At 45.9% G+C, this 132,138-nt stretch overlaps 3 protein-coding genes across 5 annotated transcripts; 2 read left to right on the plus strand and 1 right to left on the minus strand.

The window, feature by feature from the left end:
- The first annotated feature begins 1,427 nt into the window (after window positions 1-1,427).
- On the plus strand, window positions 1,428-54,779 carry SYNPO (synaptopodin). 2 transcript variants are annotated; one of them, XM_037801394.1, is made up of 4 exons: window positions 1,428-1,473; window positions 17,666-18,324; window positions 44,506-46,859; window positions 52,046-54,779. In XM_037801394.1, exons 2-4 carry the CDS (start codon window positions 17,916-17,918, stop codon window positions 52,712-52,714), a joined length of 3,432 nt encoding a protein of 1,143 aa, XP_037657322.1. In that variant the 5' UTR covers window positions 1,428-1,473; window positions 17,666-17,915; the 3' UTR covers window positions 52,715-54,779. The 2 variants fall into 2 exon arrangements, with proteins under 2 accessions (XP_037657322.1, XP_037657323.1); XM_037801395.1 differs by lacking the exons at window positions 1,428-1,473; window positions 17,666-18,324 and adding an exon at window positions 39,104-39,308.
- Window positions 54,780-58,352: 3,573 nt separating this feature from the next.
- On the plus strand, window positions 58,353-73,443 carry MYOZ3 (myozenin 3). The gene is made up of 6 exons (XM_037801922.1): window positions 58,353-58,413; window positions 66,457-66,611; window positions 68,272-68,331; window positions 68,429-68,564; window positions 68,976-69,138; window positions 72,806-73,443. Exons 1-6 carry the CDS (start codon window positions 58,353-58,355, stop codon window positions 72,972-72,974), a joined length of 744 nt encoding a protein of 247 aa, XP_037657850.1. The 3' UTR covers window positions 72,975-73,443.
- Window positions 73,444-103,754: 30,311 nt separating this feature from the next.
- RBM22 (RNA binding motif protein 22) lies at window positions 103,755-114,421 on the minus strand. Of its 2 annotated transcripts, XR_005211449.1 has the most exons (12): window positions 114,276-114,421; window positions 113,791-113,844; window positions 112,752-112,781; window positions 112,003-112,135; window positions 110,855-110,955; window positions 110,579-110,751; window positions 109,575-109,775; window positions 108,396-108,560; window positions 107,528-107,616; window positions 107,193-107,324; window positions 105,949-106,133; window positions 103,755-104,032 (listed from the first exon to the last, which is right to left on the minus strand). XR_005211449.1 is itself a non-coding variant. In XM_037801957.1 (11 exons), the coding sequence occupies exons 1-11, from the start codon at window positions 114,327-114,329 to the stop codon at window positions 106,003-106,005; spliced, it is 1,263 nt and encodes a 420-aa protein (XP_037657885.1). In that variant the 5' UTR covers window positions 114,330-114,421; the 3' UTR covers window positions 104,981-106,002. The 2 variants fall into 2 exon arrangements, 1 of the variants encoding a protein (XP_037657885.1); XM_037801957.1 differs by lacking the exon at window positions 103,755-104,032 and having other exon boundaries at window positions 104,981-106,133.
- Window positions 114,422-132,138: the final 17,717 nt, after the last annotated feature.

Here is a 132,138-nt window from a genome sequence, read left to right on the forward strand (position 1 = left end):
AGAGGGGGCAAGGCGAGCCTGAAGTCTTGGAAACATATTTATTTTTAAGTGTCCGGTGTCACTGGGGGCTTTTTCTTTGGGTTTTGAAATGCTCCAGAAGTCAGCACTCTGCATGTGTGTTTGCCGAGAAGAATATGGGCTGTATTTATTCATCCTTTAGCCCGAGTCCTTAAAAATATAGACGGCTAATGTCTTCAGTATGTATGAAATATCCCATATGCTCAGAAACAAAAGGGGCTCTGTTATTAAAGTTTCATTTCCACACGCCCCCTCCCCTCCCTCCCTCCCGCCCCCCTGACACCCTGCCCTCCTCCCGTCCTGCTCAGCCTTCTCCCAGACACAGCGAGAGCAAGGAGGCAGGCGGGCAGGCGGCGGGCAGCCGGGCAGCCGGGGACGGAGGCCCGGGCATAGCGGGTCTCTGCGGTGTGAGTGTGGCATCTGGCTTCAGGTGAGGGGGAGACGGCGGAAAAGGAGAGCAGGCTCTTCTAGGGGAGAGGGCGTCCAGAGTCCCTGGGATGGGCAGTGGAGGAACAGGGGCCGAAGTGGCCCTTCTTGGGGCTGGGGCCCTGGCAGGGCCTGGCTGTCTGGGACGGAAATGCCCGCTTTGCTGCTAACTGAAACCACATGTGTCTCCCAGGCAGTGGGACAGAGACGCCGCCAAACCTGGGGCTTGGGGCTGGGGGAGGAAAGCTGCAGGCTGGCTCTGCTGTGTGCCCCGGGTGGGGGTGGGTGGAGGGCTGCAGAGCATGGGTTGGGGCAATGTGCATCGGCATAAGCAGGAGCGTGTCAAAGATTGAGTGAATAGCTGAGTTCCATGTGTATATGTGTGTGTGCAAGTTGCACGGATGAATCCGTGTGTGTGTGTCCGAGCATGCCCGCTGGTTGAAGTTTGTGCGTCCCAGAGTGTGCACCCTGGCCTGTCCACGGGGGGTCTGTGAGTATGTGAGTGTCCGTGTCTTCAGTGTCCCTCCACATACACACATGCCCAGGTGTTCCTCATGGGCCTGCGGAGGTGTGTGTTTGTATTTTGTGGGTCTGCCTGTACACATGAGTGTAGTGGACACAGAATTGCCTTTGTATGTGTGTGTGGGTGGGAGGGGCACGTGAGTGGAGTGTCCCTGCTCATGGGGCTGAATTGGTCACCACCGTTGGTCCCCTGTGGCCTGAGCCTGAGGCCTGGGAGCCTGGGAGCCTCCTGTGTGAGTCTCTGGGGTGAGGAGATCTCCAGCTGTGCCTGAGTGGGTGGGGACCCTATTATGCTGGGGCTCCTCTGTGCCCACCACCCTCCTTTATTCTTTTTCTCCAACCCAGCTCAGTCTTCCCAGACCTGCACACCCCCTACTCACTTGCCCAGAGGGAAAGGCTGAGGATGTGGGGCAAGGCGCGATAACAGGTTCTTCTCCCATGTCTCCTTCCATCTTTTTCAGAGGACTCTCTTCTGGGAGCTTGACCTCTTCACCACAGCCCTGGAAGGTGAGGAAATCAAGCCCGAGTGAGGGCCACCCTTGCCCATGGCCATCAGGGAGACAGGGGTCGGGGTGAGCAACATGGGAGGAGTCCAAGGAATGTGGGCTTTGCCTTGGAGAAAAGACCAGAGGGCACCCTCCCAGGTTCTGTGCAAATTGGGCACCCCCAGGGCCCAGGTGACCTGAGTCCAGGGTCTTCTCCCCCTATAGACTGAGCCTTGCCTAGGGTTGGGGTCTGGGCTCCAGGAATGGCTCTGCCACTGCCTGGCTGCAGCTGGTAGATCTCAGGTCCTCCATTGCTACAAGGCCAGCGTCGGTGCTTTCCAAAGTGCGGTGTGAAAACCTCTGCAGCGTATGAGGTATTGCTTGTTAATAGGTATTGCTTGTTATTTTCACCTACATTAGGGAAAAGTATATAAATAGCACATCAAACCATCTAGTGGATTTAAATAAAAATATAAGCTTCCCACATGAATGAAGATTGGGGATCAGTAGAAGATCTCTGGTCCTGTCCAGATGGCAACACGCTCTCCTTATGTTTCTACCATTTTAAATGCTCACGAGTGTTGATTTTAGCTGTCCAGGATCCAAAAACATGCTCTGTTGTGTAGACCATGTTTGGCCCCCACAGATTAGCAGCTCTATAATTCTGTGATTGCTGAGTGAAAAGCCCAGTTGCCACCTTATTGTGTGTGTATGTGTGTGTGTGTGCTTGGTGGAAAGGGGCAGGGGATAGAACCAGCAGAGCCAGGAAAAAGATCGGCCCATCCCAGGTGGGGGCTGGGTGTCCAAGGTCAAAGGCAATGGGTTTGGGAATTTTCAAGTGCTGGCGTTTTCAAGTACCTTGTCTGGCCTCAGCCTTGCTTTGAATCGCTGGAGTGGGCGGGTAGGCAAGGGCCAAACCTGGCCTTGGTCTTCCTGTCCTTCAGCCCCAGCCCCCTGGCACTTGGCCATGTTTTATCTGCCAGCCCAGGGAGGAGCGTCCCGGGAGGGGTGTGTGGGAGGGATCTCCTGGCAGATCCCACTCCCCACCCCCTGGTCACTGCTCAGGCTGGTTGGTCAGGGCTGGTGTTGTTGAGGGTGGTACCCTCACCCCACCCTCTTGCATGGTTTGCCATTGCTGTTGTTTTTAGTGTCTGTGTCGATAATTGTGCATGTGTGGATGTTTGTTGGTGATTTGTCTCATCACAAACTCTCTAGGCAAGTTGGACCCTGCTCTGTTCCAGACAGCGGAACTTCCAGGACTGTTCTTTTGTGCTCAACCTGCACTGGGCACATGATACATTGGCTCAAGGATGGCAACATCCTTGGGTGGGGATGAAATCATGGCCCCTTTTGTGGGAGGCAGCAGGTGCAGAGGAAGAGGACCAAGGATGGGTCCATCCCAGCCCTGCCACTAACTTGCTGTGTGACCCTGGGCAAGCTCCTTGCCTTCTCTGAGCTTCAGTGTCTCCACAGATCCCAGGAGGCATTGTCCCCAGTGAGGCTGACACGATTCTCTGTCTCTGCCCTAGGATGGAGCAGCATCTTCTGACTTCTGGGGTTTCTGGTGTCTCTAGAAGGGTGCCTTCTCTGAGGGGGCAGAACTCTCTGAGCTCTGGGGTCTGGCTTCCTGGAGCAGGGATGGGCCACACAGAGTCATCCACATGCAAAGTTTTTGGGGACCTGGGCCAGCTGTTTCAAACCCTGGGGAAACAGCTGGCTAGGGTCAAGGGCACAGTTCTTGCCTGGGCCTAACTAACCCTCAGTGGCCTTGTGGGCCCCACAGTCTAACCCACTGAACCACAGATTAGCATCTACTCTCAAGGCCAAGGGCAAACAGAGACCTGCTTCATGAAGCCCTGGGCTTTATGGGCATCATTATAGAGAGAACTGCCTGGCCAGGGAGTGTGAGGTGTCTCCGCTCAGCGGGGAGGACCTAGGCTTCTAGGGCAACCTCTTCCCAAAGAAATATTTTCATTTAGAAAATGAAACTCTGTATAACTGTGGTCAGCTGAAATATGCCACCCCTTGACGGGGCTAAGCAATGGGCTTCAGATAGAGGCTTCAGAGGATTCTAGTTCAGCTCCACTTACCCACTGACAATGCTGCCCTGGGCACTCCACTTCCCTAGATGTCACCTTGATTTCTTTTTTCTGCATTTGCTGGAGGCAGAGCATGGAAGTGGTGGTAAAGCAGTTTATCTATAGAGTCACACCAATGTTTACATGTGACAAAATGCACTTCAGGCAAAGGAAAGCTGAAGTCTGCTGTTGGGTCAGAAAAAAGGAAAAGGAGAAAAGAAGTCGGGGGAGACCTGCGCTCTGCTTCTGCTGCAGCTGTGGGACCCTCCCAGGTCGCTGTGCCTCTCTCGGCTCCACTCTCCTGATCTGTACAATGGGTTGTCATGAAGATTTGAGAGAGAGAGCCGTACAGGAGGCCTGGCACACACTGCATCTGGCACTTGATAAATAATAGCTCAGAGGCATCAGGGCCATCAGTACTCTCTGCTGACTTAAGGAGGGGTGTCATCGTCACTTTACATGGGGAGAACCAAGACACTGAGTGATAAGTCCTGAGATGAGGGAAGAGAACCAATCCCAGGCCTGGGTCCCCCCCCACCCCAAGAAACTGAGCCTCAGTTTATGCATCTGTGAAATGGAGTCAGGAACAGCACTATCTTAGAGAGCTGCTGAGGGGATTAAAGAGCCCACCTAAAGATCCCGGCACATAATAGGTGCTCAGTAAAGACTGCTGTAGTTTGGTGGAACCCACAGCCTGAGGCCTGGTCCTGGTGAAAGCAGGGGCCTTTGTCTCCCTTGTGGCTCCCCTCAAGCAGCCCCTCTGCTCTCTGTAGGTAGCAAGGCCAGGTGGCCAGGTTCTTGGGAAGCCCCAAGAGGATTTAAAATTTTACCCCTGGATACTGGCAAATCTTACCCTGGGCCCCTGCTCCAGGAATGCTCTGCCTCAAGTCACAGAGCTGGCAGGTGGTTGTAACAGTGCCCTTCGTCATTACTGACAAGTAGTGGGGCTGGTTTGCCCCTGAAGGACCTTTAGAGAAATGAGGAAACTTGGGAAACAGGCTCAGAGAAGGGCAGACGCCTGAGTGGGGCTGTCAACAGGGCAAAGAGGCAGGGGCCAGAGGGGTGGTGGGGAGAAGGTGGGAAGCTGTGGGAAGAGGGGAGGGGAAGAGCTCCTGTACCTGTCCTGATAGAGCCTCCCCCTAGCTCTGCTAGAAGCAGGAAGGGGTTAAAGGGGAACCGGAAAGGAAAGGAAGAAAGCAAACAGTCCAGAGAAAAGCCTGGAGAACAGAGCTTGCAAATCTCGCTGGGGTTGTTTGTTCTGGCTGAGCCACCTCCTGGGCTACTCCCAGCCACTTTGCAGACTCCAACCATCCTCACCACATGCATGTTACAGGGACAGAGGGACAGAGTTACAGACACACGGACACAAAGAGACACACACGGATACAGAGACACACATACGGATACACACATGCACATGCAGAGGGACATACACAGACACTCAGAGAGTTATTGACACACGGACACACAGACACACACGGATAGAGACACATATGGACACATGCACATCACACACATGCAGAGGGACATACACAGACACAGAGAGTTATAGACACACGGACACACAGACACACACGATACAGAGACACACATACAGACATATGCATGTCACACACAGGCAGAGGGACATACACAGACACTCAGAGAGTTATAGACACACGGACACACAGACACACACAGAGTTACAGACACATGGACACATAGACACACATGGATATAGAGACACACATACGGACATATGCACGTCACACACATGCAGAGGGACATACACAGACACAGAGAGTTACAGACACACGGACACACAGAGACACACACGGATACAGAGACACACATACAGACATGTATACACACACATGCATACACTCACAGACCTGCAGCCAGACATACTCAGACACAGCGGGCAGCTGGAGGGCAGGTGCTGGGCAGGATGGTTTGTGGCTCCTTCTAGCTCAGCTTCCTCCTACCACCCCCCATGACTTACGGAGTCCACCCCACTCACTGCAGTAATAATACCACCCAACAGGTACTGTGGGCTCGCCACATGCCAGGCTCTGTTCAACTTAACTAGTTGAGTCCTCACAACACATCTCTGAGCAATGCTTAATGGGTACAGTTTTTGTTTGGGGTGATGGAAAAGTTTTGATCATGGATGGTGATGAACGTTGTAGCACAATATTGTGAGTGTAATTGACACCACTGAACTGTATACTTGAAAGTGGTTAAAATGGGAATTTTGTTTTATAGACGTTACCACAATAAAAGTTAAGAACAACACCACCACCACCACCACCACTCTGTGAGGTGCAGATGGACACACTGAGGCTCAGAGAGAAGTTACTCGCCCAAGGCCACACTGTTTGTTCAGTGGCCACTCCCAGGCAGGGCCCATTTGCTGACTACTCCCCGCACTGCCCTGAGGGGCCCTGGGCTGGTGCCTGGTGCCAGGCACTGGGGGCAGCACTTGCCCCCTGACTCACTACGCTGTGTGAAGCAGCATGATTTCACCCTTCCTCAGGTCTAGGGAGGGGAGCTGAGCTGCCCACGGTGCCACGGAGAGGAGGGAGCAGGACCAGGATGTGTAGTCTGGGCTGAGTCTAGAAGACAGGCAGGGGATTGAGGTTGGCCAAACGATTAATCTGAAGTCAGGCTCAGCTCCCTCCAGTGTCCTCTTTCAGCATCTTCTCCTGACAAAGGCATGCCCTGACCTGGGCCCCTTTCCTGGACCTGCCTCCAACCCCTGAGACTGTACCCCAATCTCCTAGATTGTACCTGTCCAGTATTGCACACCTTCACACTTGTTCATCCAGCCAGCCATTGCCTCAACAGGAGGGTCCTGAGCTTCCTTAATAATAGCTTTGGTTAATAGTGGACAAAACATGCTTTCTTTTCATTGTTTTAGTTCATCCTTCTGTGTGTGTGTGTGTTCTATTTTCTTCATTTGATAGGCTTGAGTCCCAGCTATACCACTTACCAAGAGTCCTTGCCAGCAAGGGGCCAAATTAACTAAAATACTTATCAAGTCCTCCATTGTGTTCAAAATGCCAACGGCACAGGTAGAGGATATGAGAGATGTGGCACAGTTTTGTAGCTATGTATTTGTGGACCAAAAGTATGATATGATCCAGCAGGATGTAGCTGTTGAAAGAAATTTAAAAAGTTAACTTGATCTTAGGTTGCATTAATAAAGGTAGAATGTCCAGAATGAGGGAGGTGATGGTCTTCTTGCCACATTCTGGGCTGCGCTGGCTTTCCTGGAATGTTGTGGTCAGTTTATTTCTGAAAAAACTGAGAGACTGGGCTGAGGATAGAGGAGGCTGAACAGAATGGGGAGGGATCTGAATATTCTTTCATGTGTGGAAGAATTCAAGGCACTGATGAGATTTAGCTTGAGGGAAGGAATAGAAAATAGGGGTAGATTTGTTCTGTGCATCCTCACAGATTGAGATTAAGATCAGAGTGTGTGTGGGGGGTGGGGGAAGTGATTTAGGGGGAGTTACCAGCAGCGATGTTTCACCTCCACTGAAAAGGGATGCTAAAGATGGAATGAGCTGCCTCTAGAGGACCCAGTGGGTCCCCTGACTCTGGAGATGTACTATCCGAGGTTGGGGTCCCCCAGTGAAAGGAGATTCAAAAATCACATGGGGCTTTCATTCCCTTCCAGTCCCAACATCTGGCCACTTTGAGGCAGTGTCTCCTGATTCCTGGCTCTTCCCATAGGTGGTGCTGAAGTGAGGGGTCTCCTGGGGAGCCCTGGACATGTCCCCTCAGCTCTGGTCTCTGCATGCTGTGTGGCCTCAGCTCCCACCTCCACCCCACTGCCCCTCAGGCTCAGGGCACAGTGTCTTGGACGGGGTAGGTCCACAGACTTACCAGAGTCAGTGGAACCCTTGGTGAGCATGTTGTCCAACCCCTACCTTATGGAGGGGTAAACTGAGGCAAGTGAGGAGAAAGTCTTTCCTGAAGTCAGTGGGCTCATAGGAGATGGTGGTCCATAACTCTAACTTGACCCCAGGCCTCCAACCCAGGGCTTCTGCCTTCCCAGCCCGCCCAGTGATTGATCGATCGACAATCTGATCCCCCTAATCTGAGAACTCTTCTAGGCAGAATCAGTCCAACTCTTGCACACACTTTATAATAGTTCTCTTTTGAGATCTTCTCACCATGCATTTATTGAGCACCTAGTAGGTACCAGGCATGACACTAGGTCCTGGGGATACAATGACTCCCACCAGAGGTGACAGCCTCTTCCCTCCCTGTCACCTTTCAGAGCACTTTTCATTTTCTGAAATTGCCTGGCTTATTTATTCCTCTACTAGCTTACTGCCTGTCTTCCCTATCCCACCCTGCCCCAACTCCCAACACTTGTACGTCCATATATGTGCTTGTCACCATCATATTCCCAGCTCCCGGAACAGTCCTGGCTGACTGCGAGTGCTTGTAAACTACTTGCTGAATGAATTAATGGTGAGCAAAACTGATGCAGTGCAAGCCCTTGTGGAACTAGAATAATAAGCAGCCCTTATTGAGCTGAGCACTTCTCCCACATCATCTTGTTTAATCCTCACAACGCCTAGGAGGTGGTGCTATCATTGACCCCATTTTACAGATGGAGAATTTGAGGCTTAGAGAGGTTGAGTAGCTCCTCACGGCCCTTGTCCCCTCCCACCTTGTATTGAAGATATTCAAGCCCCTGTCTCATGTCCCTCTGCCCACACTAGAAACTTGAAGGCAGGAGCCTTCTCTCATTTACCTCCATTTCCCCACAGTGCCCTGCACGGTGCTCGCTCCCAGGGGCACCTCTAAATTACATGCAGTTGGCTTGAACTAAAACTTGGGAAGGAAAAGGAGGATGTGGTGGAGAAGAGAGGATTAGGGTATGCCAAGTAAGGGGCAAGTGGCAGCATTAAGTCATGTTATTTGGGAAACCATCTTCAAAGACCATCTCATCCAATGTCTCCCCCACCCCACATTCAACTTCTTAGATCCCTTAGAGTAGCCTGCCAAGGGGTTTTCCCCACTCTGCTTATTCACTGCCGGTGACAGGGAGCTCAGCAACTATTGAGGCGTGAGATAATGTAAGGAAATCACTTAGCCCATTGTCATATGGTCCTGTGATAGCTGATATTTATTGAGTGCTTTTTTGGTGCCAGGCACATTTAATTCCACATCACAGCCACTGTGAGGTAGGTATTATTAACCTTGTTTTACAGATGAAGAAACTGAGGCACAGAGAGTTATGCAACTTGCCCAAGGTTTCACACCTGGTTAAGTGGCAGAATGTAATTCAAAGCCTGGGAGTCAGGAGCTGGAGAACGTGCCCTCCTCACTTCTGTGCCCGAGCTGTCCATCGAAATAAAGTGTGAACACATAGGTAGTTTTAAATTTTATGGTAGCCACCTTAAAAAAAAATAAAGAGAAACAGTTTTAAAAAGAAACAGGTGAAATTAATTTTAATAGCACACTTAACCAAAAATAGTATCATTTTAACATGTAATAAATGTAAAAAAGTTATTAATGAGACATTTTACTTTCTTTTCTTGCTATTAAGTCTTTGCTATCTGGTGTGTATTCCTTATTTACAACATATCTCAGTTCAAACTTGCCATATTTCAAGTGCTCAGTAGCACACGTGGCTACTGGGTTAGGCAGCGCAGCTCTATGTTTACTGCCTTTCAAGGGGCCTCTGTGGTGCACCCTAGGGCTTAGGAAGACTCCAATAAGTGTCAGTCACTATTATGATTATTTTATCACTGGGCGTTGTTATTGCTGGTCCAGGGAGAGGCTGGGCGGAGGCCCCAAGGTCTCGGCACAAGCTGCAGCCTGATATCTCTACTCTTTACCAGAGTCTACCAAGCCAGCAGGCTGAGCCGAGCTTTGAGAACCATTATTCTGTGGGTCAAGAAAAGTCAGCCTGACTTTCTTGGAGGGGAGGGAGAGGCCAGCGCTGGGGCCCCTCCAGCCCCCTGGCTGGCTAGCTGGGTGCCACACAAAGTGAGGCATCCTTGGGGTTGGTAAGCCTGAGGCTCGTGTGCTCTGGGGCGTATGGGGTGGCCAGGCCCACGTCTGGAAGGGGGCTCGGGCTGGTTAGAACTTTAGAACTTTCAACAGAAACAACCAAAAAAAAAAAAAAAAAAACACTCCTTCTTCATACAAATTTATTTTCCTTGGAAAATGCAGCAGGAATGAGGGATCTGCTCTGCCCTCATCCTCCTGTGGTCCCTGGACAATGTTTACTGTTGGCTTGCAAAGAGGCAGGTAATATACTGTGCTGATTGTTCCCAAATCTGTCTGCACACTGGAATCACTTAGGAAGCTTCGAAAAATACTCATGCCTGGGTCTGACCTCCAGGGATTGTGATTTAGTTGGTCTGGGGTATAACCTGGGCGTTGGAATTTTTAAAAGATCCTCAGGTGATTCTAGTGTGCAGACAGGTTTGGAAACTGTTTGCTGAGCCCTTAGGGGCATAAGCTGTATGATGCAGGCATGGTTATGATTCCCACTTTACAGATGGTAAAATAGAGGCTCACAGAGGCAAAGTAACTGGCTCAAGTTCAAACAGACAGGAAGTAGGTGTGTTGAGGATTCACAAGCCAAGGTCTGAACCAGTGGTATGCTGGTAAATAGTTAACAACCTGTACTCTATGGGGAAGAGGGGAGCCTTGATGTGTAGCGTTTGCCAATATCTATTGTGTAAAAACTACCCCCGTGGCAGATTTCACGCTCTACCAACGTGAGGCCCCTGAATGCAGAGTCGGGAAGTGACGTGCACAGTGGTTTTTGAGTCGGTAGGGGCCAGCTCCTGCTACCGCCAACCACTCTGCCAGGTGAAGGAGTGGGAGAAGATACAGTTAGCAATTTTCTAAATTTTAGTCATAGAGCCTCTCTCAAACGAATTTTTTAGAACTCCAGTATATACAACAGATAAACATGTTATCAGTAAAAGTTTATTCTATAAACAAATTCATAGTATCACACTCTTTTGACCCCTTAGGGGCAGGGCGAGGGGGCATTTGAGAGCCTGGACAGTGGGTGGCAGTGAAGAGCAGCTTCCGCTCGGCCTTGGGGGTCCTGTGAGATGGGCCCAGCTCTGACCCTCGCTGACCGTGCGACCTCGGGCCAGCCCCATCCCCTCTGACCGGGACGCAGGACCCCTGAGGCATGGCTTTCCAGGCTGGCCCTGGCCCTGTCTGCCCCCCAGCCCCCTCCCGCCAGCCTTGGCCCCATATTTATAACCATGACTTCAGTCTCCCCAGTCCCGCTGAAGCCTGGCCCACGTATTTATAAACCCAGGAGGGCAGAAATAGACGTGACGTGCAGGGGACTTGGCCGATTTCTCCAGCAGGCTGGATTCTGTGAGTCCATTTGGAACCTGATCGAGTCCACCAAAGTTCTGGGTTCCACTGGCAATCTAGAGCTGGAAGGGCCCCCAGAGACCCCAAGCCCAGCTCTGCAGTGATGCTTTGGGGGCCACCAAGGCCCAGGAGCAGAGGGATGTGGCCAAGGTCACATAGCACAGGGCAGAGCCAGGGCCAGAAGGAAAGTTCTTTCTGATGTGTGAGACGGCTTCTCCCCAGGACCCTCAGAGAACCCCCCAGCAATCACCCCGGGTCCCAGATGCAGGTCAGGTCCAGCCTTGGTTGTGTTCCTGCTCTGGGACCATGGGCAGAAATTCCCCTTCACTGAGCCTCTGTTCCCTCATCTGTTAAATGGGGATAATAGGAGGTGCCCACCTGATAGAAAAAAGATAGGAATCGACACTGTGGGCACAGCATAATGCTTGGCACACTGCAAGTTCGATAAGTGGTAGCTCTTCTTATCCTTACGTCCTCAGTCACTCCTCTGCAAAAATAATTGTAATGACCATAGCTGCAAATTCTCAAGCACTTACACATGTTACCTTATGTAATCCTCACAACAACCACTTGATGCTATTATTATTATCCTCAAACTCATTGTATACCAGGTGCTTCACCCTGAGGAGGCCCTTTGTCAATTTAATGACTTTGGAAATGGATCCTCTCAAAGAAATAATGCTAACATGTGAAATCATATTTTTATATGCAGAGTTACAAAAATTATTCCTAAAATGGAGGACATATTCTCAGTGGAACATGAAGGTTCTAAAATGGTGAACAATCAAATAATCAGAATATCAGGATAAACAATATATCTCCCAGAGATCTGCTGGGCTTATGTTCCTGAGTTTGCCCCCTAATGTTGATTTTATGCATTTTATAACTGCATGTGAGATTTCAGCATAATTGTGAACTTGAAACACATATGCCAGGCAAAAAATAGAATGACGTCTTTCAAGGTTTTCCACATTACTACCACCATTTGCTCTATCATAATGATACAAAGCACTCCCTAGATCCCTTGCCTGCTTAATTATTTTTCCACTGCACTATCGCCATCTGACATTCTGTCTTATTTATTTACTTTCTGTCTACCCCAGCTAACGTGTGAGCTCCACATGGGGAGGATTTCTTTCTCTTTTGTTCACTGTGTAGCGCTAGTACCTAGAATAGCAAATGGCATACAGCAGGCATTCAGTGAATACACGTTAAATGAACAGATGAATAAATGAATGATTGTGTCTTTGTTTTACTGAGAAGGTAGCTGAAATTTGGTGAGATGAAGTGACTGGTCCAAAATTACCCAGCGATCATGAGGCTGAATTGAGGTCTGGCTGACACTCATATCTCCAGGGACCAGCCCTGCTTGCCCAGCTTGGAGAGTTTTTCCTGGTCCCTCAAAGCTGCCTCTTGCCAAGGGATGTTTTCCTGATGCTCCCAGAGTACCCCCAGGGCGCATCTAGCACTGGCTCCTTCTGCCCAGGAGGTGGAAGGGAACAAAGAGGAGGGGTGCGATGGGGAGGCGGACCCCAAGCCATTGGGACCACTTCTGGGCTACCCTTTCCCCATTTTCACCCTTAGGCTATACCTACTCTTAATCCTTAAGTCACACCTCATTCATTATTTCACTCAAGGAGTATTTATCCAGTGCCTACCATGTGCCAGGCCATGTACCAGGCTTTGGAGACAATTTCCTCCCTCCCTCTGTCCCCCTTCTCTTCCAATCTTCTTCCTCCTTCATTCATTCAGCAACTATTTATAGAATTGGGCTAGTAGAGCCTTATAGATAAAAGTGGTATTTGGAGCTAGACTATCAGGGTTTGAACCCTGACTCAGCCACTTACAGATGAGCTTGGCAAGTCATATAAGTTTCTTTATCTATAAAATGGAGATAATAATAGCACCTTCCTTTATAGGGTTGTGGTGAGGATCAAATGACTTAATGCATGCCAAATGTTTGGAATAACGCCTGATAGAGTAAGCACTCTGTAAATACTAGCTAGCATCATTGTTATTGTTATTATGTGTCTGGCATTGTGCCAGGTGCCAAGGAACTAGCCCCCAAATGCTCCGTTCTGAGGGATCCCAGCATGCCAGCCCTTGTTTCAGTCTCCCACCTTCTGCTCTAGCTTTGTTGCTTCAAGCCCTTTTCCCCATAGCTGGGCTTTGCAGTGTCCCCTCAATCCTACAGGGCTGCCCCTTATACCTTCTCTTCATCCAGCAGGAGAGAGTTCAGATCAGTGAAGCCAGTCACAGTCTGGTCACCCTCTCTCCCAGCCTCACTTCCCTCTGCACTTCCACGCATGCTCTTCCGCACAAGCCTAGATGGTTCCTCAGATTCATCCCTAAATGGTCCTGCTTGCTCTCTTCACTTGGCCTGAAGTGCCTTCATCCATCAGAATCCCCAGCTCTTGTCAAAGTCCTTCAAATCTAGCTGAAGCATCATTATCCCCCTCAGCCAAGAATATGAGATCTACCTTTGAATCTCCATTGCCCTTTGTTCACAACTTTTCTTTCTCGGAGCAATGGGGAGCAATGGACTGCTCTTGAGCAGAAGAGTGACACATTCAGAGTTGCACTTTAGAAGAATGGATCAGAACAGGATAGAGACAGGGAGATACTACAGGTAGGGAGGTTTCTGGAGCAGAAGGGTTTTCTGAGGCATGAGGGTCTATTCTTATTAGGGCCTCTCTCCTCTCGGCATACTTCAGTTTATAGAATCACATCCCATGATTCCTCAGCATGACTCAGTGAGTCATTGAGAGAATAAAAACAAGGACCCCATGCCTTGACCCCAGTGCAGTGTACTTGTTTAAGCCCTGACACCCAGTACCCCTCGCTTCCTTTTCCTACCTCTGAGGCCACACAGCAGGCTCTTTTGGCCTGTGGGGGCACAGCTGCTGATGAGCAGTCATGCAGCTTGGGGGAGGCTGGGCTGAGCTTTACACTTGCCCCGGCCTGTGTGCACCAAGTGCTCAGGGTCCTGAATGCCAGGCTCGCCAAGCAGCCCCAGGGTCCCACTGGGGACCAGCACAGTGCTTCCCAGTACCTGCCTAATGAATCAAGGAGCCAAAATTTTCTCAGTGAATCCCTACAACAACACTGTGAAGTAGGTACTGTTTTATTGCCTGTTTTGCACAGAGAAACCGAAGCTCAGAAAGAGAAAGAGATTTGCCCAGGAACAGATAGTCACCAAGCAGTGGAGTCAGAATTTGAACTCAGATCTGATTCCAAAGTTAATGCCTTTCCCATGCCCCATATGGACAGAAGAGACATGAGAGTCCCAAGGCCACTTCCTCTGAGCCCACCCACTGCAGAAACCAATAACAGGAGGAGCCTTCGGGATGTCTCACAGGTCCATAGAGCATGTGCTGCTTAGCTTGGGCATTGGTCCTGGGGGCCATGGCTGGATGGGCTGGGAGCAGGTGAGGCTGACCCCTCAGTGGGGTGGGCTTCTTGGAGGAGCTCCAGGTGGAGCATCTGGGTACCTGGGTTCCAGGGCCAGGTCTACCTCTGACTTGCTCTGCAGCCCTGGGGAAATCCTCCCCCTCTCTGGGCTCAGTTTCCCTCTATGGGATGAGGACATGGGTTCCGTGAACTCTATCGGCCTGGGCTTGCCGAAGCTCAGGTGTTCTTGTGCCTTGTGGCAGGACGAGGAATTTGGATTTGGGGGAGATGGAATTAGAACTTTTCAGGATGTTCCTCCCATTTCTGCTGAGGGTGGAGTGGGCTGTCCCCTGCCCGCAGCAGAGATCTGCACTCACAGATGGAGCCACTGTGACTTGGGCTCAGCAACCTCAATACATCTGGGGGTCCCTGGAGCAGAGTTTGAAGCCACCAGGAACAGTGGGTAAGAGCACAGACCTCAACAGGCTCAGCTCGAATATTGCCTTTACCACTCATCACCTGTGTGACTTTGGATACCGTACTTTACCTCTCTGTGCTTCAGTTTCTTCATCTGTAAACTGCTCTCTCAGGCCTACCTCCTGGGACTGTAAGGTAAAGGACTTGGACCAGCACGTACCAGCAGACGCGCAGTAAGCGGCAGCTGTCATCATTGCTATGAGTCCCGACCCCTTGGGCAGGAGTGGGTGTTCAGGGCTCAGGGCTCAGGGCTTGGGCCTGCACTGGGCCTGCCCAAGCCCCCAGCTGCACTGGGAGTCAGACAGCACCTCCTTGGGAGGGAGCCTTGGATTGGAGTGTTCCTGCCAACCCCTCCCTCCTGGTTTGGCAGCACAAAGACCACGGAGGCCAAAAATATTTGTGTGGGTGGCGGAAAGTTAACTTTTCCGCCTCTCTCTTCTTTCCTGGAAACCGTGGCCACCATCAAATACAGCAAAACAGAAGCAAGGAAAGAGCGAGGCGAGGCCCCCATAGGGATGCGAGGAGTCACAGGGAGCCCTGCCCCCTCCCCACACCCACTCCTGCCTCCTGCCATCTGGCTCTATGGTGGTTGCAGAGAGTGTTGGGGGTGGCTCTGAGTGCTTGGAACCATGGGGTCCCGCAGTGCCAGGGAACGATGGATCCTCCAGCACATGCGGCTCCACCCTGCCATGGCGCTCTGGGGGAAACTGAGTCCAGAGTCCAGAAGGCACCTGTCCAAGGTCACTCAGCCAGAGAGGGCCAGGCAGGTCTCCTCAGAAATCCACTAACCCTTTTAAGATTCTAAGGAAAATCTTGGAGGGGGATAAGGGCCTAGAGCCATCTCCTCTATTTCTCTGTGTCCCAGTCATGACGAAGATGTTAGAGCTGGGTTCAAATTCCAGCCTGACATTTACTGTGTGACATAGGCAAGAAGTCCTTTCACCCAGGTGGGCCTCAATTTCCTCACCTGTGAAATGGGATGGTAATAATAATAGGAGCCCTCTCACAGGACTGTAGTGAGGATTTATTGCAGTAACCTAAGTGAAGGAACACAGCACATAAAGGTGCTCAATACTGTGAGTTTCCATTCTTCTCCCGGGCAGAACATTGGCTTCTTTTTCTTGATTGCCCTGCCGCAGGGGCTGTTACAACAGGTGCCTGGTTATCTTTCTGATCCTAGGCTTGTTTGCCTTTCCCCTGATTGGCTCAGCTCTGCCCTGGGGCCCGGTAATGCGCTTATCTCCTCCACCGCCTGCCTATGAGAACGTCCTGGTGCAGCTCTGACCAGAAGCCAAAGCCTTGACCCGGCCTGCTGGGGTGGGGGTCTTGGCCCCTGCCTGGGGACAGGGTCAGGGTCTCCAGGTCAGGAACCACACTGGCTGAGGTCAGTCCCGCACCTCAGGCCACCCATGCTCACACAATTCAATGGATTCTCACTGACCATGGGGCAGCCAGTGGGAGCAGATGGATTCTCACCCCATTTTGTAAAGAGAGGTGGAGTGACTTGCACGGGTTCACACAGCTAAGTGGTGGCAGAATCACGCCTTTAACCAAGATCTGTTTATTCAACAGTTTCTTCCTAAGCATAATAGGCCATTGGCCCTGTCTTGGGTACCACGTGCCTTTCCTGGGGTGGGGGGTGGGGTCTCCTCTGCCTCCACTCTGTGCCTCCACAGATGATTTGCAAACTTTTGTCCCCAGCCTGGAACTCTCCCTTGTTCTCCAGGCCCCCATGTGGAACTGCCCACTTCTCATCTCCCCCAGAAATCCAAAAGCAAACTCATCTCCCTGTTCCCCTGAACACCTGCTCCTTCCCATTTATTCCTAGTCTCTATGAAAAAAATCACTCTGTCACTGGAGCTACGAACCTGGGCTGCGTTCTAGACTCCTCCCCTCTTCCTCACACCCACTCTCCATCTGCCTCCCAGCCCTGCCAGTTCTACCGCCCAAGTACCCCTCCTATCCAGCCCTTCCTCACCATCCCTTATAGGAGGCTGTCGTCATCTCTCTGTTGGATTATCATCATTCACATTTATAAATAATCACACTATTGTTATTATTGTTCTTGTAATCTATTCACAGCTCCCCCCACCAGATTTTAAGGCTTTATGAGCTAGGGCATCATGTCCTCTTTATTCCCCACTGTATCTGAAATATAATCTGAATATATATCTAAATATATATCCAAAATATAATAGGAGCTCAAAAAAATTTTGTGGAATGAATGAATGGCCGACACATATTGAGCATGTCTCAGAAACTGTGCTAAGTCATCTGCATGCATTTTCTCATTCGATCCTCAAGGCAACACAATCCCCATTTTACAGAGGGGGAAGCTGAAGGTCAGAAAGGTCATGTGACCTGAGGACCGCCAGCCAGGTGGCGGAGCTGGGATTCTCACTCCGAGCCCAGGCACTTGTGCACCTGGCTGCACCATCTCCCTTCGGTGCCACAGCCTCTTCAAGGGGGTCCCAGTCCTCAGTCTTCTCCCCTTTGCCCCGCTGTTCCTGTGACTCTGAGAGTGGAACGTGCCTTGGGAGAAAATTTTTTCTAGGAAGTGCAAAATAAGTATTTTAAAATAACTAGATATTTATTTAATGTGTATTAGGGGAAAAAATGACTTACCACAACATATTTGTGGTTTTCCTGCAATTATCGCTTACGATAAGTCTAAAGTAACTCAAGTAAGCTGTTTAAAGTTGATTTAAGGAAAAATACTGAGTAAATAATGCTTCAGGTGGCATAAGGAAATGGCAAAAATCTGGGATGTTGAGACTGAAGCTTGGGAAGTTTGGGACCTGTACGCCTAAACCGCAGTCAGTTGTCAGGGACACCCCAAGATAGAGGGGTCTCAGAAATCCAGCTGGGAACACCCAAAAAGTCATCTCACGTGCTGTTTCTTTCCTCCCTATGCAGATAGATCGCTTTGAAGGGGGCCTCACGGAGCAGAGACGGGTTAAGAAGGAGGGCTTGGGCGCCCATCGCCCCATCCAGCCCAGGAGGGGCTTCTCTTGCTTCCCAGCCTGACTTCACTCCGGCCCTGTGAGTCGCAGAGGAAGGCAAAGCTTCAGAGAGCCAGAGGAGACCCTGAGAGGAGAGAGACAGTGAAAACAGTTGCTCAGGCCCAGGCACCAGCTTGTCTGCATTGCCGAGGAGAGGCAGCACGATGCTGGGCCCCCACCTCCTGCCCCCTCCCCCTAGGCCCTGCGAAGGGAGGCCCACCTCCTGCACCTTGGGGATCCCCGATGGGAACTACAGGTGTGTGGCCCTCGAGGCCCAGGAGAGTGGCAGCGAGGAGGGCCTGCAGGGAGAGGCAGGGTTCACTGACCTGGAGGAGGACGAAGGAGTGGCCAGCAGGAGAGGGGACAACTCGGCCTGCAGAGCCACCCCGGGGGCACCACAGCAACCCAAAGTCCTGGACATGCAACCACCCAGCTGCTCCAGGGAGGCCGGAGGGGAGCCCCAGCATGACGACAGGGCCAGCCAGGACTGGGGTGCCCTGAAAGCCCAGCAGGTGATGACAGCCAGCCCCAGCCCCAGCCCTGGCCCCGGGCCCAGCATGGCCCAGAGACCAGGTAAGCTTGTGTCCCTTCTCCCCTGGGCTTCCTGACCATAGTTTCCCCTAGTACATAACAGTCCCTCTCGGTCCCATGGACATGCCCAGATGAAGAGCTGTGGAAAGCTAGGAGAGGCGTGGGTTATGTGCAGTTCCGGCTGTACCACAGCTAACCCCACTTTTTTCTCTGCCAAAGAGGGCACGTGAGAAGGCAGTGAGAGAAGGCCACGTAGCCTGCTTGGTTTAAAAAAAAAAAAAAAAAAGTACATCTCTCACCCTTATCTGCCCTTTTATCATTAGTGGTAACAAATGACTGTGGAGTCCTGAGCTCCTGATGAGGCAGAACCTCACTGAACAGGCTGAGCGTCGGCTCCTGGCCGTGGATTGGAGCTGAATGCAACAGTCAGGGTCAACGCCCTCGCCAAGCGTGGGAGGTGGAGACAGAGCCTTCCTACCCGATCCAACCTCCTAATTTTACAGGTGGGGAAACTGAGGCCCAGGAGGGTCAGTGCTGAGTTTCTGAGTGCGGCCCACATTCCTCACCTGGGCCTCAGTTTCCCACCTGTCAGGGAAGACAAAGGCAGGACCTACGTCACCCGGGCTGCCATGGGGAGGCACGTAGGGCAAAGCTCCATAAGCCCCACACGGCAGGAAGGAACGATGATGATTTTCCTGCAGGCGGAGTGGGCGGGCAGGGAAACCCACGCTGAACCACCTCTGGCGGGTGGGCCCATGGAAACACTAAAGTGGGTCCAGATGGTGGGGACGTGAGCCAGGCCACTGCCAGGAGACCCCAGGGAGGATGGGGTGTGGGGGGCACAGTCCTGGGAGGGCTTGTGTGTCAGGAAACCGAAGGAACACTTCATTTCTCTGCAGGCTTGGGCAACGCCCTAGCTGGCATCTGACCAGCCGTCCCGCCCACTCTCCTCTCTGAAATAATTCTCTCAGGTCCTGATCACCACCCATGGCTACCATTCACCCCCAGCCTGCCTCATGCAGGGAGCTGGGTGGGAGCAAGGAGGGGGCCTTCAATTCATCTAGGGGAAGAAGAAGGAGCCTTGGAGGACCCCTGGGAGGGGAACTCAGAGGTGGGCCCTTACACCAGAGTCAGTGAAAATCCCCACCCCCTAGAACCTAGAGCCCAAAGCCTGTCACGGACCATGGCTAGGGGTGAGGAGATGTGGGTGCGGGTTCTGGACCCAATATCAACCGGCCAAGTCCTAGGTAAATCCCTTCTCCTTGGTGAGCTTCAGTTTCTTCATCTGTGAAAGTAAAATAAAACTATGGGCCCTTATCTGCCTCACAGAGCTGTCATGAGGTTGAAATGATCTTGGCCGTGGCAGTGTTTTAGAAATTTTAAAGTAATCTAGATAAGCATGTGAGGGACACTGATGAAAATTAAAATTATGATCATCAGCTCAACAATACAATGGCTACTATTGTCAAGCCTATATGTGCTGTGCTTTCTATGGGTCACTTATTTAATCTCATACCAATCCCCATGAGGAGCAAACTACTATTACTGCCATTATACAGATGAGAAGACTGAGACTCAGAGAATATAAATGAAATGGCTAGCATGGTTCGAAGCCATGATTCAATCATGGTTGTGCTCTTAGCCACCACCCTATTCTGGACTTGTGAGGGGAAAGTATTGTCTGTGGACACCCTGGGGTGGAAGACACCATGAGTGGAGGGGGGAGAAGGAACTTCCTGTTAATGAACACTGTTGGCATCTTACACTGAGCTAGGTTATTTAATAGTGTGTCATTCTCATTATCTTACTATAGCCTCTCAGGGCAGGAATTATTTGCCCCATTTTCCAGGTGAGGGAACTGAGGCTCAGAGACTTAAGCCGTTTGCCCAAGGTCACACAGCCAGTGTTGGAGCTGAGATCATGGTTGTGTTCTGCTTATCTCAGCTGGGTTCATTTCTCTCTTGAATGTCCATCCAGATGGTCATCCAGTTCTGGCCTGAACATTCTAGGCACAGAGTGGGGGAAGAGTGACCTTCAAAGGCTGGAATGGGCAGGGAAGACTTCTTGGAGGTGAAAGCAGGAAGCAAGCTGGGTCTTACAGAAAAGTAGAAATCTGGGTGGTCTTGCCAGGCTCACACTGGCCTTTCTGCTCCCTTGGGAAGGGGAGTGGCCAGAGTCCCTACTCTCTGCCCAGAGATCTGGAGGGAAGAGGCCTGTGGAGCTGCCAGGTTATTAGGGGATTAGAGCTTCCTTTTAAAACTTCCCTTCATTATGACCAGAGGATTATAGGCATCTACAGACAATTACACCCATCCTTCTGCAATTATACCCGTCTCTCTGGAGTGCCCTCTGGTAGTTTTAAGTATGGGTCACAACATCTTCTGCCTTGGGTACTGTAGAGACCTTGACTTTGGGGGGAGAGGGGGTGACTGGTGCCAACTCTCCAAGGTCTGAGTTCCAGCTGACCAGGGTAGAAGGGAGTCCTTGGCAGGCTGGAGTGGCAGGGGTCTGGAGAGTGAGGTGGGCAGCAGCCTGCAGCTCAGTTTCTACCATTAGCTGCTGCCATCTTGGGAGAATATCTGTGGGAAGGAAAGCAGAACATCGGGCTCATGATCGAGCCTCAGCCAGCACGAGTTGGTCCACAGCTCACAAAGCACCCCATGCAGCAGCTGTCTTCTCCAGAGTCACAGCCAGTCATAGCTGGCAGGGCTCACTGTACAGATGGAGACTATAAAGCCCAGAGACGGCAAATGACTTGTCTAAGGCCACCCAGTGAGTTGATTGGCAAAGCTGGGGCTGGAACCAGGGCTTCTGCCTCCCAGTTCAGCTGCCAGGCACTGTGCTCAATGCTTTGTATAGATTACTTCATCCCCTCCTCTAAACAAGTGCTATAGAGTTCATACTTTTCTTATCTCTGTTTTACAGATGAGGGACCCAAGGCATAAAGAGTGTAAGCAGTGGCTTGTCAAAGCCTCAGAGCCTAGGGGGTGGAGAAGCCAGGATTTGAACCCTGGGCGGTGGGAGCCCATACTTAACCACCCTCTGTGCTGCCTTGTCTCCATGGAGACGAGGCAGCAGGCTGTGTTCTTCCACCCACCTGGGGCTGGCAAAAGGTTGTCCAGGCTTTGGGGGATGGTGAGGGATTCTGTCCAGCACATTTCCTCCCCCTTGGATGTGCTCCGGGACACCTGGGATCCACTGTGGATCCAGTCCTTCCTTGGCCCAGCAGCTTTGGAAGAGCTCGTTTCCCTCCTCTCCAGCCCATTTGTTATTGGGGGGTGGGAGTGTCTAGAGGATTTGGAGGCCTTTCCAGCTCTAGTAGACACTGTTCTGAGCCTCTGGGGTGGGCGCGGCATTCAGATCTGGGTTGTCAGGTGAGTCCTGCCTCTGGCCATGTTGATCCTGTTGAGGCAGTGGAACCTGTGCCCATGATAAGAGCTGACAGTGGTCACTGGGCCAAGATTAAGGCCCCTGCTCATCAGGCCGTGGGAGTGAGGGCACACAGAACAGAGGCTGGGCAGGAAGCCACCCACTCCCTCCCTCATGCCTCCCACACCACGGTGACCCTAGTAGGAGGGTGACAGCATAGGAACATTGTCACAGGTTCATGTATACCTCACATGTGCACTCACACACATCCATAAACACACAGGTTACACACACATGCCAACACTGTGTTGTCACCCTCAGGCACGCACATATCCATGCATGGGCATACGCTGGCACACACACATCCTCCTGCAGGCCTCCTCTCACTGTGCACACCTAACTTTCACATGCAGATTCATGTCACACATTTGCATACATACTGAGAACATTCAAGGGGACATATGTACACTTTCTCATACAAACACACACCCCTCCCATAGATGCAGGTTAAAAGCATGTTCTTTTCTCCTTTTTCTTTTTTGCTCACACACCTACACTTTGAAATCTCTTTTGCATGCACACATTCTCTCCTACAGGCATATCCACTCTTGTGCACCCACTGCCATACACCTACGTACAGATGGAACCACTTGCTCTCCTCCTTCCTTTTCCCCATCTCCTTCTCTTTCATACCCACCCACACAGTAATCCCAGCGTCTCTCTCTCTTTCTTTCCCTCTCACCCACACAGTTTGTTTCCTGGTTTCCCACAGGCTGGCTGCAGCCACTTTCCCAGCAGATGTGCTTGTAGGGTAGGCAATACCCTGCCTGATCCAATCCCCAGGACTCCCACCCTGCCCCCTGCCCCCACACCATGGCAGTTATAGCACAGCAAGACAAGAGCAGCCACAGATTCAGAGGCATGCTCTTGCAGCCCATGATGTCAGGTGTTCTGGTGTGGAGGGTTTGGAGTGGCCAGGGAGCATTTGCCCCCTCTGTCGCCTGACCTCTCCAGGCCCTGATCCAGCCCACTGGGGACAGGGGACATCCCCAACCCAGGCCACCTGCAGCTCTGCATTTCACAGAACCATGGATGTGGTGGGCCTATGTCAGTGCAGTTGTAACTTCCTTTAGCAGAAATCTAAACCTTGATATATGAGATAGATGAAAGTGGAACTCAGCCTGGCTACAGGGGTGGGGTACTCAGAAAGAACCCAGGGAAACTTTGGTGAAAACCTGGGCCAGCATTTTTTCAAGTGTGATTCTGCTTCAAAATTGTTGGCAGTATGTGTATGTAGAGGGTGTTTGTTATCAATCCTGTTATCAGACTTGGGGTGGTCAGAATCTGGGAATCTGGGCTTTTAACTACATCCTGGTATTGTGATCCTGATGCCCTCTGACATGCCATAGGTCTCTGCTGAGCTCGATCTGAAAGGCATTTAGTTCAATGTACAAATGGGGAACCGAGGCCCAGGAGAGGCCACATGGCACCCCTGCCCTTCAGTTGCTGAGCCACTCATCAGGGGATGGCCCAGGCAGAGGTGGGTGGAGTGGGGAGAGGGCAGGTGGCAAACTTTCTCACTCCTCATTTGCCCCAGTCCTCCCAAGGGAGACAGGTATTCTAGTTACTGGGGCTCAGAAGAAAGGGGGAAATGGGCCTGGGGCGGAGTCCCCTGGTTGTCAGCCACCTGCCTCTGGATCTGAAAGGAAACTGGAAGGGAGGGTGAGTTATGGGGACAGAATCACAAAAACGGATTTAAAGGTGGGAGAGGGGGTAGTAGGAGGGATAGAGAAAAGAGAAGATAGATGGGGAGACACGAAGAAACTCGGTGAGACAGAAAACAGAAAGGTTGAGGGACAGACGGACCGACCAAGAGGTACAGAAAGTGATGAAGAAACCAAGACAGACACCCAGGCAGCAGAGAGTGAGAGAAACCGAGAGGAAAGAGGGAGAAGGGGACCGCCTTGACGCAGGAGACCGAGCCCGTGGGGGAGGGAGTCGCACCCCCGAGGGCGGGGCGGGGCGGCGCTAGGGCCCGGGGGAGCGGGCGGCGGGAGCGCGGCTGGTCCGCCTGCCCCCCGCTCCCGGCTCCCGGTCCCCTGGCAGCCGGCTAGGCGGCCGCGGCGGCGGCGAGCAGGGGACCTCCGGCGCGGAGGGGGCGCCCGGCACCGGGCGGGGGTCGTAGGGGTCGCTGGGCGGGGCGCTGTGACAGAGGTGGCCCGGTGCGCGGAGGCGGCGGCGCCGGGGAGCTGGGGCACCGCGCGCGGCGGCTGGAGGTGAGTGAGGGGTACTGGCCCTTCAGGGGTGCGGGCGCCCGGCGAGCCTCGCCCCCTCCCACCTGCGCTGGCCCCGGAGCCGCCCAGCCCGGGAAGTGGCATATCTGGGCTCCAGGCCTCCACACGCGAGGTGACCTTGGCCAAGTCGCTTCTCCACCCTGGGCCTCAGTTTCCCCAGCTGTGCGGTGGGGCGTGCGGCGCGGGCTGGATGGATCTCAAAGCTCTCGAGCAGCCCTGGAGCCAGAGGACCCCCCGACGCCGGGAAGCCTCCCGAGGCTGCGTGGGAGCGCCAGCCCTTGTTCCCCTCCCTGCAAGCGGATCGGGAGCCGGGGGCAGTCCCGGGCCCGCGGGTGGCACCAGCCGGCTCTGAGAAAGGTCGGACCGGGCTGGACCCAGGCAGACCGCGGGTTGGGCTCTGCCCGGGGTTGACCAACATGGGCGCCTGTGGAGCAGCGGGAACGGCGTGTGCTGGGCCCGCGCACCCCTTCCTCTCCCCGCGGGCGGGGTGACCGGGTGCCGCGGGCTGGTTATGCGGGTGGGGCACACCGGGCGGCCGAAGCGCCACACCGCGGGACCACCGGGTCCAAGCCCCACCTGGGAAAATCGAGGCCCTTCCGGTGCGCCTGTAGGGAGGGGGAGAGCTGTCCTAAGCGCTCCACATCAAATTCTCAAAACACTCTTACTGTTGCCCCATTTGCCAAGGAGGGAAACGAGGTCCAAAAGGGGAAGTGACCAGCCCAGGTAGCCAACAGAGACTGGGGCTCCTTTCTAATGACTACACTGTGGAATCTGGGGGCTCCATCTACAGCCCTGGTGGGGCTTCTGGGAGGACTACTTTCCTTCCCCCAAGCTCACCCCACTTTATAGGCTTAATTTAGATGGGGGCAAGAAACCTCCCACACCCCCATTCCCCACCCTCTACCCCACCCTTTGGGCAGTGGCAGGTGACATTGGAATAAACCACCTTGCTATGTGACCCTAGCAAGCCCCTTGCCCTCTCTGGCTCCCAGTGAGAGGAGTCGCAGTGTGGCCCAGTTGGGGCAACTCCATTGGGGGCTGTAGGGGCAGTTGGAGGTGCCCCACCTATCATGTTGGGAAGTGGAGAGTGAGATATGATGATCTGGGTGCCTAGGGGGTGCTAGGGCAAGGGGCTGGAAGCCTTGTTGATGCCAGTATGCCCTGTCACTAACCTCATCCCATTTTGGGGGGCAGAAGCACAAGCTGCAACTGATGTTCTCCTTCACATCCCCAAGACTTACTATAGTACCTTAGGCAGTAGTGTGGGGTGCCTCAAGGAGTTGAAAATGCCCTGTTTGCTTGGGGTGGGGTGGGGGGTTCCTGCCTCTGTCTCCTTATGAGATCTTGGTTTGGTCCCTCTCCCTCTCTGGTCCTCAGTTTCCCCATTGTACAAGGAGGGTGTTGGGCTAGGATCACTATAGTTGGACATTCACAAAACGTCTCCCAGGCAATTGTTGGCAGCTGTGCCACCCCGATGCCCAGCCCCAACTTTTCAGGCCATGGGCTGGCTAGTTCCCTCCATCCCCCACCATTCCCTAAATCAAACTGTGGTTGGAATCAACATTTAACATTTACACAATCAAAACAAGGCTGTTAACTCCTCTTCCCTGTCTGCCTTGCACTTCTCCACTCCCCTTCCCTTAGGTGTTCAAAAACAAAACAAAAACAACGAACCTTTGGCATTCAGGTGCCAGATTCCTGGCTGATCCCTAGATTGGTCAGCTAGCATTTTATCCAATCCCTGATTTTAGAGTTGGGGAAACTGAGACCAGAGAAGGGAAGAGATTTGCCGAGGATGGTTCTGTGAGTGGAATATAGCAGATTCCCTTTCCCTGGGAAAGAGCAGCTCCCAGACAAGTGGGGGAGGGCACAAGTGGCAATGGAGCATCTGGAAAGATGGGACAAGCACTGGAGAGGACTTCACTCCGTTTCCTTTCCACCCCCAGTCTTGCCCATCTCCATAGTTGACATTGGTCTCCCTAAGGCCACTTCACAGCTCTGGAGAGGTGCGGCTGGGCAGGGGTCAGCCCACTCCCTCCCACCCTCCACCTGCCTAGGCTGCCCTCCCACAAGGCAGAGCACACCTCTGGCCAGCCTTGGGGCCTGGCCTGGGAGGCACCTTTTCCTTCAGGGCAGCTCCCAGGCTTCCAGACATGAGCTCATCGGAGCCAGTGATGCCAGGAAGGGAGGGACCGAGGGGGAAGCGGTAGGGCTGCCGAGACTGGGGCGCCGCAGGCCCCTGGGAAAGTGGAGGGGGCGCAGTTGGCGAGGATCTGCAGGTTCAGGCCCCCATCATAGAGGCAAGACAGGCCAACAGGTGAACTGCCAGGGGTGGGGCAGGGGGCACCTCCGCCACCACTCACTTGCTGTGTGGTCTTGGTGAATCCCTTATCCTCTATGCACCTCACCATCCCTGGTTGACAATGGGGAGGGATGCTCAGGGACTGGAATTATAGTGCTGAATAAAACAGGTCCCTGCCCTCAAGGAGCTTATGTCCTAACTGGGGAGATAGGCAAGGAAAAAGGAAGCAAATAAGTCAGCAGGATACTTTCAGACAGATAAAAGTGGTATGAAAGTGCTGCTAAGTTGGAGAGTAATTAGAGGGGCTGCTTTGGGTTGGTAGTTTGGGAGGCCTCTCTCAGAAGGTGATACTGGAGTGGGGACCAGAACGTTATTTGAAGAAGTGGTCAAGGCTGTCTTCCTGGAGGAGGCATGACAGGAACTGGGGCCTAGAATAATGGGAAGGATTTGATTGGAAGGAAGAGTGTTCCAGAGGATGGTGAATGATCTAAACTGGGGGTTGGGGTTGGGGCATTGGCTGTCCGTTGTGAAAATGCCTTCCTCCCCGGGGGGTTTCAGGCTGCTGACTAAAGAGAGCCTATGATCTGGGAAGATGGGTGGCTGGGCCTTTCTGCCTGGAGGCTGTGCTGAGTTACTCTGGTGTGTTTGTGAGCTCAGAGTCCTTTGTGCCTGGTCCCTGAACACTGAGTCTCAATTGCTACCCACTGTGGCCAGAGGAGGAGTCAACATGGGGGCAGCCTCCAGGCCCTGTAATTCCAGAGGCTTACAAAAGCTCTCTCTCCGGGAGTGAAATCTTTACCAACTGGCTGCTGCTTGAAATTCCACCATCCTAGCTTCATCTTTTCCACTTGGTGAGGCAGTATAGAGTAGCACTGTGCTGGCCCTGTCCCGCCCTGCCCAGCCTCTCGGAGCTGCTGCAGGTGGAACAAAATTGAGTTGCTTCTGTGTTACCTGCTTCCTGAGTGGTTAATACACAGGTTTTGTTGTGGGACCTCTGGGTTCAACTCCTGGCTACCTGTAAGGTCTTAAGCATTTTATATAACCTATCTGGGACTTTTTTCTTCAACTCTAAGAAAGAAACAATGATAATAGTTAACAATGATAATAATGGATCCCTCTCTTGTATGGTTGATAGGAAAACTAAATGATATGATGTTAATGCTAAAAAACTTAGCTCTTATTTATTAATAGAATTATTGTTTTGACCCTTGTTAAAACACAAGCCCTTGAATCTCACTCAAGACTTGTCATAGCTCAGTATAAGCTTCTTTTTTCATGCTTTGGCAGAAAGTTTGGCAGTGAAAGTATAGGCACCAGCACAGTGGAGAAGGGCCTGAACTGAAGGAATGCTTGACCCTCCAGTCCTAGCCAACTTGCTGGTGACCTTGGGCAAGTCATTTGCTTCCTCTGAGCCTCAGGCTTCAGTTCTGAGCTGCTGTGAAATGGGCTAGGGGATCCAGGGTGGGAAAGAACTCAGTAAACAGAAATACCTGAGGCCAGCAGGAGGAACTGGCTTTGTGATGGGGCAGGAAGGGGCAGGCTGGGTGAGCCCCACAGCTGGGAGAGTGGGCCGACCCTGGAGACAGGGACTGCCTGTTTGATGGGAGAAAGAGGGTGATTCCCTGCGCTGCTGGGAGGCAGCATGCTGGGCATCCAGAGAACCACACACCTGATCCCACCTTGTTCCCACCAGTGACTCTGACCCTGTGTGTCAGGGCCTCCCAGGGTGCCCAGACAAATCAGATTGTGCCCACTTGTTTACTGGGCAGGGGGTGGGATAGTGAGCCAGACTCAGCCAGTGGTTTCCAGTGTACTCTGTGGTTCCTGGGATGCGAGTGGGTAGGCACGAACCTGAGACCTTTGTGTCTAATTCTCTAGAATAATCTCTTGGAGATGAAGATAAGCATGCTCAATAGATAAAAGCCAAAGTCCTTGAGAAATAGGTCACGTTTATTGTGCCTTACCATGTACCAAGTATGCTGTAAGTTCCTTACATGTCAACAACTCCATGAGGTAAGTACTGTTATTATCAACATTGTACAAATGAGGAAACTGAGGCACAGTGAACTTATGTGAGTTTCCCAAAGTCACTGAGCTGGTAAGTGGTCAGATTCAAACCCAGGCCCCAAAGCCAGCGTGCTTACTGACTGTACAACGTGGCTGCTCCTGCTTTAGATGGGATGCCTAGAGGCTCAGAGGTGCCAAGCCACCTGCCCAAGAACACACAGCGTTCCTCCTTGATCCTCATCCTCCCTGTCTCTCAGCTCCTGGAAGGAGCAGCCTCCCTGGGTCTGGGATCCAGGACTCTGAGGTTGGCCCTTGAGCCAGCTCAGCAGCTTTTCTCCTCCCATCTTCCCTTAGAAGTAGGTGAGGGAGGATCATATGTTCCCTTGGTGGGGCTGCAGGCCTATTAAGTATTGTCAGTGTCAGGGAGCTTGAGTGGATCCTGAGTGCCTGAGTTATAATGAACTCACATGTAGTCTGGCACGTCCCCACCATTGTTCAGCCGAGGGAAACCAAGGCCAAGGTCACTCATGCAGGAGGGAAGCCCAGTTCTCCTCTGCTCGGGCCTCTTGCCATGTCACTGGTTTGTTCCCCCTCCCTCCCAGGCCTCCTGTCCTGCTTTCTGGGCTGATTGGTACCTGTGGGCTCCATGGGGAGAGGGGACGTTGGGGATGTTCCCACCAATTCCCAAGGTGGCCTTTGCCTCAGCCAGGACATGATTCCCCATATCTGGCCCTCTGGGAGGGCACATGGAGTTGGGGGATGGGAGGGTGCTGATTAAAAAATAGACCGTCATGCGCATGGGGAACAAACACTCCACCACCTGGCCAGTGCCAGTTGGCTCCCCCATGCCCAGCTGCCAGGCCCTTCTCAGGGCTCCCTCTGGGCCCCGCCCACCCCACCCTGGCTCCCTGCTGGAGGCTGAGTGCTCCCCAGCCACTTTGCTCTCTCCCTCCTCTACCCCTGCCCAGGCTCCAGGCAGACGGTGCCCTCACTGAGCTTGGGTGGGCCTGCTGGTGGCTTTGAGCTGTGCCAGGGTTTCTGGCTTCTCCACACACTGACTGTGTAGCCTTGAATAAGGCCCTTTTCCTCTCTGGGCCTCAAAAATGGACAGAGCAGTGCCATCAGTTGAAGCTCTTTATAGCTTTCAAAGTCTTTCCCAGATTCCGTCTCTCATTTAGACCTCACAAACAGTGCTAGAGGCTCTGCTCAGAGAGCATCAGGAAGGGATGTTTGGCCCTCCAGTCCTAGCTAACTTGCTGGTGATCTTGGGCAAGTCATTTGCTTCCTGATCTTCAGGCTTCAGTTCTGAGCTGCTGTGAAATGGGCTAGAGAATACAGGGTGGAAAAGAGCTCAGTAGACACTAAATACCCCGGGGCCAGCAGGGGGGGGCCCGCTCCCTGGTGGGGCAGGAAGGGGCAGGCTGTGCTAGCCCAGCGGGAGAGTGAGCCGACCCTGGGGGCGGGGACTGCCTGGCTGAGTTGGTACCGCTGAGTTAGCAGCTGTTTTGTACAGGGTAGAGGCATAAATCAGGATCACCTCGCACATCCCAGTCCTGTACCACTTCTTGAGGGTGAGTGAGGTCACAGGGAACCACGTACGTCAAAGGCTTTAATAGTGATGGGAGCAGTGTTTTTATTCATTTATTCTTCCCTTCTGTCAACAAATGTTTCCTGGAGCATGGGCAGAGAGGAGGAAATGTCAGCCAAGGTTCCTGCCCTGCGGGGGCTGCTTAGCACCAGGCAGGGCAGGCTGATATTAAAACAAATAATGATGAAATTGCAAATGCAGCAGGAGTTTGGAGGTAGCTGATACTGTGGCCAGGGAATGTGACCTCTGAGGGCAGGGAAGTCCTCCCTGAGACCTGGAAACAGACTTGAACGGGTGGGTGAGGGGACAAGGGAAGAAAGGCTTCCAGGCAGAAGGGGCAGCACATGCGAAGGCCCTGCAGTGAGAACCTGCCGGCACCTGGGGCTGAGCACTCACAGGAGGGCGAAGCACTGTGCGGGGAGGCCTTGGGTGGTGGGGCCTGCAAAGGGGTCGAGGCAGAGCCTAGGAAGGTGGGGTGGTTTCTAACGTTTGTCTGGAAGCTGGTCTTGCCTCCTAATAGTGCTGCCAACAGGCCGCCATGCACCCCCAGCCAGTTCGTGTGATGTCTGAATGCAGAGTGGATGGGGCCCTCTCTTCCTTTTCCTGGATCTTCTTGGCATTTTAATAGCCACCTGGAGCATCTTGACTTTCAGGAGGATTATGGTGGTTTATCAGGCCTCAGAGGCCAGCCATGTTCTTGGGCAGGGGGCTGCAGTCACCTCTGTTCAGGTGAATTACTTTTCCCTTTTTCAAGTTTTTATCGTGGTAATATATATACAACATAACATTTCTATTTCAGCTCCCTTCAAGCATATAATTCAGTGGTGGTAAGTACATTCACAATGTTCTGCTCCCATCACTACCATTCTTATTCACTTTTGTTCCTGGGGGAGCCTGTGGACCTCTGGAGGTCCACTTTTGGGCTGAAGTGCAGGCCTGTCCCTGTCCCCTGCCCTCCTCCAGTTACCTCCTCTCCACCCCAAAGCCCCCAGGGCCACAGCCCTAAGATGGAGTTGGGAAGCCTGTGTTCTGAGCCCAGCTCTGTTCTGTGCTCTTGGACACATCCCTTTGCCTCTCTGGGCCTCAGTTTCCCCATCTGTATTATAGGGAACTGCTCAAGTTCTTCTATACTCATGGACCAGCAATATCAGCATCAACTGGAAGCTTGTCAGAAATGCAGAATCTCAGGCTCCATCCCAGATCGCCTGGATCAGAACCTGCATTTTAACAACATCCTGAGTAATTTCTATACACATTACAGTTTGAGAATCACTGCAATAGGTCAGTCATTTTCAAACTTTTAAAAGAAAAAATTAAATGAAAAAACATAGGACCTTCCTCCCTCTCCAAAGCTTTATATAAAAAAACACATGAGAGGGGAACCACCCACTCTATATTTATTCATCACATGAGTAGGGAGAGGAAGGAGTGGGGAGGGGTGGGTTGGAAGCACAGGCTTTTATTAGGATGGGCATCAGAGGGGAAGAGGAAAAGATAAAAGAGTTCTGGTGGAAGAGAGTGGGGGTCCTGGTGCCCCACCTCCTCAGGCCTCTCCTTTAGCCCTTGAGAGCCCCTGACCAGCCTCTAAAAGCCTTTTCAGCTCTGACCTCTAGGATCCTGGGGTCCTGTGTCTTATGGGTTTGGAAAGGTGGGCTTGGAGGGAGGGCATTTGACCATTCCACAACCCAGGGACATCTTTCCCTGCTTGTCCCTATCTTGGTGTCCTGCCCGATTCCCTTTGGAATCCCTGAAAGGGTAGAGGCTACTATTTTTAGTGTGACAGGGTGGTGAGAAGAGAACATTAGTGCATTATTTATGCCTCTGAGTCAACAGGATTACATTCAAGGCTCCCGGAACACGGCCCTCATCACCGCCACAGGCAGGCATGCCCGCTACGTGCGGATGGGAGGGCAACTTCCAGGAACCATAACTTATTCCTTCTGGCCCTACGGTCCCTGTGTGGGTGCCTCTAGCCCCCAAGCTGCAAAATGGGTCATTAAATACAGCAGAAAGCTAAGATGAGAAGAGAATTGCTTTGGTGATAACATTTCCTTTCTTCCTTCATTCAATAACTATTTATTGCGCATGCATTAATTGCAGTAGGTGGGTGTGCACTGATGAAGGAAACAGAATTCCTGCCTTCCAGGAACTCATACTTTACCTGAGCGTTAACATTGCCCCATCATCACGGATGTGATTGCCATTGAGAGCGAGCATCCCGGACCTGGTGCTGGGCACGCTGCACATATGAGATCCCTTCTCAGTCACATTGCAGGGTGGGAATTAGGAGACCCTTTTATGGAGGAGGAAATCCAAAGTCACCATAGCTAGTGATCGGCTCAGCTGGGATTTGAACTCAGAATGGCTAAACAAATGGTAGGTCAAATGGTACCATGCAGCGTTAGGGCTTTGGGGACCACCTGTACCACCAGTGAGAGGGAAAGTAGTGGGATCTTATGCCTGGAAGGAAATTAACTGGCCGAGGTTGTCCCATTCTCAAACTCTGAGTTACTGGGGAAGTTGTGTCTGCACAGAGTTGTCATAAATCTGGAATGGAAGGAGGACACGTACACTGTGGGCTGGAAGTCAGAATCATGTGGAATTGGGTGGCAAGGCTCTGAGGTGGCTGGGACTCATGAACCTGCATGCTGGTCCCAGCTTCGCCACTTCTGAGCTATGAGATTTTTGTGAGTCCCTTGGCTTTTCTCTGTCTCAGGACTGTAGTCTGTAGAACAGTAGAACAATCCCTGCTCTGCCTCCATCTCTGATGAGGATCCAATGGATGTAAAAGTGCCAGGAAAACTAAAAAGTGTTGTGCATATTCAAGGACTGGCAATATATTATAGACACACACAAATATGTATACACATATATATCATTAGATATATTTTTTGTTAACATTATGGACATTATGTGCCAGGCAACACTGGAACATTTTCCTATGTGTTCACTGATAAATACATTTATGAAATCATAGGCTGTAAAGCCCAGTGGGTCCCAAGCCTGGCTGTGCATCAGAACCCGTCCGGAAGCCTGTGTATATTCTTTGGTCCCACAGGTCTGGGTCAGGGCCCAGGAATCTGCATTTTGAACCCAATCCCTCCGGGATTCTGAGGCACCTGGAGATTTCTGATCTGGGCCAGACAGAGGAAAGGATGTGCCTGAGGCCTTGTGGCAAGCCGGAGGCCAGATTGAGATTGAAACCCAGGCTTCTGGCCCCCAGTCTGATCCTTTCTCCTTATTCTTCAGCCCACCCCCTGAGCACCCTGGAGAAACGAAGCTTGGAATGATGATGACGATGAGCTGGTAGTGGCCACTAATGTTTTAAGGTGCTGTGCCAGGCATTTTTCTTGGCTTGTCCCGCTTTATTGCAGTAGGGGTAGAAAAGGGGACATGCTCCACAGCAACATGATCCCCTGGGACATTTGAGCATCAGGTGGCAGATTCTAACGTACCCCTGGAAAGAGACACCATGACTGAGGAGCAGAGATACTGGAGAAGTGAATTTGAAACCACACCGTGCTTTCTTGTTCTGTGCTCCAGTAGCATGTGCCCTTGAGGCAGGGGTTGTTTGGTAACTTGGTTACCTGAAGACAGGGTGGGCTGGGGGGAGGGACAGACGTGCCCCCTCCCCAGGGGTGTACCTGATGAACATATGTCCGTGCCGGTCCACCGCGTGAGTGCCATGTGTGCCCTAGGTCCCTGCATCCCCATTTGCACACCTGTAGGTGCTCAGCATATCTATATTCACGTGAATGTTCTGCCCTTCTGAGGATGCCCTGCAGCCTTATGGACGTCGACGATGCCTGCAAACCTATGCATACCCTGCTGCGAATAGTGCAGGTTTAAAGCAATGCAGCACCTCTGTGTGTGGGCGTGTGCGCAACAAGATGTGCTGCTGCCGGCTGGGGGCTCTCCAACGTTAAGAAGCTATGGAGAATGCGTACGTGTTGCAGTGGTGGATGGGTTTGGGTATGTGTGCAAAGGGTTGACATGCAGTGGAATCCCTAAGATCCCACAGGGCAAAGGTAGAAGGACCTGTACACAGCCTGCTTCCCTCATTCGTGTCCCTTCACATTAGGCAAGCCATCCTCAACCCGCCTGGCCTGAGCACTTGCTCAGCACTTGCTGTCCCCTCTGCCTGCTCACTCTTCCCACACACATGTTGTTGCCTCACTCCCTTACCTTCTGCAGTTCTTCATTCAGCTTTCACCTTCTCTGTGAGATCCACTTTGATCACCAAATGTACATTTGCAAGCCACTCCCCACCCTATGCAGTCTGTATATCCTTGTCCCTGCTTTATCTTTCTCTATAGCATTTATCCTCTGACTTACTGGTGTATTTACTTCGATATGAATTACCTTGCTCTCCTACTAGAAAGCAAGCAGGGACTTCTGTTTCTTTTCCCATCTGCGAACAGTGCCCTTGTTGGTGTGCAATCAATATCTGTCGAATAAATGAATCCATGCACCACTTATACTTCTTAAATTATTTTCTTTGAATGGTCTAACTTTTGTTACTGAAATATCTACCTTCAACTCTCTCTAAGGGGTAATAGATCTGAGCTCACAGGTTTGGTATGGTTATCGTACTCCTTTTCCAATACACATTTGAAATCCACAAAACTGTTAACATGTTAAATATCAGGATCCCACCTAAAATTTTTTTGCTTCCACTAGAGGTGTGGGCATATCACCCCCTAGGAATCACTGATCCAGTCCACTCCTCCCTCTGAAGAGATGGACAAACAGTCCCATCGAGGGTCAGGGACTAGCCAAGTCGTTACAGGGCAGACACAGAAACCTCATCACCTCATCTCCAGTCTTCCTTTCTTCTGTAGTTTGAGGGAAAAGGGGAAGAGGGTGCTGGATGATTCAGCCTTTCCTTTGGCAGGAGACTCCTCCTGCTGGAGTGGAGCCAGACAGGCCTGGGGATGGGTGAATGGTGGTGGCAGGGTGCATGGCAGGGTCAGCAGCAGCAACTGTGGTTTTCCCTCCAACATGCCCAGGGCCTTGGTTTCCCCCTGGCTGCACAGCTGTGGGTCAAGCGGCAGGGGTGGGGACGGGCAAAAGGGGTGGGGGGTGGGGGAGCCAGCATAGGCTGCGCCTTCCCTCCCTGGAGTCTTGGGCCTGGGGGCTGCTTTGACGGGACCTGGGCTCAGAAACCCGAAAGCCAGGGGAGGAAGAAAGGCCTTTGGTATGCCCATTCATTCTCACATTTTTCATCATGACTCACAGCAGGCTGGCAAGATGGGGATCATTGACCCAGTTCTGCAGTTGAGAAAACAGGGGGCAGAGAGGTTTTGTGATTTGCCCCAAATCACACGTCATAGAAGAGGCAGAGCTGTGATTCAACCCGTTGTTTCTGCTGCAGCACATTGGCTAGAAGTTGACTTTGGGGTCTTCTTGTGCAGAGGTGATGCTGGGGGTGGGATGGGGGTTTGGGCATGCCTGACTGTGAGCTGAAGAGGGAGACACCAGGAGTGAGACCAGACCCAGGGAGGGTTGGTAAAGGGTGGGAGAGAAGGAGAGAGACAGAGGCCTGGCCTGGGAGAGTTGTATGGAGGCGGGTTTGTGCAAAAAGACGAAGCTAAGTCTTCCCTTGGATGTGCACAGTGCTTTATATCTTATAAATTATTTCTGTATCTAATTTGCTTAGCAGCTGCTCTGCAAGGTTGATATGATCATCCGCATTTTGCTGATGAGGAAGTTGAGGCCCAGAGATGTGAAGTGATTTACCAAAGATAGCCCAGCAGGTCAGAATCTCAGATGCCTCCTTGAGCTGGAGATTGGAGGGGAATGGTTTGTTCCCCTAGGTAGAGTTGGTAAAGGAGGGCCATCTGAGGAAGGAACAGACAGGCTAAATGTTTGTGGGAGCGAGAGGTAAGTGCTGGAAACTTGTCTACTCATTGGTCAAATGACCATGGTGAATCACAAAACCTTTCCGGGCCTCAGTTTTCTCGTCTGTAAAATGAGCGCTCACTGCTTATGAGTAAAATAAAACAACGTAAAAAGATAACTGATGCCTGGCACGTGTTCAGTGATGGGCAGCTTGAGTAATAAAAGTGAGGTGCCTGTGTGACATGTTGGCCCGCGATGACTGCTTCCCACAGTGGAGGGATTTGCAGAGCCTTTTGGGCAGATGTGAGTGAGGCTGAGACCCAGAGAGGTTTAGCACAACCTGGGGTCTCATTGGGGGCCAGCGGGTCTGTCTGCCCCAGTGCCCTGGCGCTGGTGATGGTGACTCATTTAGGAGGGGCTCCGCAGGGCTGCTCCTGGGCTAGCGTTTTACCCTCGCCCTAGGACCCCAGTGTGCTTAGGCCGGCATTATCATTCCTCCTACTTTTTTTTTTTTTTTTTTGCCCCTGTTATTTATTTTTCTGTGAGGAAGGAATGTGGGGAATTTACCACAAGGCGCTGGCCTTCACTTTCGGCTTCTTAGTGGCCTCTTCTACAAGAGGGAAGCAGCGAGACAGATGGCTGGAGGAGATGGAGGAGGCGGAGGAGGGTCTGCTGGATCTGCGGCTGGAGCAGGGGGACGGTTATGTAACCCACCAGAGGCCCAGGGCAGACATCATGGTGTTTCTCATCTTGGGGCATGAGCCTTGTAATATACATTGCTCCTCTGGAACTGCGCTAGATCACCCCCGTTCCCCCTCAGCCTCTGGACAAGCCCAGATGGGTGTGTTTCTCTGTGAAAGGTTTCTTCCTTCCAGCTGGTCTTGATTTGGGGCATGGGTGATGGGGGTAGGGGATTGGGGCTGGGGTAGGGGGTTGGGGCCTGGGGAGGGGATTACCTTGAGCCTTCCAGCCTCTGCTAAGCTGCCCCATTGCTTGGAATACCTCCCCATCTCCATCTTTCAAGACCTATGGTATATGTCACTCCCTCCAGGAAGCCTTCCAGGTTGCTTTATTCTAATTCATCTCTCTCTTAGGCTCTGTTTCCTCTGGGCACTTCATGGAACATTGTACCTCTTAGACGTAACAGTGATTTGAGCTATCATCTCCCTCTTTGCCCACAGACTTGTTGCTGCCCACTTCCTCCTCCCCAATTCCTCCAGGAACCACCCTCCAGATCTCAGATCCCTGGAGGAGAAATGGTGAAGCAAAATGTGAGGGTGGGAGGCTTTGGATCATGGATGGGCATATCCATAATCATTTATTCAGCAATACTTATTGAACCCCTCCTGGGTGACAGCTTCTGTTGGGTCTGGGGCATTTAAAGAGGAGACCAGCTCTGGCCCCAGGCTGGCACAGGGCCGAGAGGAAGGGCTACATCTTTAGGAGGGCTCAGAGTATGCCAGACCCCGGGCTGGGTGCTAGAGATCCAGAGATGACCTGGGGTCAGCCCCACCACAGCAGAGGCATGGTTTATGGGAAATCAGCCTCTTCCTTGCACTGGCTTTCCACACCTTTGTCTCCTGGACATGTGGGGTGGTCTTCTGGAAGGGTAGGGTGTGGCCATCCTTTCTGCACTCCCAGAGGAGGGTGATGGAGTAGGAGGGAGCTTGGAGGGCACAGGCCTGGCTTGACAGGCCTGGGGTGGGAGATGGGAGCCAGGGTTCTGAGTGTGGCTCTGTGTGAGCCAGCCCTTTTCTGTTTGCTGTGTACCTGGGGCTGAGCCCTGTCCCTATCTGGGCCACTGTTTCCAAGTCCCTGAAACATACCGATTTCAGATTAGTGATTAGACCCAGTAAATAGGCAAGAGTGGGGCTGGCTGCTGGCGCCTGGCAGGGGAGGACCCGCCAGCAGTGCCCTTGTCAGTGAACAGTGAGCAGTGCTTGTGGCCCGCAGGAATAGCTGTCATCCGAGGCCTCAGGTGACTTGGGAGCCCTCATCTTACCATCCTTCCAATCTGTCCCACCTGATCCCCACCCGTTGCCAGCAGGTAGACACCAGGAGTTTGGCCAGGCCCAGCCACCTTCCCCTCAAGCCTTGGTTTCTGAGCTTTCTCAACCTGCTCTTTCCTCTGAGCCCCCTTCCTGTTCTGAAGCCTCTGGACCAGGTTGAGCAGGGAAGGAGCAGTGATCTAGGAGACTGGCTGGATTGACAAGGACTTCCTGGAGGAAGTGGCAGTTGGGCTGGGCCTGGGGGAAGTGAGGTAGGAGGAGTGAGTGTGCTCTGTGGGTGGAGTTCTTCAGAAAGAAGGGCCCTAGGCTTGGCAAAAATCAGACCACTCCGGTTCCAGCTCTGCTCTGCCACTTGCTGTGAGACCTGGGTGAGTTATCTAATTCTCTGAGTCTCCTTTTCCTCATCTATAAAACAGGGAAAAGGGAACCTCCTTTATGATTGCTGTGAGTATTCAATAAGAAAATACATGTTAAGTCCTTAGCTTGGCAGCCTCTGTTGTTCAGAAAATGTTGGTGATTACTTCATCTTCTTCATCATTAAACCGCAAGAACCTGTGGAAGATGGGGTGGGGAGGGACAGAAGTGAAACAGTTAAGTGATTGCCCTTGAGTTTCTTGCATTCTATAGGGGAAAATAAGACCCAAACGCTAATTACCTCAAAGCAGAGTACTAGGAGGAGGCAGCACGGCCCATGTGGATGGGCCCTGGACTGGGAATTGGGCCACCCTAGGTTTGAATCCCAACTCTGCCTCTGACTAGCTGTGCAGCCTTGAGCCAGTCACTCCACCTCTCTGGGTCTGACACAGCTGACTTCACGGGTCTCCGTGAAGAGGAATGAAGCAAGGGCTTGGCATGTGGTGAACACTCCCTGAAGAGTTGCTCTTATTAAAATGAACCCCTGAAGGGTTACTTTTACTAAAATGAATATATAAAATGATGACGTTATTAAGCAGTACCATTGGTGGATTCAGGGAAGGCTTTGAGGAGGGGGTGGTGGCATTTGGGTTAGGTGGGAAGGCTGGGGGTGGGTGGTTAGGGCATGTAGAAAGGCTGTGACGACAGAGAAGGGTTCCAGGCAGAGGCATCCGTGCAAACTGTGCTCTGGAGGCAGGAACTCACAGGGCAGGTGTGGGACCCAGGAGCCATTGAACCGCCCCTGGCCACTGCTGAGAGTACAGAGAGAAGGTCAGTTACCTCTCAGGCAGGCCCTGATAGCAGGGGCCTTGAATGCCAGGATGAGGGTGTTTGGCTGGATCCTCCATGTCCTGGGAGGTAACAAAAGGTTTTGAGCAGGAGAGAGACACGAGTGGAGCCAGGCGGGAGGAAGACAGATCTGGCAGCGTGGGGTGGATAGATTGGCGGGGCAGAGACTGGGGGCGGAGAGGCCATTTAAAAGACTGTTGCAAAGTTGGTTTTCCTGATAAAGCACCAGGCTGAGTCATCTGTGGAGGAGAGAAATCATATCCAGCTCCTCCGCGTTGCTGTCAATGTGGGATTTTCCTCTCTTCATCTGCAAGGCAGTTGGCTGCCTTTCCCGAGGGCTTTGAGAACCGAGGCCTGCTCAGCCGGCAGGAGCATCCAGCGGGAAGCTGGGCTGCAGGGAGGCCCCAGCCGGAGTGAGTAAGATGAGCCCTCGATGGTGCCTTTGTGGTTTGGGGTGTGTGAGTTAGGGCATGTGGCATCCCCTCTGTGGTCTCAGTTTCCCCTCTGGGCATCAGTGAAGAGGCAGATGGTGACTTCTCCCAGCCTGCTGGAACCTCCCATCCCTAGCTTCTCCCATTGCATGTCTTCCGTGTCCTGCCCGCAGTCATTTCCACTGTTGTGCGGATTATTTTTCTCCTGAGAGGAGGGCTGGCAAGCTTCTGGGACTAAGGTCGTGCTGCTCACCCAGACTCTGTTGTGGAGGGAGAGGTCCCCAGGGAATGAAGGCTGTGTCATTTCCTCCTTCCAGTGGGGAGGATGCAAGGCAGGGGCTGGCAAGGTGGCCAGGCCATTACTCAGGCCGTGCTCACCTTCCTGCCCCCAGCTGAGCCAGAGGCTGTGCAGCGGCTGGCCGGCCAGCTGCCAGCCCTTGGTTCCTTCCTGACCCCATCAGGGGGGCAGTTTATCCAGCCTGTTTACTGTCCTGTTGCCAAGACTCCCAGGCGGCCACAAAGGGCTGCCTGGAGCCAGGCTCTATTCCTACCTCTGGCTCCATGTCCCACCCCACCCGACCCAGGCTCGGACACTCCCATTGACGGGAGCCGTGTGAAGAAACATTTCCTTGAATTCTCCTTGTCCTGACCTTCTGCTCTGGCCTCACGTCTCCTGCCCTGCCTCCCTCCTGTGGATTCTTGGTCTAGATGGGCTGATGGTGAGCAGCATAGACAGCTGCCTGCAGAGGGTGTTGGGAGTGAGGGAAAGAGCTCATCCCCGCCCAAAGCAAAGCTAAAACTCTGGTCTCCTGATATCCAGCCCTGTGCTCTTTCCACTCCATTGGTCTCTCATGACCTATCAGACATTTCTCCTTTAGTAAGGAAGAGTTTATCAGCTCTTCTGAAAGGTAGAAGGGACAGAGCCTGAATTGTTGTAGGCAACTGATTTGTAGGGGCAGAGGCACTGCTAAGGGGCAGTGATCTTGGGATAAGGAAACAGAGAGCTCTGCAGACCATCATCCAGGAGCACAAGGGCCTCCATCAGCACCCCTCCTTCCAGAATACAGGTCTGGAAGGCAGAGTGGTAAGAGATGGGACTTCACAGCCAAACTGTCTTGTGTTTTGAATCCCAGCTCCCTCACTTACAAGTTGTGTGACCCTGGGCAGCCTCTGTTTCATCTGCAAAGAGGGGAGAATAATAGGACTTACCTCTCTGGGTTGTTGTGAGTGTCTGGGCTATGGGGAGGGCTCAATAATTGTAGCAGCCATAGCCATCCTCATTCTAATGGCTGTGCTCAGCACTTCTCACCCCCCTTGCTCGCTTTGAGATTTTACCCTGTTGGACCCCAGGTCTCCTGACTTCAGGCAACTCTTCCTTAAGTCTGCCATCGACCCCTTCCTCTCTTGAAAGTCTGTCGTCAGGGCTTCTGATCTGACATCCAGGGTGGGTCTTTAAAGGACTAACACTCCAGCCTGGCAGAGGGTCAAACTAGAAGGGCATCATGACTAGCCCCTTATGTGCAGCCTACAGCCAGGCGAGTGGAGGCTCAGAAAAGTACCTGTGCCCTCTGGCTCTCGACTACCTCTTGCCTCTCTGATGCTAGGGAGCACAATCTTGGACCCGCAAGTTGGGGCATTTCCAGGGGTGGCAGTTCCCTTGTCTGGGGAATTTGCGATTGAGCTGCCTCCCCAGGGCCTTGCCATGGGGAACTCGGGGATGCCCAGTTGGCCAAGCCCCCTCTTCCCCCAGCTTTGTTTGTTCAGGGTGGCAAAAACCGCCTGGATTGCTGGCTGGGCCCGGTCCAAGCCTCTGCTGAATTCCTTTCCATCGAGTCACTGCAGGCTGGGGAGGGGGGCGTGGGAGCTCCCCCGGGAGGGCAGGGTTCACTCACCCTCTGGCCTTTTCTGCCACATTCCTCATGTCCCAAAACAGTGGCTCAGAGGGGCAGGGGGTGCCGTCATTGGCAGCCCAGGCCGTGAGTGGAGCCTGGCTGGGAGCCAGAGGGTCTGGGTCCCCAGCCCCCACCTCCTGCATGACCTGGGCAGCGGCCTTTCCCTCTCTAAATCTCAAGGCTGGCTTGTCTTTAAGGGCCCTTCATGCTCTGACTCATGAGTTATTCTAAACCCGTGGCTTTGTAGACCTGGCCAGGGATGGGAATGAAGCAGAAAAGTGAGGAGGAAAGCAGGAACATGCAAGGATATTGAGAGGTCTGGAGTATTCAAACTTGGTGGCAGTACCACAAGCCTAGCACTGCGGGAACAAGCCAGCCAGAAAGCGTGGTGCTGTCTGGAGTCTTGCAAGGCTCTGGTTCCATGACCTTGGCTATCTCACTTCTCCTTTCTGAGCCTTGGTCTTCTCATAAGTAAAATGAAGCTAATAATAGTTTGTGCTCCATAGGGTTGTTGTGAGAATTAAATAATATATGTAAAGTGCATGTAAAGGTGCGCAGTGAGTGCCCAATAAATGTTAATTACTGTCACTGCAATAGTGTTGTTAAAAAAATTTTTGTAGGGACTGGGGATGCTTTTCATGACTATGCCCCAGGGGGATGTGACGTATCTGCAACTCTCTGAAGGGCTGTCAGGTTGGAAAGAGAAAGCTTTTCATCTGTGTAGCCCTGGGGGGCAGAAGTCTAGAGGTGGAAGTTGCCAGCTTAGCACAAGGAGCAACTTCATAGCTGAGAGGTTAATTGGTGAAAGGCAACCCCTCAGTTGACTGTGTGAAGAGGCATGGTTTGAGGGACCCAAGAATTGTATGGGAAATTGGATCCAGTGACAGCCAAGCCTGAGATTTTGAGGTTCTATGAGTTGGGGCAACAGCTCTGCCTCCCCACATTCTGGAATCTTCATCTCTGATCTGTGGGTGAATTTGGTAGAAGGAGATCTTACCCACTCCAGCTCATCCCAGGGTAGCATGAGCTCTCTGCCTCCCTCCAACTGAGCTTGGTAACAATCAGCCTTTGGTATTCATTACCTCATTGCAGTCTCCCAACTTGAACAAGAAGTGCTTTTATCACCCCCTTCTCAGTGAAGAAAACTGAGGCTCTGAGAGGTGCAGTAACATGCCAAATGTCAGACAGTTTGCAAATGGCAGAGCTGGGATTTGGCTTCTAAGCAGAGCAGAAGAGATGGATGTTTTGTGAAATGAGCAACCCCTCAGGGTCTTCCACTGTGGTTGGCTGCACTTGGCTCTCCCAGGGGAGCCACCTGGCCAAACCCTCCATCTCTTACACATGGGGAGATGCAGGCAGGCGAGGTGTCCTGCCTGGATGAGGCAGGTGTCATGGGTGGGTGGGGCAGGCTGTGTGCTCTCACTGTTTCAGAGGGGTGGGCCCAGGCTAAGTAGAGCTAGGCCCTGATGAGAGGAAGGAAGACGGATGAAGGACATTTGGGGCCAGAGAGCTGCTGGGCTTGGTCCATTGTGGAGGTCAGTGGGCTCTACCCTGGGTCTGTACCTCAGTTTCTCCCTCTATAAAATGGGGGCAGGGGTGAGGGGTAAAATAGTTCCTCTATAAGGGCCCTTCCAGCTCGGATAGTCCATGAATTCTCAGCTTCCCTGGCAGGATGCCTAGAAAGATAGTCTCTGGAGACCCACTCAGCATGTCATGCCCTGTGCTAATGAGGGCAAGGCAGGAGGGGGGCAGGGTCAGATTCCTCACGGACTAATTAGCTTCCCACAGTGTGGGAGGAGGGGAGATGGAGGAATTTTCCCAGTCACAGACTGAGCTCCTAACCCTGACCCAGGCTGATCTAACCATCTGTTCATCATCACTGGTTCACACGTCCATTTATTCATTTGTTGTTCAACAAGCATACCTTGAGCACTGACCGTGTGCCAGCTGAGCACTGGGGATATGAAGGTAAATAGTTGCTGACATTGAACTTACCCCAGACTGATCCCTGACCTCAGGCCCCAGACTCCAGCCCCAAACTGAGCCCTGGCCCTCACTGAGTCTGTCCGCTATATGTTGCAAAGGGACTTCTAGGGACGAGCAGGCAGCTTGGGCTGCGGAGCCAGAAAGAACTGGTTCTGATTCTAGCATTGCCATTCTCAGTTGTGTTTCCTCAGGTCGGTTACTTACAAGTCTCTGAGCCTCAGTTTCCTGAAGATAAAATGAAACAATGCACTGTTCTAGTGTAGTTGCTGCTGAACTTGAGGACCATTTACTACTTTTCTAATGTGAAAATATGAGAATTTTTAAGTGAAAATTTAAATTTTAAATAGAAGCAGTAAGAAAACTCTGAAGGATATAGAAGAAACTGCTAATCCTGGTTGCCTGATTTTGGTGACGGGTGCTTGGGGATGGAGGGAGGCCTTTCACTGTATACCTTTTTATATGTTTTTATTTGGGGAACTTGTGAATGTATTATCTATTCTGAAAAAGGGAAATGTTAGTGGATCTCTTTTTAAAATTAAAGCCAGCTACTATGAGTTTTGAAAGTTTAAAAGGACCCTATGAAAGGCACATAGACAATATTCTGGGGTTCATTCTTGCATTCAATGACAAAAAAGGTCATTGCCCCTTTAGAGCTTATGTTCTAGTTAGGGAAACAATGAACAAGGAAACATGTAAAGAAGATACCTTTAAATTGTGGTGAATGCTATGAGGAAAATAAAACAAGGATATGGGATGGGGGAGGGAAAAGCCAATTTTAGAGGAAGAGCCCTCCAGATGAGACCTGGAGAAGCAACATGGGATGGCATCTGGGAAAAGATCATTGCAAACAGTGGGAATGGCAAGTGCAAAGGCCTTGAGGTGGGAACAGAATTGGCATTGTCAAGGAATGGAAGGAAAGGCAGCATGGCAGGGCCTAATGAGACAGAAGAGTGATAAGAATCAGTCAGGGATGCAGTACGGACCTTGAATGCTGGGGTGAGGTGTTTGCTAAAGTGAGCAATTTGGTAAAGGGAATCCAAAGGAAGGAGGTTAATCCTGAAAGAATAATCAGGGAAGGCTTCACACTAGTGGTAGCATTTGAGTTGGGCGGTGAAGAGTGGATCAGAGTTCTTTATGAAGAGAAGTGATTCTAAGAAATGGTGAGTACAGATCAAATTCCAGAGAAAGAGGGCCCGTGGAGGAGGGCCAAGAGTGACCACCTGTCTGCCTGCTGCTCTGTGCGTGTAGCCCTGTGGCTCTGCATTCCCACTTGCTAACTGGGCCCCTGTCTTTCCCTGCAGCTTTGGGCCGGAGCACTAGCCTCACCGAGAAAGATCTGAAAGAAGCCAAGGCACGGAGCCAGCAGATCGCAGCCCAGCTGACCACCCCTCCCAGCTCCAACTCCCGTGGCGTCCAGCTCTTCAATAGGCGCCGGCAGAGGGTGAACGAGTTCACCTTGGAGAGCCACGGCCAGAGGGGACAGAAGCCCAGCCCCGAGTCCCTCAGAGTGCTCCCTGCAAGCTCCACAGGCCATGCCCTGGGACTCGGCTTGAGTCCCACCTCACTCCCGGAGCCAAGCCTTGCAAGGAACTCCAACTCCCAGAACCCTGGCATAGAGATCCCTGGCCCCAGCATGGAGGGGTGCTCAGAGGAGGGCAGCCTGCTCCGGCACCTCGAGAAGGTGGCCAGTGAGGAGGAAGAGGTACCACTGGTGGTTTATCTAAAGGAGAATGCAGCCCTGCTGACGGCCAATGGGCTGCACCTGTCCCAGAACCGAGACGCCCAGCAGGTCCCGCCTACCCCACCTCCAGCTGAGGTCCATGACCCCCCTGCAGACGTCAACCAAAACCTCCCCCCCCCCAGTGCCACACTCACCACACCAGTTCCTGACAGCAACCAAAACCTGCCAGCCACAGATGTCAATGAGAACCCACCGGCAACTGTCCTGCCAAGCCTGCCTCTTTCTGACACCCAGCAGAATTCTTCTGAGGCACAACTCCCACCGAATGACTCAGAGCCAGAACCCAAGCCCAGCACACAACCCCAGGCACCAGCCATGGAGGTGAGATCCAGCACACTCCTAATCGACAACATGTCAGCTCCACCTACCACCACCACCACCTTCTCCAGGGAAGCCACTCCCGTGTCCATCCCTGGGCCCTCAGCCCCAGATCTCATGTCCAGCTCTCTGCTCATCGATGTCCAGCCCAGAGCCCCAGTGGTATCAGCAGAACAAGAGATGTCTGGGCGGGCAGCCGCCACCATGCCCACCAAGCTGTACAGTGAGGTCCACATCACACTAGCCAAGTCCCCATCAGTGGTCAACAGGACGGCCAAGCCTTTTGGGATTCAGGTATCAGGGGGCACCAGTCAGATGGAACGGAGACCCATGGTAGAGAGACGACATTTTGGAGAGAAGATCTCGACCTCCCAGCCCCCCACCATGGCAGACAGGAGCCCCCGGCCCCTGAGACACATAATGTCCCACAGCCCCATGATGGAGAGGCGGCCCATGGCACAGCGAAGCCCTGCCTTGGAGAGACGCCCCTTGGGGAACTTCACCCCACCGCCCACCTATGCTGAGACGCTGTCCACGGCCCCCCTGGCTTCCCGAGTTAGGTCTCCCCCCTCTTATTCTGCCCTGTACCCCAGCTCTGACCCCAAGCCTTCCCATCTGAAGGGCCAGGCAGTTCCTGCCAGCAAGACAGGCATTTTGGAGGAGTCAATGGCCCGCCGGGGCAGCCGGAAATCCATGTTCACCTTTGTGGAGAAGCCCAAGGTGACCCCGAATCCGGACCTGCTGGATCTGGTACAGACGGCAGATGAGAAGCGGAGGCAGAGGGACCAGGGGGAGGCAGGCGTGGAGGAGGAGCCCTTCGCACTGGGGGCCGAGGCCTCCAACTTCCAGCAGGAGCCAGCACCCCGCGACAGGGCCAGCCCCGCAGCGGCCGAGGAGGCCCAACCAGAGTGGGCCTCATGCCTCAAGTCTCCCCGCATCCAGGCCAAGCCCAAGTCCAAGCCCAACCAGAACCTCTCGGAGGCCTCCGGGAAGGGGGCTGAGCTCTACGCCCGCCGCCAGTCACGGATGGAGAAGTACGTCATCGAGTCCTCAGGCCACGCCGAGCTGGCCCGCTGCCCTTCACCCACTATGTCCCTGCCTTCATCCTGGAAATACGCCACGAACGCCCCCGGGGGCTTCCGAGTGGCATCCCGAAGCCCGGCTCGGACCCCGCCTGCCTCCCTCTACCATGGCTATCTGCCCGAGAACGGGGTCCTGCGCCCAGAGCCCACCAAGCAGCCGCCGTACCAGCTGCGGCCCTCGCTCTTTGTTCTCTCGCCCATCAAGGAACCTGCCAGGGCCTCGCCAAGAGCCGCCTCCCCGAGAGCCGCCTCCCCTGCCAAGCCGAGCTCCCTGGACCTGACACCCAGCCTGCCCAAGGGAGCCCTCCCGCCGTCTCCCGCCCTGCCTCGGCCCTCCCGCTCCTCACCTGGCCACTACACCTCACCTGGCCAGGACGGCCTCCAGCCCACTACCGTGAGCCCTACCTATAGCAGTGATATCTCCCCCGTGTCTCCCTCCAGGGCATGGTCCCCCCGCGCCAAGCAGGCCCCGAGACCCTCCTTCTCCACCCGGAACGCAGGAATCGAGGCCCAGGTGTGGAAGCCTTCCTTCTGCTTCAAATAACCAGACCCATAGGGGTCCCACTGCCTGTCACGGTCCCCTATGTGAGGGCAGGATGGAAAGTGGATGTGGCAGGAAATGGCACAGGGCTAAGAGTCAGCAGTAGGGGGAGTCTGAGAGTTCAAGGTCTGATGCTGCCACCAGCTAGCTTTGTGACCTTGGGCAAGTAGCCTCCCTTCTCTGAGCTGAGGCTGCCCCTTCTCTGCCACAAGGTGGGGGCTGGACTTCCTGTCTGGGGATGTGACATTTGATTCTGGGTGGTGAGGCCATGGGGAAAGAACTCCCTTGGCAGGCCTTAATGCGGCTGAAGGGGCTTCCTTTGGCCTTGGTGGGCTGTGGGAATGCCAGGGTCCGATGCCAGCGTCTTGCTGGGGGAATGGCCTGGAAGGAAACCCTAACATGGGCTCCTGGAGCAAACAGAGCCTGCCAGTGCCCATGGAATCAGCCAGCTAAGGGTCTGCCTCCATAGCTGTCCAGTGGGGCTTCCTCACTGTGGCCCAGGCACCTGGCATCTCTCTGGCTCCTGCTGGATTCTCACCTCCACAGGTCTGTCTCTTTCACCTCTGCCTTCTGGACGCTGTTTCCACTCTGCTACTTCAGAGAGCTTTGCCTCAGCCTTCTCCTTTCTCCTCACCTTGGGTCATTCTGCTGGACAAGGACTTGGCCTGCCACTGCTGTCTGATGCTTACCTTCCTGCCCGTCTGCTTGGCCACCTCCATGCCCTCTCCAAGCCTCTGGCTCCACTTTAGGAAACTCCTGGGCACAAAACTCCCAGTTCCACTTAGCTTGCCCCCACTGTTCTAAGTCAGAGAAGTTTCCAGGGGATCCCCGAGAGAAGGAGGGCCCTGTAGGTGGCTGTGCAGATGTAGGTGTGAAGTTAGAGTTCTCCAACAATGTATCCATTGGCTATTTTGGCTCAACCTCAGCCAAGATTTGCCTCACTAAAAGCAGCCATTTTAGTGAGTAGAATGGGTCCTAGAGAGAGAGAGGCAGGAGAAGAGGGTTCTAGCCCCATCTGGGCCACCCATTTGCTGTGGACTTTGACCAAGTCACTTTCCCTCTCTGGGCCTCAGCTTTCTCATCTATATAGTGAGGGTGTATGGATCGAGATGATAGGCTAGTGCTTTGAGAGAAAGGCCTTGTAAGGAATAAGAGATAAGAGGGAAAGGAATGAGCTATTGCCCTAGGCCAGGTGGAGTTAGATATCTGCGAGGGCATCCTGGTTAGGGTGTAGTTGCCTTGAGCTGCTGCTGTAGGAAACTGGGTCAGAAGCATAGGCTGGGATGGCTCAGGCTCAGCATTGCCTGGAGAGAGGGGACTGTGTGGTAAGGACTGGGGCAGGAGCAGAGCAGCTCAGTAGGAAGAGATAGAGACCTTAACTTTTTTAGGAAAAGGTGGGGATTTAGAGGATCTGGATTCTAGCGGACTAATTCCGTGTGTATCTTTGAGTCTCGGTTTCCCTATTCATACAGTGAGGGCATTGAGTCAAGTAGTATGAGATCCCTGCCACCTCTGTCACCTTTGAGGTGATACAGCCCCCCCCAAAACCAGGCTTTGTGGGGAGTCAGAGAAGTGAGATATACAGAGGCAAGAGGCAGGATTCAGATGGAAGCTTCCTAAGACTGAGGCTGAGGACCACCCACTTTCTCTTCCCTGGCCCTATTTCTGGGCTCCCCACTGGGGTGAGAGGTGGTGGAGGTGGTGCCCATGCTGGGCTGAGCCTGCAGTTTTCTTGAGCTCTGGGCTCGTCTCCATGGGAACAGGAGGTGCCTTCCCAGTGAGCTCATTGGGCCTGGAACATGGGAGTCTGTGTGGGGGGGAGTCGTGAGTGAGCTCAGCTCTTTTCTGGCAGACCCCTCCTAGGACAGAGTAAAGCCCTGGCCCCATGCTCCCTTTGACCCCCAAGGCCTAGCCACGGAGGAGCCTATCCTCCATCCTGCAGCTCCTGCGGCCAGGCCGAGCTCCTCCTCAGACTTTGTTTTTCCTCCTGTTCTAAATACACTCTGCCTCAAATCCGTCTTGCTTCTTTCTTCCCCACTCACAGTCTGGGCCCCTCCCTCCAACCTTATCCTGGTCTGGGAAGGGGAGCAGGACCTGCTCAGTTACCGAGTGTGGACGTGTGGTTGTGGTGCCTCTGTGTGTCTCGCGTGCTGCCCACATCTGCTGGGGGTCTGTATGTGCCAGAGAATAGACATGCGCTGGCCTGGAAGTGAGGGCTGTCCTCTCTCTTCCCCAGGTCAGCCCTTAGGAAACCAGGATCCTGTGGAAATCACATTCTTCTGCTCTCTCCTTCCCTCAGAATTTGGTCAGAAATGTTTTAGAGCCCGGTGGAACCCCATTGCCCTTTCCAGTCCAGATTTGTTCAGGTTCTTTAAAAATGGAATTTAAATGCCTTTAGCCAGAACATTCACTCTGCAGTCCCTCAGGTCCCCTGCCCCTCTCCCTGTTATCTCTCTCTGGCCATTTCCCAGATTAGCTACTGCCTGGCTCCTCAAAGCATTTGAGTTTACATTCCTGGTAGAGAGGAAAGAACTGCCACGGAGAGAGTCAGGAGAATTGGGTTGGAGTCCCAGATCTGCATTTCACTCCCTGTTTGACTTTAGACACCCCCTTTCTATTCCTGGAACTCAGTTTTCCCTTCTGTGCAATGAAAGGATTGCAGAAGGTGGTCTGGGAACTCTGGTCTCTGATGGTCCATGTCTGACTCTGCTCTGCTCATGCCTTTATCCCACACATGTGCCCTGCTTCAGGGCTAGGGCTGAGTTAAGTGGGTGCTACTTTCTGAATTCTCAGCTGCTGCATTTCCAGGGAGTTCTGGTGCATTGAGACCTTTGTCAGAAAGTGAACACGTCTGATTCCCTGCAGTCTTTTTCTGTTATGCATCCCGCCCCCCTGCCCCCCCCCCCCCAAACACACACACACACAGTCAGTACTTAGACATTGCAGTCAGTATGAGGTCAGGCTCTGGCTTTGCTGGCCCACCTCCAAATGACGGGGAGGTACTCGCCACTGCCCCAAACATGCCAACCGATGCTTGAGCCTTTCTGTTTCATAATCTCAGCTGAATTCTGTTGCTTCTTCCACTTGTTGGTCCTGGTATTCCCCTAGGTGTCACCGACAATAGAGACAACCCTTTAGAAATGTGCAGTTATCATGGCTCCCCCTCCCCCAGCCTACTCTTCTGGCTGAAGAGCCCTGCTTCCTCTGCCTCAGTGGTTGTTGGCCAGCTCAGATTATGAGCTCTTGGCTTCACCTCCCTGTGGCACTGTGGTCCAGCATTGGGACATGCCAGGGCCCACCATGATTTGGCATTTGGCCCTGAGACTAGCCTCCAGTCCTTTCCTCCTGACCAGGGGGCAGGGACCTCCCTCCCAGTTCCTCTCCCTAAGCCCTGGGGTCTGCCTCCTACATCCTGGCGGACTGTAAGCAAGCTCCCTGAGATGTCTCACGTACATGCACACACACACTCAGCAGCCCCCAATGCCTCTGGCACACAAGTACATGACTCTGACCCTGGGGGGTGAAAGGGGTGAGTCCCACTCTGAGCCTTAACTTTCCCACCTCATGCCTGGGGGCTTGGATGTCCCCAATAGGTATCCGCGGATCACTCTACCACTACCATCCCATGAAAATTCTCCTGTTCAAGCTGCTGTACAACATTCACTTGTAGGCTAAAAGGCTCCAATTCTGAATCTGGGCTCATGTAGCAGCTGCTGCATTCTGTTTTGGAGAACACATTCAATTTATGTCCTGTTCCTTCCTTTTGATTGGAGGAAATTAGATTCTGATTGGATGAGAGGCTGACACTTGGCTATGGCTGATTGCTGATTGGATGTGAGAATGGATCTCATGGATGATTCTAGATTTGATTGTATAGGAGACTCAGAAAGAACTGGCTAGCTCTGGACTCTTGTGGATGACTGCTGGTGAATTTGGATTGGATCGGGAAGTTGAGTGGACTGATTATTGCTGGAATCTGATTGGAATAACGGTTAGATGGTTTAGCAAGTGCTTGCTGGACATGGCTTCCTGAGCCCTCCACTTTCAGTTCGAAATTGGCTGTGGTGTAGCCTTTGAGCAGCAGGTAGGCACACATACACATTTCCCGGTGGGGCAGAACACACTGAGTTATTATCTACAACTCTGAGCTCATTTTCCTCATTAGTAAAATAGGTTTTACCTGCAAGTTACTCCAACCATCTGTTGTGAGGATCTAATGAAAGATAGAGGATAAAATTGAACCTTGTAGACTGGGAAGTCCTTAAACAGGCATGTCAATGCATAGCAGAACAGTGCTTTGTCACCTGAAAGCATGTTCATCATCTCCAAACCACAGAAGCACACCTCCACCCCATGCTGGCCAGGGGTCTGTGAGTTTGCTGCCTAGTGAGGAATAACCTAACTTCCTTTTGTGTTTCAACTTGTCTATAGGAACTTCCCCCCCCCCCACTCAGGCATCAGGGGAAAAATGAGGAGGTGACAGTGGCAATAGGGCCAGGGGGGTAGGGCCAAGAGGGGCATTTATGAGGGCCAAACTGAAAAATGAGTTTTAAATTTTTAAATTTTTGAATAGGTAATACACCCATGTGGTTCAAAAATCTAACCTTACATGAAAAGGAATACATTGGAAAACCTTATCCCCAACCCCTGTGGCTGTGCACCCTGTCCCTGTTCACCCCACTTCCTAAAGGGTAGCCACTTTCCTTTGTTTTGTGTGTTTCCTTCCAGTATTTCTTTGAGCACTTGGTCTCTTTCAGGCAGTTCTAACACATATAATGGAGTTTTACATGGGTTATCTCATTTAATCCTCACAACAACCCTATAGAGTACACACTATTCCCCTCATTTTACAGAGGAGGAAACTGAAGCCCAGAAGGCTGAAGCAACTTGCTGAGTTCACTCAGTAAATGAAGGGGTCTGTTTCCAAAGCCGGGGTTGCTAACCACATCTGCCTCCCTGTTAAGCGCCGAGGGCAGACAGCATGGGGTCTTTTAAAGCACTCTGGGCTTAGAGTAGGGGCACTGCGTTTTATTGCCGGTACCACCTGACTTTGGCCAGTGGCTTCTCGGCTCTTTAAGGCTCTCGACTCCTTCCAAAACTCGGGTATGGAAGATCGCAGCACTAATGCCTGCCCCCCACCCCCTGTGCTCTCTCCCCAGGACCGCCGGGAGAGCCTGCCCACCTCCCCGCCCTGGACGCCAGGCGCGTCCCGGCCCCCCAGCAGCCTGGACGGCTGGGTGAGCCCGGGGCCGTGGGAGCCGGGCCGCGGGAGCAGCATGACCAGCCCCCCGCTGCTGCCGCCACCTCCGCCGCCCATGTCCCCCTCGTGGAGCGAGCGCTCCGTGTCCCCGCTGCGTCTCGAGCCTGAGGCGCGAGCCCCCAGCCGCCAGCTGCAGGCGCTCCTGGCGCGAAACATCATTAACGCGGCCCGGCGGAAGAGCGCCTCTCCGCGGCCGGCGGGTGCCGAGAGCCTGCGGCCCTTCCCTCTGCCACGGGCGCCGCCACCGCCGCCGCCGCGCATGCGCTCGCCGCAGCCGGTCCGCCAAGGCCTGGCCGCGGCGTCGGGGTCCACGTTCGCCCCGATCCCGCGCAGCCCGCTATCGGCCGGGCCCTCGCCTTGCGCCAGTCCCAGGAGTCCGCTGCCCGCGCCGCCCAGACCCTTCCCCTACCGCTGCTCGCCCACGGACTCTGACGTGTCCCTCGACTCCGAGGACTCCGGGGCCAAGTCGCCCGGCATCCTCGGCTACAACATCTGTCCCCGCGGGTGGAACGGCAGCCTGAGGCTCAAGCGTGGCAGTCTTCCCACCGAGGCCTCTTGCACCACTTAAATGCTGCCTCTTACTCCGCACCCGAGCGGACCGGGCCGGAAGAGCCGTCGGGCCTGGGAACCCCAGCGCCTCGTCCCCAAGGGTTCTGGCCTCTGGACAGCTCCAGAGTTAAGGGGAGCAGAAAAGGAGAGCTCTGGGCTTGGGAGTGGAGTAGGGACCTAAGCTGGGTTATAGCCCTTGACTTATCATTCAGTCGTGTGACCTTGGGCAAGACCCTTCCTCTTCCTGACCCTCAATTTTCCCATCTGTTTAATGGGACTTTGGCTAAGGCAATCTCCAAGCGTTTAAATCCTCCCCCCATCCCCATCAGTATACACCAACACACACATAATAGTGCCTTGGGAGAGGCAGGGCAGGATGTATATGGACCCCTAGACTTGCTGGGTTCCTGGGTTCCAGACACCACCTCCCTGCCTCCCTCCTGCTTTGCTCTCTGGAGTCTGGCAAATGAGGGGTGTGTTCAGAAGATCCTAGGACATGTCCCCTGTCCACGCCCTGGCCTGACCATTCGGCTCCTTGGCACCAAGTCCCAGGCAAGAGCAGCTGTTTTCCATCCCTTCCCAAACAGGCTCTATTTTTACCATGGTGACCTTTAGAGAAGCCTCCCAGGCCAGCTCAAGGTGCCCCGCTGGCTCCTCTGGAGAGAGGAAGTGAGAAGATTCCCCCAGGCTCTGCGTATGCTACTTTCTCCTTCACACCAGCTCAGGCTGTCCAGAGAAGAGAACTATAAGATGATGGTTTTCCCCCAGGCCCCTGGCTCAGTCCTCTGGGTCTCCTATAGGTGCCTCCAATCCAGCTCTCCCTTCTTAGCCCTTTCGTGGCAGATTCTGGGCTCAAAGCTGAGCTGGGGAGAGAAGAAGAGATAAGGGGCTACCTGTGGCTTTGCCTGATGGCCCTTGAGTTTGGGGTTGCCCATTTGGAAAGAGGTTGCTTAAGAGTTCCTTGTTATGGCAGGTAAGCAATAGAGGGGATTCTAGCAGGAGACCGGATTGGCCCGGATGACCTCTGAGGGCTCTTCCATGAAAAGCACTCTATGGTATTAGGAAGGAGGTAGAGGATTGGCTGGGCTTGAACTGAGGGGCAGATGAGCTTAGGTGGGTAAGTGAGGGCTCAGGGCCAGGTGCTGCCTGTGTTTCTGTCCCCCTGGGAAGTACCCCCCTCTTCAGGTTCAGGCCCCAGCCCCAGTGTCTATATCATGCACAGATGAGTGGGTACTATCCTGCCCCATCTCTTTCTCATTGAGCTCTGGCTGGCCTAGCTGGTACCTGGTGCCCAGTGACCCTGGGAGCCTAGCAACAAGCCCCAGCCTGTCCATCCTCTAAGCATTGTTGGCTCTAATTCCACTCTCCAGGAGGAGCAAGGGAAGAATGTGGCTTTGAGTTCCATAGGTTCCAGAGTTGGCTGGTGCTGCCCTCTAAAGGTTCAGTCTGGCTGCAGGATGCCCTGGCTAGCGGGGCTGGAACTGGTTGAGGATCAAAGTTATGTAGATGGAAGGATGCCAGGATGTTGTTAAAGCTGAGGGACAGAGTTTTATTTGGGATTAGGGGTAGACTTGCCTACCCCTTAGGGTGATATTAGACCTGAGACCACCTAGTGAGACTGGAAAAAGCTGAGCTCAGAATGAAAGTGGTGGTGGTGGTGGGGTGCTTTGGAATAAAGGAGTGAACCCCCCAAAGCTTCCCCAGAGCCTAAGGATTTGGAACATAGACTCTGTGGGTGGAAAAAGGAGAGGGTGCTCCTGCTGGGTCAGGGATGAGTGACTGCATTTACCATAGCCCTACCTGCTGCAGGGTCCTTTATAGCATGGAAGGCTGGGGCTGAGGGGCAATCCCAGAGACCAGACACTACCTGGCCTCTGGTTGGTGCACAGAGGCTCCACTTCTACCTGCATTTCCCCCAAAGAGCCAGCAGGAGGCAGCCTGGGGAAACTGCATTTCTGTCTGTCTTCTCTCTGGTCACTGCCTTCTCCCCCATCCATTCCTCTTACCCAGTAGAGCTCACCTATGGCCTGCCTCTCGTCTCCTGTAGAATACAGCTCTGGCCCTCAATAAACGCTTCCTGCATCCTTCTGCCTCCGGTGTCATTTTCAGCGGTGTCTGAAGCCTTTCCCTTCTGCCCAAATATGGAATAGTCCATGGGGCTCTGGGTGGGTGGGAATGTTTGAGACACATGAGATAGGAGCTTGGAAAGGAGCAGCCATGAGGAGACAGGAACAATGGAAAAAACTTGGGACCGAAAGGAAGTCCCTGGTTTTAAGTCCTGGTCTTGTCATCAACTAGCTGGTTGTCCCCAGGTAAGCCCGCTCCTCCTTCAGGCCAAAGCTTCCTTATCTGTATAATGAGGGAACTGGGCTAGATGAGGCCTCAGGGCACTGTCACTGGAGGGGCAGGGGCCCAGCAGGCAGCACAGGGCTCCAGGGCAGCAGCAGGACATGAGAGATCACATCCACGCTCGGGCAATCCTTGTGAAGTCAGGACCCAACCATCAGGACTCCTTCTCTCCTGACGGTGGTGTCATTTGCCCAGAGAAGAGAATTGGGGTCCCACTCCAAGGAAGACCAGGCCTGCCCTGGGAGCATCCTTGGGTAGGGGAACCTGAGGGGCAGCCCACAGCAGAGGTCAGGCTTTGTCCTGAGCAGGTGTCAGAGATTCTCCCTTGGGCAGTCAGTACCCACATACAGAAATAGATCCAGGAGCTCCCAGCCCGGGCCAGGGTTCTCTTGCTGTTTCCACCCTTCCCCAGGAGCTGTAGTCTGTGTGCCTCTGACCCAGTCTTTATCTTTAGCTGGAACTCTCCTGAGCACAGTATTCAACTGCCTACGGGTCATCTTATTCCAGTTCCCAGACACCTCAAATCAAGACATCCCAAATTGAACATAGTATTTCCACTCCCTCCCTCACAAGCTGTTCCTTCCCCTGCCCCTTCCTATCTCAGTCACCCAAGCCAAAAACCTGGGAGGTGTCATTGATTCTCACCTCCCACATCCCATCCGATTTCTCACTGAAACCTGGTGATTCTCCAAATACCCCTCCAATCCTTCTCCTTCTCTCATCTCCTCTGTCACTGTCCTAGGCCAGCCACCTGGCCAGCCATCTCTCACCTGGCTATGGTGAATTTCTCCTTTCTAGTCTCACTGTCTCCAGTCTTGCCCTCTCCAATCCATTTCCCACATGGCAGCCAGATGTATCTTTGAAAATGCCAATCTGACTATTCCATCCCACTCTCTTAAACTCTTCGATAGCTCCTCTTTGCCCTTTATAAAGCACCATTTCCTTTTGAAAAGCGTGCTTGGATCTGGCCCCTGCCCACCTGTCTGGCCTCATCTCTCACCACCCACCCTAGCTCCAACTCTACAGTCTACTTACTGATGCCCTAACATCTCTAGACATGAGGTATCCTCTGTCCTCTGCTTCCAATGCCTTTGCCCCTTATCTGCTCAGTGAACTCCCACTCATCTTTCAAGGCCCAACTCAAATGTCTCCTCCTCTGGGAAGCCCTCCCCAAGCCCCAGGCTGAGCTGCCAACACCCTCCCCTGGGCTCTTCAGAGCATTTCCCATGATGCATCACAGAAGCTTGTTTATGGGTGTGACTTGGGCCTTGCTGAGCTCCTTGAGCACAGAGGCCTGCCTTATTTATTTTTGGTCTATAAAGACAGGCCCAAAGAATGTGAGAAGGTGGAGGGAGGGAAGGAGAGAAGAAAGAAGGGAGGAAGACTGGAAAGAAGAAAGAAAGGGAGGAAAGAATAAGTCAAGCAAAGATCTTGGGGACCATTCATTCATGCATTCATTCAACAAATATTGATTCAATTCCTATCAGGCACCATTCTAGGCACTAAGGATACAACAGTTAACAAACCAAAGTGAATGGAAACTGACTCTGCATTTCCAGGTGACTGGTGTGTGTGTACATATGCGTACAGGTCCTTCTATCTGCAAGGGCCTGCTGCCGGGGCACCTGTCTTCCCAAGGGCCTAGTGCTCTTAGCATCTGGCCCCGGCTCCTGTTGCAGCCTGAAATAAGGCTGTGACCCACGGTAGGATGATCCTTGTCAGCTGAGGCCAGGGCTGGCTGCAGAGCACACGCCATTCACTGACCACCGACTGCCGACACAAACGCTGACCACTCAACTCTCAACTTCCAGATAGAAGTGTTGATCTTGAGTGTCTGACACTCCCTCCCGACCACTGTGGTCCCATCCTTGCAGGTATCAGGATCCATGGGGAGCTTGGGGAGCTGTGGGGAGAAGGCAGAGGAAACCCTTCTCCTCCAACAGAGGAAGGGTCCTGCAGAGGATGTGGGGAGAAGGGGATCTTATGGAAGCCTGGATCCCAGGTTGGAAGGAGAGAGATTCTAAGCTATAGGTTACTCTAGGTTAAGTGGGGAGGGGGTGCCTCGGGTTAAAGATTGGGGGTATGTAATGGCTACGCTCAAGACTTCAGGATATTTAGGCAGTAAATGGAAGTACCTTCCCTGTCTGTAAAATGAGAGGCCTTTCCCAGTGACTGAATTTCTGTAAGGGGTGCATTTATCAAAAAATTAGATCCATGGACTGTGGAATCCCTAAATAGTCACAGTCAGAGGATGCTCAGTCACCTCATGAGCCTCATCCAAAATGCATGCAGATGCGCTCATGTTTGCATACAGCGTTAGGATGCCCTGAAGCCCATCCATGGATGTGCACGATCCAGCCCAGCCCCGAAGGGGGAACTGAGGCACAGAGTGGGAGAGCAGCTTGCTCACAGTCTCAGAGCAAGTCAGGGACAGTGATTAGACGCTCAGTCATCCAGCTCAGTGCCTGCTGCCCCAGGGCCATGGTATGGGGATGGGGGGTACCGATGGAGGTAGATTGTTTTTCTAGAAGAAGGAACATAGAAAAATCTGGATGGAAAGGGGAGGGGCACAGGGTTGAGCAGCCAGTCAGGGAGTTCAAGGGTTCTGCCTTTTCTCCTTGTAGTAAGTTAGGGAATCTGCATTTGGGACCTGCAGGTGTTCTCATTTTATTTGTAAATCTCCAAGATTCCTGGAAAGTGCCATGAGATGCAAACGGGGCTATGGAGGAGGAGGAAGGGACAAGGGAGAGGAGGGCACCACAGAGCCTGGCCCAGGGTTGGGGAGGAGAGTGGGGTGGGGCGATGGTGGTCTCAGTTTTGTGGACCACCTGCACCTTTGACCTTTGAGGCCACGTAGGGGACAGGAGGGCCTTGCAGACCCCAGTGGAGCCCCAGCCCAGCCCACACTCCCTCTCCCTCTGACTTAAACTCCTACCTCTGTCAGCCCATCTCTGCAGTTCTCCTGGGTCGGTAGCTGACAGTAGTGCCTGAGCGGCCCCTGCCTCCCTACTCCCCTGATCAGGAAGCCAGGCCCAGGAAAGACCCTAGAGAACACCCCCAAAGAAAGGGAATGTCCTTAGCAATATGGGAAGAGATCAGGATGACTCCGAGCGCCTCACTCACCGGCCCTGCACCCCACTCTCCTCTGTACAGAGACCCCAAAGGCCCTTCCAGCTCAGAATGGCCTTGCTTGTGACTCTGAAGTGGTACCAGGGTGGGGTGGGGCTGGGGCTGGAGGAGGTTTGGGAAGGGGGAAGACGGGGGATGGAGGCAGCTTGGCTCATTCGCAGGAGTCTCTCCTCCACAGGATGATTCCCAAGGAGCAGAAGGGGCCAATGATGGCTGACACGGGGGATCTTGCAGGACCAGGTAAGGTGGGCCCAGCCCTGCGCTTTCTTTAGACTCCGTCATCTTCTGCCCCGGACTGTGGCCACTCAGCCCTGCTGGCCCCAGGCCTAGGCAAACAAGTGTCCGTTCCAGGCCAGCAGTGAGGGAGCGCCTGCGGCCTGGAATCTGCCGCCTTGTCTGGGAAGCCTCCTGAGGCCCTGGGAGGGGCCTTGTCCCTCATGTCCTCAGACCTAGGAGCTGAGGTTGGGGACCCCAGGCTGAGGCCTGCCCCTGTCTGAGTCCTCACCCCAGCCCCAAACTGAGCTCTGAGGGCTCTAGTCCCCGACCAAGCCCTGACTGTGGCCACAAGCTCCCCACACACCTGCCCTTGCTTACCGTAACCAGGGTCTCGCCGAGGCCTGGGGGACAGCTCAGGACAGCCCAGGCCCATGGTGAGGGACCAAAGGTGGGGAGAGCGGGGCAGGGTGGCCCGAACAGGCTACTGAATTTGATTCAAACCATTTTACTTAAAAGAATGAAGAAATCATCTAAAATTCACACGTATCTTTATAAGGTCTCTTCCAGGACTCCTGGCATAATTTTCGGGTCTATTTATTTGGACTACTTTTGAGCATTTCAAGTATTTTTAAAATTAATTACTTCAACTAAGTTGGGGCTCTCAGACCTCCCTGTGAACTATAGTGGCTTGGAAGTATTAGTTAAAAATGCAGATTCCCAGGATCCACCCCCAGCGATTCTGATGCAAAGTGGGCAGTGCATCAAGCTCCGATCAACCCTTGTGGGAGGGTACTTCTGCTGCTCCGCCTTCTTCAGGGCCCTAAGAAGCAGTTAATCCTGTCATATGGCTTTATATGCGCATCATCATTTTGACCTGTTTTTTGTGTTCTCGCCTCCTTTTGTTGGTGCCAAGTTTCTTTTTGGTTTCCTTTAATTTTGAGCACTGAAATATACAAACTCTGAGGTATTAATGCTCTAACTGGAAGACTCAGGCTCAGCATTCTCTTTTCTATTATCTAAATAATTAATGAATTACAGAACCCCAAATATTGACACACATCATTTATGTCTGACTTGGAATATATAAATTTTCGATTACTGCTAGAGTATTAATTAAAGACAATTTTGAAACTAAAGAAAAGTAGAAAGGCAAAAAAATCACATGGTCTCAGCATCTAAAGACAGCCATTGTAAAATCAAAATAATAAAAACACCATTATTGCCTGCTTACTATGTATGCGAGACTGTGCTGAGTGTTGGTGCCTTATGTCATTGTCTCACAGCAGCTCACAAGTAAGTTAGATATTATTACCCATCCCCATTTTGCAGATGAAAAGACTGAGGCTCAGAGGAATTAGACAGTCACACTTTTGGTAGGTGGTAAAGCTGAGATTTGACTTCAGGTATGTCTGTCTCCAGACCACTTCTTTGCTATATGGTTATAAAAATAATACATCCGTTTTATAAAAATTCAGACAGATAGGAACGACTTTGAAAGTGGAAGTTCCTTATAGTGGAACCATCTGGAGATAACCACTGTTAACATATTTGTGTAAATCCTTCTTCTGTTCATATATAAACATATTTTTATAAATACATAAGCACATGGACTACATGCTATATGCTGTGTTCTTAAGCTTGCTTTTTTTCACTCAGCATCATAGCACAGACTACTTTCCTCCCTAGTATGATTTATATTGCTGCCTCCCTTGCCCTGCATACCATCATTTGGACATATCATAATATATTTAATTAACCCCTAATGGTGGAAGTGAAGGATTATCGTGCACGTGACTTGTTGAGAGAGTCCTCTCAAGGGACGTGAAGGAAGCAGGATGGGGCAGAGGAAATGGCTAAGCAAGGAAGCCGGCTCAGCTGTAGTCCAGGTTCGATGTGACCCAGTGGGGGCAGGGGGGGACTGCAGTGTGAATCACATCACAGGATTCATCCCTTCCACGGCCAGGGGCCACGGGGCTGCTTCCATTCTGCTGGGCAATTCTCTGCAGACAGTGGCAGCTGTGAGCAGTCAGTTGCTGGGAAAGAGCATCTGGACAGCATCCACTACAATACTGTGCCCTAGTTCTCACTATTAAACCCCCACTGCAATAAACATCCTTGTGCATATATCTTTGGGCTTATTTACTCAACTTTGTCCCTAAAAATGAGTGCCCAGAAACGGAATAGCTTGGTCAAGTAGGTTTTATTGATGGCTTTTTTTTTTTTAACATTGTGCTCAGTTCATTTGGATAGTATTTGACAGTAGATGCAAGGGGAACTTTTATTCTGTATTTTGGTACAAATAGTCTTTCATATATTAAAGGATGCAATACAATTTATTGCTAAAGAAATAGCAGTGCAAACAATCTGCAATCCTATGTCCCATGATTGCTCATTGCTTCCTCATGGTGTGATTAAACTTGTTCCTCTGTCCATTTTTTTTTTAATTTTTATTTTTAAAATATACACATATATTATCAATTTTGCACATATACAATAAGTAAGAAATATTGTGGCTTGAGTAACTATAACAGTTAATATAAAAATGTACTGGTATAATTTAGCATATTCAAATATTTAGAAAGTGGTTGATATAAGGCTCACACATCCTACATTTTATATAAAACTTTCCCCTTATTATAGCACTTTAGTATATGGAATGAACACATTTAAAATGACCTAGGAAATAGATTTCAAATAATCAACCTCGTTTTCCCTAGAAAGCAATAAAATAAATGAAAAGCTGTGGTCAGTGAGCTTATTGCCATAATTAAAAAAAGATAAAAAAACTGCCTTCCATTTTATTCCATTCATAGTATCTTAAATTCCAGAAAATCTAATTTTAAAAGTATTATTTCCCAGTACTGGGATGAATTGCCAATTGTGGAACAACTGTTAATGTATTTCTGCATAAAAACTGATGACTCATATGATCTTTTTTTTAAAACTCAATTTTACTGAGATATATTCACATACTGTCCATTTTCTTTTGAACCCACTCAGCAGGACTCTTACTGCTAATACTTAGTGTGTATGCTGCGGATTTTTCAATGCACATACAAACACATATTTCTTTTTTAGATACACAAATGGGATCTTGGGATACATATTCTGGAGTCTACTTTTTTTTCTTCATTTTGCCTAGAGTGGATTTCTTCCTGATGCTGGCATATAGAAGGTGCTCTACACATATTTGGTGAAAGACTAAAAACAATTCAACTTCCTTTTTTTTTTTTTTCCTTAAGGCTGTTTAGTGTTCCATTATACAGAATGAATCACAGCCCTTCAGTGGGCCCTCAGCTGTGCCTGGCAACTGCAGCCATTTCCCCTAGTCCATTTGCTCTCCCATACTGCTCTCCTAGACGGTGTGTCAACCCTTCTCTCCCCTCTAGCCTCCAAAACCTCGCTCCTCCTCACCCATCTTCATTCTTGGCTAAAGTCCTTGCTTCTTATTTCATAGAGCAAAATGAAGTAACTGAAAGGGAACTTCCACACGCAACCCTCCGCCACATCTGTTCACTTGCTTGCTGTTTCCCATTTTCTGTTTTCCGTTTTCCTTCCTAATATGTTGGATGAACTCTCCTTGCACCTGTCTGAAGTCAGCCCTTTTGGTTATGCACTGGACACGCTCTCCTACCCAAGAGGAATTTAGCAATCCTCCCCTTTCTCTCCTGCGTTGTCCAAAGTTCCCTCTGCTTACAAACATGCTATTATTTTTCCCTCTTAAAACAAAACAAAACAAAATACTCTTGATTGCACAGCTGCCTCCAGCCATACTTCATTCCTATCCTTTTTCCCTCATCTTAACATTTTATTATGACAATTTCCAAGCAAACAGAGAAGTAGACAGTACATGTCCCCATGGCCCCCTTTTTATTCGTGGATCATTTCAAAGCAAATCCCAAAGAACATGTCATTTCATCCCTCAACTACTTCAGAATGCGTCAAAATTAAAGACATTTCCTTACATGACCATACAGCTATTAGCACACTGAACAAAATTAGCAATAACTATTTAGCACCATCAGAAAAATAGTCCCATATTCAACTTTCTCCAATTTCCATACAGTGTCTTTTTACAATTTTGTGTTTTTTTTAAAATCAGGATCCAAATAAGGACCTTTCTTTAAAAAATTCAGTTTTATTGAGATGTATTCAGATACCGTACAATCAATCATCCATGTTGTACAAACTGTTCACAGTATCATCATATAGTTGTACATTCATCACCCTGATCTAATTTTTGAACATTTTCCTTATACCAGAAAGAATAAAAATAAGAATTAAAAAATAAAAGTAAAAAAGAACACCCAAATCATCCCCACCATCCCACCCTATTTTTCATTTAGTTTTTGTCCCCATTTTTCTACTCATCCATCCATACACTGGATAAAGGGAGTGTGATCCATAAGGCTTTCACAATCACACTGTCACCCCTTGTAAGCTACATTGTTAAACAATCGTCTCCAAGAGTCAGGGCTACTGGGTTGCAGTTTGATAGTTTCAGGTATTTACTTCTAGCTATTCCAATACATTAAAACCTAAAAAGGGTTATCTATATAGTGTGTAAGAGTGCCCACCAGAATGCCCTCTCAAATCCATTTTGAAATCTCTCAGCCACTGAAACTTTGTTTCATTTCTCACTCCCCCTTTTGGTCAAGAAGATGTTCTCATTCCTACGATGTCAGGTCCAGATTCATCCTTGGGAGTCATATCCTGCGCTGCCAGAGAGACTCACATCCCCAGGAGTCAGGTCCCACGTGAGGGGAGGGCAGTGACTTCATCTGCCAAGTTGGCTTAGCTAGAGACAGAGGCCACATCTGAGCAACAGAGATACTCAGAGGGAGACTCTTAGGCAAAATTAAAAGCAGGTTTAGCCTCTCCTTTGCAGTAACAAGCTTCATAAGGGCTAGCCCCAAGATAGAGGGTTCAACACATCAAACTGTTAGCCCTCAATGTTTATGAGAACATCAGCAACAATCCAGGTGAGGAAGTCCAACACTTCTGCATTTTCCCCCAGCTCCTCAGGGAGGCCCTGGATATATATTTTTATTCTCTGCCCAAATTACTTTGGGATGTGTCACTATTTCACACTAGCCTATACAAACCTACCAGATCTCCCTTCCTATTCAAAGTTCCATGTAATTATGGTGTTTGAACAAACTGACTGTACAAGTTAAATTGTTTAGAAAATATAGATCCCGCACCAAATAAACATCTCTTCCTTTGGTCTCACATGGAATTTGAAGTTTTAAAACACAGTCAGTATCGTCTTTTACCCTTTGGCCTGATTTGCCTTAGTCCTAACCAGATCTGCTTCATTCATCTCTCTAATTGAGGTCTGGACGCTTTTCAACTTTTTTAACAGTTGCCGTAGGTGCTAATACTGACATTCATATCTGTGGAGCTCTAGCTCTGAGTTTCAGGTATCACACAGATACCCAATGTTTCAGAGACAATCAGGTTTACACAAAGGGATTGGCATCTTGGAATCTGGAGATAGCCATTACAATTCATGAATAGATGTGACTGCTCTAAGAGCTTACAATCTAGGGACCATAACAATAAGCATTTCCCTGAGAAGCTGTGCTCTAAGGTTCAATTCTGAGTTTACACATTGTAGGTAGTCCATATTGGTGAGGCATTATAGTGTTTGCCTTTGTTTCTGGCATAGTTCACTCAAAATGCCGTCTACAGGATCCATTCACGTTGCATGTTTCACAGCTTCACTCCTCGCAGTTACTCAATATTCCATTGTATGCACACACAACAGTTCACCGTTCTGTTCCTCAGTCGATGAACCCTTAAGGACCATGTTTTAATTTAGTTGTTAAGTCTCCTTTAATCTAAAACAGTCTCCCCTCCTCCTTTCCACATCATTAACTCGTTTGAAGAAACCAGGCCAGTTGTCCTGCAGAATGTCGCACATTCTGGATTTGGCTCATTGCTTCCTCGTGGTGTGGTTAAACTTGTTCCTCTGTCCATTTTCTTTTGAACCCACTCTAACCACACTTTCACACTCAAATACTCCACAAAAACTGCCCTTGTGAAGATTGCCAATGGCCCCGTGTTACTAAATATAATATTCAGTGTTCAGCCATCCTCTTACACGTATCAGCAACATATGGTGCTGTCAATCACTCCATCTTCCCCGAAATGCTTTCATCAGTTGGTTTCCAGGACTCCACGCTCCTTCATTTCCTCCTCCCTCCCCGGTGCTCCTGCTCAGGCTCCTTGGCTGGCTCCTCCTCAGCTGCTTAGTCTAAATGTCAGAGGACTCAGTCTTTGGACCTTCTCTGTCTTCTCACTTACATGGTGATCTCATCCAGGTTCCCAGATTAAAATATTATTTACGGACCCACAATGCCCCAATTTTGATCTCCGTATCAGCTCTCCCCCTTGAACACCTGACTCATATCCAGCTCCCTCCTCAGCATCTCCACTTGGAGATAAACAAGTCTCCTCAAACTTAATATGCCCAATTTTGAAGACAATTGGAAGAATTTGAATATGGACTAGGTATTAGATAAAACAATCTTGTTTACTTGTAAAGATGGAGATCATTCATTAATTGATTAAAAATCACCTTACAAAGCATGTATCCTATTTTCAGTTTGAATAAACACTCATATAATTCTTCTGGGGTAATGAAAAAGTTTTGAAACTAGAGAGAAATGGTGGTTACACAACACTGTGAATATATTAAATGCCACTAAATTAGACACTTTAAAATGGTTAACTGTATGTTATGTGAATTTCACCACAATAAAAAGAACTCATGTATGAGTATATAGTACTTGAAAAAGGTACAAAAGGATATACATGAAGGTATTGTTTCATTTTGCTAAAGCTGCTGAAATGTAATATACCAGGAAATAGGTTGGCTTTTATAATGGGAATTTATTTGTTCACAAATTTACAGTTCTAAGGCCATGAAAATGTCCCAGTTAAGGCATCAACAGACTGATACCTTCTCTGAGGAGTGGCTGATGGCATCTGGGGTCCCTCTGTCACATGGGAAGGCAAATGGCCTGAGTCTGCTGGGCCTCTCCTGGGTTTAACTTCTGGTTTCCGTGGCTTTCTCCAAAATGTCTCTAGGTTTCTGTCTTAGCTTCTCTCTTAGTTTCTCCCAGGGGCAAACTCTGGATTACATATTTTAGCTTCTCTCTTAGCTTCTCCCTGCTTCTCTCTTAGCTTCTCTTGGGGCAAACTCTGGATTACATATTTTAGCTTCTCTCAGCTCTGACCTCTCCCCAAAAATGTCTTTCCCTTAAAGGACTCCAGCAAGTGAATTAAGACCCACCTTCAATGGGTGGGGTCACATCTCCATGGAAACAATCTAATCAAAAGGTCCCACCCAACAATGAGTCTGCCCCCACAAGATTGAATTAAAAGAATGTGGTCCTCTCTAGGGTATATAATAGTTTCAAACTAGCACAGGTATGAATGGTGGTATTCTCTGGGTATTTTTCTTTTTTTCTTACCTGCATTTTTCTAACTGTCTTCAATGCATATATATGCTGTTTTTATAATTTAAAAGGCTATTTTAAAAATTAAAAGAATGCATGTCTAAAACTGAACTCCTGATCTTTCCCCAAACCTCCTCCTCCAGCCTTTCCCATTTCAGCAAGTGGTCGCTCCATCCTTCCAGGTACTCAGGCCAGAAACCTTGCAGGTATCCTTGACTCCTCTCACTCTCACCTCCCAAACCCATGGTTCATCTTTAAAAGAGATCTAGAATCTGATCATTGCTCACTGCCTCCACTACTATGGGCAAAGAGCTACATAGGAAATTCATAGAATAAATCCAAATGGCCACTGAACTTCTGAAATGGTGTTCAATCTCCCTGAGCATCAAAAATATGCAAATTAAACTCTGAGGTGTCATTTCTGTCCAGTGGGTGGGCAAAGGTTCCAAAGAATGATGACACCCAGTGTTGGCAAGTGTGGAGAGAAACAGGCATTCTCATACCCAATGCACAATGCCACGAGGCAGTGCCTTTACAGGGCTGTGGCCCAGAGCGCCTCCATGATTGGCTCATAAACACTTGCTCTGGCCTCTCCCGGCAGTCCCTTCACTGGACCTGGGCAAGAAGCTGAGCGTGCCCCAGGACCTGATGATGGAAGAGCTGTCACTGCGCAACAACCGAGGCTCCCTCCTCTTCCAGAAGAGGCAGCGCCGTGTGCAGAGGTTCACCTTCGAGTCTGCAGCCAGCCACCGGGTGGTGAGTGGGCCCCCCCATTGTGCTCACAGGGAAACTGAAGCTGAAAGGGCCAGTGGTCAGCCTACAGTCACATGGTGAGCCAGGTTGAGGACCTCAATCTCCAGCCAGGGAGAGCCGTGACAGTGTCATCAGACTGAGCCCCTGCCTTGCTGTGTGATCCCAGAAAAATTTTATCTCTCTAGGCATCTTTGCCCAGATACAAAACATAAAGTGGACTGAGTGAGATGCACTGTTGGGGGAAGGGGTTTGGGCTCACACAAAAATTGCAGCAAACAGTATTTAGATCAGACTTGAGCTTGATCTCAGATGGAAAATATGAAGAAGGAAAAGGCCATGGGACAGTCTGCTGGTGGAAAAAGAAAGAATGGTTTATCCTTGGGCCTCCAAGGGGCAACAGGCAGTCTTGTTCCCAATCAAATGTGGGGTTCTCTGCCCGATGTGCCTAACAGCCAATCTATGACATCAGGGTTTCAAAGAGAGAAAGAGTTTATTGTCACGGGAAGAAAGGAGAACAGATGACCTATCAGTCTAAAATCTGTCTCCCCAAAGTGCAGTAACTCTGAGAGTTTTACAGTATCTAAAGACAGGCAGGTTTATGATAATGAGTATAATGGCTCAAGATGACAAAGTTAGACATGATCTAATTATTGAGGCACATACAAACTGATTACATGCTTCATCACAGAAAGTATATAAGAAAATGGTGGCCTTAATATGATGAAGGCATGGTTTTTAATATTATAATGAGGTATAGGTCACTTATAGGTTAAGTTTTAAGCTACCACACATGTCAGGCAGGCCAAATTTGGTTAGATCTAGCTTCATCTAGTAAGATAGTTTAGGAATTGGAGTGAGTTAGTTCTGGGTTGACTCAGGTTCCTTCATTAATAAACATTGAGGAGTTATCTTTGTGATCATGAGACTCCCAAGTTGTAAATAGGACAGGGGTCTATAAGCAGGGCCAGTCACAAGGATTTTACAATCACAAGATAAAAATTGCATAGTTATAAAAGCATGATCAAAGATCAAGGCATCTGGATTATAGTGTGGCGAGTTTCAGTAATTTCAGGTATTTCCTTTTGGCTATTCTACAATATTCTAGAAGGAAAAAGGCATGATTCAGTCATCACAATTATTTGTTAACTCTTAATTTCTCCGTTACAGTCTGAGGTCCTTTCCACAAAGTAAGGAACATTCCATTCACCAGTTCAATTTTTGGGCTAAACAGGAAGCAACTGAGAGGGGGTGATGTGGCAGAATAATAAAGACAAAACACCTACTACTGTTACATACATGCTAAACATAGTGATAGCTAAGTGCTTTACATGTATTTTACCATTTAATGCTCTTAGAACCCTTACAAGGTAGATATCATCATCATCCCCAATTTATGGTAAGGAAACAGGCTCAATGAGAAGGAAACTCACCCAGGGTCAATATTACAACAGGGACTAACGGCTATGGAGTATTTTTCTGTCTCAGGTGCTGGTTTTAGCTCTCTACTCCATTCGCTCATCCTCCCCAAATCCTCGGGAGGTGGGTGCTAGGATTACGCAACCCACCCCCTTTTTTTTTTGGAGGGGCTGACGGGATGGGGAAGGGACCCTGTCTCCTTGTCCCGCTGAGACCCACTATGGTTTATACCCCTTCCCTCCCCCAGATCGTGGCCGGAAGCGCCAAGGGGAGGGTGACTGGAACGGCGGAGCCGAGGGCGATGAACGTGGAGGTGGGCTCTCGGGAGGAGGTGCTTGGGGAAGGGGCGAGGGCAGCTCGGATGGGGCCCTCCGCCGCCGCTAAAAGCCCGTCCCTGTACTCAGGTTGTCAACGGCCCCGAGGCGCAGAACTACTGCTCGGAGGTCCACATCTCCCCGGCCCCGCCCGGAGGCCCGGAGTTCATTCGCCCCGCAGCCGCCCCGGAGGTGCGCGCCCGCAGCCCTAGCGCCCTGGCGCCAGGTGAGTGGCCTCCCTTGTACCCGACCCGGGGGCGGGGAGAGTGGGCATCCTCGACCGCTGGGCAGGAAGAGAGCTCCTAGAGCGTTTGGTCTATCCCCCTTCCCCAGCACGTACGCGTACACTTCCCAGACCGGAACATGAAGCACAGAGAGGCACAGCAATGCACACAAGGTCACACAGCGTGTCAGAATTGAGCCAAGACTAGAAACCGCTCCCCAAACTCCCAGCTCCTCTGCTCCGGTGGTCCTCCAGTTTTCTGGAATGAGGAAGGGTTCCCTTTGCTGGCCAACTTTGGCGTCACTTCCCCCCACTCACCTCTTTCCTAGGTGGGGATGGGAGTGGGGGCTGAGGGAGAAAGGAGCGGAGGCGCCCCCTTCTGCCAGCCTCCAATACGCTCTGCTCCACCCCCAGGCTACGCGGAGCCCCTGAAAAGCGTCCCGCCGGAGAAGTTCAACCACACAGCCATCCCCAAGGGCTACCGCTGCCCTTGGCAGGAGTTCGTCAGCTACCGAGACTACCAGAACCACGGCCAAAGTCAGACCACCAGCCTCGCCCAGTACCGCAGTTTCAACAAGTAAGGCAGGACGGGCAACTAGGGGAGACTGGAGCTGAGGGTGCGCTGGGAGACGGTTACAACCACAGCAGTAGCCTGCATCTACGGAGCGCTTTCCACAGACCAGGCTCTATCCCATATACTCTATATGATCTCTTGCTAGAACAGTGCCTCAGCACAGAGTAGGTGATCAATAGATGTATGCAGAGTGAATGCATGAATGCGCCACACTTTATGTTGGATCCTCGCTACAAAAAGGTGTAGCAAGTACTACAATTGTTCCCTTTTTGCAGATGAAGAGACTGAGGCCCAGGAATATCAAACAACTTGTCCAAAGTCACAAAGTAAGGAAGAACAGCAGGACTGGGATTCAAGTCTGGGTTTGTGTGCCTCCAGAGCCCAGTTTTTGTTCTGCATCATTGCCATGTTCCGCCTCTTTACTGGACATCACGTACATGTCCTCCCCTGGGTGGGACTCCCCAGATCTCAACGGTCCTAGACCTGTGCAGCCTTTTCCACACTTTCATCAATGGTGTGGAAGAGGCCTGGAAAGTTGCTTTGGGGCTGCCCCAAGGTGGGGAGTGGCAGTGAGACACTGGATGCCAGAGCTGAGAGTCACAGAGGTCATGGGCCCTTAACACAGGCTCATACGTGGACCCCACACCCGGCTGGGGGACTTTGGGCAAGTGATGGCCTGAAAGCCTCCATTTCCCCACCTGGAAAGTGAGGCTGTTATAATGCCCATGTCATACGATTGTTGGGAGCATGACATGAGATGCCACAGTCAGTTTCTGGCAAGTAGTAAGCTCTCAATAAATGGTAGCTGTTATTAGTAATAATTTTTCACAGACTGAGATCATGGTTGGAAAAACTAATGGGGAAAATTTGAAAGGGATAAATTTAACATTCTACCGTGGTAGCCTGCAAGCAAATGACAGGACTCAGGAGAGGGGCTTGGCACCGGAGGAGAGTCTTGGGGTGGGGGATAAATTTCAACCGCATTTCGCTTCCTCACACTGATGCTATTTCTGAAAATGTTCCTCTGGCTTGGACTGCGTTAAATGAGGAGGAGGGTCCATAGTAGAGGAGGCCAAAGTCTAGCCCTTCTGGCACCTGCCCAGACCACACATGGAGATGATATCTGTCTGACGGATGGATGGGCAATCAGGACCGGGCCAATCAGGAAGGGCTGAAGAACTGGGCTGGTCAGCCTTGAGAAGAAGTGGCTCGGGAGGAACGTGGCTGAGTGGCCGGGTTGGGCCCGAGACGGGAAGAACTGGGCCCGGCAGGCAATGTGCAAGCCACGAGTCATGGCAGACATTCTGGAGTTCCCGGCCAGGCAGGACTGCCTTCTTTCTCTGTCTGCCTAACTGTGAAAACCGTCAGCGGACATTCAGTCCTGGCAGTCAGCTTCCAGCCTGGCCAGCTCAGGTCCCAGCTCCCATCCAGCTCATACCTCAAGCCAAGGCACACTGCCACCAGCAGAAGAAGGGTTTTAGGGAAACCTAGACCAGCCCCCTTCTGGGACAGAAGGGGCTGCTGAGGCGTAGAGAGGCGGAACAGCCATGTTGGTGTCCAAGCTGGGTTCAGAATCCAGGGCTCTGGGCTCCCAGTCAAGGGCCGAACCGTGAGGCCTGCTTGGCTTGGAAACTGCCCAGCCCGTTCCTGCGGGGCCTGGCTGTTGCTGCTAAAGCTGGGGTGGTCCAGGCAGAATGCTTCCCTGGCTAGAACCCAGGCCTTGGCCGGAAGTTTGCATTTCTGCCCCAGGGGCAATCTATCCCCTCTTCCCACTCATCCCCAAGCTGTGGGGAAAACAATGCTTGTTATTTTTATTAAATTTAAAAATCATTTTAAAATGACCTGAGTATATTCTTTGGCAATTACAGAAAAAAGTAGGGCCGCTTTGTCCATTCTCCTCAAATCCATTTCCCTCCCCAGAAGTAGTATTGTTGTCAGGTTGCTATGTATATTTTCAGAACTTTTTGAAGAGGCAGCTGTACATCTCTAGAGGATATGACATTACTTTGTGTGTATGTGTGGTTTTAGATTTTGCATTTCATTCTAACTTGCTTTTTTTAACTCAACATTATGTTTTTGAAATCTGTCCTATTTAACACATATAGATCTAAGTTTATTCCTTTTAAACTGCTGTACAGTAGTCTGTCATGTGAATATACTACATTTGTCTTGTCCATTCCTCTGCCAAGGGACCTATGGGTTGTTTCTAGTTCTTTACTAACGCAGTTCTCATACCTGCCTTCTTAGGCTTGTGTGCATGTGCTTCCCTAAGCTACACACTTAGAGGTGGAGTTGCTTTGCTGGATGAGAGGGTTTACATATTTTCAGGTCAAATAAATCCTGCCAAAACTGAAGGTAGCACAAAATTGTGAATGTAATTAACACCACCAAATTATATATTTGCATGAAGTTAAAAAGGGAAATTTTATGTTGTATATATATTACTAAAATAAATTTTTTTAAAAATAAGACTATACAACACAGTGAACCCTATTGTAGATGCTGAACTACAGTTAACGGTGCAATTATAAAAATGTTCTTTCATGAATTGTAGCAAATGTACCACACTAACACAAGGTGTTAATAACAGGGTGGTATATGGGAACTTTGTATTTCATGCATGATTTTTATCTAAACCTACAACTTCTCAATTCCCCAATCTCGGTATTCTTTAAAAAAGGAAACTGCCAAAAAAAAATAATAATAATAATTCCTGCCAAATTGTCCTCTCAGCAGCCCCAGTTTACTCTCTGTATTAGTTTTTTAGGGCAGCTGGGACAAACGACCACAAGCAGTGTGGACTGAAACAACAGAAATCTGTTTTCTCATGGCTCTGCAGGCATCAAGGTTGACGCCTTGGTCAGCAGGGCCGGGCTCCCCCAAGGCTCCGGGGAAGGATCCTTCCTTGCCTCTTCCCAGCCTCTGGTGGTGGTTGGCAATCCTTGGCATTCCTTGTTTTGTGGCAGAACTCAGTCTCATGGCCTTCTTCCATTCTTATAAGAACGCCAGGGACGGGGTTCAGGGGCCCCCTAATCCAGTATGACCTCGTCTTAACTAATTACATCTGTTTCCAACTAAGGTCACCTCCTGAGACTCTGGGTGGACATGAATTTGGGGAGGATGCTATTCAATCCGGTATATTCTCTGATAAGCAGATGAATGAAGTTTTGCCCCGCTCCCCCCACCTCACCAATTTTGCTCCATTATCAGATTATTTCATTTACCCGTCTAATTAATGGGTGAAAAGGGGCACGTCTCTGTTGTAATTTGTATTTTCTTGATTTTCAGTGCTTTTCCTAATCCTCCCTTGTCTCTGCAGTTTGTGGATATATTATTCAAAGGGGAGGTGACAAGTGGAAGGCAAAGCTCTGCTTCCAACTCTATGCCTTTCCGGGGCTTACTTAAGGGGAGACGAGTTTTGCTTAGGACAAGCTGCTTATAACTGAAAATTTCAGTCCTGGTCCTAAGCAGCAAGCCATGGCCACTGGGGGCAGTCTTGGGAATTGGCAGAGCTGGAGAAACTTTCAAGGCAGTACAAAACCTGGCTGTATGGAAGGGGAAACAGGCCAAGGGAGAGGCAGGGAAGGGGCCACGTGTGGTGACCCACACACCAGTGTCCTGCCCTCCCTTCCCCCACAGCTCACCCCTCCTTCTGCTCTTCTTTCCCCAGGACACCGGTGCCCTTTGGAGGGACCCTCTTTGGGGAGCCCATTCCCAGAGTAGGCACCCCTTTCATCCCGGAGCCCATCAGTGGCTTGGAACTCCTCCGCCGCAGACCCAACTTCAACAGAGTGGCCCAGGGCTGGGTCCGCAACCTCCCGGAGTCCGAGGAGCTGTAGCCCTGGCCGGAATCTTCAATTCCCCAATCTTGGGATTCGGATAACAGCTGGAGCCAAGACTTGTGGACAGTACTTCACAGTTTACAAAGGGCCTTCACACACAAAGTCTCATTGCAAATTGCCTCAAAGGTCATGAAGTTCGGTGGTTCCCAAATGTGGCTGTGCTTCCGAATCACCTGGGGATGTTGTTTCAAACACAGATTTCTGGCCTGCCCTAGATTTGCAACATCAGAATCTCCCGGGTTGGAGAGTCTGTATTAGTAGCCCATATTCCCAGGTGATTCCAGGGTAACTTGTCCATGGTTTGTGCCTTTAGGAATCCAAACCACTGATGGACTCTACCCCATACCTCCTCTCCTGGCCACCCCAGTACTCTGGCTTATAGTCCTGTAATAACGATGCTGGCTGGCAGCCTGTCTACCTTTACATAACTCTGATAATTAGAAAGTTTTTTCTTTTACTGAGATGCAGTCAGTCTCCCTCCCTGTTTGTGCTCTAAATGTTTAATAAGCCCCCACTGGGTGTAGACACTGCAGGCTCCTGGGAGGGTATGCTGAGTAAACAGCAGGCCCTGCCCTAGTGGAGGAAAAGATAGTTGGGAAGAAGGACTGGAAGAAGGACTTGAAAAGTAGTAAATCACCTTAAACTTCCCTACAGCATGTTAACTGACAACGGAGGAACAAAGTAAGGCAGAGGAGGTCTCTAACCCTGGGTGGGTTGTGGAATTCAGGAAGGTTCCCAGAGGACTTGAGTGGGGCCCTGGAGGAGGGGTGCCTGTCCATCAGGGGAAGAAGGAGTGAGGGAAGGGTATTCCTAGCAAGTGGACCAGCAAGTGCAAAGAGGAGGAATTGTGCATAGGTGCAGGGTGTACTGGAGAAGGGAGAGGGCTATGTTAGGGGGTCAGCAAGGAAATGGGGGAGAAGCTGGGGAGTGAAGGATGAGGTTGCTATGGGGAAACCTAGGAGAAGCCAGGAAGGCTGCAGGGAGTAAGGCCTGGAACACGGAGGTGGCCAGGAGGCTGCTAAGAAGGGACCATCCTTCTCGGCACATTTCAATTTCTCCTTCTTTCCACCTCCCACCTGCCATTTTGAGCAGGTCCCAGGGTAGATCTTGTCCTAGCCTCCAGTTCAGGGTTCTACTCTGGCTCATCAAGGACAAGAGAGCAAAGAATGCCTCAGATCAGATGTGATGCTGCTGCTGATGCTGATGATGGTGATGATGATGATGGTTATGATGATGGTGATGATGATGACAGTGATGGTGGTGGTGATGATGATGATGATGACAGTGATGATGGTGATGATGATGGTGGTGGTGGTGGTTGTGGCTGCCTTTGTTGGGTGCTTCAGTGCTTATTCTGGTAATAGTTTCTCTACATGCCTTATTTCTTATCCCAGTACAACCCTGAGAGAAAGGTACAGTCATCCTCATTTTACAGATATGGATACCAAGGCTCATAGGGGGAAGTGACTTGTCCAGAGGCAGAGCCTAAATGAGAATCTGTCTGCTTCCAGTGGTGTCTCTTCACTGCACTGGGCAGCCAAACCAGTGCTGCTCCCTCTGGAACCACTAACCAAGGTATCCTACCTCAGAGTTTAGGGATTAAGAGTGCAGACTCAGGGGTCAGACAAGAGGGGCTGCTCGCCATGTGAACATGGGCAAGGCATTTCGCATCACTGGGCTTCTGCTTCTCCATCTGTAAGATGAAGACAAGAATGGAAGCTCCTTTCTAGGGTTGTTGTGAGCTCAGTGCAGGACACATACATACGAAGGGCTTGATCAATGTTAGGGCTTTTTTTTGTTGTTTTTAACAACCACTAAATCTTTATTAATTGAATTTTTATTCAATTATTCAAATAGCAATACAATATTAGTAAATAGAAATATTAAGTAAAGAGATATGGCAATAAAATGAGCACAGTTTGGAGGGGGTAGGGGTGGAGGTAGGGAGGTGAGACAGGGGTAGGTAGGAGGAAGGTCAAAATTAGGTCCTCTGCAACTACTGCTCTTGACTGGAAAAGATGTCCTTGCAGTGCATGCAGCTCGAGAAGCAGGCTGCTATGATATCACTGGGGGTCAGTAAAACTGCAACCTGAAGGAAGGCCTCTGACCACAGTAGGGCTCTCTTTGTCCATGAATTTCTTACCTCCTTCTCCCCATCTTGAGGAAGCCAGGAAAGTCTGGCTGGTTTTGGGGGTGGGTGGGATAGTGATTGCCTTGTCCTCTTGCTCTGGAGTTTCCCTCTCCTTCTGGGCCTCGAGGGGCCAGCAGCCTGACTCTTAGAATTGCTCTCAGTGGGTGTGTTCCCTCGAATTTGGGGGCTGCCATGTCTCCATGAGCTGGAGACCGGTCATTACAATGTCTGTAATGTAGAGGAGAGGAAGACCCTCACTGCTTTATGTTTGCTCTGCTGTGTTCCAGAGCCGCAAGGCCCAGAGAGGAACGCCTGGTGGAAAGCATGCTGCACCCAAAAGCAAGTCTTCATCCCTTTTTCTTCTGATAAGGTGGCTTTTGCTTGTTGTTAAAAAGAGAAAGACTTTACTGTAAAAATTAAAAATATACATATAAACAAAGGAGTAAAATGTGAAAGTATCTGCCCACATATCTCCCCCCATGCACACATACACAGATCTTCCCCCCTTCCTGCATTCTGCCCAATTCCCACAAACTGGTAATAGTCTGGTTTTCTAGGATAAGTTGCATGCATAAATATGTACATGTGTATGGACGCACAGGCACATAGATATGTTTTTGTTTTAATGGGATCATGCTATTTATTTTGTTCTGTATCTTGCTTTTTCTTTAACAATAAGTAAAATTTGGATTATGAAAAAGCAGGTCTTTAGCCTTTCACGCAATTTGGGGGCCTATCAAGCTGTTCATATAAAACTCCATATTTTTACCTGTTTTTGGTTTTTTACATAAATGAAACCATTCAGTGATATGGAAATGAAAAGGACTGAAAATAGCTAAAACATTGAGAAACCTGACTTAAATCATTACAGTAATGAACCTGAATGGACTACAGCCGCGTGCAACGTCACAGAGGCATTTCACAAACATAATGGTAAGCAAAAGAAAGAAGATACATAAATACATATTTATTGATGCGCAAAACACAGGATTTTTTTGTGATTTACACTGTGAAAACTTGGTTGGGCTCCTGAAGGTAAAAAACAGGAGAGTTTTAACTCTCAAGCTAGTCCATGCTCAGCCTCCAGCAATTTGTCAAAATGACCGTTTACATGTTCCTACCAGACACTGGCTCCAGAGGCCTTTGCTTCAGATAAGCTGAACTTGGCCGTGAGTATCTGTATTTGCCTGTCTCTCCCGAGTTCGGATGGCAGTTTGCCCTGTGATCTTAGTTCTCTGATGGTTCTAAGAAAAAGTCATTGATTTTCACTTCGTTCTTTTTTCTTGTTTTGAGGATGAGACTGATGACTTCCAAACTTTACAAGTTGGAATTGAAACTGGAAGTCTTAACAGTTACATTTCATAAATGTTAGCAGTGATTCTGTTCCTTTTGAAAGTTTTCATTCTTTTATCATATTTTTACTTTTGAGTATTTTTAGCTAGTATATCTTTTGCCTAAATTTTAAGTTAAGGAAAACACATTTCATGCTATTAATTAGTTAATTTTTTCCAGAGAGAAAGAAACTCCATCTCAGACTGGAGACAAAGTAGTCAACTTTTCACATGGGTCATCACCTGGAGAGAGAGAGAGAAGATGCCGGGGTGGGAGAAGATGACAGTAGGGAACTTGAAGGTGTAAATGAGCTCTATTTTTTCTAAGACAATTAAACACTCACCTTATACTGTATACCAAGGTGCATTCCAAATGGAATAGAAGTTCAGTAGAAAAAAGCCATAAAAAAAGGCACAATGATAACTAACATTTGCAGGTCCTGGCTTTATGCCAAGTCACCGTCCTATATGTTCTATTTCCGTTATCTCTATTCATCTTCAGAATCACTATGAACAGGTTGGCACTATCATTCCCATTTTACAAAAGAGGAAACAAAGGAAAAAATGGTCTTAGGAATATAGAGTTGAACTGTCACACCCACAATTTGTTTCTTAATAAAATTTGCCCACTAAAGGAAACCAGATTTCCTTGGTGAAATGACTGATTCCAGATACACGGAAGTAAAGAATACGGTGAGCCTGGGACATGCTAGAAAACAAGGAAGCACTCAAAGACTAAAAGAGTTGTGTCCATAGTACCTAAGAACCATCTTGAAGAGGCTTTCATGGATAAAATTTTAAACGATTTGGTGATCAAAAAGAAAACGACTATAATTGAGAAAAAAATTTTTGAGGGACCGTCGGTTGACCAAGATGATAGCTTACACCCTCTGGGGTGCAATTCCCCTACAGAATCTTTGAACAACTAGCTAAAGCTTGCAGAGCCATCTTCTTCAAAACTCTGGAAAACAGTTAAAAGGATGCAGTTACTGGGTGAGTGGCAATTCAAGAAAACGCAGCTTTAAAACTGGTAGGAAAAGCTCCTGGCACACTTACTGGCCCCTCCCCAACTCCCTCCCCATGCATCCTGGAGCCAGTGTGGAGCCAGCCTGCACTCCCGCCGAGGGCCCCTGGCCCTATTCAGGAGAGAGCAGAGTATATTATGTGCATTCTGTGTGCTGGTATGTCGGTGCCAGTCTAGCACAAGACAGCCTGAAAGACTCTACCAGAAAACTCTTCTCTGGCTCGCCCTCCTAGAACTTGCTCTGAAAGCAGAAGCAGCTTGAGGACAGCTAAAGCAGTGCAAGAAACAATTAAATCAAATAGCCAAATAGCATAGGGCAAAGGATTACCTGCTTTAAACACACAATAGAGTACCTAGGAGTGGGGGTGTCTTATTTCCTAGGCGGTAGAGGGGACCTTCAGATCCTGTAAATGGGGAAATTCCTGGGGCCAGGAACCAGCACAAGACCAGGAAAAGATTCAAGCTCAGAAAAGTTGGAGAGGACTCTGCACTTCACTTTCACCTCAGGCTAATCTTCTTGATAGGAAGGGTAACCTCTGAAAGAGAGCAGCCAAGGCAAAGCCAATTTACAAAACTGTGATATGTTTTTTGCATTGTTTTGTTTTTGTTGTTGTTAGGTCCAGGCACTCAAGGAAATCTCTATCATACCACTGTTGAATACAAACTTAGGAGACAAACTTAAGGCCCAGGGACTAAATACCAGAATTATATTAAAATATTAAAGTGTACAGTGCAGTGTTTTGAAGATGTGTGTATCCCAGAAAAACATGTTCTTAACCTTAATCCACTCCTGTGGGTGTGAACCCTTTGTAAGTAGGACCTTTGGATGAGTTTACTTCAGTTAAGGTATGTGTGGCTGAGGATGGGTCTTAATCCTATTGCTGGGGTCCTTAATAAGCACAATGAAACTCAGACACAGAGAGAGAAAGCCTTGGGAAGGATGAAGTTGAACTTCAGTGTCACCTGGAATAATACTGAGAAGCCAGGAGAGGCCACCTTGTGCATTATCATGTGACAGAAGAGACAAGGACCACGGATCACTGGCAGCTAGCCCCAGAATGCCACAGTCTTCAGGAAGAAAGCATCACCTGATGATGACTTGATTTGGACTTTCTCTTGGCCTCAAAATCATGAGCTAATGAATTCCCATCATTTAAGCTGACCCATTGCATGGTATTTGCTTGAGAAGCCAAGGAAACTAAAACATGCATTTATAACAAAAGATTACAAGACAACAAAGAAACAGGAAATGATGGCCCATTCAAGGAACAAGATAAAAATTCAGAAACAAGCAATGAAAAAAAACCCAGATTTTGGACGTACTGGACAAAGGCTTTAAAAAATGATTTTCAATATGCTAAAGGAGATAAAAATATGGAGAGAGAACTAAAAGATATCAGGAAAACAATGAATAAACAATATGAGAATCTCAACAAAGAGACAGAGATTTTTAAAAAGGAACAAAACAGAAATATTGGAGTTGAAGACCACAGTAACAGAAATGAAAAACTCCCTAGAAGGTTTCAATAGCAGACTGGAGCTGGCAGAGGAAAGAATCAGTGAACTTGACACAAGAAAATTGAAATGATTCAGGTTGAGGATCAGAAAGAAAAAGAATGAAAAAAGAGTAAACAAAATCTAAGAGAACTATGGCACACCATCAAGCATACCAATTTATGCATTACAGGAGTCCAAAAATGAGAGGAGAAAAAGGGGCAGAAGGGATATTCAAAGAATAATGGCAGAAAATTTCCCCAAATTAATTAAAAACATGAATATGCACATTCAAGAAGCCCAACCATCCCCAAACAGGATAAGCTCAAAGAGAACCATTCCCAGACACTTGGTAGTCAAACTGCCAAATGCCAAGGACAAGGCGAGAGCTCTGAAAGCTGCAGGAGAAAAGCAACATATTATGTACAAGGGGGCCCAATAGATTGTTGATTTCTCATCAGAAACCATGGAGGCAAGAAGGTAGTGGTATTGTTCTAGTTTGCTAATGCTGCCAGAATGCAAAACACCAGAAATGGATTGGCTTTTATAAAGGGGGGTTTATTTGGTTACACAGTTATAGTCTTAAGGCCATAAAGCATCCAAGGTAACGCATCAACAATCGGTACCTTCACTGGAGGATGGCCAATGGTGTCCAGAAAACCTCTGTTAGCTGGGAAGGCATGTGGCTGGCATCTGCTCCAACTTCTGGTTTCAAAATGGCTCTCTACCAGGATGTTCCTCTCTAGGCTGCATCACCTCTTCAAAATGTCACCCTCAGTTGCTCTTGGGGTGTTTGTCCTCTCTTAGGTTCTCTGAACCAAGAGTCTGCTTTCAACAGCCATCTTCAAAATGTGTCTTATCTGCAGCTACTCTCTCAGCTTCTGTGCATTCTTCAGAGTGTCCCTCTTGGCTGAAGCAAGCTCGCTCCTTCTGTCTGAGCTTATATAGTGCTCCAGTGAACTAATTCAGGGCCCATGCTGAATGGGCATGGCCATGCCACCATGAAAATTATTTCATCAGAGTTATCACCTACAGTTGGGTGGGTCACATCTCCATGGAAACACTCAAAGGATTCCAATTGAATTGCATTAAAACGTCCCCCCCCCACAAGATTGCATCAAAGAATATGGCTTTTTTCTGGGGGACATAATACATTGAAACCAGCACAGGTATGAAATATTTAAAGTATTGAAAGAAAGCAATTGCCAACCCAGAATTTTATATCTAGTGAACTCTCTTTCAAAAATGAGGGAGAGATGAAGACATTCTCAGATAAACATAAGTTGGAGAAGTTCATCACAAATAGACCTGCCCTACAAGCAATGCTAATGGGAGCTCTTCAGACTGAAAGGAAAGGACAATAGGCAGTGGATCACTGTGGCATAAAGAAACAAAGACCCCTGGTAAAGGTAACCAAATGGGTAATTATAAATGCCAGGACTATTGTATTTTTGGGTATGCAATTCCACTTTTGCTAAGTACAGGCCCTAAAATGCAAATTCATAAGAAGTAATGATAAATTTATCATTTCGGACATACAATGTAAAAACATGTAATTTGTGACAAGTACAAAAAGAAAGGTTGGGTGACAGATGGGAATAGGAACAGTGAATGTGTATGCTATTGAAGTTAAATAGGTACCATATCAGATCATATAGATCTAGGATGTTAAATTTTAACACCATGGTAAACAAAAAGAAAATATCTGGAAAATATATTCAGAAAGAAATGAGAAAGGACTCAACATGGTACAATACAAAAATCATAAATATGAAAGTAGGCATTAATAGAAGAAATGTGGGTCAAAAAAGGCATAAGACTTGCAAAGACAAAATAGCAAAATGGCAGGAGAAAGTTCTGCATTACCAGTAGTTGCTTTAAATGTAAATGGATTAAACTATCCAGTTAAAAGGCAGAGATTGGCATAATAGACCAAAAAGCATGACCCAACTATATGCTGTTTACAAGAGACTCACCTTAAGTTCAAAGACATAATTAGGTTGACAGTGAAAGGATGGAAAAAATATACCATGCAAGCAGTAATCAAAAGAGAGCTAAGGTAGCTATGCTAATATCAGATAAAATAGATTTTAGTAAAATACTGTTATGAAGGACAAAGAACTGATAAAGGGGTCAATCCAACAAGAAGACATAACAATTATAAACATATATACATCTAACAGCAGAGTCCCAAAATATATGAAGCAAATATTGACAGATTTGAAGGGAGAAACAGATGTTTTACATCAATAGTAGGAGACTTTAATAAACCACTTTCAATGATGGATAGAAATCTACACAGAAAATCAATAAGGAAATAGAAGCCTTGAACAATGCTCTAAACCAACTAGACCTAACAGACATATAAAGAACACTTCACACAGCAGTAGCAGAATACACATTGTTCTCTAGTGAACATGGATCATTCTCCAGGATAGACCATATCTTATATCAAAAACAATTAATTAAATTAAATATTTAATAAATAAAATATTAAATAAATTAAATATTTAATAAATTTTTAATATTTAATATTTAAAATATTAAATAAATTAAATATTTAATAAATTAAAAAATATTGAAATCTTACAATGTATCTTCTCCAACACATTGGAATGAAGCTGGAAATCAGCAACAGAGGTAGAAATGGAAAATTCACAAATACTTGGAAATTAAACATTATCACAAAATTAACATTATCACAAAATTAAACGTTATCTCAAACAACTGTTTTAGTCTGCTAGGCTGCTGAAATGTAGATACTGTGAAATGGGTTGGCTTTTAACAATGGAACATTATTAACTTACAAGCTTACAGTTTCAAGGCTGAGAAAAATGTCCAAATCAAGGCATCATCAGGCAATGCTTTCTTCCTGAAGACCGGCTGCCAGCAATCCTGGTCACATGGAAAGGCACATGACAGCATCCACTGGTCTTTCCCTTCTCTTCCAGATTTTGTTGCTTTCAGTTTCTTTCTTCTTGGCTCTCTCTCTTTGTCTGAATTTCATTCTCTTATAAAGAACTCCAGTAAGAGGATTAAGATGCACCCTGAATGAGGTAGGTCACATTTTAACTTAAGCTTCTAGTCACCAAAAGATTCTACTTACACTGGGTCCAACCCGCAGGAATGGATTAACGTTAAGAACATACAGCTTCAAACCATCACAACAGCCATGGGTCAAAAAAGAAATCACAAGGGAAACTAGGAAATATCTTGAGGTGAATGAAAATGAAAACACAACATACCAAAACTTATGGGATACAGCCAAGGTAGTGCTGAGAAGGAAATTTATAGCTCTAAATGCCTATGTTAATAAAGAAGAAAGACCTCAAATCAGAAGCCTAACTTCAAAACTGAAGGATCTAAAGAAAGAAAAACAAACTGAACCTAAAATGAGCAGAAGGATGGAAATAACAAAGATTAGAGTGGAGATAAATGAAATAGAGAATAGAAAAGCAATACACAAAATCAACAAAACCAAAAATTGGTTCTGTGAAAAGATCAATAAAATGAACAAACCTTTAGCTAGACTGTTTTAGTTTTCTCATTGCTAAAGCAAATATCACACAATGGTTTGACTTAAACAATGGGAATTTATTGACTTATGGGTTTGAGGCTAGGAGAAGTCCAAAATCAAGGCAATGCTCTCTCCCAGAAGACGATGGCATTCTGGGACTGGCTACCAGTGATCCTTCGTTCTTAGCTTTTCTTCACAGGGCAATGCACATGACCACCTCTTTTGGCTTCTCCTGTCTCTTCCAGGTGGTTGACTTTCAGCTTCTGGCTTCTCCCTCTTTTTATTTCCCTCTCTGTGACTTTCCCTATAAGGCCTTCAGTAATAGTATTAAGACCCACCCTGATTCAGCTGGGCCACACATTAACTGAAGTAACCTTATTCAAAGGTCCTATTTATAAGAGGTCACACCCACAGGAATGCATTAAGAATAAAAACATGTTTTCCTGGGGTACATAGCTCCAAGCCACCACATCGACTGACAAAGAAATAAAAGAGAGAAGACACAAATAGTTAAAATCAGAAATGAAAAGGGGGACTTACTGCCAACCTCACAGAAATAAAAAGGACTATAAGGGGAAGATATGAAGACTGTATGCCAACAATTTAGATAATTGACAAATTCCCAGAAATACACAAACCACCTATGCTGTCTCAAGAAGAAATAGAAGATCCCAACAAACCAGTAACTAGTAAAAGATTGAATCAGTCATCAAAAACCTCCCAGCAAAGAAAAGCCTAGGACCAGATGACTTCATAAAGGAATTTTTGCAAGGATTGACACCAATCCTGCTCAAACTCTTTCAAAAATTGGAGAGAAAGAAACATTCCCTAGCTCATTCTATGAGGCCAACACCAACCACATACCAAGGCCAAATACCACAAGAAAAGAAAATTACAGATCAGTACTCCTTGTGAATATAGATGCAAAAATCCTCAACAAAATAATGGAGACTGAATCCAAGAACACATTAAAAGAATTATATATCACAATAGAGTGAGATTTATCCCAGTTATGCAAAGGTGGTTCAGCATAAGAAAATTAATTAATGCAATATACCACATTAACAGAACAAAGTGGGGGGGGGGGCATATGATCATCTCTGTTGAGGCAGAAAAGGCATTTGACAAAATCCAGCCCTCCTTCTTGATAAAAACACTTAGACCACTAGGAATAGAAGGAAACTTCCTCAACATGATAAAGGGCATATATGAAAAACCCACAGCTAATGTCATACTCAGTGGTGAAAGATAGAAAGTTCTGAGCAGGAACAAGACAAAGATATTCTCTGTTATCACTGTTTTTCAATATTGTACTGAAAGTTCTAGCCAGACCAGTTCAGCAAGAGAAAGAAATAAAAGCATCCAAACTGGAAAAAGAAGTGAAACTTGCCCTATTTGCAGATGACATGATCCTATATACAGAAAATCCTGAAAAACCCACCACAAAGCTACTAGAGCTAATAAATGAGTTCAGCAAAGTGGCAGGGTACAAAATCAACATGCAAAAATCAGTAGTGTTTCTATACACTAATAATGAACAATCTAAGGAAGAAATCAAGGAAAAAATACATTTACAATAGCAACTGAAAGAACCAAATATCTAGGAATAAATCTAACCAAGGGTGTACAGGACTTATATACAGAAAACTACAAAATGTTATTAAAAGAAATCAAAGAAGACCTAAATAAGTGGAAGGACATTCCATGTTAATGGATTGGAAGATTAAATATTGTTCAGATGTCAATTCTATCCAAAGTTATTTACAGATTCAATATAATCTCAATCAAAATTCCAACAGCCTTCTTTGCAGAAATGGAAAAGCCAATCATAAAATTTATATGGAAGGGAAAGGGACCCCAAATGGCCAAAGCTATCTTGAAAAAAGGAGAACAAAGTTGAAGGACTCACATTCCCTTATCTTAAAACTTATTGCAATTCACAGTACTACTGGCACAAGGACAAACATATAGGCCAATGGGATAAAATTGAGAATTAGAAATCAACTGTCACATCTAGGCCAACTGATTTTTCACAAGGATGCCAAGTCCACTCAATTGGGAAAAACAGTCTCTTCAACAAACAGTGCTGGGAGAACTGAATGTCCATACCTCACACCATAGAGAAAATTAAATCAACATGGATCAAATACCCAAATGTAAAGCCAGAATTATAAAACTCCTGAAAGAAAACATAAAGAAGCATCTTCAGGATCTTGTGGTAGGCAATGATTTCTTAGACATTATACACAAAGCCCAAACCACAAAAGCAAAACTAGATAAACAGGATTTCATAAAAATTAAACTTTTGTGCTTCAAAGAACTTTACCATGAAAGTAAAAAGACAATCTACACAATGGGAGAAAATATTTGGAAAACACATATGCAATAAGGGTTTAATATCCAGAATATACATAAAGAAATCCTATAACTCAACAACAAAAAGACAAAACAACCCAAATAAAATATGGCCAAAAGGCTTAAATAGACATTTCTCCAAAGAAGATGTACAAATGGCCAAAAAACAAATGAAAAGTTGCTCAACATCATTTGCCATTAGGGAAATGCAAATCAAAACCACAATGAGATATAATTTCACACCAACTATAATAGCTACTAGTAAAAAATCAGAAAGTTACAAGTATTGGAGAGGATGTGGAGAAATAGGAACACTCGTTGATTGTTGGTGATAATGTAAAATGGTGTAGCTGCTGTGGTAGACAGTTCAGTGGTTCCTCATAAAGTTAAGTATAGAATTATATGACCTGGCAATCGCACTTCCAGATATACACTCAAAAGAATTGAAAGCAGGGACTTGAACAGATATTTGCATACTGATGTTCACAGTGGCACGAGTCACAATTGCCAAAAGATGGAAGCAACCCAAGTGTCCATCAACTGATGAATGAATAAACAACATATTGTATACACATACATTGGAATGTTATCCAGCCTTAAAAAGGAAAGAAATTCTGATGCATGCAACAACATGGATGAACCTGGAAGACATCATGTTGAGTGAAATAAGCCAGACACAAAGGACAAATATTGTATGATCTCACTGATGTGAAATAATTAGAATAAGCAAACTCATAGAGTCAGAAACTAGAATACAGGTACTAGGGCTGGGGTAGGGGTAGGGAATGGGGATGCTTAAATTGTACAGAGTTTCTATTTGGGTTGATGGATAAAATTTGGTAAGGACAATGGTGATGGTCACATAACACTCTGAATTAACAGCACTGAATTATATGTTTGAATGTAGTTACAAGGGAAAATTTTAGGTTGTATATATGTTACTAGAATAACTAGAATTTTTAAATAAAATTTTTAAAACACCATAGGACTGTTTAACACAAACAGTGAAACCTAAGTTAAACAATGAACTATAGTTAATAGTACAGTTATAAAATTGTTCTTTCATCAATTGTAACAAAGGCACCACACTAATGCAAGGTGTTAAAAATAAGGTGGTATATGGGAACTTTCTGTTTCATGCAAGATTTTTCTCAAACCTATAATTTCTCTAATCAAAAACAGATTTATAGCAATGCTACTGTGCCAGTTTGGATATATTATGTCCCCCAAGAAAAAGCCATGATCTTTTAATACAATCTCCTGGGATATTGGGATTAGGTTGTTTCCATGGAGATGTGACCCACCCTACTGTGAGTGACACCTTTGGTTAGGGTGTGACCTCTGATTGAATGTTTCCATGGAGGTGTGGCCCCGCCCATTCAGCGTGGGCCTTCATTAGTTCACTGGAGTCTTATAAAGGGGCTCACAAACAGAAGAACCTCAGAACTGTAGCTGAGAGACACATTTTGAAGATGGCCATTGAAAGCTGACATTTTGGAGAACGCCATTTTGAAATGCAACCTGGGAGCAAGCAGACTGTTCCAGTTTGCTAATGCTGCCATTATGCAAAACACCAGAAATGGATTGGCTTTTATAAAGGGGGGTTATTTGGTTACAAAGTTACAGTCTTAAGGCCATTAAAGTGTCCAAGGTAAGGCATCAACAATAGGGTACCTTCATCGAAGGAAGGCCAATGGTGTCCAGGAAAACCTCTGTAAGCTGGGAAGGCATGTGGCTGGCATCTGCTTGCTCCCAGGTTGCATTTCAAAATGGCGTTTTCAAAAATGTTGCTCTTGGAGCATTTTGTCCTCTCTTAGCTGCAGCTCTCTCCAAAATGTCACTCTTAGCTACTCTCCAAAATGTCACTCTTAGCTGCTCTGAGTTCCTTCTGTTTGTCAGCTCTTTTATATAGGGCTGTAGTAAACTAATAAAGGCCCATGCTGAATGGGCAGGGCCACACCTCCATGGAAACATTCAATCAGTGGTCACACCTAATCAAAAGTGTCACTCACAGTTGGGTGGGTCATATCACCATGGAAACAACCTAATCCAATATTCCAACCTAATCAACACTAATACGTCTGCCGCCACAAGATTGCATCAAAGAACATGACTTTTTCTGGGGGACATGTATATATAAACCGGTACACAGACACCAGCCACATACCTTCCCAGCTAACAGAGTTTTTCCAGATGCCAATGGCCTTTCTCCAGTGAAGGTACCCTATTGTTGATGCCTTACCTTGGACATTTTATGGCCTTCAGACTATAACTTGGTAACCACATAAAACCTCTTTATAGACTCGGGCAAGATGGCGGCATAGAGAGGAGTGGAAGCTAAGTAGTCCCCCTGGAACAACTACAAAAAACCAGAAACAACTAGTAAATAATCCAGAATAACTGCAGGGGGACAAACGAGACCATCCACTCATCATACACCAACCTGAATTGGGAGGAATGCCCGAGAACACAGCATAAAATCTGTAAGTAAAACCTGCAGATCCAAGTCTCGAGACCCCCTCCCCCATAGCCCAAGCTGCAAAGCCTCGTGGTGCCAGAGAGAAGCTCTGTCCCAGCAAGCGAATACAGCTCAGCTGAGCTCCAACTGGGGTTTTAAGTAGCGAGTGTGAACTGCTCACTACAGGTATGCATCCCCAAAAAACAGACAGAGGCTTTGGGTGACGACTGACCTGGGAGAGCCAGAGGATCGCCTTGGACTGGGTCTGAAGGGGACTATCTGTTTCTTTTTTGGCTCAGTGGAGAAAGCCCCAGTCATTTTCAGTTTCCAGGGCTGTGACTCTGGGAAGGGTGGAGACAGCACAAGCAGAGAGTGAGACCATTGAAATGCTAATGACCTCCACCTGGGGGGTCTGTCTTCTCTAGGAGGAAAGGGGTGGGGCCCTTTCCATTCAGAACCAGACCCCAGAGCATGGGGGAACATACCTCCTCACACCAGTCAAGAATTATAGGCTAACAGGCATCACCTGCTGGGCAGAAAAGCACAGTGACCTGAGGCATCAAAGGGTGGAGCGATTTTCTAAGACACACCCTCAGGGAAACCAGATACTGAATATTTCTTCCCTCTGGGACCTGAGCCTGTTCTGGTCTGGGAAAACCTGATTTGGATAACCAAGGAAACCATGCCTAGACAACAGAAAATTACAATCTACACTAAGAAAAACAAAGTTATGGCCCAGTCAAAGGAACAAATGTACACTTCAACTGAGATACAGAAATTTAAACAACTAATGCTAAATCAATTCAAAAAGTTTAGAGAAGATATTGCAAAAGAGATAGAGGCTGTAAAGGAAGCACTGGACATGTATACGGCAGAAATCAAAAGTTCAAAAAAACAACTAGAAGAATCTATGGAAGGGGACTGGTGGTTTGATGGGTTGAGCCCTCTACCATAAGTTTTACCCTTGGAAAGACGGTTGCTGCAAAGGAGAGGCTAGGCCTCCCTATATTTGTGCCTAAGAGTCTCCTCCTGAATGCCTCTTTGTTGCTCAGATGTGGCCCTCTCTCTCTGGCTAAGCCAACTTGAAAGGTGAAATCACTGCCCTCCCCCCCTACGTGGGATCAGACACCCAGGGGAGTGAATCTCCCTGGCAACGTGGAATATGACTCCCGGGGAGGAATGTAGACCCGGCATCGTGGGATGGAGAACATCTTCTTGACCAAAAGGGGGATGTGAAAGGAAATGAAATAAGCTTCAGTGGCAGAGAGATTCCAAAACGAGCCGAGAGGTCACTCTGGTGGGCACTCTTACGCACACTTTAGACAACCCTTTTTAGGTTCTAAAGAATTGGGGTAGCTGGTGGTGGATACCTGAAACTATCAAACTACAACCCAGAACCCATGAATCTCGAAGACAGTTGTATAAAAATGTAGCTTATGAGGGGTGACAATGGGATTGGGAAAGCCATAAGGACCACACTCCACTTTGTCTAGTTTATGGATGGATGAGTAGAAAAATAGGGGAAGGAAACAAACAGACAAAGGTACCCAGTGTTTTTTTTTACTTCAATTGCTCTTTTTCACTCTAATTATTATTCTTGTTATTTTTGTGTGTGTGCTAATGAAGGTGTCAGGGATTGATTTAGGTGATGAATGTACAACTATGTAATGGTACTGTAAACAATCGAAAGTACGATTTGTTTTGTATGACTGCGTGGTATGTGAATATATCTCAATAAAATGATTAAAAAAAAAGAATCTATGGAAATGAAAGGCACAACACAAGAGATGAAAGACACAATGGAAACATACAACAGCAGATCTCAAGAGGCAGAAGAAAACACTCAGGAACTGGAGAACAAAACACCTGAAAGCCTACACGCAAAGGAGCAGATGGAGAAAAGAATGAAAAAATATGAGCAACGTCTCCGGGAACTCAAGGATGAAACAAAGTACAATAATGTACGTATCATTGGTGTCCCAGAAGGAGAAGAGAAGGGAAAGGGGGCAGAAGCAATAACAGAGGAAATAATTAATGAAAATTTCCCATCTCTTATGAAAGACATAAAATTACAGATCCAAGAAGCGCAGCGTACTCCAAACAGAAGAGATATGAATAGGCCTACGCCAAGACACTTAATAATCAGATTATCAAATGTCAAAGACAAAGAGAGAATCCTGAAAGCAGCAAGAGAAAAGTAATCCATTACATGCAAAGGAAGCTTAATAAGACTATGTGCGGATCTCTTGGCAGAAACCATGGAGGCAAGAAGGAAGTGGTGTGATATATTTAAGGTACTGAAAGAGAAAAACCGCCAACCAAGAATCCTGTATACAAATATGTTCTTTTACGAGGGAGAACAAGCAAATGTCAACCTTGCAAGGTGTTAAAAATGGGGAGGCATTGGGGGAGGGATGTAATCAGCATAAACTAGAGACTGTGACTAATAGAATCATTGTATTATGCTTCCTTTAATGTAACAAAGGTGATATACCAAGGTGAATGCAGATAAGAGGGGGGGATAGGGGAGGCATGTTAGACACTTGACATTGGTGGTATTGTCTGATTCTTTATTCTACTTTGATTTAAGGTTATTTTTCCTTTTGCTGCTTCCTAGCTGTCTTTTTTTTTTTTCCTCTTTCTTTTGCCTCTCTACCTTCTTTGACTCTCCCTCCTGCCTTGCAGAAGAAATGTAGATGCTCTTATATAGATAGTGGTGAAGGTGGTGAACACATAAATGTATGACCATGCAGAAAACCATCGATTATTTACTTGGGATGGAATGTATGGTGAGTGAACAAAACCATTTTAAAAAAAATGGGTTGATGACAACCTCGAGGGCAATATACTGAGTGAAATAAGCCAGACACATAAGGACAATTATTGCAGGGTCTCACTGATAGGAACTAATTATAATATGTAAACTCATAGACATGAAATATAAGGTACCAAGATATAGGACAAGGCTTAAGAATGGGGAGTGGTTGCTTAATATAAGCAGAATGTTCAATTAGGATGAACTTAAATGTTTCAAAATGAACAGGGGTGTTGGTAGCAAGATGTGAGAATAACTTAACAGTGCCGAATGGTGTGTGAATGAGGTGGAAAGGGGAAGCTCAGAGTCATATATGTCACCAGAAGGAAAGTTGGAGGTCAAAAGGTGGGAATGTATAAAACTGAATCCTATGGTGGGCAATGTCCATGATCAACTGTACAAATACTAGAAATCGCTTCCATGAACCAGAACAAATGTATGACAATACAATTAGAAGTTAATAATAGAGGGGAATATAGGGAAGAACTATATACTTATTACAAACTATATACTACAGTTAGTAGCATTTCAACATTTTTTCATAAACAGTAACAAATGTACTATATCAATACTACGAGTCAACAATTGAGGGGGGTTGGTTAGGGATAGGGGAGGATTAGAGTTTCCTTTTCTTTTTTTCTTTTTTCATCTTTCACTTTATTTCTTGTCTGGAGTAATGAAAAGTTTCTAAAAATTGAACAAAAATTAAGTGTGATGGATGCAAGCTGTATGAGGGTACCCAGGGGCAAGTGATTGTACACTTTGGATCTTTGGATAATTGTATGGTATCTGAACAATCTCAATAAAAATGAAAAAAAAAAAAACCCTCTTTATAAAAGTCGGTCCATTTCTGGTGTTTTGCAAAATGGCAGCATTAGCAAACTGGAACAGCTACATTAATCAAAACAATGTGGTACCAGATAAAGGTTCACAAATAGATACATGGAACAGAACAGAGTGCTCAGGAACAGATACATTTATATAAGCACTTACTTTTTCACAAAGGCATCAAAGCAATTCAATGGAGAAAGGAAAATGCTGGAACAATTGGACATCCATGTGCAAAACAACAACAACAACAAACACAACTTGACCCATACCTCCCATACAAAGTTAATATGCAACAACATATATCTAAATACAAAAGCTAAAACCATAAAGCTATTAGTGGAAAACATAGTGAACATCTCCCTTTTATGTGTGGGTGGTGGTGGTAAGTAAAGATTTCTTAGGTCACAAAAAAGCAATGACTATTAAAATAAAATATTTGATAGATAACACTTCATTAAAGTGACAGCCTCTGCTCATCAAAAGACCCCATTAGGAAAGTGAATAGGCAAGCCATAAAGAAAATATTTGCAAACATATATCTGACAAAGGATTAATATTAAGTTATATGATGAATTAACAAAAAGACAACCTAATAAAAATGGGATAAATATTTGAACAGTTACTTTTTCAAAGGAGGTATATAAGTGGTCAATAAGTACATGAAAAGGTGCTCAACATCATTTGTCATAATGGAAATGCAAATTAAAACTACAATGAAATACCCAATGCACTCACCAGAAGAGCTAAAATTCAAAAGCCATTCTGTTAACACTAATAGTTGGAGAGGTTGTAGAGTAACTGAAATCCTCATAATTGTTGGTGGAAATATAAAATGGTACAACCACTTTGGAAAATGGTTTAGTAGTTTCTCTTAAGACTAAATATGTACCTACCCTATGACCCAGTAATTCCTCTCCTAAGTATTTAAGAGCCACAAAAACACACATTCAGGAGCTGGAGGATGGACCCCAAGGAGGGTGGAAGGAAATTGGAAGGTATCTTCATGGTTCTGAGATCAAGAATTTCATTTACAGCTTCTCCAGATGTCAACAAAATCAGCTGTCTTTGGTTAGGAGGACAGACCTATACATCCATAGCTTCTGATACATCATGAAAAGATACAACCAGAGGAGATTCATAGGATCATAATCTGCTTAATCAGGACTAGGAGGAAGATGGCAGAGTAGGTGAGGCAGAACCAGCTTCTCCTCCATGAAAGAAACTAGAGGGGGGCCAGAGGACACCCAGGACCACAGTTTCAGGATGTGACCAGCCATAGACGGTCCCCCACAGTATTTGGAGAGGATGTGGACAAAACTGCAAGAGATGGTGAATCCAGGGACTGGGTAAGTTTATTCTGGCTGGAACCACCTCCCAGGCCAGCAGCAGTGAGACAGCCACCAGGCAAAGGAGTGAGTAGCAGCTCTCCACTCCCACGCACCTACCTTGTTGATTCTCCACAGTCAAATGGCCTGGAGATCCTATTTGCAGGGTGCCCTTGAGTGGACTCCCTGCTTAACTGCTGAGGGCTCACATCACAGCCCCAGGACAGGCAGTCCCCAGTGCCCATGGAGAACCAGTGCACTCATTGGTTCCCAGCTGGTTTGGACTCTGTCCAGTGCACAGAAGGTCAAGGAAAACTAGCTTGAGAGCATCACCTGCTAGTAGGTAGGGGAACTGAACTCCAGCAAGCTATAGGTCTTTGAAATTATATACAAAAACTCAAATAATCCTGCATTTCCCAAAATAGCATTATCAAGACAAGCAAATGCCCTGAAGCCAACAGAAAATCACAGAGCACTTGAAGAATTGAGAAGATATGGAAAAGCCAAATGAACAAATTAAAAAGCCAGAAGAGACACAAAATTTGGAGCAATTAATTAAAGAAGTACAAACAAATATCCAAAACAACTTCAACGAGATGGCTAAAGACATAAAGGAAATCAAGAAGACTCTAGAAGAGCATAAAAAAGAACTTGAAAGAGTAAGTTAAAAAAATAGCAGATCTTATGGAAATAAAAAACACTGTGGATCAAATTAAAAATATACTAGAGACACAACTGCAGATTTGAACAGGCAGAAGAAAGAATAGGTGATCTAGAATACAGGGCAATCAAACACAAATGCACAAAAGAAAAAATGGTGAAAAAAATTAAAAAGTGTGAAATGGATCTCAGAGAAATGATGCACAACATTAAATGAGCAAACATAAGAATGATTGGTGTCCCAGAAGGAGAAGAGAAAGGTAAAGGGTTAGGAAGAATGTTTCAGACATAGTTAGGGAAAACATCTCAAATCTTCTAAATGACATATAATATGCAAATCAAAGATGCCCAGTGAACTCCAAATAAAATAAACCCAAATAAATCTACTCCAAGACATATACTGATTAGATTGTCAAATGCTGAAGAGAAGGAGAAAGTTCTGAAAGCAGCAAGACAGAAGTGATTCACCACATACAAGGGAAGCAAGATAAGAATAAGTACTGACTACTCAGCAGGCACCATGGAGGTGAGCAGGCAGTGGTATGACATATTTAAGATTCTGAAGGAGAAAAATTGCCAGTCAAGAATCTTTTATCCAGAAAAGCTCACCTTCAAAATTGAAGGAGAGTTTCAAAATTTCACATACAAACAAATGCTGAGAGAATTTGTTAACAAGAGACCTGCCCTGCAAGATATACTAAGGGGAGCTCTACCAGCTGAGAAAAAAAGAAAGAAGAGAGAGGTCTGAAGAAGGGCACAGAACTGAAGAGTATTAATAAGGGAAACTTAAAGGAAAAAAGAGAGAGAGAGGGAAAATAAATCTAACAACTAAAAACCAAAGGATAAGTTGGCTGGTTCAGGAACTCTTTTCACAGTAATAACTTTGAATGTGAATGGATTAAACTCTCTAATTAAAAGATACAGACTGGTAGAATTGATAAAAAAGTATGACCCATTGATATGCCGTTTATAGGAGATCACCTTAGACCCTGCAACACAAGGAGACTGAGAGGGAAAGGATGGAAAAAAAATATTCTATGCAAACTGCATTGAAAAGAAAGCTGGGGTAGCTATACTAACATCAGACAAAATAGAATTTAAATGCAAAGATGTCATAAGAGACAAAGAAAGACACTATATATTAATAAAAGGGACAATTCACCAAGAAGAAACAACAATCATAAATGTTTATGCACCAAATCAAGGAGCTCCAAAGTACATGAGACAAACATTGGCTAAAATGAAGGGAGCAATAGACACATCTACAGTAATAGTGGGAGATTCAATATTCCATTCTCTTCTATAGACAGAACAACTAGACAGAAGGACCAATAAGGAAATTGAGAACATAAACAATGAATTAGACTTAACAGACATATATAGATCATTACATCCCAAAGTACCAGGATATAAATTCTTCTCTAGTGCCCATGGAATGTTCTCCAGGATAGATCATACACTGGGGCACAAAACAAGTTTAATAAATTTAAAAAGATTGAAATTATTCAAAGCACACTCTCTGACCATAATGGAATGCAATTAGAAATCAATAACCACAAAAGAACCAGATATTTCACAAATATATGGAGGTTAAACAACACACTCCTAAACAACCAGTGGGTCAAAGAAGAAATTGCCAGAGAAATTGATAAATGTCTAGAGACGAATGAAAACGAGAACACAATATATCAAAACCTATGGGATGCAGCGAAGGTGGTGCTGACAGGAAATTCATAGCTCTAAAAGCATATATCAAAAAGTAAGAAAGAGCTAAAACTAAAGACCTAACTGAACAATTGAAGAGGCTAAAGAGTGATTAGCAAACTAACCCGAAAGCAAGTAGAAGAAAAGAAATAACAGAGATTAAAGCAGAAATAAATGAGCTGGGTTAAAAAAAAAAAAAACAATAGAGAGAATAAATAGAACCCAAAGTTGGTTCTTTAAGAAGATCAACAAGATTGACAGGCCCTTAACTAGACTAACAAATTCAAAAAGAGAGAAGACCCAAATAAACAGAATCAGAGATGAGAAGGGGATAATTACTAAGGATCACAAAGAAATAAAAAAAAATCATAAGAGGATACTATGAACAACCAAATGCCAATAAGCTAGAAAATTTAGAGGAAATGGATGGAAACACGTGAACAATGTAGACTGACCCAAGAAGAAACTAAAGACCTCAACAAACCAATCACAAGCAAAGAGATCCAATCAGTTATCAAAAATCTACCTACAAATAAAAGCCTGGGTGCAGATGGTTTCACAGGTGAATTTTACCAAACTTTCCAAAAAGAATTGACACCATTCCTGCTCAAAATCTTTCAAAAATTGAAAAGAGAACACTACCTAACTCATTTTATGAAGCTAATATCACTCTGAATCCAAAACCAGATATACTACAAAAAAGGAAAACTATAAGCCAATCTCATTAATGAATATAGATGCAAAAATCCTAAACAAAATACTCACAAATTGAATCCAAAGGCACATTAAAAGAATTATACACCACAACCAAGTAGGGTTCATTCTTGGCACACAAGAGTGGTTCAACATAAGAAAACCAATCAATGTAATACAACACATTAACAAATTGAAAGGGAAAGATAAATCAATCATCTTGATAGACAGTAAAAAAGCATTTGACACCTGAGGAGCTAAGATGGTGGCATAGAGAGGAGTGGAAGCTAGTTAGTCCCCCTGGAACAGCTAACGAACAACAGGAACAACTAGTAAATAACCTGGAATAACTGTGGGGAGACAAACGTGACTGTCCACTCATACACCAACCTGAATTGGGAGGAATGCCCGAGATCGCAGCATAAAATCTGTAAGTAAAAACTGCGGACACGAGCCGAGAACCAAGAGCCCCTCCCTCACAGAAGCCTTGCAATGCTACAGAGCAGCACTCTCTAACAAGTGAATATACCTCAGCCCAGCTCCAACTGGGGTTTTAATGTTAACTGCTCAATACAGACAGTGAATCCCCAACAAGCAGACAGAGGCTTTTGGTGACGACTGACCTTGGGAGAGTCAGGGGACCTATCTGTCTCAGGATGGGGAGCCTGAAGGATCAGGTGCTATCTCTGGCCGACGGGTGAATCTGGGGGCTTTCTGTCCCTTTCTCTTTCTCTCAACCTGGGAGGCTCAGTGGAGAAAGCTTCAACCATTTTTGGCTTGCAGTGCTTTACAGTAAAGAAAGCCTCAGCCATTTTAAACTCACAGCACTCTGACCCAGACAAGGGTGGGGATAACAGAGACAGAGAAGCAAAGAATCTATTTATATGCAAATGACCTCTCTCTGGGGGGCATATCTTATCTTCCCAAAGGAAAGAGGTGGGGTCCAGCTCTACTACCCACCTTGCATTCAGAACAAGTCCCCAGAGCCTGGGGAAAAACAGCCCCTTACACAGTCTGTAGTGACAGGCTGACAGGCGCCACCTGCTGGGCAGAAAAGCACAGGATGTGTCAGTCCTCTAAGACACTCCATCAGGGAAACTGGATACTGAATATTTCCTCCTTCTGGGACCTGAGCCTGTTCTCATCTGAGAAAACCTGATTGGGGTGGCCTAGGAGGTCAGATGCCTAGACAACAGAAAACTACAACCTACACTAAGAAAAATGAAGTTATGGCCCAGTCAAAAGAACAAACTTACACTTCAGCTGAGATACAGGAATTTAAACAACTAATGCTAAATGAATTCAAAAAGTTTAGAGAAGATACAGCAAAAGAGATAAAGGCTATAAAGAAAACACTGGGTGTACATAAGACAGAAACTGAAAGTTTGAAAAAACAACTGGAAGAATCTATGGAAATGAAAGGCACAACACAAGAGACAAAAGACACAATAGAAACATACAACAGCAGATCTCAAGAGGCAGAAGAAAACACTCAGGAACTGGAGAACAAGGCACCTGAAAGCCTACACATAAAAGAACAGATAGAGAAAAGAAAGGAAAAATATGAGCAACATCTCCAGGAAATTAAGGACAAAACAAAATACATGAATGTACATATCATTGCTTGTCCCAGAAGGAGAAGAGAAGGGAAAGGGGGCAGAAGCAATAACAGAAGAAATAATCAATTAAAATTTCCCACCTCTTATGAAAGACATAAAATTACAGATTCAAGAAGCACAGCATACTCCAGACAGAATAGATCTGAATAGGCCTATGCAAAGACACTTAATAATCAAATTATCAAACGTCAAAGGCAAAGAGAGAATCCTGAAAGCAGCAAGAGAAAAGAGATCCATTGCATACAAAGGAAGCTTAATAAGGCTATGTGCGGATTTCTTAGCAGAAACCATTGAGGCAAGAAAGAAGTGGTGTGATATATTTGATACTGAAAGAGAAAAACCGCCAACAAGAACCCTATATCCAGCAAAACTGTCCTTCAAACATGAGGGAGAGCTTAAAACATTCTCTGACAAACAGACAATGAGAGAGTTTGTGAACAAGATACCTGCCCTACAGGAAATACTAAAGGGAGCACTACAGACTGATAGGAAAAGACGGGAGTGAGAGGTTTGGAACACAATTTTGGGTGATGATAGCACAGCAATGTAAGTACACTGAACAAAGATGACTATGAATGTGGTTGAAAGAGGAAGATTAGGAGTCTGTGGGACACCAGAAGAAATGAGGAAAGTTAAAGACTGGGACTGTATAACTCAGTGAAACCTAAAGTGTTCAACAATTGTGATAAAATGTACAAATATGTTTTTTCATGAGGGAGAACAAATGAATGTCAACCTTGCAAGGTGTTAAAAATAGGGAGGTATTGGGGGAAAAATAAAATCAATGTAAACTAGAAGCTATGATTAACAGAAAAAAAAAGCATTTGACAAAATTCAATATCCCTTTTGATAAAAGTACTTCAAAAGGTGGGAATTGAGGGAATCTTCCTCAATATGATAAAGGGCATATATGAAAAACCCACAGCCAGCATACTACTCAATGGTGAGAGGCTGAAAGCCTTTCCCCTAAGATTGGGAACGAGACAAGGATGCCCACTGTCACCACTATTATTCAACATTATGCTAGAAGTTCTAGCCAGAGCAATTCACCAAGACAAGAAATAAAAGGTTTCCAAATTGGAGAGGAAGCATATAACTGTCATTTTGTGCAGATGATATGATCTTATATTTGGAAAATCCTGAGAATTTGATGAGAAAGCTACTGAGCTAATACAAAAATTCAGCAGAGTGGCAGGATATAAGATTAATGCATATAAGTTGGTAATGTTCCTATACAAAGTAATAACCTAACTGAAGAGGCAATCAAAAAAAAAAATTCCATTCTCAATTGCAACTAAAAAAATCAAGTACCTAGGAGTAAACCTAACCAAGGACATAAAAGACCTTTACACAGAAAATTCAAAATTTTACTAAAAGTAAAATTACAAATTTTAACCAAAATAAAAAAGGACCTAAAGAGGTGGAAAAAATATTCTGTGCTCATGGATAGGAAGACTAAACATCGTTAAGACGTCAATTCTACACAGACTGATCTACAGATTCAGCACAACATCAATCAAAATTCCAACAATCTACTTTGCAGACTTGGAAAAGTTAGTTGCCAAATTTATTTGGAAGGGAAAGGGGCCTCAAATTGCTAAAAACGTAATAAAAAAAGAAGAACCAAGTGGTAGGGCTTACACTTCCAGACTTTGAAGCCTACTATAAAGCCACAGTGGTCAAAAAAGCATGGCATTGGCACAAAGATAGACATACTGATCAATGGAATTGAATTGAGAGTTCAGAAATAGAACCCCAGATATATGGTCAACTGATTTAGATAAGGCCCCCAAATCCACAGAACTGGGACAGGACAGTCTCTTCAATAAAAGGGGTTGGAAGAACTGGATAGCCACAACCAAAAGAAATGAAAGAGGACCCCTACCTCACACCCTATACAAAGATTAACTCAAAGTGGAACAAAGACCTCAATATAAGAGACAGCACAATAAAACTTTGAGAAGATAATATAGGGAAACATTTTCAGGACCTAGTAATAGGAGGTAGCTCCTTAGACCTTACACCCAAAGCAAAAGCAACAAAAGAAAAAAAAAAAAAAGATAAATGGTAACTCCTCAAAATCAAATCTTCTGCCCCTCAAAAAACTTTGTAAAAAAGGTTAAGAGGCAGCCAACTCAATGGGAGAAAATATTATGAAAACATATATCTGATAAGAGACTGATATGCTGCACATACAAAGAAATCCTACAATTCATCAACAATAGTACAAATAGCCCAATTATAAAATGGGGAAAATATATGAAAAGGTATTTTTCAGAAGAGGAAATACAAATGGCTAAAAAACACATGAAAAAATTTCATCTTCACTAGCTATTTAGGGAAATGCAAATTAAAGCCACAATGAGATACCATCTCACACCAATAAGAATGGCTGCCATTAAACAAACAGGAAACAATAAATGCTGGAGAAGATGTGGAGAAATTGGAACTTTGATTCATTGCTGGTGGGAATGTATAATAATACAGCCACTGTGGAAGGGAGTTTGGCGGTTTCTTAGAAAACTAGATATCAAATTACCTAAGGTCTGGCAATCCCACTTCTCAGTAGGTACCCAGAAGATCTGAAAGCAATGACATGAACAGACATTTGTACATCGATGTTCATAGAGGCATTGTTCACAACTGCCAAGGATGAAAACAATCCAAGTGTCCTTCAACAGACAAGTGGATAAACATAATGTGGTATTTACATACAATGGAATACTATGCAGCAGTAAGAAGGAACAAGGTCATGAAACATATGGCAACATGGACGAAACTTGAAGACATAATGCTGAGTGAAATAAGTCAGAAACAAAATGAGAGATATTGTATGTTACCACTTCTATGAACTCCTTGAATAATGTAAAATCAATGTCTTATAATGTAGAATATTGGGGACCCTGTGACAGACAGAAGCTAGTGAGGGGGGAATGATAATCTAGTATGTTCAGATATGTTGAAGATGGTGAATTCGAAGATATGAGATGGATAGGGATGATGATTGTTAGTGGGATTATAAATATTGGAGCTGTATTGAAGGCAAATAGGATTGAAAGGGGTTGTTTAACGGCATGTATCTCACAGATCAGCACTACAAATATAGATAGGTGTTTGCGTTATTTACTTCTAAGGTATGAAGTATAGAGAGTTGACAACAGAACAGTATATGGGAAAAATCTACTTATTGTATATTAGGGAATATAATTAATAGGAATACCATACTAGTATCACATATATACCAGGGACAAATAATGAAGGGCTGAAAGAGGTACAAGTTGTCTTGGGTCATGAGAACTGCTTAAAATGGAGAGTGATGAGGATTGTACAACTAAGTGATGATAATGTGAGATATGGATGGATTGTTGTGGACATAACATATGCTATGTGGACTTAGGAACTCTACTTTATAAATCTAGCCCTCGATCTTGAGGCTTTTTGTGGTCAAACTTATTATTGGGAAGGCGAGGCTAAGTCCACCTATAATTATGCCTAGGAGTCTCCTCCAGAGAACCTTTGTTGCTCAGACGTGGACTTTCTCTCTCTAAGCCCAACTCTGCAAATAAATTCATCACCCTCCCCCTGACATGGAACAGGACCCTCAAAATGAATGAGTCTCCCTGGCAATGTGGGACACAAATTCTGGGAATGAGCCAGACCCTGGCATCAAGGGGTTGAGAATGCCTTTCTGACCAAAAGGGGGAAAAGAAAGGCAACTAAATAAGGTTTCAGTAGCTAAGAGAATTCAATAGAGTCAAGAGGCTGTCCTGGAGGTTACTCCTATGCAAGCTTTAGGTAGATATGCCAAATGACCACAGTATGACAAGCCCAAGTCAACAGTAGGTCTGAAAACCCTAAAGAATACCCAGATCACTATCTGAGACTTATAAAAGCTTCACTCACTAAGTTTATTATTCAGGAACTTAAATCCTCCAGACAATTCCCCAAATCTAGAGGCAATAGCCTCTTCAAGAACATCAACCAGATGTGTCCCTTTTTCCCATAAAGTCGACACCCCTTTTCAACATGAACAGGTGAGGGTGGTCACTGCCTAGACATCCCTGAAGGTTGGGAAAGTGATTAAACTAGAGAAAGGGGTAGCAACAGACAAGACGGAATTTAACAAAGGATTATGAATACTGAATCTCCATATAATTTTCTTTTCCTTAGTTGCTAGGGTATTAGAATAGCTAGAAGGAACAAAATGAAATGGTGGAACTGTAACCCGTAGCATCCTTTGAAATTTGTTCTATAGCTACTTGTTAAATTGTAATTTGAAAGTTATCACATTTTGTGTATATGTTATATTTCACAATAAGGAAATAATTGAAACTATGGTACTGAAACTCATAACAGTTTTGGAAATTTCCTGTGTAACTACTTGTTAAGTCATACTTTGAAAGATGTTACTTTTTACATATATGTTATATTTCACAATAAGGAAATAACTGAAACTGTGGAACTGTAACCCATAACTACTTGTTAAATTGCACTTGAAAAGTTATCACTTCTATGTATGTATGTTATATTCTACAATAAAAAATGATTAAAAACATATTCACAAAATATTTGCACAAGGATATTCATAGCAGCTTAATTCATAATTCATTTAATTCAATAATAAAATGCACCAAACAGCCCAGGTCTCTATCAACAAGCACAGGGATAAATTATGGTATACTCATACAATGGAATGCTACTCTGCAATAAAAAGGAAAGAACTAGACTCAAAATATTATGCTGGTGGAAAGAAGCCAAACACAAAAGAGTTCATAGTGTATGATTCCGTTTATATGAAGTTCTAAAACAGGCAAAGCAAACCTGTGGTGAAAAATACCAGAACAGTGGTTGTTTCTGGAGACTGGTGAGGGGGAGGGGGGTAGGTATTGATTGGAAAGAGGAGGAGGGAACTTTATGGGGTGATGGTAATATTCCATATCTTGATAGGGGTTTGGGTGTATATACATTTTAAAAAACCCTTTGAATGGCATACTCAAAATCTGTGCATTTCAGTTTATGTAAATTTTACCTCAAAAAATCATAAACAAACATTGAATTCTAATTAATTATGTAAGTGCTTAAGTGCTTAGAGGTGAAGTGTACTGATATTTATTAACTTATTCTAAAATGCATAAAAATGGATTGATTGATGGATGGAGAGATGGATAGATATGTGACAAAGAATGTATGGCAAAATGTTAATTGTAGAATATACTTTGGGGAGAGTATATGGTTGTTCATAGTGAAATTCTCTCAACTTTTCTGTGTGTGAGAAAAATTTGATAATAGAATGTTAGGAAGAAATCAAAGACTACAGAATCTCTGGGGAAGTTACCATTTTCTAATCTTAGAAGCAATTTCACTCTATATTAGTGGTTTTCAAAGAGTGGTCTTTGCCTTCAGGTCCCAATGTCTTGACGATTCCGAAAACATCTGTTACATCTCACTCTTTGCCCCATCGGCAGTCACTGCCTTAGTCCAATTGTTACAATGCTTCACCTCCTGAGCCTTCTCCAAGGAGGTAAGACATAATGACAACTAGACAGAAGTTAAGTAACTTGCTTCAGGGTCACACAGCTGGAAGGTGCTTAAGTCAGGATTTGAACACAAGCAATCTGGCTCCAAAGTCTATGTTTAAACCTCCATGCTACACTCAGTCTTTGCCAAGGGTGATTATTAAAAATGCAGATTTCAGAGAAGCTGAAAGATGCAGACAGAAAGACATTTGGAGATGCTAAGCTTTGAGACGAAGCCCAGAGTTGACCCTGGAGAATCTAAGAGAGGACTCCCAGATGCTTAGAGAGGAATGCCCCAGGAGAACCAAGCAGAGAGTTGAGAGAAGCTAAGAGAGACAGAAGCCCAGAGACATTTTGGGGAAAGCCATTTTGAAACCAGATCCCAGGAGCAAAGGACCAGCAGACACCAGCCATGTGCCTTCCCGGCTGATAGAGGTGTTCTGGACTCCACTGGCCTTTCTTCAGTGAAGGTGTCAATACCTCTTGGCGATGCCGTAGTTTGGACACTTGTATGGCCTTAGAACTGTAAATCTGTAACCTAATAAGTCCCCTTTATGAAAGCCAAAATTAAAAATAAAATGCAGATTTCCAAATCTATTGGAGGTGGGCATTAGAAAAACTGCATTTTTAACAGCTTCCTCCCAGGAATTTACTTAGGCCCTTGAGTAGCTTAAGAACTACTTCTCTACACTGCAACCTCTGATAGACTGTACTCCTCACCCAGGGCTTCAACTGCCACAGCGTCATTGCTGATTCCCAAATCTTGATCTTAAGCTCCAGTCTCCTTCAGGCTGAGGATTTCCCTATTTTACAGTTATCTTAAACTCACCAGAGCCTATAGTGGACTCATATTTTCCTACCCTTACTTCCCAATCTCATTCCTCTCTCCTAGCATTCCCTTTTTCAGGAAAAGGCATCCTTCTGTCCAGTTGACCAAGCAAGAGACCTGGGGTCACCCTAGGTCTCTTACGTCTGCTTATTTTGGGTCCCAATGTCTTGCAGATTCCGAAAACATCTGTTACATCTCACTCTTTGCCCCATCGGCAGTCACTGCCTTAGTCCAATTGTTATAATGCTTCACTTCCTGAGCCTTCTCCAAGGAGGTAAGACATGACAGCTAGACAGAAGTTAAGTAACTTGCTTCAAGGTCACACAGCTGGGAAGTGCTGAAGTCAGGATTTGAACCCCGGCAATCTGGCTCCAAAGTCTATGTTTAAACCTCCATGCTACACTCAGTATAAACAAAAGTGGGCTTTCGTTCTTTATTATTATTTTTTACTCAGATTTGACCACATTCATGTGTTTATCAGAGAAACACTAGCTGTTGTTAAAAGATAAATCTCCAAGTTTTAATGGTTTAATGAGACAAAAATTTCTCATATTACAATGCTCTCCTTTAGGAGATGATAAAGGGACCCAGGCTATTTCCGTTATGCGACTGGGCCATCTTCTAAGAATCTCCTCCTCTGCATTCAGCCAGCAGGTCAAGAAAGTACTCCCAGGAGTGGGTGAGATGGTTTTACCGGCCAGGTCTGGGAACGGCAAATGCTACATTTCTCCAAGCGTACCCCAGTTGTGTGCCCTAGAGGAAAAGGAAATGGAGTTTGGTAAACACCTAAGACATTTTGCCACAATCTAATTGCCACAACTCAGATTTAAGAAAGACTAATTAAGCACCTATTCTATACCCCAATTGATGCTTTTTTTTTTTTACAAGATCCTCAAATAGTACATAAAAATTAGAAGCCCCCCTCCAAAAAAGGGCAAGAATTTGATATAACCATATATATTGAAATAATTGAATCTGGCAATTATCAAAACACTATGCCTAAGATTCACATATGCCTTAGACAAACTGCTCATGCTGAAAGTAGGCAAAATAAAAAATCACCAAAAATCCAAAGGGTACAAAACTTCTTGGAAGTACCCTACATTGTATCACATATTACTAGAAATAAAAATGAAATTTTCTAAGTGCTCACAAATTAATTTTTAATTCTTAAAAAAAAAAAAAGGCAAGAGGAAGCTCTCTAGAGGAAAACAAAAATTCTGCAAAGCAAAAACAGGGTGTCATATGTGGCATGCACGTTCCATAAGTACAAACTTTAGATTCAAGTGGTATGGAATTGGCTTTAGAAAAAAATAATTTGTAGATAAAGTTTGCCTATTTCCCTTCAAAATGACTTGCTTAATATGAAGATAATTTTTTACAGCTATAATTTACGAAACACCATACACTGGACTCTGTGCTAAGTGCCTTTTGTGCATCATCTTATTTCAAGCTCACAATCAACCTTTGAAGTACTAAAAAGGCCTGGGTCTTTTTACCATCATGGAATGGATAGATACAAAACTCGAAACAGTCTAAAGCAAGATTTTTTTAAAATACACACACACACGCACATATATGTGAATTCACATATATGTGTGCATGTGTGTGAAATTTGTTTCTAACTTCCACTGGCCTCAGGCTCAGTTATCAAAGGAGAAACAAAACTGACAGAAATCCAGAAATAAGCTCATGACAATATTTGGAAAATTGACCCGTTTTTAATCATTTAAAAACAAAACACAACACAAACACATCACATTTCCTTTACCATCTATAATTCAGTTATATCCAAACACTCTTAAGACCGACAAAATAAGCCCCTGCCCAGGAGCAAGGAATTAAAATGAGACGCTGAAGACACACGAAGGTGAATGCTGGAGATCAAAGTTCTGGCTGTAAGTCACAAGTCTTCCATTTAAACACTATCCAACGCTTTTTGTTTCAGTTTGTTAAAGTGTTTTACAGGAAGTTCTTTAAAATAATTTCATTCCAGACACCAGGCTTATACGATGATATACGATGATATACAGCTCCACGGAATTTGTGTTTCTGTCTGACTGACAGAAATAAAAAAAAATTTTTTTTTTTTGTCTTTTTGGTGGCGTAGAGAAGTAAAACTATCAGCCAGATTCCTTTATAAGAAATGAGGAAAAGAAGAAGAAGGAAAAAAAAGATCTGGGCGATGCTGGGTGCTGCTTTCTATTTGTTTTTCCAAGGGTGTGACTTCAGAAGAGTTCAATCACACTCATGCCACTACAATGATTAGAATTAGTAATCTTTTTTTTTTAGATGATAAAAAGGAAAATATCCAAATGGACATAAAAATGGTCAAAAGATTTTTTTTTTTTTTTTTTACTGCAGGTCAATTTTTTTCCAAAATAAAGATAAAAAATAAACATATAATTGGGATGTAACTCTGTTGGACATTCCAACTCATCCAGTCACTTGTCTCCCATACAGGAAAGGGGAGCAGGCATTAGGTTTTATTAGTAATGTGAGTGTAGTAACCAGATGTGTTAATGGCAGCTTATTTGAGGTCCATCAGTCCTTTGAATACATGTAGGAAAGCATGGCTGTAGTTCTCTGACTGCCCACATCAGAACACATTCAGCTACCATGAAAACTAAGAAGGAAGAAAAAATATATTTATTCCAAGATCCATTTACTGGCATTTTTTAAGCGCCCTTTCTTCCGTAGAACCCAAGCATGGTGATAATGTGCTAGGGGCTGCTGTGTTTCCCAGCATGAGCTCCCATCCTCTGAGGGTCCTGAGAGGGATAGTGGATTGGTCCTGGAGCCCTCATAAAGGGAGGGGGTGGTCCCATTGGGTGGAACATGTGTGGTCCAAAACCTGCAGATGGGGGAGAACAAATTTGTCAGGTTTGCAGTCCCTCTGACAACCCTTTCTATCTCTAAATCTTTCCAAGGTCAAAACAAAACCACCCATGTATAAATCAAATTGATATAGGGCTTAAGAAAATGTCAGTTCTCAAGACTTGCTTAAAAATGTCTATCTGTATTAAATCCCTTGCTTTGGGAGACCTTTTCCCGCAGTCCAGATTAAATAAAATTCCACAGGAGTCAAGGTATTACTAGCATGTCATCTGAGCCCCTGTTATGTATCATGCATGCCAACTCCTCCCCAAAAGGATTCAATCAGGATTTGGGAGGTAAGGAAGAATCAGGCTGATGGCAGGACCTTGTCAACACTAACCTCAATGCTCCTTCCCAGAATGGAGGGTGTTCAGAACCCAGGGCTTTCTTCTAAGAGTATGAGAACTCTGCCACAGAAGAACTGGCTACTTAGATACACTTACACTGTTTATAATGTCAGTGCTACACAGAGTGCTGATCTTTGAATTGTTTATGACTGGTTATCAATAAAATTAAGTGCTGGAGCCAAAATGTAACTCAATTACATTAGCAAGCACACTGTTTAGTTCACCTGATATTTTTTTGTTAACAAGATTTCTTGATGAAGAAATCAGTGAATTGATTTAAATTCTGGCACAAGCCCCTTATCTTTTTGCAAACAGGTAATAAACACTTTGCAAAACGACATACTTCCACAGCCCACACTTTCAGTAACAGTGCTCTAGGGATCATTTTGGGTATAGCTTAGAACAGGGAACAAATGTGATAGCTCACCATAGTCCAGTAACTCCTATTTTGATTACACATATACTCAGATCCTTGGAAAACTGGACACCCTGCCCTCCTTGGTGAGCCAGGAAAAAAATGAAATATCAGGTGTTCCGACAAATCAGGTTTATTTGTGGACTTCCACAGGGCCAATTCAAAGGATTAGATGCATTAGACATGAAGATGAGGTATGAAGACAGGTCTTTCACAAGGATTTCTCTGGGATAAAGCAGTCAAACCTAGTTACCGGAAGGAAGATGAAAGTTACCTGGGGGTGGTGGTGGAGCAATACCAGGGGGTGGTGGCAGGGCAATGTTCACCACGGCTGGAGGACCACTTGGGGGTAGGTTGAAGTAGTTGGCAGAGGCTTCTTCTTCTGCTGCAGGAGGAGGAGGAAGAGCTGGAGGAGAAAAAGTAGCCAAAGGTTAGGTGGGTAGAATCATGAAACACTGTTTCCTCCACCTTTGAATCGTCAGAGGTCCTGCTGGGAGAACAGAGTGGTTGCAGGAGGAAGCTCAATCCCTCACCTCATAGAGGAGTATCAGGGCAGATTGAGCATCTGAAGTCTGTAAGCTACTGAGTAGGCAGGAAGTCTACACTTACCTCCCGGCAGCCCTGGAACAGGCTCTAGCTTGATTCCAGAGTCTGTGGTTCCATCCTTCTCTTTTTCTTTTCCTCTGGCTGCTTGGGATCTGGGAAACATACACATATTCACATAAATACGCATCATAAGCAATTTGCCCAACCTTATCTCAGACCTTTGCTTCTCATGTGCCAGTCAAAAGGAGTTCCTTCATTATTTGCCTCTTCTTCACCAAACAATATTTCCCCCTAAATGTCAAAGTACAGAAAGAATATCAACGAAGGTTCTGAGGCCAAAAAGATCTAGATTCAAAACTCACTTGTGAGAATTGCTATAAGAACTAGCAGAGGCAACATACATATCTAATTATAATATGTATCTCTCAGCATAAACTATGTATCTCTCAGCATACAGAAAGCACTCCCTAAGGGAAGCTGCTGCTGATTGATCTCCTCCCTGGTTCCAAGCTGGGAACATGCTTCCCCTTTACCTGTGTCTCTCTTATGCAATCTCTACTTTCAAACGTAAATTAGCTGTTCTTCTATTTTATCTTCTTCACTACAAATCAGCCTCTAGAAGGCCAAATCTAGATATAATTCATTTGTAAACCCTCAAATCCAACTCACATACCCTGGACACAGCCTATAATAACTGCTCGAAAAAAATGAACTGTCAAAGGAGCAGATTATAAACCAAAACCCTGAACAAATTTCCAAAGTAGGATTCTCTAAATAGCCACAGAAATGAACCATCAAAAAGAAAATTAAAAGCAAATTCTTTTAAAAGGTCCTGTTGATTTAAGCCTGCTTACCGAAGGCTTACTCCTCTCCAGATAATCAACAGTTTCTTGAAAATCTCCAAAATAGTCTTAAATACCCAAATTCTCACCTTCCCCATTTCACATTGAGCCGGCGGCCGTTAACAATCAATTTATTAAAGGATTTTTCAGCAGCCACTTCTGCAGCTTGCCTTGTGGCAAACTGGATGAAAGCACACTGCTGTCTCTGTACAACAGTTATTGTCCGAATCTCTCCAAACTGGTAGAAGTGATTTCTGAAAGGATACAGTCAGAGAAAAATGAGCATTAATAACACACAGATATTCCTGAGACACTGACAATGGATTATTGACTCCTTCACCACTGACTCATCACCAGGCAGGTGGGCCCCATACTTATGTACCATACTACCATAGGTCTTTCTCCCCTTATTTTACCCTACTCTGGGTGCTGCCTATTAAGAGGAGAAAAGAAAAATGAGGGGAGAAACAAAAAAAAAAAAAGAAAACATCTCAGGGGGTTTTTCCATAGAAGAAAGGGACTCTAATAGATTCCTTAAGGCTCCTAAGCCCTAAACTTTAAATCAGGGGTTGGCAACTATGGCCCACAGCCGATAAGCCACGGATATTTTAAAAAGTTGTTAAAAAAGGAGGAGGAAGGGAAGGAGGAGAAACGACAGAGACAACATGTAGCCTACATAGCCTTAAAAAATGATTACCTGGCCTTTATAGAAAATCCCCCCCTGGGGATTGTCTAGCCCATTTAGACAGGTTTAATGGAACCAAGGGCAGGTTATCAATTTAAAAGAGTTTCTTTTCCACTTCTCTCTTTGGAAGAGGTAATTTCCATCACTATCTGCACAGTTGTCTCATCTAGCCAAACACAATACAAACCAAGAATAATACAAATTTACCAAATATCTATCTCTCTAAAAAGCCAACAATGTAAGGGCTTGATAATCTCAGAGCTTTCCCTCTCCTACAAAATTAAAATCATGCTTGGATGTGTGCTATCTTTTAAAATTCTAATGGGCTATTATGTCAAATAGAACCCCAGTATAACTAGTACACTGTACATGCAAAGATGGAATAAGCACTATTGATGAACATTTCTACTCTGGCATCATAAAAGACAATTTGATAAAAACTCTAGTCAGTATGATACTAACTATAGAGTGGCTAAAGAAAAATGTACTTTGTACAGAATTACCAATTTGCCCATGTTTTTGCCAGTAAAATATTCTGGGGGAATTAAAAGCAAATAAGGCTCATAAAATTATACCCACAGACCTTAGATCTGTCTCAGTAATAGTATCTCCCAGACCACCAACATATAGAGTGGTGATGGTCTTGTCCTCTGGTGGGTCCAGACGAGGCATGGTTGAAGCCCGCTTTAGAAGCTTATCTGCCACAGGGTCATTGATTCCATAATATCGGTCTTTGATATTCTGATCAGCAAGGGGGTCATCTGGATCTGTAGGTTTCTCATGTCTATGGATCAAGAAAGAATAATGCACAAAGGTGAAGCAAAGGAAACAATTTTACAGATATCACCCAACAGTACCTGCATACTGAAATCCCAAATACATACCCTGGAATGTCTTTTGAACTAGAAACCACAGCCATACCAAAACGTAATTGGTAAAAGAGAGTTAATACAGGGGATTTACAGTATCACTCAAGGACTTTCTAGCCTTGTAAATGTCATTTAAATGGCCACCAGGTGCCACAGTTTCCTTATGAAGAGATGCTTCTGTCAAGATTCACCCCAAAACTAAAGGGGTAATAGGCTACCCCTTTCTAGGACAATGGTCAGTGGTTCTTAATGTATTTGAGGTCTTGCATTTCACTGAGAATCTGATTAAAGGTATGGACCCAGGATGGAAAAAAGGCATGTAGGTGCTTTAATCAAATCCCCAGTTACAAATTTCTGATTCAGATGTTTGGCACTTTTGACTGAAACATACTCATACATCCCTTAAAAGTCTGGCCTCTTTTGACTTCAATTATACATTGGGATTCAAGTCATTTATAACACCGCTATGAAGACATATCTCAGGTAGAAACTTCTAAAGCTAACATCTAAATTATCTGGCACAGCAACTTAGTTTCCAAGGCTTAGTAAAAACTACAATTTAATCAAGCTTTTCTAAATAGTTCTAAAACATGAGACAAACCACAGTAGTTGTATGAGCTTTTAGATTTTAAAGCAGAAACAGGGTAAACCAGCATCTGCAACTTCTTAAATGACTAGTCATCTAGAGCAAATACTGAAAATGCAGTTCAGTTCTTGCCTGTATGGACACTCCTCTCCTCTCTTACATTCTCCTTTCACCCAGAAGGAGCAAATGTGGGGTCGATTCCGTTTATAGTAGGGTGTGGTCCGGGCCAATTTGAGCAGCATGTCACTGGTGGATGTGGCTTTCCCCAGCATACCGACTGGTCGTGTTCCATCAGAGTTAGAAATCTACATGAGAATGACAAAATCAAAAGATAAATTATATAGACTGTGTCACTTTTCTAGGATTCTTTACCAAATATAACACCACATCAAGAAAGTGGCAGCATACTTCTCTCTCCATATTCTGCGTGTAGTACTCTTTGTTGACATCTGACTTTGGCATGTCATCCTTAAAAGATAATCCCGCATCACGAACCTGGATGGGCAGGCCTAATATAAAAGAAAGGATGAAAAAAAACCAAACTCAGATCTATTTAAAATACATATTTATACTAAATATGCAGGACAGAATATATCATCTTTCTTCTCTTAACCACCCACCCATTTAGGTACTTGAGACTTTACTACATTTTTATTTGAAATCTAATACTGCTACAGTATATTCTAAGAAATTGTCTGTTGCTGCGCTGTCATGAAATTTGATGAAAGGAATGTTTTTAAAAATCCTTTAGGTGAAAAAACTGGTTATAGTCAGATTTGACCCGTGAATTAGTAATGTATCTAGTTTTTAATATAAAAAGATTTAGTTAAAACAAGTAAAAAAAAAAAAGAGGTTTGTTTTTGGGCCTGTGTCACAGATCCTGCAGATAGTTACAGTCATGTAAGGGTCACAGTATTCCAGGACCAGAACACTTCCTTAACATCTCATATTATACAATACAATATGTGGCCAGGATGCTGATTAGCAGAATAACTTTCTGAAAGTAACACAAATAAATGCACACATTTCCCCTTTTCCTTTTCCTTTGATATATAGTAAAAACACCTATTGAAAAATTATTTTTCATAAAAACAAAAGTCACCTGCAGTTAAGGAAAAAAAAAATCACTCCCAAAAGCAGTAGCAATACAGTAAAATACATGGTCCTAACAACACAAAAATTCTAAAGCATAATTAATCTATGAACTTCTGGTTGGGACTGTGGAAAAAATCTCTGGATCTAGAAAGAGGCCCAAGGTAAAGAAATTACTGATCCTATGATCAATGCTTTTTACCTCACCTTGGCTACAGGGAAGTACATGAGAGAGGTTTAGGCAAAATCTGATTAATTCCCAACTTTTCCTGAGGTGCCTACTGTTATTTAGGAAGAATCTAGAGATGGCCTAGCATGGTTTTCCTCTTCCTAGGAAAGGCAGACAACAGTAGATACTCCAAAGGAGGGTCAGACCAGGGTGTGAATGGGGAGACACAGACTGATTTGCTGTCTAGGGTATGTGCACTTGTATACTTTCAGATCTACTGACAGGGAAAACATACCATATTCTAGGTCCAAGAGGCAGGTCTGGCAGACATTCTTCAATTTGCTGCAGGTTTGGCATACTTCGGTCTTCTTGAAACGCATGCGAACCCCGGGGCACCAGCGAAACACTGTGAATGGCCTGGCACAGATCTGGAACACACAGAGTGCTAATGGCCCTGACCTGGACAATTAAATCAGGGGACTTAATAACAACAGGAGATTCAAAGAGGATTCCTGAATTTAGGCGATGGAAACAGACTTAACAATCATCTAATCTAAATACCGTCTGATGTTTCAATCCCATTTATAACACCCTTCCCAAGTAGTTATAAAATCCAAACAGTAAATGAAATACTCAAAAAGCAAAACCTCCCCACTCTAGGGGTAATCACTATTAATAATTGGATCCTTCACCATTTGGGGGTTATGGGTGGTTTCACATTCATACACTCCTTTCAGAATCTTATGACAGCTATATCCTTTCTCTTCAGCTAAAATTTTCATGTGGATAGTCATATAACACTTGGTAAACTCAAGGGGCTCAAAGTCCATATACAGATATTCCAAGAACCCCTACTGTTTTACGGCGCTCATTTTCTTACCTCCAACAACAAACAGCTACCAGTCAGTGTGTATATAAATGATATATGAAACTTGCATAGCACAGATTTTTATCGGAGGACCTCAAAGTTCAGCAAGTTGAAGGCATACTTGGTAGACAAAAGGAAAATAAAATATAATCATTACTTGTTAAAGACATACTTACTTTGCATTCCTTCCCGTACTTTTCTTTGGTCTGAAATAGAAAAAATAAAGAACTGGAGTTAACAGAAAGAAAACAACCATATGCCTGCTTCTTCCCTAAATAAAACCCAAGAAATGTGTCTGGAGATCCCTGGCATCTAAAGAGGACAACAAAACAAAACAAAACACCCACCCTTTTTTTTTTAAGTGGGGAGGTGGATGTACATATATTCTGACTGACTACTATCCATTATAATCTCTAAAGAATTTTATGAATCTAATACCAACTTCCACAGTCACAACTCTTAGGTTCACCTGACTCCCAAGTTCTTTCCCAAGAACAAAAATTCCTAAAATTCCATGATCCCCAAATCACAGAGGATGCAGCCACGGCCAGCTTATTTTACAAAGTTTAGTTAGAAAGCAACTACTATAGACACACCCTGTGCTAATACCCTATATATAGTAAATATTCTGTTCCTATAAGCTATTCAAACATCTTGAACATACCAACATGTCAATACCTCTGAGATTGATCACAATAATATAACCCTAATCTAATTATTAAATGGACGCCTCCACTAATATTACCTTACTGATAAGGATTGGGGGGTATTTCTCCCATCCCACCCTCATGTATACATTAATGAAACTACAGTGGCCCAGTGGCCAAAGGGCATTGAAAGTCAAGAAATCTAGGTTTAGTCCTGATTCTCATCCTAACTAGCTGAAGTCCTTGAAGTCGGATTATGTGAAGGTAAATCCATGCGCCACCCCTTACTTGCTATGTGAAAAGATACTTAAACTCTCTGAGCTACGTAGGTAAATAAATGATGAGCAAATATTAGCTATTATATGAATCCTACACATCACAGGATTATTGCTGAATTCCAAAGTGACATAAGGATGACAAGCCTTGGCAAACTGTCCTTTGTTTTGGGTTGGTAAGAAGCATCATTACTTCTGCCTGGCTATAAGAACGCTCCATGGACGACGTGCAAGTACCACAACACTGACAGACCATTAACAGTAACTCCCCTTTCACATGAGATCAGACTCACCATTCGGATATACGGGTTTTCTCCAAGACACGTCTGGCACAGTATGGGGAAGTCCTGGTGAAAATGAAAAGAATGGATGGTTGAGGACCAGGCTCCGAAGACCCTGCCATCTCAGCCACACTCGTCGGGGTGGGGAAACCGGCAGCGAGGGTGGGGAACAGGGCAGGGCAGGGCAGGAACCCGAGGTCCAGCAAAGGCAGGGTCGCTGTCTGCACTTCCGGCAGGCGGTGGGAGAAAAGAAAACCAGCTCGAAAAGGGTGGAGGGAGCAGAGATCGAAAGCAGGATGGTCGGGGACACAGGCTAAGTCCATTCTTTTCAAGCCTGCATGAAGGCCACCCTCCAGCCTCCTGCTGCGGCAGAGCTAGGCCGCGGTACTGACTCTTCCCCGGAATTCCCTTGGCCGCGCCGCAGCGTCGGCCGCGCCCGCCCGCATGAAGCCCGGCTTCGCCAACTCTTTCCGCCCTCGTCCGGCAGGCAAACTCACCGCATCCTCCCAGTTCTGCCTGTTATAGGTGTTGGAACCCAGAGAGGTAGCCATCTTGAGAGCGTCTGGAGGTAGCAGTAGCTTTCTAGTTGGAAGAGAGGACCGCCACAATCCCGTCAGGCCCCGAGACTAGCTCCCGGGCCGTCCACGTCTTATTTTCGCGTCTAGCGCGCCTTGGGGGCGGGGCCTTGTGCGTCATGACGTAACCCACTCGGTGTTTCTTAACAATTGGATCTCTGGTGTTTAACATCTGGATGTTCCCCTGGTTTGTTCCTGCTTGGGAGGAAGAGCCACAGGTACAATTGATTTATTTAAAAATCCAGCGAAAGAAGGAAGGATCAAGTAATGAATGAAGGGTTGGGATTAAAACAGCGTTAGCTGCCACGTACGAGCGATTATTTTGCTAAGAGCTGGTCGAAAGTCTTTCTCACAGTAACCCCTCGTGGGTTTGCCAAATTAAGCAAACAGAAATACAGAACGCCTAGTTTGACTTTCAGATAAATAGCGAGTCATTTTTGGAATTAATATGTTTGGGACTTGCTTAAAATGATTCGTTGTTTATCTGAAATTAAAATTAATTGGGCGTCTTGTATTTTATCTGACAAACCGCCCTTTACACAAGTATGATTATCCTACTTTTATAGAAAAGGAAACTGATGTTTCGAGAGATTAAGTCAACCGCCCGTGGTCATGTAGCTAATAAGTTGTGAAGCCACGAATCCAAAGACGTTATAACTTTATCCAACTTCCGAAATGAAAATGGACCACCACATGTGTTGTTACTTCATTTTTGGAGCAACTCATTCTGCAATATTTCACAATTTTAAGCATTCTGGTACCTCTTCAATAATTTTTTTTTTTTACACAATCTGTCATCAAACTACCCAATTTATTTAAATCACCTCTTTTTAAAAAATTAGGTATATTTAAAGTGTAACTTACAAACGGTAAAATTTTACCCTTTTTAGTTGTAAAATTATTTAGTTATCACCACAACCAAGTTATAGAATGGTTTCATCATCCCCAGAAGTCCCCTTGTAACAATGGCCAATCCGCTTTTCTCAATGAACAGCCTCTGACAATCACTGATCTGTGTTCTGTCCCTATACTTTTGACTTTACTAGAATATCATATAAACGGAATCCCATATGATTTTTGAATCTGACTTCTTTCACTTAGCATATTGCATCTGAGATTCATCCGTATTGTTACATGTATCAGTAATTTGTTCCTTTTTATTGTTGAATAGAATTTCATTATATGGATGTACCAGACATTTTTTTGAAATCCATTCACCAGCTGATGGACATTTGGGTTGTTTCTAGGTTTTGGTGAATATGAATAAAGCTGTTATAAACATTCACATACAGGTTGTTGTATGGACATAGGTTTTCATTTTTCTTTTTTTCTTTTTTTTTTAAATCATCATTTTATTGAGATATATTCACATACCACGCAGTCATACAAAACAAATCGTACTTTCGATTGTTTACAGTACCATTACATAGTTGTACATTCATCACCTAAATCAATCCCTGACACCTTCATTAGCACAAACACAAAAATAACAAGAATAATAATTAGAGTGAAAAAGAGCAATTGAAGTAAAAAACAACACTGGGTACCTTTGTCTGTTTGTTTCCTTCCCCTATTTTTCTACTCATCCATCCATAAACTAGACAAAGTGGAGTGTGGTCCTTATGGCTTTCCCAATCCCATTGTCACCCCTCATAAGCTACATTTTTATACAACTGTCTTCGAGATTCATGGGTTCTGGGTTGTAGTTTGATAGTTTCAGGTATCCACCACCAGCTACCCCAATTCTTTAGAACCTAAAAAGAGTTGTCTAAAGTGTGCGTAAGAGTGCCCTCCAGAGTGACCTCTCGGCTCGTTTTGGAATCTCTCTGCCACTGAAGCTTATTTCATTTCCTTTCACATCCCCCTTTTGGTCAAGAAGATGTTCTCCGTCCCACGATGCCGGGTCTACATTCCTCCCCGGGAGTCATATTCCACGTTGCCAGGGAGATTCACTCCCCTGGGTGTCTGATCCCACGTAGAGGGGAGGGCAGTGATTTCACCTTTCAAGTTGGCTTAGCCAGAGAGAGAGGGCCACATCTGAGCAACAAAGAGGCATTCAGGAGGAGACTCTTAGGCACAAATATAGGGAGGCCTAGCCTCTCCTTTGCAGCAACCGTCTTCCCAAGGGTAAAACTTATGGTAGAGGGCTCAACCCATCAAACCACCAGTCCCCTATGTCTGTGGTCATGTTAGCAACCATGGAGGTGGGTTAGGCGAATACCCCTGCACTCTCCACAGGCTCCTCAAGGGGGCACTACATCTTTTTTTTTTCCCTTGTTTTTCTTTTTTTTTTTTTTTTTTTAACTTTCCCCCTTTTTTTTTTAATCATCATTTTATTGAGATATATTCACATACCACGCAGTCATACAAAACAAATTGTACTTTCGATTGTTTACAGTACCATTACATAGTTGTATATTCATCACCTAAATCAATCTCTGACACCTTCATTAGCACACACACAAAAATAACAAGAATAATAATTAGAGTGAAAAAGAGCAATTGAAGTAAAAAAGAACACTGGGTACCTTTGTCTGTTTGTTTCTTTCCCCTACTTTTCTACACATCCATCCATAAACTAGACAAAGTGGAGTTTGGTCCTTATGACTTTCCCAATCCCATTGTCACCCCTCATAAGCTACATTTTTATACAACTGTCTTCGAGATTCATGGGTTCTGGGTTGTAGTTTGATAGTTTCAGGTATCCACCACCATCTACCCCAATTGTTTAGAACCTAAAAAGGGTTGTCTAAAGTGTGCGTAAGAGTGCCCACCAGAGTGATCTCTCGGCTCGTTTTGGAATCTCTCTGCCACTGAAGCTTATTTCATTTCCTTTCACATCCCCCTTTTGGTCAAGAAGATGTTCTCCGTCCCACGATGCCGGGTCTACATTCCTCCCCGGGAGTCATATTCCACGTTGCCAGGGAGATTCACTCCCCTGGGTGTCTGATCCCACGTAGGGGGGAGGGCAGTGATTTCACCTTTCAAGTTGGCTTAGCCAGAGAGAGAGGGCCACATCTGAGCAACAAAGAGGCATTCAGGAGGAGACTCTTAGGCACAAATATAGGGAGGCCTAGCCTCTCCTTTGCAGCAACCGTCTTCCCAAGGGTAAAACTTATGGTAGAGGGCTCAACCCATCCAACCACCAGTCCCCTATGTCTGTGGTCATGTTAGCAACCATGGAGGTGGGTTAGGCGAATACCCCTGCACTCCCACAGGCTCCTCAAGGGGGCACTACATCTTTTTTTTTTCCCTTGTTTTTCTTTCTTTCTTTTTTTTTTTTTTTTAACTTTCCCTTCTTTTTTTTTTTTTTTTTTTTTTTTTTTTAAATTTTTTTTTTTATGATTTTTAAAATCAGCTTTATTGAGATATAATCCACATACTATACAGTTCACTCATTTATAGTATAAAATTCATTGGTTTTTAGTACATTCACAGATATATGCAGCAGTCACCATAGTCAATTGTAGAACATTTTCTTCACCTTAAAAAGAAACCCCTACTCTTTAGGTATCACTCTTTTTTTTTTTTTTTTTTTTTTTTTTTTTAATAATCATTTTATTGAGATATATTCACATACCACGCAGTCATACAAAACAAATTGTACTTTCGATTGTTTACAGTACCATTACATAGTTGTACATTCATCACCTAAATCAATCCCTGACACCTTCATTAGCACACACACAAAAATAACAAGAATAATAATTAGAGTGAAAAAGAGCAATTGAAGTAAAAAAGAACACTAGGTACCTTTGTCTGTTTGTTTGCTTCCCCTACTTTTCTACACATCGATCCATAAACTAGACAAAGTGGAGTTTGGTCCTTATGGCATTCCCAATCCCACTGTCACCCCTCATAAGCTACATTTTTATACAACTGTCTTCGAGATTTATGGGTTCTGGGTTGTAGTTTAATAGTTTCAGGTATCCACCACCAGCTACCCCAATTCTTTAGAACCTAAAAAAGGTTGTCTAAAGTGTGTGTAAGAGTGCCCACCAGAGTGATCTCTCGGCTCGTTTTGGAATCTCTCTGCCACTGAAGCTTATTTCATTTCCTTTCACATCCCCCTTTTGGTCAAGAAGATGTTCTCCATCCCACGATGCCGGGTCTACATTCCTCCCCGGGAGTCATCTTCCACGTTGCCAGGGAGATTCACTTCCCTGGGTGTCTGATCCCACGTAGGGGGGAGGGCAGTGATTTCACCTTTCAAGTTGGCTTAGCCAGAGAGAGAGGGCCACATCTGAGCAACAAAGAGGCATTCAGGAGGAGACTCTTAGGCACAAATACAGGGAGGCCTAGCCTCTCCTTTGCAGCAACCGTCTTCCCAAGGGTAAAACTTATGGTAGAGGGCTCAACCCATCCAACCACCAGTCCCCTATGTCTGTGGTCATGTTAGCAACCATGGAGGTGGGTTAGGCGAATACCCCTGCACTCCCACAGGCTCCTCAAGGGGGCACTACATCTTTTTTTTTTCCCTTGTTTTTCTTTTTTTTTTTTTTTTTTAACTTTCCCTTCTTTTTTAAATCAACTGTATGAAAAAAAAAGTTAAAAAGAAAACAAACATACAATAAAAGAACATTTCAAAGAGACCATAACAAGGGAGTAAGAAAAAGACAACTAACCTAAGATAACTGCTTAACTTCCAACATGTTCCTACTTTACCCCAAGAAAGTTACATAATATAGCAACATTTCTGTGAACTTGTTCCTACTATATCCATCAGAATTTAACAGACCATAGTCGTTTCTGGGCATCCCCAGAACGTTAAATAGCTTATCTGTTCTTCTTGGATTATTGTTCCCCCTTCCTTAATTGCTCTCTACTGCTAGTTCCCCTACATTCTACAGTATAAACCATTTGTTTTACATTTTTCAAAGTTCACATTAGTGGTAGCATATAATATTTCTCTTTTTGTGCCTGGCTTATTTCGCTCAGCATTATGTCTTCAAGGTTCATCCATGTTGTCATATGTTTCATGAGATCCTTCCTTCTTACTGCCGCATAGTATTCCATCGTGTGTATATACCACATTTTATTTATCCACTCATCTGTTGAAGGACATTTGGGTTGTTTCCATCTCTTGGCAATTGTGAATAATGCTGCTATGAACATTGGCGTGCAGATATCTGTTCGTGTCACTGCTTTCCGATCTTCCAGGTATATACCGAGAAGTGCAATTGCTACATCGAATGGTAGCTCTATATCTAGTTTTCTAAGGAACTGCCAGACTGACTTCCAGAGTGGCTGAACCATTATACAGTCCCACCAACACTGAATAAGAGTTCCAATTTCTCCACATCCCCTCCAGCATTTGTAGTTTCCTGTTTCTTTAATGGCAGCCATTCTAACCGGTGTTAGATGATATCTCATTGTGGTTTTAATTTGCATCTCTCTAATAGCTAGTGAAGCTGAACATTTTTTCATGTGTTTCTTGGCCATTTGTATTTCCTCTTCAGAGAACTGTCTTTTCATATCCTTTGCCCATTTTATAATTGGGCTGTCTGTACTATTGTCACTGAGTTGTAGGATTTCTTTGTATATGCAAGATATCAGTCTTTTGTCAGATACATGGTTTCCAAAAATTTTTTCCCATTGAGTTGGCTGCCTCTTTACCTTTTTGAGAAATTCCTTTGAGGTGCAGAAACTTCTAAGCTTGAGGAGTTCCCATTTATCTATTTTCTCTTTTGTTGCTTGTGCTTTGGGTGTAAAGTCTAGGAAGTGGCCGCCTAATACAAGGTCTTGAAAATGTTTTCCTACAATATCTTCTAGGAGTTTTATGGTACTTTCTTTTATATTGAGATCTTTGGTCCATTTTGAGTTAATTTTTGTGTAGGGGGTGAGGTAGGGGTCCTCTTTCATTCTTTTGGATATGGATATCCAACTCTCCCAGCCCCATTTGTTGAAAAGACCATTATGACTCAGTTCAGTGACTTTGGGGGCCTTATCAAAGATCAGTCGGCCATAGATCTGAGGGTCTATCTCTGAATTCTCAATTCGATTCCATTGATCTATATGTCTATCTTTGTGCCAGTACCATGCTGTTTTGGCAACTGTGGCTTTATAATAAGCTTCAAAGTCAGGGAGTGTAAGTCCTCCCACTTCGTTTTTCTTTTTTAGAGTGTCTTTAGCAATTCGAGGCATCTTCCCTTTCCAAATAAATTTGATAACTAGCTTTTCCAAGTCTGCAAAGTAGGTTGTTGGAATTTTGATTGGGATTGCATTGAATCTGTAGATGAGTTTGAGTAGAATTGACATCTTAATGACATTTAGCCTTCCTATCCATGAACATGGAATATTTTTCCATCTTTTAAGGTCCCCTTCTATTTCTTTTAGTAGAGTTATGTAGTTTTCTTTGTATAGGTCTTTTACATCTTTGGTTAAGTTTATTCCTAGGTACTTGATTTTTTTAGTTGCTATCGAAAATGGTATCTTTTTCTTGAGTGTCTCTTCAGTTTGTTCATTTCTAGCATATAGAAACATTACTGACTTATGTGCATTAATCTTGTATCCCGCTACTTTGCTAAATTTGTTTATTAGCTCTAGTAGCTGTATCGTTGATTTCTCAGGGTTTTCTAGATATAAGATCATATCATCTGCAAACAATGACAGTTTTACTTCTTCTTTTCCAATTTGGATGCCTTTTATTTCTTTGTCTTGCCGGATTGCCCTGGCTAGCACTTCCAGCACAATGTTGAATAACAGTGGTGACAGCGGGCATCCTTGTCTTGTTCCTGATCTTAGAGGGAAGGCTTTCAGTCTCTCACCATTGAGTACTATGCTGGCTGTGGGTTTTTCATATATGCTCTTTATCATGTTGAGGAAGTTTCCTTCAATTCCTACCTTTTGAAGTGTTTTTATCAAAAAGGGATGTTGGATTTTGCCAAATGCTTTTTCAGCATCTATTGAGATGATCAATTGATTTTTCCCTTTCGAGTTTTTAATGTGTTGTAATACATTGATTGTTTTTCTTATGTTGAACCATCCTTGCATGCCTGGAATGAACCCCACTTGGTCATGGTGTATGATTTTTTTAATGTGTCTTTGGATTCGATTTGCAAGTATTTTGTTGAGGATTTTTGCATCTATATTCATTAGGGAGATTGGCCGGTAGTTTTCCTTTTTTGTAGCATCTTTGCCTGGTTTTGGTATTAGATTGATGTTAGCTTCATAAAATGAGTTAGGTAGTCTTCCATTTTCTTCAATGTTTTGAAAGAGTTTGAGTAAGATTGGTGTCAGTTCTTTCTGGAAAGTTTGGTAGAATTCCCCTGTGAAGCCATCTGGCCCTGGGCATTTATTTGTGGGAAGATTTTTGATGACTGATTGGATCTCTTTGCTTGTGATGGGTTGGTTGAGGTCTTCTATTTCTTCTCTGGTCAGTCTAGGTTGTTCATATGTTTCCAGGAAATTGTCCATTTCTTCTACATTGTCCAGTTTATTGCCATACAGTTGTTCATAATATCCTCTTATAATTTTTTTAATTTCTTCAGGATCTGCAGTTATGTCACCTTTTTCATTCATTATTTTCTTTATATGGGTCTTTTCTCTTTTTGATTTTGTCAGTTTAGCTAGGGGCTTGTCAATCTAGTTGATCTTCTCAAAGAACCAACTTTTGGTGATATTTATCCTCTCTATTGTTTTTTTGTTCTCTATGTCATTTATTTCTGCTTTAATCCTTGTTATTTCTTTTCTTGTACTTGGTTTAGGATTGGTTTGCTGTTCATTTTCTAGCTTCTTCAGTTGATCCATTAGTTCTTTGATTTTGGCTCTTTCTTCCTTTTTAATATATGCGTTTAGTGCTATAAATTTCCCCCTTAGCACTGCTTTTGCTGCATCCCATAGGTTTTGGTATGTTGTGTTCTCATTTTCATTCGTCTCTATATATTTAGCAATTTCTCTTGCTATTTCTTCTTTAACCCACTGATTGTTTAGGAGTGTGTTGTTTAACCTCCAGGTATTTGTGAATTTTCTAAGTCTCTGATGGTTATTGACTTCTAATTGTATTCCATTGTGGTCAGAGAATGTGCTTTGAATAATTTCAATCTTTTTAAATTTATTGAGGCTTGTTTTATGTCCCAGCATATGATCTATTCTGGAGAAAGTTCCGTGAGCACTAGAAAAGTATGTGTATCCTGGTGATTTGGGATGTAATGTCCTGTAGATGTCTGTTAAATCTAATTCATTTATCAGATTGTTTAGGTTTTCAATTTCCTTATTGGTCTTCTGTCTGGTTGATCTATCTATAGGAGAGAGTGATGTGTTGAAGTCTCCCACAATTATTGTGGAAACATCAATTGCTTCCTTTAGTTTTGCCAGTGTTTCTCTCATGTATTTTGTGGCACCTTGATTGGGTGCATAGACATTTACGATTGTTATTTCTTCTTGCTGAATTGCCCCTTTTATTAGTATGTAGTGGCCTTCTTTGTCTCTCAAAACATCCCTGCATTTGAAGTCTATTTTATCTGAGATTAATATTGCTACAGCTGCTTTCTTTTGGCTGTAGCTTGCATGAAATATTTTTTTCCATCCTTTCACTTTCAGTTTCTTTGTGTCCCTGTGTCTAAGATGAGTCTCTTGTATGCAACATATTGATGGTTCATTTTTTTTGATCCATTCTGCGAATCTATATCTTTTAATTGGGGAGTTTAATCCATTTACATTCAACGTTATAACCGTGAAGGCATTTCTTGAATTGGCCATCTTATCCTTTGGTTTATGTTTGCCATATTTTTCCGTCTCTCTATTAATATCCTTTATTGTACCCATACCGAATCTCTTTAGTACTGAACCTTTCTCCAAGTCTCTCTGTCCTGTCTTTGTTTCTCTGTCTGTAGGATTCCCTTTAGTATCTCCAGTAGGGCAGGTCTCTTGTTAGCAAATTCTCTCAGCATTTGTTTGTCTGTGAAAAATTTAAGCTCTCCCTCAAATTTGAAGGAGAGCTTTGCTGGATAAAGTATTCTTGGCTGGAAATTTTTCTCACTCAGAATTTTAAATATATCGTGCCACTGCCTTCTCGCCTCCATGGTGGCTGCTGAGTAGTCACTACTTAGTCTTATGCTGTTTCCTTTGTATGTGGTGAATTGCTTTTCTCTTGCTGCTTTCAGAACTTGCTCCTTCTCTTCTGTGTTTGACAGTGTGATCAGTATATGTCTCGGAGTGGGTTTATTTGGATTTATTCTATTTGGAGTTCGCTGAGCATTTATGATTTGTGTATTTATGTTGTTTAGAAGATTTGGGAAGTTTTCCCCAACAATTTCTTTGAATACTCTTCCTAGACCTTTACCCTTTTCTTCCCCTTCTGGGACCCCAATGAGTCTTATATTTGGACATTTCATATTATCTATCATATCCCTGAGGTCCATTTCGATTTTTTCAATTTTTTTCCCCATTCTTTCTTTTATGCTTTCATTTTCCATTCTGTCATCTTCCAGGTCACTGATTCGTTGTTCAACTTCCTCTAGTCTTGTACTATGAGTGTCCAGAGTCTTTTTAATTTGGTCAACAGTTTCTTTAATTTCCATAAGATCATCCATTTTTTTATTTAGTCTTGCAATGTCTTCTTTATGCTCTTCTAGAGTCTTCTTGATTTCCTTTATATCCCGTACTATGGTCTCATTGTTCATCTTTAGTTCTTTGAGTAGCTGCTCTAGGTGCTGTGTCTCTTCTGGTCTTTTGATTTGGGTGCTTGGGCTTGGGTTATCCATATTGTCTGTTTTTTTCATATGCTTTATAATTTTCTGTTGTTTTTGGCCTCGTGGCATTTGCTGAACTTGATAGGGTTCTTTTAGGGTTTGTAGACCTATTGAAGTCCTTATCTCTAATTTATCAGATCTACAGCTTCGTGGAGTACACTTTCTCTAACTAACCAGCAGGTGGCGTCCACGAGCCACCTGTTCTCCACAAGCCAGTTCTCCCCTGCTTAGCCTTTTTGGTGAGTGGGGGAGTGAGTCTTGTGGGGCCCAATTGGTGTACCAAGCTTGCGTGTGTAGTTGGTGTTGCCTGCCCTGTATGTGGGGCGTGTTTCTGGGCAGTCGGGGAGGGGGGGTGGCCCTAACAATCAAATCTCCCTGGTGATCCTAGAGTTTTAAAGCTGCTGCAATAGTCTAATCCTTCAGTTCAGTCCTGCCACAGTTTGTCTCTGCCACTGACCCACAAGTCCTTGGTATTGGTGTATGGCTCCTGAGACTTGCAAGTGGGCCCCTCTTCCAGGCTGTGCACCCCAGGTCCTCTGTTGAGGGATGACTGTGCTATGTCACAGGTGAGTGCCGTCCCCCCAGGGCAGTTCTGGGCTGCTGGGCTGTGTAGGGAGGCTCCCAGTCTGCTCAAATGATGGCTGAGTGGGGCTTTGTTAATTCACACTGCTCCACCTTCCCAACTCTGGGACAATCAGCTGAGGTTGCAGGGAAGGCTAATGTCCACGCCCAGTTTTGTGGTGGGTGCCTGTTATTTGAAGCACTTCCGTCACACTGGGTTGTCTGGGGCAGCTCTGGGCTATGGGGCTGGCGATGGACAGGAGTGTTTCCTGTCCACCAGGATCATGGCTGTGAGCGGACACCCCTGTTTTCTTGGGAAGTTATGATGTTTAGTGAATTTTCTCAGCCACTGGATTATTGCCTTTTGTCTCAGAGCTCTCTTAGTTCTGCTCTTGACTTGACGTGCCCAAATTGAAAGTCTTTGAAGCTTTCTGTATTGGGCTTCTTAGAGTAATTGTTTTAGAAAAAGAAAAAAGGATAAAAAAAAAAAAAAAAAAAAAAAAAAACGGGCCCTCCTCAGAGATCTAATGGGTTATTGAAATGCTAATAGACAATGCAACCAGGGCCATTAAGGAAAGGTCCACAGTGCAGAGAGATCAGCTTTTCTTCGGGATTTGCATATGCTCCTCAAGGCCTGAGCTCCGCCCTTCCCCTTTCTGTGTTCACCAGAACTCCAAAAATCCTCTGCTTTTATTTTGGAGTTTTTCGTGTTGTTTTTTTTTTTCTATGCCTGTCTCCTCTCTGCTGGGCTGGCTGCTCTCAGATTCTCTGGTGTCTGGTCTCAGTCTATCTATGGTTGGAGTTTGGATCAGTAGAATGAGTTTCCGATAAGGGCTACCACTGCAGTTCTCCCTTCTCCTTCCCGGAGCTGACGGCCCCTCCTCCCACGGGACTGAGCCTGGCAGGGAGGGGCGCGGGTCCCCTGGCCGCAAAAACTTACAGATTTCGTTGATCTCAGCAGTTCGACATTGTCATGAGTGTTGAATGAAGTATGCCCAAAGACAGATTGCTCTGTGGTGTCCAGTCCACGCAGTTCCTGGCTTTCTACCTACTTTCCTGGAGGAGTAACTAAAGCATACAGCTCACCAGTCTGCCATCTTGCCCCGCCTCTCTCTCATTTTTCTTGAGTGAATACCTAAGAGAGGGGTTACTGGATCATATGGTAAGTAACATATTTTCCTTTGTAAGGAAATGCTAAACTGTTTTCCAAAGTAGCTGCACCATTTTGCATTTCCACCAGCAATATATGAGAGATCCAGTTGATACCAAGTGGTATTGTAACTGAGAAGTTAAGAGTTAATAAATGATTATGATTACTAAATCATTATATAGATGCCTTTTTACTTTCTAGTGTATTGTAGAATAGCCAAAAGTAAATACCTGAATCTACTGAAACTCACTGAACTGTAACCCAGAGACTTTGATCTTTGGTAATGATTGTATCATTGTACCTTATGATTATAAAAGCCTCATGATAACTTGTGACTGACCCCACTTGTACCCCCTTTCCTGTTTTACAACCTTGAGGTCTTGTCATCACTAGACAGCCTCTTTTTTTTTTTTTTTAGTTTTTTTTTTTTTAATCATCATTTTATTGAGATATATTCACATACCACGCAGTCATACAAAACAAATTGTACTTTCGATTGTTTACAGTACCATTACATAGTTGTACATTCATCACCTAAATCAATCCCTGACACCTTCATTAGCACACACACAAAAATAACAAGAATAATAATTAGAGTGAAAAAGAGCAATTGAAGTAAAAAAGAACACTAGGTACCTTTGTCTGTTTGTTTGCTTCCCCTACTTTTCTACACATCGATCCATAAACTAGACAAAGTGGAGTTTGGTCCTTATGGCATTCCCAATCCCACTGTCACCCCTCATAAGCTACATTTTTATACAACTGTCTTCGAGATTCATGGGTTCTGGGTTGTAGTTTAATAGTTTCAGGTATCCACCACCAGCTACCCCAATTCTTTAGAACCTAAAAAAGGTTGTCTAAAGTGTGCGTAAGAGTGCCCACCAGAGTGATCTCTCGGCTCGTTTTGGAATCTCTCTGCCACTGAAGCTTATTTCATTTCCTTTCACATCCCCCTTTTGGTCAAGAAGATGTTCTCCATCCCACGATGCCGGGTCTACATTCCTCCCCGGGAGTCATATTCCACGTTGCCAGGGAGATTCACTTCCCTGGGTGTCTGATCCCACGTAGGGGGGAGGGCAGTGATTTCACCTTTCAAGTTGGCTTAGCCAGAGAGAGAGGGCCACATCTGAGCAACAAAGAGGCATTCAGGAGGAGACTCTTAGGCACAAATACAGGGAGGCCTAGCCTCTCCTTTGCAGCAACTGTCTTCCCAAGGGTGAAACTTATGGTAGAGGGCTCAACCCATCAAACCACCAGTCCCCTATGTCTGTGGTCATGTTAGCAACCATGGAGGTGGGGTAGGCGAATACCCCTGCATTCTCCACAGGCTCCTCACGGGGGCACTACATCGTTTTTTTTTTTTTTTTTTTTTTTTTTCCTTGTTTGTCTTTTTTCTTTTTTTTTTTTTAACTTTCCCTTCTTTTTTCAAATCAACTGTATGAAAAAAAAAGTTAAAAAGAAAACAAACATACAATAAAAGAACATTTCAAAGAGACCATAGCAAGGGAGTAAGAAAAAGACAACTAACCTAAGATAACTGCTTAACTTCCAACATGTTCCTACTTTACCCCAAGAAAGTTACATACTATAGCAACATTTCAGTGAACTTGTTCCTACTACATCCATCAGAAATTAACAGACCATAGTCATTTCTGGGCATCCCCAGAACGTTAAATAGCTTATCTGTTCTTCTTGGATTATTGTTCCCCCTTCCTTAATTGCTCTCTACTGCTAGATCCCCTACATTCTACATTATAAACCATTTGTTTTACATTTTTCAAAGTTCACATTAGTGGTAGCATATAATATTTCTCTTTTTGTGCCTGGCTTATTTCGCTCAGCATTATGTCTTCAAGGTTCATCCATGTTGTCATATGTTTCACCAGATCGTTCCTTCTTACTGCCGCGTAGTATTCCATCGTGTGTATATACCACATTTTATTTATCCACTCATCTGTTGATGGACATTTGGGTTGTTTCCATCTCTTGGCAATTGTGAATAATGCTGCTATGAACATTGGCGTGCAGATATCTGTTCGTGTCACTGCTTTCCGATCTTCCGGGTATATCCCGAGAAGTGCAATCGCTGGATCAAATGGTAGCTCTATCTCTAGTTTTCTAAGGAACTGCCAGACTGACTTCCAGAGTGGCTGAACCATTATACAGTCCCACCAACAATGAATAAGAGTTCCAATTTCTCCACATCCCCTCCAGCATTTGTAGTTTCCTGTTTGTTTAATGGCAGCCATTCTAACCGGTGTTAGATGGTATCTCATTGTGGTCTTAATTTGCATCTCTCTAATAGCTAGTGAAGCTGAACATTTTTTCATGTGTTTCTTGGCCATTTGTATTTCCTCTTCAGAGAACTGTCTTTTCATATCTTTTGCCCATTTTATAATTGGGCTGTCTGTACTATTGTCATTGAGTTGTAGGATTTCTTTGTATATGCAAGATATCAGTCTTTTGTCAGATACATGGTTTCCAAAAATTTTTTCCCATTGAGTTGGCTGCCTCTTTACCTTTTTGAGAAATTCCTTTGAGGTGCAGAAACTTCTAAGCTTGAGGAGTTCCCATTTATCTATTTTCTCTTTTGTTGCTTGTGCTTTGGGTGTAAAGTCTAGGAAGTGGCCTCCTAATACAAGGTCTTGAAGATGTTTTCCTACATTATCTTCTAGGAGTTTAATGGTACTTTCTTTTATATTGAGATCTTTGGTCCATTTTGAGTTAATTTTTGTGTAGGGGGTGAGGTAGGGGTCCTCTTTCATTCTTTTGGATATGGATATCCAACTCTCCCAGCCCCATTTGTTGAAAAGACCATTATGGCTCAGTTCGGTGACTTTGGGGGCCTTATCAAAGATCAGTCGGCCATAGATCTGAGGGTCTATCTCTGAATTCTCAATTCGATTCCATTGATCTATATGTCTATCTTTGTGCCAGTACCATGCTGTTTTGGCAACTGTGGCTTTATAATAAGCTTCAAAGTCAGGGAGTGTAAGTCCTCCCACTTCGTTTTTCTTTTTTAAAGTGTCTTTAGCAATTCGAGGCATCTTCCCTTTCCAAATAAATTTGATAACTAGCTTTTCCAAGTCTGCAAAGTAGGTTGTTGGAATTTTGATTGGGATTGCATTGAATCTGTAGATGAGTTTGGGTAGAATTGACATCTTAATGACATTTAGCCTTCCTATCCATGAACATGGAATATTTTTCCATCTTTTAAGGTCCCCTTCTATTTCTTTTAGTAGAGTTATGTAGTTTTCTTTGTATAGGTCTTTTACATCTTTGGTTAAGTTTATTCCTAGGTACTTGATTTTTTTAGTTGCTATTGAAAATGGTATCTTTTTCTTGAGTGTCTCTTCAGTTTGTTCATTTCTAGCATATAGAAACATTACTGACTTATGTGCATTAATCTTGTATCCCGCTACTTTGCTAAATTTGTTTATTAGCTCTAGTAGCTGTATCGTCGATTTCTCAGGGTTTTCTAGATATAAGATCATATCATCTGCAAACAATGACAGTTTTACTTCTTCTTTTCCAATTTGGATGCCTTTTATTTCTTTGTCTTGCCGGATTGCCCTGGCTAGCACTTCCAGCACAATGTTGAATAACAGTGGTGACAGCGGGCATCCTTGTCTTGTTCCTGATCTTAGAGGGAAGGCTTTCAGTCTCTCACCATTGAGTACTATGCTGGCTGTGGGTTTTTCATATATGCTCTTTATCATGTTGAGGAAGTTTCCTTCAATTCCTACCTTTTGAAGTGTTTTTATCAAAAAGGGATGTTGGATTTTGTCAAATGCTTTTTCAGCATCTATTGAGATGATCAATTGATTTTTCCCTTTCGAGTTTTTAATGTGTTGTAATACATTGATTGTTTTTCTTATGTTGAACCATCCTTGCATGCCTGGAATGAACCCCACTTGGTCATGGTGTATGATTTTTTTAATGTGTCTTTGGATTCGATTTGCAAGTATTTTGTTGAGGAATTTTGCATCTATATTCATTAGGGAGATTGGCCGGTAGTTTTCCTTTTTTGTAGCATCTTTGCCTGGTTTTGGTATTAGATTGATGTTAGCTTCATAAAATGAATTAGGTAGTGTTCCATTTTTTTCAATGTTTTGAAAGAGTTTGAGTAAGATTGGTGTCAGTTCTTTCTGGAAAGTTTGGTAGAATTCCCCTGTGAAGCCATCTGGCCCTGGGCATTTATTTGTGGGAAGATTTTTGATGACTGATTGGATCTCTTTGCTTGTGATGGGTTGGTTGAGGTCTTCTATTTCTTCTCTGGTCAGTCTAGGTTGTTCATATGTTTCCAGGAAATTGTCCATTTCTTCTACATTATCCAGTTTGTTGCCATACAGTTGTTCATAATATCCTCTTATAATTTTTTTAATTTCTTCAGGATCTGCAGTTATGTCACCTTTTTCATTCATTATTTTGTTTATATGGGTCTTCTCTCTTTTTGATTTTGTCAGTCTAGCTAGGGGCTTGTCAATCTTGTTGATCTTCTCAAAGAACCAACTTTTGGTGATATTTATCCTTTCTATTGTTTTTTTGTTCTCTATGTCATTTATTTCTGCTTTAATCCTTGTTATTTCTTTTCTTGTACTTGGTTTAGGATTGGTTTGCTGTTCATTTTCTAGCTTCTTCAGTTGATCCATTAGTTCTTTGATTTTGGCTCTTTCTTCCTTTTTAATATATGCGTTTAGTGCTATAAATTTCCCCCTTAGCACTGCTTTTGCTGCATCCCATAGGTTTTGGTATGTTGTGTTCTCATTTTCATTCGTTTCTATATATTTAGCAATTTCTCTTGCTATTTCTTCTTTAACCCACTGATTGTTTAGGAGTGTGTTGTTTAACCTCCAGGTATTTGTGAATTTTCTAAGTCTCTGATGGTTATTGACTTCTAATTGTATTCCATTGTGGTCAGAGAATGTGCTTTGAATAATTTCAATCTTTTTAAATTTATTGAGGCTTGTTTTATGTCCCAGCATATGATCTATTCTGGAGAAAGTTCCGTGAGCACTAGAAAAGTATGTGTATCCTGTTGATTTGGGATGTAATGTCCTGTAGATGTCTGTTAAATCTAATTCATTTATCAGATTGTTTAGGTTTTCAATTTCCTTATTGGTCTTCTGTCTGGTTGATCTATCTATAGGAGAGAGTGATGTGTTGAAGTCTCCCACAATTATTGTGGAAACATCAATTGCTTCCTTTAGTTTTGCCAAAGTTTCTCTCATGTATTTTGTGGCACCTTGATTGGGTGCATAGACATTTACGATTGTTATTTCTTCTTGCTGAATTGCCCCTTTTATTAGTATGTAGTGGCCTTCTTTGTCTCTCAAAACATCCCTGCATTTGAAGTCTATTTTATCTGAGATTAATATTGCTACACCTGCTTTCTTTTGGCTGTAGCTTGCATGAAATATTTTTTTCCATCCTTTCACTTTCAGTTTCTTTGTGTCCCTGTGTCTAAGATGAGTCTCTTGTATGCAACATATTGATGGTTCATTTTTTTTGATCCATTCTGCGAATCTATATCTTTTAATTGGGGAGTTTAATCCATTTACATTCAACGTTAAAACCGTGAAGGCATTTCTTGAATCGGCCATCTTATCCTTTGGATTATGTTTGCCATATTTTTCCCTCTCTCTATTAATATCCTTTATTGTACCCATACCGAATCTCTTTAGTACTGAACCTTTCTCCAAGTCTCTCTGTCCTGTCTTTGTTTGTCTGTCTGTAGGGCTCCCTTTAGTATCTCCAGTAGGGCAGGTCTCTTGTTAGCAAATTCTCTCAGCATTTGTTTGTCTGTGAAAAATTTAAGCTCTCCCTCAAATTTGAAGGAGAGCTTTGCTGGATAAAGTATTCTTGGCTGGAAATTCCTCTCACTCAGAATTTTAAATATATCGTGCCACTGCCTTCTCGCCTCCATGGTGGCTGCTGAGTAGTCACTACTTAGTCTTATGCTGTTTCCTTTGTATGTGGTGAATTGCTTTTCTCTTGCTGCTTTCAGAACTTGCTCCTTCTCTTCTATGTTTGACAGTGTGATCAGTATATGTCTCGGAGTGGGTTTTTTTGGATTTATTCTATTTGGAGTTCGCTGAGCATTTATGATTTGTGTATTTATGTTGTTTAGAAGATTTGGGAAGTTTTCCCCAACAATTTCTTTGAATACTCTTCCTAGACCTTTACCCTTTTCTTCCCCTTCTGGGACACCAATGAGTCTTATATTCGGACGTTTCATATTATCTATCATATCCCTGAGGTCCATTTCGAGTTTTTCAATTTTTTTCCCCATTCTTTCTTTTATGTTTTCATTTTCCATTCTGTCATCTTCCAGGTCACTGATTCGTTGTTCAACTTCCTCTAGTCTTGTACTATGAGTGTC

This window comes from Choloepus didactylus, chromosome 13 (genome assembly GCF_015220235.1).
Source record: "Choloepus didactylus isolate mChoDid1 chromosome 13, mChoDid1.pri, whole genome shotgun sequence".
In the NCBI taxonomy this organism is placed as follows: domain Eukaryota; kingdom Metazoa; phylum Chordata; class Mammalia; order Pilosa; family Megalonychidae; genus Choloepus; species Choloepus didactylus.

What these genes read in the sequence shown, in the direction of transcription:
- MYOZ3 (XM_037801922.1), top strand. Translation starts at nt 58,353, where the DNA reads ATGATTCCCAAGGAGCAGAAGGGGCCAATGATGGCTGACACGGGGGAT. An exon ending in GGGGGATCTTGCAGGACCAG is followed by an intron (nt 58,414 to 66,456) that starts GTAAGGTGGGCC and finishes CTCTCCCGGCAG; the next exon opens with TCCCTTCACTGGACCTGGGC. An exon ending in CGGAGCCGAGGGCGATGAAC is followed by an intron (nt 68,332 to 68,428) that starts GTGGAGGTGGGC and finishes CCCTGTACTCAG; the next exon opens with GTTGTCAACGGCCCCGAGGC.
- RBM22 (XM_037801957.1), bottom strand. Translation starts at nt 114,329, where the DNA reads ATGGCTACCTCTCTGGGTTCCAACACCTATAACAGGCAGAACTGGGAG. An exon ending in AAAACCCGTATATCCGAATG is followed by an intron (nt 112,782 to 113,790) that starts GTGAGTCTGATC and finishes TTTCTATTTCAG; the next exon opens with ACCAAAGAAAAGTACGGGAA. An exon ending in ATTACTGAGACAGATCTAAG is followed by an intron (nt 108,561 to 109,574) that starts GTCTGTGGGTAT and finishes GTATCCTTTCAG; the next exon opens with AAATCACTTCTACCAGTTTG.
- SYNPO (XM_037801394.1), top strand. Translation starts at nt 17,916, where the DNA reads ATGCTGGGCCCCCACCTCCTGCCCCCTCCCCCTAGGCCCTGCGAAGGG. An exon ending in CAGCATGGCCCAGAGACCAG is followed by an intron (nt 18,325 to 44,505) that starts GTAAGCTTGTGT and finishes CTTTCCCTGCAG; the next exon opens with CTTTGGGCCGGAGCACTAGC. An exon ending in ACGCAGGAATCGAGGCCCAG is followed by an intron (nt 46,860 to 52,045) that starts GTGTGGAAGCCT and finishes CTCTCTCCCCAG; the next exon opens with GACCGCCGGGAGAGCCTGCC.